A 144,179-nucleotide genomic window follows, 5' to 3' on the forward strand; every position below is an offset into this window, starting at 1 on the left:
TGCAGTCCTCTGCAAGCGATTCCCACATGGCGGGCTTGAAGTTGCCATCCTTCATGTCATGTCTGCAGACATTTTTGTAACACGGAGTTGGTCTGTCCACAGGCCTGGTGCCTGCAGCCAGCTTCCCATAGAGCGCATCCCTGGGAATCCTCTCATCTTCCATTGTGTGGGCATGACCAAGCCAGCATACAGTAGATATCCCTAAAACAGGAGTGTGACTATGCTGGGAATGTGGGCTTGGGAAAGCACATCTTTCTTTGAAACTCTCTCCTGCTATGTGATACCCAAAATCCTCCTCACATGTTCAGTAAAACATAGGGTGCCTCAAAGTATTTACAGGAAACGGTGGATTCTGCTGGGCTCACTACTGATCTAGCCTGTCTTCCTTGACCCAGGGCTGGACACTGAGTCCTTGGGGGATGAACCAGACCTCCCGTTGACCAAAGACTTGGGGAATCAAGGCGGTTCCCCCTTAGCCTCCTTGGACTGTATAGGCTAAGCACCTAAGAGAGCAGGACACAACCCATTGAAAATCCAGCTCTTGATTTGCTCCCCTCTGCCCTGTTGCAAGGCAGGTATGAGGGTAAACCATATGAGACACGTGTTTGCCCATGTGGCTCATCGGAGGTAGAAACAAATTTACATGTATTGTTATACTGTAGTTTCTACGAGGATTTACGTTTGACCTTTATTACCCCAGCTGTACAAAAGCTTAAGAACGAACCAGAATCCCAACGTCTGAGAGCCTTGGTAGAAGATAAGGACCCCGAAATTACGACCAATGTTGCTAAATTTTGTGTATCTGCAATTAGACGTAGGAAACAAGAGCTTCTCAATGACCATTCGCAGGGGAATGCTAACACTTAATTTCATTTATGTTTTTCTTTAACTTTAAAGCGTTATTGTTGTTTTATTTGCATTGAAATAGTCCCCTGTATCCTTCTTTGTTATGCTCTGCTGACTCGTTGCATGAGTCGAATTGGTCTGTGACCATTTAATAAATTTGATTTGATTTGATTTGATTTGATTTGAAGAACCTAACAGAGCAGGACACAACCCATTGAAAATCCAGCTTCTAAACAGTACAATGCATGGAATTCTGTACTCCTCATTATGCAATAGACACCATATAATTGTGTTTGCTGCTGGCCTGTTTGAGCATTCACAGCATGTATTCAGCCTAAGGCAGGCCTACACAGAGTTCAGTTTGGGACTCGTTCTTGGCTATGAGAGAACTTCATTTGTTGCAGTGTCTGCGGCATGCTTTGAAGTTGGAAATCTTGCTCTCACACTTGTCAACAGACGTTGCCACCTAGTGCTTCCTTTGAATAGATTACAGCTCAACTCTTAAAGTATCCTAGGACCTAGGTGGTAAATTAGGAACATCACATGGTATGAATGATTGCTCTAATTGGCTGGTGTATTTTTGAAGAGTTTTCCCAATGGGAGTTATTGCAATTGGCATGTGTCTACTTTTTGTGATGACATGCATCTACCCTCTCATGTACAACCCTGAACTATTTCATTGTTCATTTCCCAGAGCTGTTCTGAACCTCTCTTTGGGGAGCGTATCTCTGATCAACAGTGATTAGAAATAGTAGGGCTTGCTTTAGTGGCGGACAGGGAAAGTGGGAGAGGATATTTTAGTGATAGGGAAAGTTTCCTGAGAATAACAGTCAAATCCTATGAAACTTTACTCAATAGTAAGTCACACTACATTTATGGGATGTGCTTACTAGGGAATAAGTTTGTTGCAGCCTAAGACAACAAGAGGATAATGGAATCAGAAAAGTCATGTTCGTACACAAGATATCCTACATGCATTCAAGAGAGAAATATGGCCAAGATTGCTGGCTTGTATCTAATCAACAGCCCACAAAAAAGAGCCAGCCACTACAGGCTTGTTGCTTGCTTGTTAAACAGAGCATAAAATTTAAACTTTTACCATTTGCCTGTAAATTGCTTTACACAGAACCCTCTTATTATTTAGTAGGCGCTGATAGCAAGCTCACCATTGCACAAATGAAGATGTAAACCTTGTTTCTTTGCCCAGGATCTTGTAGACCAAACTGGATAAGAAAGATATATGCTTAGGTCAGTTACATTACCCTAACAAAAATATAGATATATATGAGCTAGATTTCCTCTACACATCTCTTTGGTGGCTGTTAGGGTTGCATACTGTACATCAGATCATTACAGTGTTAGCTGGTCTGGATGATTCTACCCAAAGCACATGATTAAAATAATTGAAATGATTGTAAAATAATTTGAATAATTTTAAATAATTTAAAAATAAAAATAAAATCTAAAAGCCAAATATCTATGAGATCATAGTCATATTCATGCATTTTCTATCAGAGGGCATGTGAGGCTGCCCCATCTCTCCACCCTGATATTCTCACATTCAGCAGGGGGGTTGTTCAGCTGAGCAGGTGGTGCTGTGGTCTAAACCACTGAGCCTCTTGGGCTTGCCTATCAGAAGGCTGGCAGTTCAAATCCGTGCAACAGGGTGAGCTCCCATTGCTCTGTCCCAGCTCCTGCCAACCTAGCAGTTCGAAAACATGCCACTGCAAATAAATAAATAGGTACAGTCATACCTCGGTTTACAACCACCTCGGTTTACAAACACCGTAGACCCATCTGGAACGGATTAATTCACTTTCCATTACTTTCAATGGGAAAGTTCGCTTCAGGTTAAGTATGCTTCAGTTTAACTACAGACTTCCAGAACCAATTACACTCATAGTTCGGGTTAAGTACGCTTCAGGTTGAGTACTCCACGGACCCGTCTGGAACGGATTAATCCACTTTCCATTACTTTCAATGGGAAAGTTCACTTCAGGTTAAGTACGCTTCAGGTTAAGTACAGACTTCTGGAACCAATTGTGGTTGTAAACCGAGGTACCACTGTACTGCTGCAGTGGGAAGGTAAACAGCATTTCTGTGTGCTCTGGCTTCCGGAGTTCAGAGTGAGCAACGTCACTATGGAGTTAAGGACTGGATTCTTGTCTCGCATCACAATCACAGAATAAAACCATAAATACGAACTTTCTTGTTTCTTCCTTGATCCTTGAAGCTACCGGGGGAAGAGAGAATTCCCCACGCCTGACAGTACAAGTCGTTGGGTCGGATATAGTCTTTGTCATTCTTTGAGTAGATCCATCGAACTCAATAAGGCTTACGTTAGTCATTGATTTGAAGCATCCAAGTCGCTATTAGAAGTGGGACTATGGGTTACTGCTCACCACAAAGCGTGTATTAGCACAGTGCTGTGAAAGGCTTTCTCTGAGACGCTTCTCTCTGCGAAAACAATTGCTGGCAGCACTGCAACCTGGTGTGTGTACGCATGCAGTAACCACATAGGCTGTGTAGATAATATGTATCTCTAGAAGAGGAAAGTGAAAAAGAGTAATTGACTTTGGTAGAAGATAAACATATCCATTAGCATAAACATGTGGTGCTGAAGCCAGCAGTGAGGGTGGGGGGAAATTAGAAAAGCTAAATTGATTGATCAGGGAATTTAGCAAGAACATATGACAAGTTAAGCAATGTGAAGCCCCAGTTTTATTTCTTATCTGGCCAAAAAAAGGAAAGTAGGGCTTAGTGAATAAGAAGCAGGCCCACCATGAGCTCAGGGAGATATAGCTTTACATTTTCATTTCCAAATGTAATTGTGGAGTTAGCCAGTGAAACTCGAAATGCAGCCAGCATAAAGTATATGGCTGCCTGGAAACAACGGGAAACCCTTTAAGCCGAAAGTTCCCAGGATACATGATGCTGGGAAAGTTACTGGTCTGCAGTAAGGGAACGGCAGGTTTCAGTTATGGAAACATGAAAGACGTAGGCAAGAAGTCAAAGAAAGGTACCTGGAAGATACCCAAATGTTTTCACATACAGTACCTAGTATAATATTTGATTTTTCTTTCTTTCTTTCAATAGCAGACAGAAGAACACAAACAGAACCCTACTGGATCAGGTCCAAGGGCCATTTAATCCAAAATCCTGTTCTCACAGTGGCCAACTAAATACTATGGAAGGCCCATAAATATGACATGAGCACTTGTGATTTTCAGCAACTGGTATTCAAAGGCATGCTGCCTCAGACAGTGGAGGCAGAACAAAGCCATCATGGTTCGCAGCCATTGATAGCCTGTGCTGTTAAGAAAACACAAAGCCCCAGCCCCTTTGGCTACACGGAACTACCGGTAGTCAAACCAGTCTATCTATCTTCCTCCTCCCCCTTCCTTCCTTTTCTCCATATCATAGAAACATGGAATTTTAGAGTTGGAAGGGATCCCAAGGGTCATCTATTCCAAACCTCTTGCAATGCATGAATCTCAGCTAAAGCATCCATGAGACATGGCCATCCAAGCTTTGCTTGAAAGCTTCAAGTGTCAGGGGCTGGCCGGAGGAGAAATGGTGGAGATCACCTCCTCATCATGACCCTTCCAGAGAAGAAGAAGACAGTTCAGAATTACAACAGGGGGTGAGGGAGATCACAGCTCAGAGGCAGATAAGGGGTAAGGTGGGAAATAATGGAGAGGAGGAAGAAGAACCACCAGAGGGGGAACAGCTGAAGGACACACTGTCTTTAGAAAGCATTCCAGACCTCCCTCTCCCAGAACCCTGCGAGCATCAAAAGTAGGAGAGCAGAAGGCTCAGAGGCAGAGGGCACTTCTCAGCACCCATAGTGATGATGAACAGGGGAGAGGGAGGGGTGGAGACTCAATCAGGGCAACACCTTTATTTTGAGAGGCCACATCCCCAAGCCTCTCTCTGTGAATACTGAATAAAAGCAGATGGTAAGGACTTTCCCTTGTCTTGTCCATTCCTGGCAATCTGTCATGGGGGTTGGTTCCTCTGCCACCTGACACCAAGGAAGGCAAGCTCCCAAGCTCCCACTATTGAATAGCTCTTACTGTCAGAAAGTTTTTCCTGTTGTTAGGTCGGAATCTCCTTTCTTGTAACTTGAAAGTTGTATCAGAGCAGGAGAAAACTAGCTTGTTCCATTTTCCATGTGACAACCCTTTCTATCCTTTCTATTTCTTTCCTGCTCTTCCTTCCAAGGAAGCGAACACTAAAGGAATAAAACAATTCAATTTAGAAAAAGCAATTAAACACCATTATGAACTTCCAAAACATTTAAAAATCTGTTTCAAATGGACTCTCATCTTGATGGGTAAAAAAAGGGTAAAGGACCCCTGGATGGTTAAGTCCAGGCAAAGACGACTATGGGGTTGCGGTGCTCATCTCACTTTCAGGCCAACAGCTTTCCCGGTCATGTGGCCAGCATGTCTAAACTGCTTCTGGCACAACAGAACACTGTGATGGAAACCAGAGTGCATGGAAATGTCATTTACCTTCCTGCCACAGTGGTACCTATTTATCTACTTGTGCTGGTATGCTTTTGAACTGCTAGGTTGGCAGGAGCAGGGACCGAGCAACGGGAGCTCACCCCATTGCAGGGATTCGAACCGCCGACCTTCCTATCAGCAAGCCCAAGAGGCTCGGAGGTTTAGACCACAGCGCCACCTGTGTCCCCCATCTTGATGGAGCTCTCATCATCATTGACTATTGGGCATGCTGTCTGGGACTGATGGGACTGGAAGTCCAACGACGCAAAGAGGTTACCAATTCCCTGCTTTTTCAGATCTTAGCCATGCTAAAAAGCTTCAACTCCATCACCAGCCCTAAAAAGCAGCATGGTTTCTGAAAATCTCTCTCTCTCTCTCTCTCCCCGAAGATAATTTGAAATGTTAGTTCTGGCAAAGTTGACGTTGCATGTTGACCTCAAGCAATCTCGAGAATGCATTTGTGGTGGGAGGGCAAGAAGAGCAGCGCTGCAGCTTCAATTCATTATTGACCTATTATAAATTCATGTGCTGCACCAACAGCCACCCCAATGTATTTACATAATGAATAGAATGCCAAATTATTAATAAAACTGTGATTAGTTAATCTAAACTCAGTGAACAATTTCATAATTACTGCAGAAATAATTCCAGGACTATGAACTCCAACAGCAAATGAGCTCAGCCTGGGAGTTCTTTTAAAGATATTATATGTGGCTGATTCCCCCCCCCCCACACACACACACATTTCTGGACAGTTGTCTCCTTATGCGCTCCAGGCCAGATATTGCTTCTGGGGCCCTCTCATCTCTCCAGCAACAAAACAACAGAGGTGTGTAGATTCCCCTAAGAAATCTCATTAAAACTCATTTCCCCCTTGCAGTTTTTACAAATTATTTCACCACAATAGATTTCACAGGAGGCTGCCTGAGTTGCATAGAGCTGTTACACATGAGCAAGAGCTTGCACGTTGCAGTTCCTTTATAGACAACCAGATAGAGTGTGTGGTTGCTGAAGGAAACTGGTGTGATGTTAGGGGCAGGACTGAAATCATGCCTACACTCAGGGGCGGTGCATCCCGTTTTGCCGCCTGAGGCAAAATGGGAAGGTGTCACCCCACCTTGTTGTTGCCACCCTGTCATGGCTGCAGCCTACCTTATCAGGTTGTGCAGCGATAGGTTTCAGCAAGGCAGTGGCGAAGCTGCATTCTCCAGCACCGGGGGATGGAGAGCAGGCGGGGGTGTGGCTGGCATGCATCCCGGGGGCATGGCTCGCATCCCGGGGGGCGTGGCATGTGTCCTGGCACGTGGCCCGCATCCCGGGGGCATGGCGTGGCCCCTGCAGATGTCTGGAGAGGAGGGGGTGTGTGGTGCGTGTCTGGGGGGCATCCACGATGGTACCCCCTCCCCGATGCTGCCGGGGCGGTGCGCTCCCCTTGCCCCCCCCCTTTCCTCCGCCAGTGCAGCAAGGTCTTCTTGAGATCTTACTGAGATCTCATGAAATCTCTTGAGATCTCAAGATCTCTTGCTGAAATCTCATGAAATCTTTTGAGAGCTCATGGGCTCCATGGGATCTCACAACATTTCATTGAGATCTCACGCAATCTTACTGGAAGCAGACACCGCTGCACTTCTCTGCTGGTGGTAGCAGAGGCAGGACAGGTATCGTGCTTGTGGGCATGTTGCCTCTTGGGATTCTGCCACCTGATATGGCTGTCCCAACTCACCTCGTGGGCAGGCTTGCCTTGGCTCCACTCCTGAACGAACCTGAAATTGCCCTGCCATAAAGTAACGTGTTGTGAAGGGATTTATACATAAAGAATGGCATGCAACTCCCAGGATGTAAACATCACAGTTACATTGGTGTACTGATGAATATTCCCCCATTGTCTTGGAAGCAAATCCTATTGATTTCAATGGGGCTTGCTTCTCAGCAAGCGTGCTTAGAGATTGCAGGCTAAACAATAGAGCCTAATGACTGTAATGTAGCAGAATAGGTCAATAGGACTTGTGATCCCCCTCCCCCCCCCCCCGTGAGCTGATTATGAGACAGGAAGGGGTCTATGCAAGCAAGTTTGACACGGTGAGCTAGGAATGCAAACCATTTTATGTGGAAACCACAATTCCTGAAATTTTCAGTGGAGCTCACCCAGTGTGTGTACAGATTTGCCCTTCCATGTTTTCAAATGATTAAGAAAAAAAGTAGAAAAAGTAGAAGACCTGTTGGATCTAGCCTAGGGCCCCGTTCTCACAGTGAACAAGATTTATGTGAGAAGGCCAAAAGTCCACTCCTGTGGTTTCCATCAACTCATATTTGGAGTTAGAGCACAGAGATAGAACATAGCCCATTACGCAGGTGGTAATTAACACCAAACAAATTATCTAAAATACATAAGAAGGTTCCTAATGATTCCTGAAAGTGTAAACAGGTAAATGGATCCTTTTTTTTTTCATATGTGGTGGACTTGCAAGAAAGCGAATTATAGGGATTATAGGGGCAGAAATTCCACAAAAAATGTTAAAGTTGTTTATGTATGTAACAACAGCGGATAGGACTCTATGGAAAAGGGGTGGGAAGTTGTCAAAAAGAAGAGAAAATGTGAAATTGTGTTTTGACTGTATATGTTAAAAATGCTGAAGCTTAATTAAAAAAATTCAACAAACTTATGCTCCATTAATTTGTTGAATCTTCTTTTAAAGTAATCCAAGTTAGTTGGCCCCACTGTCTCTTCTGGGAGTGAAGAATTACTGTCTTTTAGCAGTCCGGAGTCTTCACTGGTTGCCTATGAATTCTAGTGTTATGAGAAAAGGAGAAAAAAACTTTTCTCTATCCACCATCTCCATACTGCACCTAATTTTATATACTTCTCTCATGACACATCTTACTCACCTTTTCTCTAAATGAAAAAGCCCCAGATGCTGTCATCTTTCTTTATAACCTTGGAATTGTTATGTGATTGCCTACGAGTCATTTGAAAGCTCCATCACTTTTTGAAAATCTCATCTGTTATTGGCAACTGCTTCCGTATTCCTTGACCATGCAATCCCCACACCACCCCGTTAATTCATTCTGCGGCAGGATACTATAAATATACATGAAAACAAATCTCGGAGAGGGGGTGGGGGACAGTAACAGAAAATCCATGTGAGATAAATCAAAGAGGTCTTAAGGGATGGGGCTCTAAAAATTAACACTAAAAAAATGAGAGGAAAATCCTATCACGGTGTGTCTCAGCGTGCACAGAATCTGTACACAAAAAATTGAACATATTTCCTTTCATGTACGATGAGACACAGCTGGATGCTATAGTCCCAATTATGGCACGATGAAAGGGAAGCTCAGTCTCCGTCGTTCTTCAGGGATAAATGTGCCTCACATTTTCTCACTCAGTCCTTGGTAAGTGGACTGTGCAAAGCTTAATTGCCCTGGGTTTCCACAATCTGACGGTATCAAGGACCCCCCAGTGTTTCTCTCAGGATGAAAGCTGCAAGGAAAGCTGCATTTGTGATATTGTTTCCAGGGGGTACCCAATATGAGGAACATAATACTTACAAAAGAAAGGGACAATGCAAGGAATATCTGGCTTTGGGACTCATCCTTAAAAGGATAACTCTAGGCCTTATGAAGGATATGGGGGTTATTGACACTGTGCTTTGACTTGGAAGAGGTCAACCTCCCCATCACCCCAATTCCCTTGTTATTCAGCCTTCACACTGTGTTGATGAACAGCTCTAATACATGTCAGTGTTGTGTTTTTATGTCAGGTTCCCAGGTTCCCAGCTTGATAACACAGTAAGTATAGCTCATTAAAAAGGAGGATTTATTGCAAAAACAAACAGATAGCTCCGGATGGCTCTAACGAAGCCTCCGGCACCATTACTCAAGATGACCCTTCTGAAGACCCCTTCCGGGTTTTGCAGAAGATACTGAACTTGCTTATCTTACGTCTCTTGTTCTGCTTCCTGTCTAACAGCCCTCCCCTTAGCTGACTCTTAGGAGGGATTGGATCAGCTCCAATCTCTTTCTGTTCTGACAGACTACTTCCTTCTCTCTCCCTCCTTTCCAAGGGCCAGGGGAGTTGGCACTAGCTGATGCTCCTGACAGTTAACTCTCTCTGTTCCTGGCTGCTTTCTTCAGTTAGCTGCAAACCTTCACTGAGAGCTGTCTCATTCATGACATTTTATCTATCATGATCACACTTCCATGAAGATACCTCATGCACACCACAACACTATAGTTTTCCATGCAAGAACTCTCTCTGTCCCTCTCTCAGTATTCTAGAGTGGCTGACCCTGCACCTCACTTGAAATGTTATTTCTGCTACTCAAACACTGCCTTCAGCAGTGGCATGTGGTCAGTGGACCAGAGGGGACTAGGCTAGTCCCCTAAATGTTCCCCTTGGGCCTCCTTCCCAAAGACCAGAAAGCCTCTGTCTGGCTTAGGAAGAGACAACACGTAGACCGTTGAATGATAAGGGCATAAATGTATGTCTTTATAAATTGCAGCGAAGCATAATTCAAAAGTACAGTCTATGTAGTATCAATATAAAATTCATCCAGTGATACAATTTTTTGAAATGCTTGGCCCTTATCATTCATCGGTCTACCGGTATGTGTTGCCTCTTTTGTCTCAGGTCTGGAGTTTGCAGCACAGGGGTTAGTTGATTTAGTGGCTTAAGAAGAGAGGCATAATGCTCAAACATGCAACATCACATGTGCAACATCCCCCCCCCAATTGCTCTCGCAAGTTGGCACCTCTGGCCCTAACTGTTCCCCTACAAAAAAAAAATTCACCACACACCACTGGCCTTCAGCAAATCACACATGAGCATAGGAGATCTGGACATAGGAGATACGTTTACATAAAAACACTCAAGTATGACCTGTAATTTAGCCTCAGTCTTTTCCCCACGGAATGAGTTTGTAGCCTAGACTGGGGAAGGTGCCCTCTTACCGTTCTGCTTGTGACCTATCCTTAATTCATCTGAATGGCAATGTCTAGATTTAATATGCACAATGTTTGGGTTTAATCTCTTTAGTCTTAATTGTGCCATGAATATGGGTGTCATTTAATGCTGAAATGCATGGGCAGGCAAGAGTGTTTAATAATAATAATAAATATTTTTATTATTTACACCCCGCCCATCTGACTGGGTTTCCCCAGCCAGTCTGGGCAGTTTACAGCATAGCTAAAAATATAAGAAGAACATCAAAAATTAGAAATGTAAGAGTAGATGTCACAAGGTTCAAAGCTCTACTCTTGAATATTTATAATTAAATTGCAATAAAGAAGTTTAGCTTAACATGATATGCCTTAGTATTTTTTTTTTAAATGTCCATAAATAACTAGGTTGTCTGAGCAATATGTGGTTTGGTGGAAAGGGAATGTGGCAACTGAGCTCTCCAAATAGCACCCTTGGCAATGGATGAGAACAACCACCTTGCCTGTGTACATGGAAGGAACCCTTCCCTTGGCAAACTAGATCATGAAGTCCGGTGGAAATGCAATAGAGTTTGAAAATAGTCAAGAATCTTCTGCAAAATACAGAAATAAATGAGTTGCTGTCTTGCTAAGTATCAAGGTGAATATGTGTGATCACAACACATATGTGCCCACATTAATTCTGCATCCTGTAGCAGCATCTGCTCACTTTGCAAAGCACTAGCTGTCTCCAGCCACTGATTCAACATATTTCAGAACATTTGCAACATTTATATTTTTACTCTTAAAAAGAAAAAAGTCCTGCTGCTGGCTTCATGTCATAAACTTTCCAAATGCTCACAATTAGAGCTTTCTTTTCAGCTGGAACTTGCAGGAACTCAGTTTTGGCACCTCTCAGGTGGGCCCTACTATAAGGTTAATTCTGGCACCTCTTTTTCCAGAAAAAAAGCAGTGTTCACAATGAAACAAAACTGTAACACTTCCTCTGAACTCCCCACTCCCCCTGCCCTTTTCAGACATGTCTTCAGTTCATCAAATGCTGAAAGAAAGAAAAAACCAATGGAAGGTTCAGATGAACACAACGACAAACCATTAGCACCAGTTTCTATGTCAAGACATTATGATGGTGGGATATTTACTATAACTGAACACAGGGATTCAGCTGTAGATGCTTGGGACTGACAAAAAGGTAACTGAAGTGGGTCCTGAGCAGATCTGAAAAACGTATTTAATGTCTTCAACTTCTAATATCTCCTAACACTTAACTTATTTAGAGCATGGAGGTGTTCCGCAGAGAGGTTTGTTACACCAAGCATTTTCTTGAACTCGTTTGCTTTATGATGGAGTTCTGCTCTCCAGCAGTTGGAAGAGGAGAAAGGGCAGGTGGACATAATGGAGGAACAGTGGAAGCTACCTGAGAGCAGCTCAGACTATTTGTCCATCTCACCCAGTTTTTGTCTTCCATGGCAGTCTGCTCTCTAGGGCCAGGGCCGTCACCCCTATGCTAAGACAATCTTGGGACCTCCTGTGATGGATGTGAACAAAGGTCTGCTTGCTATTACATACAAATACAGCACTATGAATCTAATAGCTATTTACGAATGGGGGGGAACCTCTCTAAGAATCTCATTCCCTGTGCCGCTTTCTTTACCTTGAATCTATTACACAATGGCAAAATTGAAATGGCTGAAGTTCAGATGTGGGCGGTGTTTCTTTGGAACCCTGCCTTTTCCAATCACTCTTTTAGGAGCAATGTGGCTTCACTCTATTATGCTGACACCAAATGAGGTTTTCGTGCCCCCCTTCTCTCCCTTGTCTAATGTATTTTTACAACACATCTACACAAGCAATTTCCCCAGACTTAGCTTGAAGGATTGTTGATTTTCTGAAATGTAGTGAGAAAAACTGTTCCACTTTGATTTGTAACCAGCATTTCTGACGTGTAGAAGTGGGTGATTGGACTACTGTCTTGGAACACATCTCTGTGGGTTAAGTGACCTTCAGATAGTGATGGACAAATTCCTTCTCAGCTCAATTTGGAATCAGCTCAGTAATTATGAGCTTTCTCAGCAAAGGAGCAGGGAGACCTCTCTCCTCCCTAAGACATCCACAGTATTGGATGTCGGTATTATCATAGTACCCCTTTGAGAATGGTCCTTTTCAGCACCCAGGCATGATGGACAGCTGCTATGAAATTCTAATCACATCCTAAAACAGGCATCCCTCTAGGGAAAAAAAAAAGAGACGTGCATTGCTGGATAGGGAGCTAAAATTACATAAAATGTTTTCAAGAAACAATTGACTCAAATGGAAAAGATGCACACTAGGCAGAAGCCTGTATGGTCAGAGAATCTGATCAGATATTTCAAAGCTCTTAATAAGAGTTTCATCACGAGTAAGGACTTCACGTTAGCAAAATGTTGGCTCAAAACTTGGGAATGAATGTTTCTCAAAGTGTGTATTATTATGTAGCCAAATTGGCACTATCAACACACAAGAGGGGAGATATTGGCAGATTCGGGGAAGATGTGTAGAAGCAATACAAACCCTTAGACAAAACCTAAAAGGGGAAGAACCCCCCCAAAAATCATCCCACTGAGGATTAAGCAGGCTCAGAGCTCATGGAGTGAAAAATCCAGAAAAACTGAGTTGGAGAGGGAAATGGAATGGAGTGGGTGGAAACCTAAACTCTACAGCACAATATTTTGTGGTTGGTCTCACTTATACAGAGGAATTCATAGGGCGCTGTCAAATAGGTTATCAAAAGTGAAGAGGACTGAGTTACTCAATCTGACACTTTTAATCCACTCAAAAACTGTATCAATCCCTGTGCTGAGCTTTGCACCGGTTAACTACGGTAGTAGATGAAAAACATGTTTGTTTGTTTGTTTATTTCACTCACCGTTTGGTAATTAAGTTGCCCCCTACAATGGCGCTCATCCTTTAGCGGGGTGGGTGGCACGTACCCTTACTGCTATGCTACTACCAGTAGGTGAACATTTTATGTATTTTGTTTATTGTTTCATTTTCATTTTTCTGGTTTTAGATTGCTTTCATTTGTTGTATTTTTGCTTGTCAGGTTGCTTTGAGACTTTTCCTTTTGTATAAGGTTACTGATTCATAATAATAATAATTAGAATAATAATACATGGTTGTTCCAAACCCCATAAATTGATGGCATCTTTTCCTGACAGTGCTGATGGAAGCAGGAACACTGAAGTGATTTTCTCTGTCCTTAAGTACATTATAATGTCACCCAAAGGTTCGATTTTAGTTTCCTCTGGTGCTACAAGAATATCCTTCAGCCTTGATTTAACTGGAATGTAAGAAGCCATCATACCAAGTCTGGCTATTTGCCCATCTAGACCAGTATTGTCTACTCTGGTAACAGCTCTCCAGGATCTCAGGTAGGCAATTTTCACATCACCTGCAACCTGATCCCTTTAGCCAGGTATGACATGGGTTGAATCTGAGACCTTCTGCATAAAAATCATGTGTTCTACCACTGAGCTATGGGTCTCCCTTGAATTAACTTTACACTGAGAATACAGATAAAGTATTATTCATAAGATGGATCAGGCAACTTATGAGGCGATTACTTGCTAGTTGTCCTACTCATTCCAGTGTCCTCCTTATTCCCGCCTGTATGTGAACAATGAATGGTGTTCAGGCATAGAGCCAAGAAACTATTTGTAAAGTTCTAAATGGTAACATCTTATTGTGTCTTGAGTCAAAAGGCCACCATGCCCTCCTAAACTTAGGTTTACAGTCACCAGTAAAGCAGAAGAGTGGTTCTATGATTCAGGAGCAGATATAATGACTAATTAGCTTTCATGTGCAAACACAGCATTCTAAATTCACCAAACTAATTAGCTGTTTTATGATTCAATAACACTGTCTGTTTATAAAGCAATAAAAATGTCTCTTTATTAGAAATTGATTACAGATTGCTGTGGATTCCCAAACATATAGGGAGGTGCCTCCTGAAGAAGTAATGGGTTGGATGACAAACACAATATTCATAATGCAGATAGGTAAGTGTCTTAATATTTGATTACCAGAAGCAAAATCTGTCCTTTTATAGCACTAATTTATGTCTCGTGGCTACAACCAGCAGCCCTTTCACTGCTGATCTATCTGGCTCCCTTATTGGCAGCAAATCTCTAAGATATCAGCCAGACAATATCTTACAGCCTTGCTCCTGTTAAGAACTTTCTGTCCTAAATAAATATACCACAGATCGAACCTGTGGCCTTCTATGCACAAGGCATGTGCATAGATCCATAGCCTATTCTGAGTTGACATTGGTATCACAGATTAATCAACGCAGGTGGCCTTTGAGAAGGATGCTGACCCTGAGAATGGCGATGTCTTTTCAATGAGCAGCGCACCTTTTGTGACCAGCTTGGGTGGCAGTAGTACTAATTTGGTGATGGAAACAGGATTGCTCTCTACAGATTTTAGATTAGGGGCCAATCCACAAGGCACAAACAAGCAGGGGACACTGGAAGGAACATAGGAAGTTACCTTTTACATACAGCATGTATGCCTATCAGGGAAAATATATTAAAAATGTTCCATAGGTGGTATGCCACACTGGAAAAAAATGCCAAATTTTATAAAGTAGGGGATGGCAAATGTTGGAAATGTAAAAAGAAAATCGGAACTTTCTATCATTGCTGGTGGACTTGCCCAGAGGTGGCCACCTATTGGAATAAAATTTATGAAAAGATAAAAAAAATGCTAAAATGTACCTTCGAAAAGACCCCGGAATTATTCTTGCTAAGTCTCATTCCCTCTAACATATCAAAAGATAGAGTGAATATTCTATTATATGCGTGTGCCGCAGCTAGGATTCAATTGGCAATGAAATGGAAAGGAGATGCATTACCAACAATCCAGGAATGGCAGGAAAAATTACTTGAATATTTGAAGATGGCGAAATTGACAGCTATAATTAGAGACGTACCCAGGCAGAGAATCATGGACAAATGGAGATATGTACAGGATTATATGGAGAAAGAGAATTTAGAATGTAATTTAATGATGTGCTTAGAGTAAATAAATTACAAGAGGAGAATTCATCATAATGTGAATTTATTAATAATGAATTGTGTATAGATATAATTTAGAATTCAGCAATGGAAAAGTAATATACCCAGGGACGCGTGCTACAAATAATAGGAAACAATTCTTTTTATTCTCAGTTGTGTTTTCTTTTTCCCCTTTTTTTCCTTTTTCTTTTCTTTTCTTTTTTCTCTTTTTTTCTTTTTTTCTCTTCTTTCTCCTTGGTTTTTTTTTTTCGTACCTTTGAGCCTAGGCATTTTTATGTAAAGGTATGTTGTATTCCTTTTTTTCTCTTACTTTTGAATTTTTAATGTATTTTTTGTCTTTATCTGATTTGCATATTTGTTTTTGTATTCTTTGAAATTCTTTTGAATAAAGTTCTATTTTAAAATTTTAAAAAAAGGAAGTTACCTTTTACTGAGCTAGACCAGCGACTCTCCTAGCTCAGCATTCTTCACATTGACTGGCAGCCACTCTCCGGGTTTCAGGTGGAGTCTCTCCCAGTCCTACCTGGAGATGATGGGGATTGAATCTGGGATCGTCTGCAGGTAAAGCAGATCTCTGAGCAATGGAAGTGAGGTTGACTTAGGCTTTTGTGATTCTGATACAATCTATGAAGAAGGAATGTATAATAAATAATAATAATACATTTGTATTTATACCCCGTCCTCCCCAGTCAAAACCGGGGTCAGGGCGGCTAACACCAATAAAATTACAATAAAACATAAAAAGCAATTAATTAAAATACAGATTAAAATACAATATTAAAATTTAAAATGCAGCCTCATTTTAAGTAGTTCATAAATCCAAGCCATGAGGGAGAAAAACACAGGGGTCAGACTAAGTCCAGCCCAAAGGCCAGGTGGAGCAGCTCTGTCATACAGGCCCTGCGGAAAGATGACAAATCCCGCAGGGCCCTGGTCTCCTGTGAGAGAGCATTCCACCAAGTTGGGGCCAATACTGAAAAGGCCCTGGCCCTAGTAGAGGCCAATCTAGCCACCTTATGGCTCGAGATCTCCAGAATATTGTTGTTTGTGGACCTTAAGGTCCTCCGCGGGGCATACCAGGAGAGGCGGTCCCGTAGGTACGAGGGTCCCAAGCCGCATAGGGCTTCAAAGGTCAAAACCAGCACCTTAACCTGATCCTGTACTCCACCGGGAGCCAGTGCAGCTGGTAAAGCACTGGATGTATCCCCATCAATTAAATATACTACTCCCCCTTCATCTATTGCCTCACAAGTTTGAGAAAAGGAAGCACGGATTCCCCATGCGTCTCATGCCACTCACAGAGGTGGATTTAGGGCAGGGTGACTGCTTCTCCCAGACAGGGCACCAAGCTGGGACAGGGCACCTTCCCACCCTCTTCCCAAAGCCTGGTAAGCGCTTGCTTTGGGAAGGAGTTGTGGGGGAATCTGACAGCCAGCAAGGTCAGCAAGAAGAGAGACAGGGAGAGAGATAATTGTGGGGCAGGCAGGGCCAGCCCACCCTTGAGGCAAGGTGAGGCAACCGCCTCAGGTGGCAGGGTCCACAGGGGCATCAGATCCGGCCTCCAATGAATGCATCACCTGCCGCTGCCACTGTGGCTGCAGCACTGGTAGCAGTGCACTCGTTGAAAGCTGAATCTGCCACTTCCATAGAAGTGCCTCTTCCTCCACACTGCCTTTACAGCACCCTCTTAGCAATTAGGAGGCACTGCCGGTCTCCTCCCATGTTTATGGGGGAAATGGCAGAGGTGGCCTTCTGGGGTCTCCAGGACTCTGCACCTGCAAAGCAGAGGGCCCCTTCCCCACCTCCATTATGGCCTTTGATTCCTACTTCAACTGTTGGGTAAGGCTGCTTTGATTCCCCACCACCAACCACCACTTGCCTCTTGTTCCTGTTGTAGATCTTCACTCCCACCGTGTTCCCTGACGGAATGATACCATTTTGTGGTTTGACTCAAGCTTACCTTCCAAGTCCCGGACTGCAGAATCCGGGACCGGCAGCCATGTGACACTGGAAGTTGTGTCGACGTAACTTCCGGTGTCGCTTTGCCCTTCTATGGGCACCCAAAATGGCCACCGCTGGCTTCAAAAGTAGCTTCTACGCATCTATGGGCACAAAAATGGCCGCCGCCGACACCGGAAGTCGCATCTACGCACTTCCGGTCATGCGTAGATGCGACTTTTGAAGCCGGCGGCGGCCATTTTTTGTGCCCATAGAAGGGCAAATCAGAAAGGAAAAAATGGCCGCCGGCAGGAGAAAATAACGGAGTAAAATGGGAGACGAAGTGATACGGGGGACCACCGGGAAAAGGTAAGTAAAAATGGGGGTTTCCCGTGGAAAACGGGAGACTTGGCAGCTATGCTCAAGTGTCAAAATGTTTCGGGCCAGCCCAGATGTGTCTGTGTGCGTGTCTATTTTTAGAAAGCATTCTAGACCCCTTGCACAACCCCTTAACTATAGGGGCAGACCTACTTGCAAATATAGGCCTTTCACTCAAAATAGGTGCCCTATGTCAGATTTCCCCCCTCCTTTGTAACATATAGTACAGCTTACAGCACCTGGCAGCGATGGCTGCCACTGTTCAGCATCTATGGCTGCCAGTCGTGGATTGAGGGATATGCTCAACCTAACGATGGAAAAACCCAATTAAAGTTATACTACATATTATGAGGTGCGCATGTAGAACTTAGTATCTCTATATCTGCCTGAAGAAAACATATCATCAAGTAAATGCTTTATACAATTCTCACTTTGGACAGTGATGGTCTTTGTCTATTTCTCTGCCTCATTGCTTTTCCATTTCATTTCAGCCAAGGGCAAAGCTTTTTCTCCCTTCCTTGTATTTCTTAATTCTGTTCTCTCATATATAGCTATTTATTATTTATGGGACTAATTCTAGTGTGGGCTACAGGAGCGGAGTTCCTATTGACCTGTATATCTGCTAATAAAATTTGACCCCCATTCAGTATGACTGTGCAATCAAAGCCTGGGAGGTTTTTAAACACCAGCTAGTCAATTAAAATTCTCAAACAGTGCAGAAACCACACCGTAGATGAAGTTCAGTGACTTCTCCTGAATACTTCAGCCTGTCAGCCATCAAATATGGTGAAATGCTCAGATTCCTTTGCATGTTCCACCATAAAATAATATGAGATGTGGAAATCAGCAAATCAATGGGAGTCAAATGCAGATATCAAAAATTCAGAGAATGACTGAAAATTCAAAACAACATTTGCAGAGCAGAGATTTGAGGATCATATTTGCTCTTAACAAGCCATAAATAGGGTAAGTAAGTAAATAAAGGGATGTTTGTGAATTAATGAAAGAGCTTCTCCAGCCCCGTCATTCAGCCTGGACACTGAGGTTCAGCTCCAATAGCCTTCTGGCAGTTCCCTCACTGTGAGAAGTGAGGTTACACGGAACCAGGCAGAGGGCCTTCTTGGTAGTGGCGCCCGCCCTGTGCAACACCCATCAGATGTCAAGGAAATAAACAATACCTGAATTTTAGAAGACATCTGCAGGCCGCCCTGTTTAGGGAAGCTTTTAATGTTTGATGTTTTATCGTGTTTTTAATTTTCTGTTGGGAGCCGCCCAGAGTGCTGGGAAAACCCAGCCAGATGGGTGGTGGGGGGGGGTATAACTAATAATAATAGTGTTAGAATGACAAGAGTCTTGTTCCAGAATTGCAAAGAAGGTTATGTGAACATTTGAGGAAGGGCAGCAGGGATGAGTGAGCTAGGTCAGTGCCTCTCCTTCGCTTCATGAATGCAAACTGTCTGCACCAAGGAGACTTTCACATCCATGGAAGCTCCCCAAACATTTTTGAACCCTACATAACCAGTGCTCAAAAACTACATGAGGAGCCTCGGCACACGAAAGCTCATACCTATGACAAACTTAGTTGGTCTCTAAGGTGCTACTGGAAGGATTTTTTTATTTTGTTTAGACTACCAACATGACTACCTACCTGTAACCTGTTTTGAGTGACACTCCAAAAAAAATTGCACAACTGATGACCTTTGATTAATAAGAACGATTGGGATCTGAAAAGAAAAATAGAAAATCAGGAGCAGGGGGAAATGAATTGGTCTGCTTAAGGTGTTAAGAGCTTATGTAGGATCCTGTGGGAAGCTGTGGCTGGTTGGTTGGTTTGAACCCTGAAAAGGAGAACTCCTGTTAAGGAGTGACAAAAATTCCCAGACCTTTGTTGTGGGTCCCACTTGTTTGTACTAACTGCTAACTTTGAAAGAGAGCAGTAGCCATTAAGTTGTTTTCTAACTGGGTAATTAATGGCCTACTTACATTGAATAAATGAGACAGAGGGCATGCCTGCATTTTAATTAAGCCTTGAATAAGCTTATTTACTCATAAATTTAATTATATTGGATGTCGGAACAAAAGGGCAATGCCTGCTCTGGAAAAAAAAGATGAATTATTTGCTAATAAGCATGGCTTCGTTATTAGCCCACGGTTCAGTTATGGAGCCTTCTTGTGTGGCCTCGCAGATTTCAGGGCCTGATAAGTCAGGAATGTCCATCTTTGAAGAGAAAACATAGAGTGTCTGTAGACATCACCTGAATTCTGAACCAACTGCAAATAACTGAATATATTGACTGAATAATGCAATATTCACATAAGTATAAAGGAAGCTGCCGTTTGTGCTTTGAAACCCCCAACCACCCCAAATAAATGAAGACACAGTGACGCAGGATTTTTAGTTTAAGTTATTGGGCAAAATTTAGGCCACAACTTTATTGAATACAGAATGTGAGTGGTATTGGCACTGGAATCATCCAAACTATATCAGACTCAGATCCCTTGCGGTCGCTAGATACCTGATTAATATTTTATTTTACAAGAAGAGAAATGGATCACTGCACATCCTTGATAATTATAATTAAGAATCATTTAAAGGTCTTAGAAATAGGCTGTATTTTATTGGAGAGAATCCAGAGTCCTATTCGATATATTGACAAATTTTATCAGATAGTAGTTTAAATTGTTGTTTTAAATTGGGTATTGCTGAATCGTGTGACCTGTTTTAAATGTATATTGTTTTGGTCCAAGCTGATGGAATTGTTTGGTATTGTTCTAATATGGGCCAATGGCCGAAATAAATTACCTACCTACCTATCAGACTCCTACTTGCATCACGGGGAATCTGATAAAAGGGTGAAACTGCCAGAGGGAACCCTGCCGATGTGCAGCGACTCGAGTTCACCCCCGGTGCCCCCCGTGGGGTCCTGGTATGGCCCTAGCCCCTATTGTGGGGTTTCGGACAAGACCCAGGCCAACCCCTGATTCCTTTAACGGAATACACTTGAGCTTTATGGGGCAGGTGATGGCCGCCCCTCCCCTCCCCACACATTGTGGATCCAATGCCTTACAAAGTTGTGATGATTGCTACATTGTAGGTTTAAAACCAAATGGCTCTGCCAATCTGCCAGATGGAAAAATTCCTACCAGGCCCCCATTGCAAAACAGGCGACCAAAAACATCCATAGCAAGGCCAACACACCAGAAAAAGAGGGGGTGCGCGGGTGATCCACTGCGCGAAGGCAAAGACGTTCAGCAAACATCGCGCAGGGTTTAAATAATGTTTCACGGCCACCACCACCCCAAGCCAAGCCATTGGCTTTAGGGACCAAGTGACTGCAAAATGACCAACCAGAGTGGAGCAGGGCATAGCCCTACCTACACCAGGAGGTGGGAGATGCCTGGGGGCCCAAGTGCAATGTGAAGAGGATCCGATATACCAAGTCAGACCCTTGGTCCATCTAGCTCAGTATTTTCTACACTGACTGGCAGCAGCTGTCCAGGGTTTCAGAAAGACAGCCTTCCCCAGCCTTACCCTGAGATACCAGGGACTGAGCCTGCATGCAAAGGAGGCACTTAACCACTGAGTCCTTGTCCTTCCCCTAATGGAGAATTGAGAAAGATGAGACATAAATACAGACTTTATGCCTGTTTACTTCTGCCTGTTGAAATGGAGGACATACAGTAAAGTGGTAGCTAATAGAAGGGTTCAACCTTTGATCATTAGGGCTGAATATTTGTCTTTTCTTCATTTCATTTACCACTGATTTACCATTTTGCCATTGTGCTATTGCTGTAAATGCTGGGGTGGGGGGGAGGGGATGGGTAGCATGTTTCTCCCTGTATATCCTAAATGTCACATCTTATCTCTCAGTGCTAGATCCTGTAATACCTCTGTGACTTTTGAATGCTGACAGATAAGTGCTTTATATGTGAAAGCACCATGGAATCAAAGGATAAGGAAGTAGGAAAGGGAGGGGGTTTTTTATTCCATTTTTTTTCTTAAAAAAAAAAAACTTCAGTGAAAAATAGCCTAAATAACCAGTAGTAAATTGTTTACAGAATATATCTGTCTTAATGAAATATTTCGCTGTATTTTATGTATAATTTTTCAGAGGTTTAAAATACGATCCGTGTTTTCCCAGTCTAGGTAAAAAGAGGAGGAGGAGGAGGAGGAGGAGGAGGAGGAGGAGGAGAAGAAGAAGAAGAAGAAGAAGAAGAAGAAGAAGAAGAAGAAGAAGAAGAAGAAGAAGAAGAAGAAGAAGAAGAAGGAGAGTAGCTTGGACTTGATATCCCTCCTTTCACTCCCCTTAAGGAGTCTCAAAGCGGCTAACAATCTCCTTTCCCTTCCTCTCCCACAACAAACACTCTGTGAGGTGAGTGAGGCTGAGAGACTTCAGAGAAGTGTGACTAGCCCAAGGTCACCCAGAAGCTGCATATGGAGGAGCGGAGACGTGAACCCGGTTCCCCAGATTACGAGTCTACTGCTCTTAACCACTACACCACACTGAATATTAGGATCTAATGAGTTCCACCCATATGGAAGAGAATAAAGTCCCAGCCCTCTGTTCCCTTGAGAATATCTTCCGCATCCAATAGAAATGAGCTAAGAAAACACATGCTTGGACTAATTTTGGACTAATAATCCAAAATTTTGCTTTCCCTTTTGTTCCATCCTGTCTGGCAGTAAACCAAGAGGAGGGTCATTTTCTAGTCCCACAGTAGTTCAGCCATCAACCCCTCTCCCCAGGGAACTGTGAACTGTAACTCTTTGAGGGGAATAGGGGTATCCTAAGAGTTCCTTGGATTTGTGGGGGAAAGGCCATGACTGTATAACATTGCTTTAAGCCCTGTTCCTTGCCCAATAAGCACAGGACGCCTTTGCCCGGTGACAATTAGCACCGGGACTGGAGAGGACTCTGATAGGTGCCAATAGGAGGGAGATGTCCAAGGTTGCATGAGCAGAAATTGGTACCAACCAGTGGCACATTGTGCGATTTCATGTCTAAGGCTGTCTTGCATAATTGCTCCTTGAAAATGTCAAGATATTCATGTCGATTAACTGATATGAAGCGTTTTGGTTAAATCAGATCACTGAGTGCAGATTCATTACTCGGGGTTACTGTGGGATGATTTGATACTCCCTGAAGGACTCTGAGACCTACACTAATGAATGAGACATAAGTACCATTCACTAACTTAATGTGTGACAATTAATCTTGCTCTAGTTTCTTCCCCCCCCTCCCCCTGAAATATTCTTATTATAGAAAGCCATGTTCATATTAGTTGGTCCAGAAGTTTAAAAGTTCAGGCACACATTGCAGCATGATTAAACTGCAAAATGTGTTTGAAAGAAATTGCTTCTGACAACTGCTGCTAGACACATATTTTGCCAATATCTCTTGTAATTCATTAAGAGTGAGAAGTACTTGTTATCTTTTGAACTTTCAGAAACACCAGGTTTTTTCACACTGTTGTGAAAGCACAGCTGAAGGAAGATTAATTGCACTCAACGCGTCATATATTTTTTGACCTGGAAAAAACTTATTTTTCCCAGGTACTTTTATTATATCCAAAAGCAATTTATAGATGGATATGACTAATGCCCAGATTATCTCTAGCTTTCATTTTTAAATAGGTGTTAACACTCAAACGTCCTGTTCAGTCATTCATCTTGGTCAAAACAGTGTGTGACAGGGGAGTGTGCATGAGCTCTGTCCATTTCTTCCATCTCCATTTCCCTTCTATGTGTTGAGAACTCAGGCTTGCTAAGATGTTTAAGACTGAATCAGATAAGTGCTGGAGATGCAATGAGGTTGAGGGAACTTCCTTCATATGTGGTGGACTTGTAAAAGGGTAAAAGTGTGTTGGGAAATAATCCATAATGAATTGGAAAAAATATATGATTAAAAGTACTTCCCCCCCAAAACAACAACAACTGAGTCCTTTCCGTTGGGGATACGGTACGAAATTATGTCATTGCCTGCCTACCAGAGGGATTGGACACATTCCAATTTGCCTACAAAATGAAAAGATCAACAGAGGATGCCGTGGTGATTGCCCTCCAAGCTGTTCTTGCACATTTGGAGCAGCGGGGGAGCTACGCCAGACTGCTTTTTGTAGATTTCAGCTCGGCATTCAATACCATTCTACCGCGACGTCTGATAACTAAATTGGGAAATCTGGGGCTCCCGCTATCACTCTGTGGGTGGATACTGGACTTTCTCTCAGATCGCTCCCAGAGGGTCCGGTTGGGCCCTTATATGTCTAACATGCTTAGGACTAACACAGGAACACCACAAGGATGCGTGCTTAGTCCGCTCCTTTATACTCTTTATACATATGATTGTGTCGCTGCCCACCCTAGAAATAGGGTTGTCAAATTTGCAGATGACACAACCGTGATCGGGCTCATCTCTGATAAGGAGGGTGAAACTGAGTATAGAGATGAGGTGGAGCGGCTGACAGAGTGGTGCAGAGTCAACAACTTGCTCATAAACACAAAGAAAACTAAGGAGCTTGTGGTGGACTTTAGGAGACAGAAGAACGAGGTCCAGCCACTCTTGATTGACGGAATTTGTGTGGAGAGGGTAACAACGTTTAGATTTCTAGGCATTGAGTTACAGGAGGATCTGTCCTGGAGTGTTAATACAAGGGGGCTTGTGAAGAAGGCGCAGCAGAGACTGTATTTTTTGAGAATTTTAAGGAAAAACCATCTTCCACAAAAGCTGCTGCTTGCCTTCTATCACCGTGCCATACAGAGCGTGCTCACGTACGGTTTATGTGTGTGGTACGGAAGCTGTACTTCCCAGGACAGAGCAGGGCTGTGTAGAATTATTAAAACAGCAGAGAGCATTATTGGCTGCTCACTCACCACCTTAGAACAAATTTACACCACCAGGTGCCATAGAAAAGCACTAGATATATCAAGAGATCCAACGCACCCTGGTCACCATTTCTTTCAGCTCCTGCCATCAGGATGGAGATATAGAACAATGCAGGCAAGAACGAGCCGTCTCAGGAACAGTTTCTTCTCTAGAGCAATTTTGGCCTTAAATGGAAAGCCCGGACTTTGAAGTCATCTTATTTTACTTGTTATTTTGTAGTATATTTACTGTTTTTAATTAGCTTTTTGTAATTTTGGATTATGCGGAATGCTTTATCTGAGTGGATGTAGCAACCGAGTAATTTCGTTGTTCCCGCAAGGGGACAATGACAATAAAGATATCTTATCTTATAATTCAGACAGAAATTCCCAGGTGTCAAAAAAGGTTATTTATGTATGCCACTACTGCGGCCCATGTTTTGTTAGCCCCAAAATGGAAAACGAGTGAGGTTCCAACTAAAGAAGAATGGCAACTTAAACTGATGGAATATGCACAGCTTGTGGACAACATATAGAAGAAGAGAACAAGAAGAACATACATTTAGAGAAGATTGGGAAATGTTTATTGAATATATGGGGGAATTGTGTACAATTGAAGACGTTGGCAGCATTAAGATAGATTCAACAGCGTAAATAAGTTTTGATGGATGTAATAATAGAATACTGAATGGTTTAGTTTATGTAAAATATCCAGGGATTTGTGATATGCAAAATGAACCATGGAAAGAGAAGAAGGGAAATCATTGATATTTTAAGGATGTTTAAATGAGTATTCTAAATTGTAAAACACACACACACACACACACACACACACACACACACACGAGAACTCAGGAACTGCAGCAGTGGGGATTCTACTCTATGCATGTAGGCTCCACATATTGGGGATAATAGTAATAATAATAATAATAATAATAATAATAATAATAATAATAATAATAATAATAATTTATTTGTACCCTGCCCATCTGGCTGAGTCTCCCCAGCCACTCTGGGCGGCTTCCAGTCGAATATCAAAGCAATACAGCAATAGCACAATTACAAAAGTCACAAACAATACATAAACCACATCAAAAAATACACAACTGAATAGAAAACAATTTCGACATAAATCAAAATCTAAAACTAAGAATACATCCTTAATACAGTTTAAAATAACATAGATAAAAAATAACAGGAATTTAAACACACAAAAAAACAAAACAAAATGGAGCCCTCTCTGCCCAGCAGCAGCGGCCACAACAGTCCTTTATAAAGCCCATCAGGCCCCACCCTGGGCCAGGTGGTGAGTGGCAGGACTGGGGCCTTCAGGCATTGAGCAGGGGATTATACTCTATTCATGTAGGCTCCACATATAATGGAGAACCCTGCAAAATAAGCTTCTACATCATTCAGGGAGCCTGCATGTGAGATGTAGATTCCCTCCACTGAAGATGTTGCCCTCCAAATCATGGAGGGTGTTGAGGTCAGTGGCAGGGAAGGGATCTACCATGTGGGTCCCTCCTCTCCCAGGGATTTGACCCAGAAAAAGGTCATGAACTCCCAAATAGGACTTTATTATTTCTGTTTGACTTCCGAAACGTTCGGAAACCAAGGTATGGCTACTGATTGGTTTCCAATTGGGCAGGCGCACCAGAAACAATAGAGAAAGCCACGATGGACATTCAGTTTCCAAAAAAAGTTCGAAAACTCGAACACTCACTCTCGGTTTTTGATCATTCGGGAACCGGAACGTTCGATTCCCAAGACATTTGGGAGTCGAGGCATGACTTCATAGGGAAGTTGCCAGATACAGCTGTGGGAAAGAAGTTCCACAACTTAGTGGTGGCCACAGAGAATGCCCCCTAATAGGACATAACATCCAAGCTTCTGAGGGCAGTAGAATCACCTTTGTTGATCTTAACACTCAATATGATTGGCAGGGATGGAGGTGGCATAAGCTTTCAGTTATTTACAAATCTGATACCTAGGCTAATCCACTTTATATTTTGAAAAGTTGCTTGTTTGCCATGTGTTTGGACAGCTCTTCAGTTGAGGTCACCAAATTTTGCATGATGATTCCTGTAATCAAGGAGCAGGCTAGCCTAGGAAGCCATACCCCTGAGGCTCAACTTTTGAAGAGAAAGCAGAGAAGCTATCCTTGCTTATCTCAGTGCCCCTGCTCAATGCTCCTGCTCAATACCCCAGCATAAACCAAGACCACTTTTGATTAAAGTAGTAGGGCAGGGCATCAGAAGTGGTTTGACCATTAAATGAAAGATGGTTAGGGAAAAGGCAAAAAAATCTAGGGGCCTTCGCAGATGCAACCTCTTTCTTAAAAAACAATAGTATTCTGTATTTCATCTAGCTCAGTCAAATCTTGGTCAAGTGTGCTTCTGATGAACTAGCCTGACAAGCAGATTTCCTGTGGCGTGCTGAAGATTTTCCTCTCTGTGGATGACGCCAATACCCATGCTACAAAGTTTAGCACTTCTCCATTAAAGCTTCATAATATTTCCCTCTCCTTCTCTCCAGTCTCATGGTAGGCTAGAAAGTTTTGGTAGTGGCAGTCCTTGTCATCCCCTACAAATATTGTTCATAACTCTGCAGCACCCACAGAGGAAAATATTTAAATAATTATACATTCAGTATTTTGCTTACTTCTTAAAAAGTTTTTATTTCAGTTTTATAACAACGGAAAAAACACTACAAAACTCAGTAACGCAATACAGAGCAGCCATACAGATTCATGTCAATATTTATGCATATTTCATTGTCCCAATTATAAACAGAAATAAATTATATAAATGAGTGTAATAAAAATAATTTGAGTGAAATAGAAATAATTAAATCCAGACTCGATGTCAGGTTTTACTCTATTCTGAAAGGGAGCTAAATACTGCAGTTAAAACCAGCAAGACTATCAGGTGAATTGTTAAATGTATGAAAGAGGAACTATGTATGTGAGCATCAGTAGTAGAAAAAAATACCGGTAAATCCATACCTTTCACTGAATGCAGGAATACATTCCATTGAACCACTCTGCCACTCAATCCAGTGTGGCATATCAGAAACAGATAGAAATGGTGAGGAGGGAATTAGATCATTAGCTAAAATATTGTGTGAAGTGTGGCAAATCAGGAATCCATCGGTATTTGTAAAAACAAAACAAAAATCCTGTTTGACTACAGTAAGCCAAACAATGAAGTTCTTCAAGAGTTTAGCCTCCTTTGTATTTTGATTTACATAAACAATTAACTGGAAATGCCAAACATATCTTAGATCCTTTTGTGAAGACAGTAGCGGAACCTGTTTGGGAATATTTAATCTTTACGATGTCCTGAATATACTGTCTATTCTTGTCTGGATAACTACACAGTAGAAGTAAAAGAAGTGTCAAATTAATTGGTTTTTCAGTTGCTCACAAAAGGCTGTTGATAGCTCCCTTATGCATATGCCCTTTCTCTAACTGTATCTGGCTGCTACATTTAATAAGAATATCAAAGTGTTGCTCGGTGAATATTAAATATTACGCAGGAGGCAGACAAAATGTGATTCTAAAGGGTAAGAGCTGACCATATTGTGGCTCATGATAATGAACATGATGCTGATATAACTACCATTTCATGGCATGAGCCTAACCGTGGGACCTACTTGCTTGAAGGTATGCTTATAAATGTAGGCTTTGGACCACAATCACTAACCCATTCCACTCGCAGAAGCCAGCACAAAGATTCCTGATAGTACAAGGCTTCCCACCACCGCACACAGATTTTTTAAAAAAGAGTATCGGTGAGACCTGGCAACCAAACCCTGTGTTGTGGGTGGGTATGATTGGATAGCTACAACACCCAATTGGTAGGTCCCTCGATGCAGGGTTCAATCAGGCCAATGGGACGCTGGCTATATACACCTATGCACATGACCAGAGCTTCCTCTTTTGGTGCGTGCATTGGTACACCAGCAACGTGTCTGCTGCGTGCTGAGAGAGAGAGAGAGAGATCTACCTTCAACGATTCCGCTTGGTGACCAGTTTCCATTATTCTCCATTCTTTCCCCTGATTTCTCCTTTAGCCATTTACTCCCGATTAATTCCCCTCCTTACCTTGCCTTTTCCTCCCCCCCCCAGAGGCTTTTGCCCCAAGGGGCTTCAGCCCCTCAAGCTTTTGGAGCTTGCTGCTGCCTTTAATTGGCCGGACGGCTTTGTGCAGCAGCTCGCTCCTTTCCCCAGCTGCGGCTGCAGCGTCAGGACTTGGAAATTGTTGAAGCTGATTTCATTAAATTGCAGAGAGTCCCCTCTCCAAGCGGCTGCCTTTTATTATTGTTCAGTGGGGAATTTCACCAGGCCAGGAACCTCCCCCCCCCCCCGCTCTTGCCACCCCTATGTGAAGGGTATTCCCTTAAAGGAATCCAAGGACTCAATGGTTTGGTCAACCCTGTGAGGGGGTTGTGCCCGTGCCTGAGTCCAAGGGGGCATCTGGGTGGTGGACATAGCCTGTTACTGCCTTTCCACCTATCCGGGTGTTCACCCTAGGCTGACCTATGTTGGTGCCCTGGGTCAGCGCTACCTGCAACGGTGCAGGGAGCTAGTCGAACCAAAGCCTATGCAACCACTCACTTGCTGTAATCAATAAAGTTGCGGCCTAAATTCTGCCAAAAATCAAACCAAAATTCGAGTCTTGTCTGAGTTTATTTAAGGGGGATTGAACTGAAAACTGAACTGATTTAAGGGGGAGGTTTAAAGGTCTGAACACGCAACTCATGTAAGATCTAGCTACCTATCCATCTCCACACGGAGACATAGAATCATAAACGAGTAGGAAGAGACCCCGAGGAGAAGACTAGACATAAGCCTGGGCTTTCCTCTTCCAGCAGCTAGCCACTGTGTTGGTCCTTTTTGGAGGTTGCCCAGATGCAGTGTCAGAAGGGGAATGTCAGGGTGATGGTGATTATCAAGGGGAACACTGCACCAACATAAAATGAGGGAGATGGAAGATGCAGGGAGTGTTTGTGGGAGGTGTACTTGGAGCAAAGAGGTCCATGATTTGTGGGAAAGCAGCATGATTTGGGGGAAAGTCAGGGACACAGGTGGCGCTGTGGGTTAAACCACAGAGCCTAGGGCTTGCCAATCAGAAGGTCGGTGGTTCGAATCCCCGCGATGGGGTGAGCTCCTGTTGCTTGGTCCCAGCTCCTGCCAACCTAGCAGTTCGAAAGCATGTCAAAGTGCAAGTAGATAAATAGGGAAGGTAAACAGCATTTCTGTGTGCTGCTCTGGTTTGCCAGAAGTGGCTTACTCACGCTGGCCACATGACCCGGAAGCTGTACGCCGGCTCCCTCGGCCAATAACGCGAGATGAGCGCCGCACTATTTTTCACCTGCACTATCCTGCATAAAGTTTTAAGGGCTCAAGTTGGGTCCTCACATCAGCTGCTAAAAAATGGTCTCCCAAATGCTTGAAAATCCTTGAAAATAAGCACATTGAAAAACAAACCCACATAGACCTATTTGCAAAGCCACATAAGCTGGACACATGTTTCTTCTCACTTTTCTTCCCTCCATCAATTAATGAGAAGATAGATTGCATTAAGAAGTTATCAAACAGGAGTTTGGTGGGCTGTAGGCGTTTTGCCACACTTTGCTTATGTTCGAGGTGGCTGAGGTGTGTTTGTGTCTTTTTTCTCGTTCAGAAAGTTTACCTCTCTGGTAGTTGGCACTCAGCTGCCTCCCTAGGTGAACACACTTCTGCTAAAGCCAAGGGGAAGGCATCGCGAGGGAAATCCTCCCACTGGGCTTCTTTCAGATCAGGAAATGTGGGCAGCTGTGGGGAGCTGCAGAGTGCTGATGAAAGATTCATTGGGATGAAAAAGAAACATGTTACCCTCAAAATTCCACAGCCACAGAAATTTGAAATAACTTTTGAAGTTCCTCGAGAATGAGGCAGAAAATATGGAATGCCTCTTTTTGCAGGAGATGAAAAGCTTTGAGAAATTAGAGGGTATACAGTGGTTACCTTGGTTCTCGAACTTAATCCGTCCTGGGAGTCCATTCGATTCCTGAAACTGTTCAAAAACAAAGGCGCGGCTTCCAACTGGCTGCAGGAGCTTCCTGCACTCAATTGGAAGCCATCAAAGCCATGTTGGACATTCAACTTCCGAAAAACATTCACAAACTGGAACACTTACTTCCAGGTTTGCGGCATTCAGGAACCGATTTGTTTGACAACTAAGCCGTTTGGGAACCAAGGTACCAATGTACTTTGGCACAGCACTGGTAATTCTATCAGGGGCGAAGGAAGGCTAAACAGCACCCGGTGCGGGGTGTCGGAGGGCAGGGCATCCTCCCGGTGGCACATGCATGTGTGATGTACGTATGGCGTACACATAGCGCTGCTACGCATGGACAGTGGTGGGATTCCTCCGCCGCTGCTGCAGCCTTCTTGTCACCCCCCTTAGAGATGGCACCCAGGGCGTACCGCCCCCCTGCCCCCTTCCTCCACCACTGAATTCTACAGTGGTTGAATCCTTGCGGGCAGTTGAATTGAAGTGGTGTGTGGTAGCCTTGTGGACACGTTGATTGCTTTGTATTTTTGATTGATTAACTGACTGTACATATATGAAGGAATTGCAGTGCACCGTATAATGAGAATGTCATCATTGAGTTTATACAGTAAAACTTCATTTCCCTTTTGTGGTCTACATTTCCGATGCTGCTTACACAGTCTGTAGAATACTCACCTCCATCAATGCTTGTGATAGGAACAAGAATGTGACTTTGCGTAATGATAAACCAGTGCATTTTAAATTCAAATATAAAAGAAGGATATGAAGCACTGATCCATCATTTCAGCAAAACAAACATCCTTGAAATCTCAGTGCCTGGAACACCTGCTTGCTATTATTTAACAGCTATCTAGCATGAAACATTCCTCTTTCGTTCAGCTTTTAAAATAACTAATTCTATACACAGCCTAACTATTGTGCACCTCAAAAGATGGTATTTCTTGTAATGTCGCAAAAACAGCATCTAACCTTTTGGTGGACCAAATTAAACCTGGGGTTGGACTGATTTGTGATCTGCTTCTTGTTCTAGTTTTTAGAAGAAATTCCTTAGGCAGAGCAGTAATCCATATATTGATTTCTATTGATTTCATGTAAGGCAACTAAGGATACTTGCATGCTAAATTGCCATATAAATGGTGATTGTAGAGTATTATAATATTAATGCCCATGGCTATGACCTTCCATTTGCATCTCTCTCCCTCAGGCTTCCTTTTACTGAGATCTGAAGTTCAACCCCTGTACTTTTCAACCCGTACAGTGAAACCAAGCAGAAATCTATGTGGTCCTAGGATAACTTCAGAATGTTTGTTTTTATCAATGAGGCTCTAGTTAGAATGTATGCAACAGTAGTATACCTTGAACCATTAGATGTCAAGTTAATGTCTGCTTTTAAGGATGCTATTGGTTATGATGACAGCCAGATGCAATTTGGGCCTGGAATAATTCCCTACAAAATAGGGTGGGTGTAAGGATGTTTTTAACCACAGCATAGGCAGCAGGAGGGAACAGGGTCCTCCTTCCATTCAATGGCTTTTCTCCCTAAGATCATTTTATTGGGGCAGATAGTTTAGTTGTTTGTCTCCAGATGGGGATGATTTCGTATCACAAAGACTCAAATGCCTATAGCAAAGGCATGGAAGGTTCACCTGACCACCTGCATGCCCCAGTTACTTTCTAGGGCAGAGGTTTTCAACCTTTTTAAAGTCCACGGCTCCCTTGACCAACTGCATTCTTTCTGTGGCACCCTTGTGGGTCTCAGTAGCTCAGTTATGTCTCCCCCCTGCCTGCAGAGCTGGCAGCCTCTCGCTCTTTTACGAACACCCTCCCTTGTGGGGTGTTCCCTCAGCCTCCTTTCTTTTCTCCTTCCCTTGGAAGTGCTCTGGGCAGCCTCAGCTGCTGCCCCAAACTCTGAGCTGCTCCCCCTGCCCCAAAGAGAGGTGCCTCCTCATACTGCCTCACAAGGGCCCAGGGAGCAGCCCTTGACCAGCCCCAGGGGCGCCATTCGCCTGGGGAGCTTGTAGCCAGAGCTGCTGCAACAAACAGCTGTGCAATCCTTTGAGAGGCAGAGACGCGAGAGGGCACCAGACGAGGGAGGGAAGGAAAGAGGGACAGGGGCCAGTGTTGCCCGCAACACCCATGACCATCATTCAAGGCACCCCAGGGTGCCATGCCAAACTGGTTAAAATCCATTGTTCTAGGGAATTCAATGGCAGATGCACCTCCACACACAGCTCTGCAGCTGCCACATATAGTTTCACATAGTTTTATTCAGTCCTGAGAAAGATCAACTTGTTGTACAAGCAAAGTCATTATTGGCAGTTGCCACAGGTCTCTGAATAAGGCTCCCTCGGCTTGAAGGTGAGATGAGCGCCACAACCCCATAGTCGCCTTTCACTGGACTAAACCATCCAGGGGTCCTTTACCTTTAACTTTTACAGTGGTACCTCAGTTTATGAGCACAATTGGTTCCAGAAGTCTGTTTATTAACTGAAGCGTTCATAAACTGAAGCGGACTTTCCCACTGAAAGTAATGGAAAGTGGATTAATCTGTTCCAGACGGTCCGCGGAGTACTCAACCTGAAGCGTCCTTAACCCGAAGCATGGGTGTAATTGGTTCCGGAAATCTGTTCATAAACTGAAGCATTCATAAACTGAAGCAAACTTTCCCATTGAAAGTAATGGAAATCGAATTAATCCGTTCCAGATGGGTCCGCGGCGTTCGTAAACTGAAAATTTGTAAACCGAGGTGTTCGTAAACCGAGGTTCCACTGTACCTGGTTAGCCACTGTTTAAAAATATCTTCATTGGCAATTTGCCTAACCAAAAGGATTGCCTGTTCAGCATCAAAATAACATGGTCAGCTGCAATAAAGCCAATGCTTAAATCCTTTTCCCGCCTATAAAGCAGAATCATGAGCTGACAGAATGCGCTGCATCCTTATATTGGACTACAAGAAGCTGCCTGGAAGGAGACATACTTTTTCCTAGCCCTACTGGAGATGCTAGGGCAGGGGTAGGCAACCTAAGGCCCGTGGGCCGGATGCGGCCCAATCACCTTCTCAATCCGGCCCACGGACGGTCCGGGAATCAGTGTGTGAGTAGAATGTGTCCTTTTATTTAAAATGCATCTCTGGGTTATTTGTGGAGCATAGGAATTCGTTCATCCCCCCCCCCCCCCTAAAATATAGTCTGGCCCACCACGTGGTCTAAGGGACAGTGGACCGGCCCACAGCTGAAAAAGGTTGCTGACCCCTGTGCTAGGGATTGAATCTGGGATAACCTACCTGCATTTGCCATGAGCTTCAGTCCTCAATCCCTTCCCCTTTTTAACAGGGCCAACACCACATGTGATGGGGGAGCGAATATGATTGGATAGTGTTTTCTTCCAATATATGGCAGGTAGAAAGCTGCCGTCTCTGGGGAGCAGTTCCTACAAGTTAGCTTCATTCCGTTTTTATTTATTTTTACTTTCATTGAGATACAGACAAAATAATGTCATGGCATGACCTTATAGAAGAATCATAGCAGTAGTGTTTTTTTTTTTTCAATCAATAAAAATCATTAATCAAGCTAGTTCACAGGAAGCTGACTTTAAGATTGTTCTACAAAGTCACATTCATTATGCAACTTTCTGTGATAGCCACAGCTGCGACTCTATGTCTCACAGATGCGCCCTCGATGATAACAGGCATTTGTCATAACATGACCTTCTTTTGCCAAGGAATCTCAACATGCTAATTAGACCTTTTGAAGAAAAAAAAGGGGGGGAGGAATCTCCCATTGCAAAGTTTAGCTTGTCCTTTGCAACCCTTTCTGTGGTTATGAATGTGCAGACACAAATTAATTTTTCTTCTCCAAGCCCAATGCATTCCTCCCATTCTCTCACATTCAGAATGTGTGTCAAGCGGGCAATGAGTGATCTGCAAAGATAAGGTGTTTCACATATTGTGTTGAATGTATGCTACTTCCCTCTCAGCGTGATTTAACATCTCATTTTGTGAAATTGACAGAGTGGACCTTTTCATTAAAATCTGTGAAACGCCTGATATTAATGAGCTTTGTAGTACACGAGCTTGAACTGACACCTTAACAGATTGTAATTGGCATTTACAAATTTCTTCCACAGGACATATAAATTCAGGCTGCACCATAGATTATTGGCAAAATGATACTTGCCAGAAGTGCATCAGATTTTCAAAACCTCGTTTTTTGTTTGTTTGTTTGTTTGTTTTTAGTTCACCGGATAAACCAGTACATCAGCGTTACTGTGGTTGAAATAGCTATTTTATAAAGAGGAGTATTTGAAATGCATGTTAATGGCCAATGTTTATTTGTACTGAGTTGGGAAATATTTTTGTAATAAATCTTATTATCGGCTTCGTAAAGAAAGATAATCATATATTACTCTGCTGCCATGCTAAGTATAGTAATTTAATTCACTGAAATTGTAAATGCTTGTATTCATTACTATGTGTTTAAATTTGGTTGGATGGTAGCTGAATTCTAGAGAGTTCTTCAGTAGTTCTCATGTGATTGGCTAACATTGGTCACACAGAAGGCATATAGAGAAGGAGAGACTCAATTTTATATGAAGCAAGATGACTGTTTTAGAATCCACTGTGAGCACTGCTAAGTTGAATAGAGGGTGGGGTGCTTTGTGTCTGCTCGAAAGCAAGCAAGCAAAGCTTCAGGAGAAGGTAAATGTGGAAATTTCTCATAGGTGCTGCAAAACATGGCCCAATTGAGATACAGAAGGCTCAAAGTGCTGAGCTCTGGAAAGAGAGGAAAATACAATTGATTGGAAGTTAGAAGAGACTGAAAGCCCATGTTTAGATGAGCATGTAACTATAAATATTATGTTTTAATTCATCTGTAACTATAAGATTCTGCAAGTAAAGTTTTTGAATGTTAAAGTCTGGACATTGCCTGTGCAGAACCGATTTCTGGAGCTGCGGAAGAGATTCCCCATGCCACGCCGTGTCGGTTTAGCGCAGTGCGCGGGAATCGCCAAGCGGGCGGCTCGGTTCGGGGGCGGCTCATGGGCCAGTTAAGAGACCCTCATGGGCTGCTTCAAGCCCATGAGCCTTAGGTTGCCAACCTCTGCCTTACTTCAACATGCCAGAAGGCTCATTGGAATGAAGAGAACTGTGGTCAGATTCCTTTCCTGGTTGCCCTGCCTTACGTTTTCATTCTTTGATGTTCTCACATTTGAAATCTTCTCTGTGACTGATATTCTCACTACTTGCTCTGCCTCATTTGATGCCATTGGCTGACCTGCTCTGATGTCACATGGGGTATGGTGACATGCATGATGCTCTAGACACTGGGCACTTAGCGAGTGATTGCTCAAAGGGAGTTTGGGGTACTTTTAGCAAAATAGACAATTTAATTTGTGGCTGGATGTGGACTGATCTCTCTCCTTGCTGCTGCTAACTGACAAAACTCTCAAATGTTTTGGTTAATTACAGAGATTTCACATACCTGGAAACCAAGCGGTGTGGTAATCTATTAGTTTATAACTTTATACAGTATATGGTTTCATTGAGTTGGAACAATGTAACCTTTAGCACTTAATCACTGTGTAGATATTAAAAAATTAAAGTGGAGGGAAAGATGATTTTCTGGGTCTGAAAGTCCAAAACTTTTTTCATTTAAAAGATGCATAATTTTGTAGCTCAAGTACAAGCAAACTGAGGTTTAGTTCAATGGCTTGTTTTATTCTTCTGACAGGCAAGGAATGCCATTAAGTGCTTCTCTTCTCATATGAAAATCTAAATGCCAGGATCTTATTTTCAGTTCACCCTGAAAAGTCTGTCTTTTCAGTGTGTGGGTGGGATTTTACTTAAGTGACTGAAAGAACAACTTTCCCAGAGCTGACAGAAGGAAGACTATTATATGCAGTAATTTTATTTTCAAACCCGGCAGATTCTTCATCTGCATTTTCAAAATGGCATGTAGAGATTGCTCATTTACCGTACCCTCGCTTGTTCTTTCCTGAAGTTGCTTCTCATGGCCGTAGCCCCAATTTTCAGCTGCCTCACAGATACAGAGGGTGAGAGTCCAGGGCTGAGCACTGAGCTGGTAATGAACCTCAGTCCTGATCATTAGCCCAATCCAAACATCCACGAATCTGCTGAGCCTGGATCTCCAGCTACTACAGACCTTGAGTTAGATTGAATCAAGGAACTCGCATCCTCTTCCCCAGGGCTTCATACACCATTGAGTCCTCTCACCAAAGCAGCAGACAACACACAGGTAAGAAATCATACAAACACAAGAAGAGCCTGCTGGATCAGGCCAATGGCCCATCTAGTCAGCCCAACATCCTGCTCTCCTACCTCTGGGAAACCAGCGAGCAGGATTTGGATAAAATAGCACTCTTCCCTCCTCTGGTTTCCAGCAACAGATATTCAAAAGCATTACTAGCTCGGACCATGGAGGCATAACATAGCCATTGTGTGGCATGCCCCTCCCTCCACGTGAAATAAGACACGAGACACAATGAATAAATTTAAGTGGGCGAAAAGGCCACAACTTTATTGGTTATGAATGATGAGCGGTATTGGCTTAGGCATTGGAACCTAACCGGCTATATCCGACTGTAACCCGTGTGTTACAGTCTGGGAGAAATTAACCACCAGAAAGGAGCCCAGTGATGTACATCTACTGGAACACCTCCTGTGGCCACCGTTGGGGGGGGTGCCATAAGGCCCTGACCTCCGCAGGCCCAGGACAAAGCTACCGCCCCCAGAACCCCTTTAACGGAATTGCTTCTCCAATTTCTGGGCAGAGGATGACGCAATCTGCCCCCCTTCTTCTTTTATGCAAATTTCCAATGCCTAACCGCCAAACCAAGTTGTGACGAATTGCTATGAGGTGGGCGAAAAAACCAGCTTGGCTAGCCCCAAGTGGAAAAAGTCCTACCAGGCCCCCAGCCAACCAAGGCGACCAACCGAAGTCCATAGCAGCGTCGGCCTAACCTGCCTAGCCTAAAGGGTGGGTGGGCGGGTGATCCGATCGGGTTGGGAGCCGGGGCAGGAAAGGCTGAATTCCCGCCTCCGGTCGGTTTAAAAACACAAAGCCCCGCCTCCCAGCCGACCCCATTGGGCGGCCCGGGTCTGACGGAGGCGGGAACTCCCACTTCGCGAGGGGGCTGAGCTCTCAGCCCCCATCGCGAGAGTTCACTCGGGGCCAGCCCACAACACCACCTCTGTGGGAATGCGGAAGTGGTTTTGTCACTAGTAGCCATTGTTAGTCCTCTTCATCAAAGGAGGGAGGCCTGTGATAAATAGTTTCATACTTCTCCTGTGCAGAAAGACAGCACTTGAAGGGAACAGAGACATATCCGGCAAAACTTTGTTTATCCTAGGCATCCCCAAACTTTGGCCCTCCAGATGTTTTGGACTACAGTTCCCATCACCCCTGACCACTGGTCCTCTTAGCTAGGGATCATGGGAGTTGTAGGCCAAAACATCTGGAGGGCCGCAGTTTGGGGATGGCTGGTTTATCCATTCCATGCTCCCCCCATGGGAGAACAGGTGACGAAATGTCAAGAGCAGCCGGCATGCTGCCCTCCCAACATGGCCTCATGGTGGCTTACTAGCACCAGTGAGGCTGAGGCTCTGCCACAACAATGGCACAATTGTGCCTTCACTGGGTTGCCTCTGCTTCACTTGCCTCTGCTTGCTGCCCTCCTGCGACACTGTCCTGCTAAGTGTCAGTGACACAACTGTTGTGTACAGTTCCTGGGTTTTCACTCAGCAACCCTAGATTCTTACAATATAATATACACTGCGTCTGTGTGTGTGTGTGTGTGTGTGTGTGTGTGTGTGTGTGTGTGCAAAAGCAATAAACCACCCCTCCATACAAAACACTTTATCATAATGAGTTTTTTCTCGTTACATAATGTAATGGGATAATGCAACTCCTCTTCATTTCATTCCCCTTCTAACCTTCTGGGGGGGGGGGGGGAAGGTTCTTCGGCTGTTCCTAGATTATATAATCCATTTTAAATACTACTCTGGAATAGACGCCTGAATGTGTTGTGTTCTCCTGAGTAAAAACATTTTACAAAACCAGCTAATTAGTTTAACCCCCAAATGGGAGATATATTCTAGGGACATTTTCATTTGCTCCAGGAAAATGTATATTTTATACTTTGGGGGGGGATTGCTTTGCAAACTAAACACTCATTTAAACAATGGTTATAAAAAACACACAGCCTTACAGTTTCTTTAGCAGTGAGACCTCACACACTTCTAATGAAGTCAAGAGAAACACAGGCCGTATTTAAAAGGTGCAGCATATTTTACATGTTCGTTTTGTAACAAAGAGAACAAAACAAGCCTCTCCTGAAACACATAATACTAATTGGCAAGAGCTTAGCAACGCTGTACTGTACAAACCTAAGACAACGCTTTACCTTAAAACCCTTCTGCAATTATGTTTCCTTGTTAAAAAAGAGAGGCAGACTTATATGTACAAACTTACTTGTTTGAATGAGTTACAATCAACTCCGTGGCGTTTTCTTTCAAGCAGATATGTATCAGAATCGGCACTCAGGGCTACAGTCTTATGATGCTTACTTGGGAGTTAGTCAACATGGCAGGACTAAGGTATTAAACACATGAAACCCAGGTACAGAGGTACCTCGGTTTATGAACACAATTGGTTCCAGAAGTCTGTTCATAAACGGAAGCGTTCATAAACTGAAGCGAATTTTCCCATTGAAAGTGGATTAATCTGTTCCAGACGGTCCGCGGAGTACTTAAACTGAAGCGTTCATAAACTGAAGCGAACTTTCCCATTGAAAGTAATGGAAAGTGGATTAATCCGTTCCAGACGGGTCCGCGGAGTACTCAACCTGAAGCGTACTTAACCCGAAGCATGGGTGTAATTGGTTCTGGAAGTCCGTTCATAAACTGAAGCGTTCATAAACTGAAGCGAACTTTCCCACTGAAAGTAATGGAAAATGAATTAATCCGTTCCAGATGGGTCTGCAGCATTCGTAAACCGAAAATTCATAAACCGAGGTGTTCATAAACTGAGGTTCCAATGTATAGATTTCTAAATGCACGCCCTCCATTGCTGCTTCTGTTCCTTTACAACTTGTGGAAACTGACAATCTGAAGCAGAGATAGACTCATTTATATGTAGATTTTGGAACCTACATAATTTTAATGTGTAGATTATATTTTATATAAACTGCTTGGGGTGTGTGGGGCGTTTGGGGAGGGATCGTACCTCTGATGGGGAACACGTCATGTTCTTTATGGGGTAGTCACCTTTCTGTTTCTGGGGTAGACACCTTTGGTGTCCACTTTGCACTCTCACCTGTGGCTCCTAGAAGATTCTTGTTAAAGGAACCCTCACTACTAACTTGCTCTTAAGGGTATGGGACCTCACAGAGAGGAGACAGCCAAGAGAACGCCCAGGCCTTGCAATCATTATCTGAGGCGTACTTAACCTGAAGCAAGCTTTCCCATTGAACGTAATGGAAAGTGGATTAATCTGTTCCAGATGGGTCCGCGGAGTACTCAACCTGAAGCGTACTTAACCTGAGGTATGAGTGTAATTGGTTCCGGAGGTCCATACTTAACCTGAAGCGAACTTTCCCATTGAAAGTAATGGAAAGTGGATTAATCCGTTCCAGACAGTCCATAGAGTACTTAAACTGAAGCGTACTTAACCTGAAGCGAGCTTTCCCATTTAAAGTAATGGAAAGTGGATTAATCTGTTCCAGACGGGTCCGTGGAGTATTCAACCTGAAGCGTACTTAACCTGAGGTATGAGTGTAATTGGTTCCGGAAGTCCGTACTTAACCCAAAGCGTACTTAACCTGAAGCGAACTTTCCCATTGAAAGTAATGGAAAGTGGATTAATCCATTCCAGACGGGTCCGCGGAGTACATATACAGTGGTACCTCTACTTACAAATTTAATGAGTTCCAAACACACATTTGTAAGTCGAAAAAAATTGTAAGTCGAATCCCATCGGAATGCATTGGGAGAAAAAGATTGTAAGTCGAAGCAACCCTATCTAAAAATTCATAGAAAAAATCCTATCTAAACTGCATCCAAGATGGCGGACGGAGCTCCATTCGTAAGTAGAAACATTCATAAGTAGAGTTATTTGTAAGTAGAGGTACCACTGTACTGAAAATACTCAAACCGAGGCATACTTAAACTGAGGTATGACTGTAAGAGGTTTGGAGGGTGGCAAGAGAAGAGTGGGCCTTTACTGTGAGGGCTCCCCATTTGTCAACCCCTCCATAGGACCAGCCCTGGATTCAAAAAGAAAACCAAACATGCCTCTGACCCTCTCCCCAGCTTGCTGACTTGCAACGTCACCACAAAAACTCCACCCTAATCTATCCTTAATCAGTCAAAGGTCTGGTTGAAGAGGAACGGTTTCGCCTGATGCCTAAAGTTGTATAATGAAGGTGTCAACCGAACCTCCCTGGGGAGAGCATTCCAGGCAAACCAATAACAAAATTATTTATCAAAGCTCCCATCTATGGATATAGTGGAAATATTTTGAGGTAATGCATTGTGAAACTTGCATGTTTCTTCTCTTCTCTGAGTTAATGACACGTATATAACTTAGTTGAGATAATGTGACATTTCAAATTAATAATGAAATCTGTTTATAGCTGGCAGGCTAACATTAACATTTTTTTTATATATATCCCCCACACAAGCCAATCTACTTTGGAAAGGCTGCAGCAATCCTATTCCTAGATGCATTGTTAAACAACCATGCTCCGGTTATTGCTGTTCGATGAAACAAGATAGAATTCTAAAAGGCAAGAGAAGCTTTTCCCTGTGTAAAATATGCTACCCAAAAAAAGAAAAAAAAAACTATCGCTACCAACAAACCAGTAAGTTGAAAGGCAAGAAGTATATTTTACAGGGCCTACATAAAATTGATCGGTTTGCATTTATTTTAATAGGCACCATTTTATAAGTCTGTAAACAGTTTTTGGGAATCCATCAGCTAGCTTAATTATACACCAATATGCCTGTGCTTTTCATTACTTCTTCAGAGCTTACTGTGAAGTAAATAGGCCCAGCCTTTAGCTTTCTCAGGAGCTGAACTTCTTATAGACTAAGATAAATAGATAAGAACTTAAAAGCAGGATCCGTCCCATGCCCCGGAAGACTATATTTGCATGAAACCCAAACTTGGGTCTGTGCAGCAGTGTTTTGTCATGTGTAATTGATCGTGAAGGGAGATTGCGCAACTATACTTGCGCTACATAAAAACCTGGGGACAAAGTGCTCTGGGTCAGAGAATGAGAGGAGAAAGAATTAGCTGATTCTCATGATAACAACCAAGTGGATCCCGCTAGAAAAAGCTGCAGTGGGTTTAATTCAGTGCTCCTTTCCAAGATGCCCCATCTGTTCCCATATCACACTTGTTTCTATTCACTCCAGTCATTCGTCTGTGAACAATAAACACACTCAGTTCTCTCCGCTCGCCCCCAATTGTTTGTACTTCTACAAATATTGGGGTTCCTCCATGTCAGCTTGCAGGTAGCGGAATTTGGGCTGTATAAACAAAGTGAGCCAGCATGGTGCAGTGGTTTTCATGTCCAGAGTGCATGTCTGACTACGCTCAGCTTTCCCTTGCCTCTGTATCATGCAACCCAAGAGAACATGATCACATCCTCTGAAGGTTCCCAGCACTTTAAAGTTGTTTATCAGTGCCAGGTAATTTCCATCCCTCACCTCTCCATTTTTTCTCGTTTGCTTTCTTATTCGCCTTAAGACTGCCTGGGAATTGGGAGGAGGAGGCATGTGTTTGTTTGTCTGGCCGGCTCATCTTTGCTAACTGACTGTCTTCTCCACTGATTAAACACAAATTAAAAACTCAGCTGGAGTCACAGCGGGCGGATCTACACTAATAATAATAATAATAATAATAATAATAATAATAATAATTTATTATTTATACCCTGCCCTTCTGGCCGGGTCCCCCCCCCTCCGCCCTTCTGGGCGGCTTCCAACACACATTAAAAAACATTAAAATATCACAAATTAAAAACTGCCTTTAGGTATTTTCTAAATGTCAGGTAGTTGTTTATCTCTCTGACCTCTGATGGGAGGGTGTTCCACTGGGCGGGTGTCACTACCAAGAAGGCCCTCTGCCTGGTTCCCTGTAACTTGGCTTCTCACAGTGAGGGAACCGCCAGAAAGCCCTTGGCGCTGGATCTCAGTGTCCGGGCTGAACGATGGGGGTGGAGACGCTCCTTCAAGTATACAGGACCGAGGCCGTTTGGGGCTTTAAAGGTCAGCACCAACACTTTGAATTGTGCTCAGAAACGTACTGGAAGCCAATGTAGATCTCTTAGGACCAGTATTATGTGGTCCCAGTCACCAGTCTGGCTGCCGCATTCTGGATTAATTGCAGTTTCCAGGTCACCTTCAAGGGCAGCTCCATGTAGAGCGCATTGCAGTAGTCCAAGCGGGAGATAACCAGAGCATGCACTACTCTGGTGAGACAGTCTGCGGGCAGGTAGGGTCTCAGCTGGTAGACAGCCGCCCTGGACACAGAATTAACCTGCGCCTCCATGGACAGCTGTGAGTCCAAAATGACTCCCAGGCTGCGCACCTGGTCCTTCAGGGGCACAGTTACCCCATTCAGGACCAGGGAGTCCTCCACACCTTCCCACCCCCTGTCCCTAGAAACAGTACTTCAGCCTTGTCAGGATTCAACCTCAATCTGTTAACTGCCATCCATCTTCCAACCGCCTCCAGGCACTCACACAGGACTCATCATTTATAACGCTAAAAATTGGGTATTGTGGGTACAGAACTTCATATGAATGATAAAAAAATGTTTTTATATGTGATAACTGCAGCAAGGATATTGTTAGTCCAAAGATGGAAGCAAGAAATGCCAACTAAAGAAGAGTGGCAAGAGAAATTGATGAACTATGCTGAGATGGCGAGAATTTGGAAGCAGCAGGACCAGAGTTTCCTAAAGGAATGGAAGAAGCTTTCAACATATTTGGAAAGCAACTGTAACCAATTGACATCGCTTGCAGGGTTAAAAGAAGCTTTGTAAGGAGTAATATATAAATTATTGTGAAAAGAATTAAGAATAGGTATTAAGATTTGAATTTACAGCAATAATTGTAGTAACAAAATGCATAATTAGAAAGGATTTTAGAAAACCATCAGGTGAGGTTGAAGGAAGTTTCAGGCTGTGATAGCCAAAGATTTTGAAATGATGTTTAAAAGGATGATATGCTGGAATATATGTGTAAAAAACAATAAAAAATTATTTAAAAAATAAAAATGTGTTGTTAAAATGTGACACCAGAGCAGTAATCCACCACCAATGGAAAACTGACATTAAGTGTTATAGAACATTATATTTACTAATGTTTAGAAGATCAATGCAGATCCAGCCAGACTGTGCCCAGGGAAGCGGTGTGGGAACACAGCCTGCGGATCCAGACTGGGGTGGGTGGGTGTTGAAAACAAGGCTGCGCTTGATGTAGCTTCTCTTCCTCCTGTATACAGGTAACTAAGAGGATTTACTTGCATGGATACAGATAGATTTCCAAAGGAAATATTACTTGGTGTATAGATGGTTTTATAAAATCCACTCAGCACTCATAAAATGGCAGATTGTGTGAGAAAGGTGTTTAAGAACTACAAATGAGTTGGAAAAAGTGATTTTGTGTGCTGGTTTTTCATAAATCTGCCACAAATCAATAGTGTTAGTCTGGCATAAGCAATTCCAGTAACACGTAACTATTGACCATATCAATAAACTGTCTGTGTTTGTTGGTTCATTGAGATAGATGCTTATCAATACATTGGATCTAAAAGCTCCTCTGCTTCAATGGAAGACGTATTCCTTTGGTGGAAGGAGACCTTCTATGGATGAAAGGGCTTTCTCTGCTGCAGGAAAACTCCTTTCAGGGAAAAAAACACCCTTAGATCATCCATTCCAAGGTACTGTTTAATTCTACATTGTGAGACAATTTCTTTTATCGAAGTCAAGCTTATAGATGCGGGGAGAAAAGGAATTCCAAGTATGACGTGATAAAGAATTGTAAAAGCAATTGAACATCAACCAAAGAACAGAGTTCTGTAACTTCTCCTCATAATTCTTTTACTTTTCTGTTTTTCACAAAACTCACTTCCAAAGAGACTTCCACTCCCCATCTAATGTCACTCCCCATTTTGCATACTTCTACATTGTGAGAGGATTTTTTTTTTAATGGAAAGACAAGCTGTATTGATGTGGGGAGAACATAGAATCATAGAATCATAGAGTTGGGAGAGATCACAAGGGCCATCCAGTCCAACCCCCTGCCAAGCAGGAAACACCATCAAAGCATTATTGACATATGCCTGTCAAGCCTCTGCTTAAAGACCTCCAAAGAAGGAGACTCCACCACACTCCTTGGCAGCAAATTCCACTGCCGAACAGCTCTTACTGTCAGGAAGTTCTTCCTAATGTTTAGGTGGAATCTTCTTTCTTGTAGTTTGAATCCATTGCTCCGTGTCCGCTTCTCTGGAGCAGCAGAAAACAACCTTTCACCGTCCTCTATGTGACATCCTTTTATGGTTATGACAACCAACCTTCTCTTCTCCAGGCTAAACATACCCACTTCACTTGCTCCCATCATTTTTTTGGCTTTTTTTCTTTTTACTCTGGTTAGCAATTTCCCCATGACTCATATTGCAACACAGGGTAGGGAAGCAATATATCTCCCCCCCCCCAACTCTTCCCATAGTTCCAAGTTAACTCGGTGTGGCATTTGGAAATATTACAGTGCAGCACGATTATATGGGTTTTGTTTAATTAAGGACAGATAGAGAGGCCTATGCTTGATCCTGTTTAATTTCAGTAATTGCTACCTAATGTCGAAAGGTCACATGTGTGATAATTTAGCATTCCAGCAAAGAAGTAGTCTGAACAGACTGCGTGATTGTTAAAAGCAGAGTGAAATAATAATGCCTTAAGTTGGCTATTCTGAAGGCGGCAGCAAAAAAACGAAGAAGCTGAGCTGGATGCGATTGCAGGATAACATCTGTGCTACTGAGCTTGGAATGTGGAAATGTAATAACATGAGCAGGCTCATTTGCATAATGAGATTGTAGGGTTCGTGGCATGAAGAATATCCCATGCTGTGAATATGCTGTCTTAATATTTCCTACAGAAGATCTGACTCTAGGAATCCTTCAAGCTCTACAGATCACATTAAAATAAAAATCACCTTCTGCACTGCTTTGTTTCCAGTATGGCACTATGCTACATTTCAGACAATTATGAACAATAATATGGAGAGTTTAATTACTGGTTTATGGCTGTCAATATGCCAGCTGAATAAGGGAAAAGATGGCCTAAGTGATAAAGAGACTATTTTTAGTAGTAGTGCCACTGATTTAGAAAACAATATTTGGAACCACTTTGACTTGAAGAAAATTGGAATCGAAGGTTTTATTTCCTATTCAAGGATCAACACCCCTGTTAGTAATGTACTGATTCATTGTCGCAACTAATAGCTGATTTTCCTCAACAGATTATTTATTAAAATAAAAAATAAAAAATTATCCTATCAGTCACAAGGTCTAAGATTCAAATTGTAGAAGAGTCTCCATTCTGGTTCTTTTGACACTTGGCTTTCTTAGTGTGTTGAATACAAAACACTATGCTGTATGCTCTGTACTCTCCTTCTATACATGAAATTTTCATACCCCACAAAAGCCATTAAAAACCCTTATTTAGCAACACTTGAATAATGCATTGATTTTTTTTTTTTACGAAGGAGCTACATGGGAGGAGAACACACAATCAAGTCATTTCCACATCTTCCAATGCAGCTAAAAGACACGGTTTTATGTGTGCACGACTCAGAACTGACGCTAGCTGTGCATCTTACGCATAAAACTCATCATGAGTTTCAAAGACGTGCGCTTTTGATAATCAAGGATATGTGGACAACTTGAAATCATTGTTATTACATATGTTGCTTAAGATCAGCATGGTAGAGGTCAGCATGCACTACAGATTCCATCATCCCTGACCACCGGCAACGCAGTCTGGGGCTGATGGGAGTTGGAGTCCAACAACAGATGAAGGGCCACAGGTTTCCATCACTGTTTTAAACCCAACACCTGAAGAAGTGTATAACTTAATGTGTGTGTGTGTGTGTGTTTCAGTGGTGCTGAATTGCCCCCCCCATCGAGGGGGCACAGTCATGTGACACATCACATGGTAACACCCGGAGGGACACCTGGAGGCTAGGACAAGCGCGGGCAATGGCCGCTTCACTCGCCCCAGCCACAGCCCAACTCCTGGGCTCCTGGGCTGTGGCTGGGATGAGATAGTGCAGAGAAGAGGTAGCTGAGTCCTCACTTCTTATTTAAATGATATACTTTAGTGCAGAGTTCACTCTCTGCGCATGTCCCACTGTTGCCTGGCTCCTGTGCTGTTGGGTATGCAGAGGGTTCCCTGGTTGGTGTGGGGGGTAGAGGCGGAGATAGCTGCCTCGGCACCCGGAACGGCACACATGCTGTGCACCCAGGCGTGGGGGTAGCCATCCGAGGGGGTGGGGCAAGCATCCGAGGGGTGAGGCGAGCGTCCGAGGGGGTGGTGCAGCAATGTCACCCCCCTCAGGGATGACACCCAGGGTGGACTGCCCCACCAAACATGGTGGTGAGTCCTTCAATATTGGGGGGGGCACTGCCCCTTGCCAAAAAAATTGGGGGAGCTGAAGTCCCCTCCGCTCCATATACCTGGTGTTGCTGTGTGTCCATCTGTCTGTCTGTATGTGTGTGTGTGTCTGTCTATCTATCATCTATCTATCTATCTATCTATCTATCTATCTATCTATCTATCTCTCTATCATCTATCTATCTATCTATATCCAGTGTGGTGTAGTGGTTAAGAGTGGTAGACTCGTAATCTGGTGAATCTGGCTAGTCACACTTCTCTGAAGTCTCTCAGCCCCTCTCACCTCACAGAGTGTTTGTTGTGGGAGAGGAAGGGAAAGGAGAATGTTAGCCGCTTTGAGACTCCTTCGGGTAGTGATAAAGCAGGATATCAAATCCAAACTCTTCTTCTTCTTCTAATAGTAATTTAATCTACATATGCTCCTCTTTCTCATAAGCAACTTAATTCAAACACATGACCCATTTTTCCTTAACTTGCTGTCATTTGTATTAGACTTTTGAAAAAGTATTCTCCAAACTACTATTCCTCTGCATATTAACGGTTCTAGAGGTGCTTGGTAAATAACTATATGTGTGGCCCAGCTCCTTTATGGTGCTAGCTATAGCTTCTGTTAATTTTATTTATTTAAAATAATACTGTAACAACACCACTGTGTGAAATATTCAGTGTCGTTTACAGTAACAACAGCGGGAAGTTTATCAAATGCCTCACTAGACAAATTTTATTTTATTTTTAATTAGTTATTCAGTGGATGTATCTACCACTTAATCATCATCATCATCATCTAAGGAGCACACATCTTTGCAATGCTTCCTTTGTTTGTGAATGTCATGAAAATCCACAGGGGACAAATCTGTCCCCATTGCCCAGTGAGAGAGAGACAAAACACATTCTCTCAGCAAGGAGCAGAAGTCCTCACTTCTGATTTAAATGATATCCAGCAGAAGAATGTGCTGGATCAGACCAAAGGCCCGATTAGTCCAGCATTCTGCTCTCAGAGTGGTCAACCAGATGTCTATAGGATGGCTAGGAACAGGTCGTGAGGGCAAGTGTTTTCCCCTCTTCAAGTTTCCAGCACCTGGTATTCAGATGTATACAATAAGAGGTGAAACTTCTGAGCATACTTGGGGTGTCGGTTGCTGCCACAAGCTTCTGTAGTTGTTTAATTCATTCTGACACAATTACCAGTATGTTTCCAAGCACAATTCAGTGTTGGTGCTGACCTTCAAAACCCTAAACAGCCTCGGTTCTGTATACCTGAAGGAGCGTCTCCACCCCCATCATTCAGCCTGGACTTTGAGGTCCAGCTCTGAGGGCCTTTTGGCGGTTCCCTCCCTGTGAGAAGTGAGGTTGCAGGGAATCAGGTAGAGGGCCTTCTCGGTAGTGGCACCCACCCTGTGGAACGCCCTCCCATCAGATGTCAAGGAAATAAACAACTATCTGAAAAAGACATCTGAAGGCAGCCCTGTTGAGGGAAGTTTTCAACAACAACAACAAAACCGTTTATTGTGAAGACCATGCCTGTACACAAATATCAGCACAACAGTAATTTAAAATGTTAAAATTCATTGCATACTATCCCAACAAAACCTTCATCCCACAAAACAGGAAGAGAAGGAAAACAAGCAACGAGTTAAACAGACTATGAAGGGGTCTTTACTTTATCATCCACAAATCTTTCCCTGGCTTTCATGGCCTTTATCACAAAGACTGCTACCACATGGGTAATTCGTGGGTTAGCATCAACTAACAAAAATGTTACTCTATCTTCAGGATTGATTATAGAGTTGGGTATAATTTGCAGCATCGCGTCTCTAAAGCCCGAATAAATGGGGCAATAGAGGAGGTAAGATCCTCTTTAATTTTCATGAAGCAAGGGCATAAACAGTGCTCTACTGGGATTTTTGTAAATCTACCGGTCAGGTATGCAGTTGGCAATGTTTGAAACCGGGCCATAGTGAAAGCTCTCCGAAGGGTGGGATCAGTGATATCCACCAGGTAGTTGGCACAGATTTTGACTGCTTTTACTCGGGGAAACCAGTAGGAAAACCCAGAATTTTTTTATCTTCGTGGTGTCTAAAAAGGCGTCTTTTTCAAAGATCCATTCCCGAACTTTATCAGGGCTCCACAGTTTGAGAGTATTAAACTCAGGTAGATTGTATCTGGCTAGAATGTCTAATAGGTTTTGACGCCAAATAGTATTATGTTGTAAAGATACAAATGCTTGTTTAGCCAATAAGGTGTTCGAGGCATTTGCGAGGTTGATGAAAAAATGCAGAAATCTTAAGTGGGCCCTGGCAGACACAGAAGGTAATCCTACTTCCACTTTTAAGAAGGCTGCCGGAGTACCCTGAGGGAGGTCTAGAATTCTTCTGAGATAATTTTTTTGGAAGATTCCAAGCCATTCTAGCAGCTTCTGATTCCATCCCCAGAGTTCTACCCCATATAGCATCTGGGGAATCACTTTTCCAACAAAAGCTTTTAGTGCCAGGATCACCAGTTGCCCTCCCCTTGATGTTTCATGTTTTATCGTTTTTTGATATACTGTTGGGAGCCGCCCAGAGTGGCTGGGGAAACAACCTCCTCCTCCTCCTCCTCCTCCTCCTCCTCCTCCTCCTCCTCCTCCTCCTCCTCCTCTGTCTTCTTAGGATCATCCTAAAAGATGGTCCTGGTTGTGGGCAGGTCCTCAACCCAGTACCCCCCCCCCTGGCGTGGGTGAAGTAATTGCCCTCGTGGCACCACGATCACCCCAGGCCTATTGGCCAATAATTTTGAGTGGGATGATCGTGGGGGGTATAAAAGCAACAGTGTGACATGTGCCAAGCACCTGCTTCGCACTGCTGAACACCCGCCCACCCTCCCTTTAATTTAGGTGTCCTTTGGCCTTGCTTTGGAATTCGGTTGGTTGCCCGTCTTGGGACGGAGACCGGGTAGGACTTTTTCCCATTTGGCAGATTGGAATTAGCTTTTTGGTTTTTGTCTACCTCTTAGCAATCGTCACAAATGTGTAAGGTTTGGCGGTTAGGCATTGGCTTATTGTTGAGTGGGGAAGGGGTGGTTGGCCATCGCCTGCCCCTCCATTGTCCAAGGGTATTCCGTTAAAGGAATCTGGGGCCTGGATCTTGTCCGAATTCCAGTTGAGAGGCTAGGGCAGGCATCCCCAAACTTCCTCCCTCCAGATGTTTTGGACTACAATTCCCATCTTCCCTGACCACTGGTCCTGTTAGCTAGGGATCATGGGAATTGTAGGCCAAAACATCTGGAGGGCTGCAGTTTGGGGGTGCCTGGGCTAGGGCCATGCAGGGCCTCTGGGAACACCAGGGGAGATGCAGGGAAGTTTCCCCGAAACAGCTCCCTCTTGTGGTGGTTTACCCTTACTGACTTCCTGCAAAGGGGGCAGGAGTCCGATATACAGTAGTCAATGCCTAAGCCAATACCGCTCACATTTGCTGTAATCAATAAAGTTGTGGCCTAAATTTTGCCCAATAACCTTAAACCAAAATTCTGCATCAGTGTGAATTTCTTTATTCTAATGGGGATTGGCTTGAGGGTCTTGACATGCAATTATTATTACCAGGAAGTTCTTTTTAAAATAATAATAATAATGATGATGATAATAATAATAATAATAATAATAATAATAATAATAATCCCAACCCATTTCCATACTTCTTTTTTCTACTGAGGGGCCTTCATTGCAGTGAGCTGGAAACTCAAGGAAGGGCTTTAGCTATGCATCTCAACTGCAGTTTTCTTTTGCCCACAATTTGGGGAGTATGAGAAAACCACAGGAAGAGGGGAAATGGGCAGAAAAGATGGCTGGCAGCAATGGATTAACTTCACGGACTGGGACATTGCAAGTTTTTTGGCAAATTCTCAAGGGGAAAAGTCCAAGCTTCTCCCCGCCCCCGGGCCCCCTTCTCAAAAATTGGCTTGCAAATTGAAATATATGGGTTTTGGGTTTGTTTTTTTGTTTTCCACCCCAAAAGACACAAAACTGAGGGAGAAAACAGGACTATAGCACTGCCAAGCCGCTTCAGAGGATGCCTGATAAAATTGTGCCATTAGCAATTGTGTGGTTTTTTTTTGTGATCTCAGTGTTAAGAATGTTTTATTGTCCTAATGGACAAGCTGGCACTGCTTAGCTGAAAGTTAAGTTGCTTTTAATTAAAATTGCAGACATCTAAAAATGCCACTTTTTTTCAAACACAAGGAATGCCAGGTACATTTAATAGGGTAAACAACCTCTCTATCCCAAATTACTTCATTAAGGGAAATTGGGGTCAGGAGAAAACAGGTCTTCTGTCTTTGAAAAAGTGAGCCACAGAATACAATTTACATGCAATATGGGAATATAGTTGGATAATAATAATAATCCATATCTATCCATTATTAATACATGTTCCCTATCTACTTTGTTGGGCAGCCTGCTTAAACATTAATGATAGATTTTGGCCTATAAACTGCAGAGAAAATCTGTAGGGATGAAATTTATGATGTGGGTATATGGAAGGAAATAAATAGCTTTTGTGAATTATTACCCAGAGCGCAGCTGATGGATTCAATAACCTTTTTGTATATTGCTTAGGGTACAATACCAAGGGTGTTGCACCTGATACATACAAGTATTTCCACTATATGACAGAAATGAGATCCATCGCTCTGCAGACTTAAGGAACACATTTTCTTCCGTTTGTCTTTCAAAGAGGATATCATTTTCATTGTGGAGATGCTTGAGGAATCTGGTTTCTGTGAATTTCAATGTGAACTAGCCTGCTTTGCATCTAATGTGCAGACAAAAACCATAATTATCCCTCAGATTTTTTTTAAAAAAATTGCACCTTTCTCAATGTTGCAATGTACTTATTGGCCAAGAAAAGTGCCAAAATGCATTGCAAATGTGTACTGTATCAGTCTGATTTCTTACATTTCCAGGTTGTTTTATCTCTCCTTCTATACATTTTAGCCAACTTTACTGGTGTCAAATACCATCTAGACATCATCTTCATTACATTTTCCTTTAATGCCGTACATGCTGTAAATTTCAAATTTTCGTTCCACAATCTTATCCGTGAATCAAACTCAATATTATACCCAAAATCTAATGCCCATTTTATCATAACTTCTTTCACTTCCTCATCTTTAGTAAACCATTCTAACAACAAGTTATAAATTTTGGATAATAATTTACTTCTGCCTTCCAACAGTTCGATTTGAAATCTTGATTTTTTAACCGTCTTTTGGCGGTTCCCTTGCTGTGAGAAGCCAAGTTACAGGGAACCAGGCAGAGGGCCTTCTCTGTAGTGGCACCCGCCCTGTGGAAAGCTCTCCCACCAGATGTCAAAGAGAAAAGCAACTACCAGACTTTTAGAAGACATCTGAAGGCAGCCCTGTTTAGGAAGCTTTTAATGTTTGACGGACTATTGTATTTTAATATTTTGTTGGAAGCCATCCAGAGTGGCTGGCGAAACCCAGCCTGACGGGCAGGGTATGAATAAATAAATTGTTGTTGTTGTTGTAGAGCACCACTGCCAACGGAAGGGGCTTTTTTTCTCTGAGTCGTCCCAGTGATTCAAATTCACTTCTTAAAGGGCTACATGACTTTCTGTGGTTGCTACTTATTAGCAATGAAATTACTAATACTTGCCAGCTCAGGAACAATTGGTTGTGCCTGGGGGTACAATTATCAATTTAAGCATGCAGCAGCATTTTCAGTGTTATTAGTTGCCTAATTATGCATTTAAGTTCAGTTAATTCATTTGCGCGTGCCCATATCAGAGACAACAATGGATTGCAAAGCACCATTCACCATCTTTTACTTCAACATTCATTCTAGTCAAATTAGGGTGACCCAAAGCACAGCGAGAAATTAGTTGGAAGTAATTTCCAGCTGTATGTAATCCTTTACACCCTTACTTGGAGGTAAGCCTCATTGAACACAGTCCAAGAAAACATGCACAGGATTGTGCCGTTGCTTAAAGCTTTCCTTTTCCTTTTCCTGCCATTATTCTTAAGGAGCCTGGCCTCTCTCTCTGCTTTTAACAGAGGTTTGGTGTGCAAAAAAAATCAAGAGATAAAGCTTTTCAAGTCATTGGCCTGTCTAGTCCAGCATCCTTTCTCACAGTGTTCAAGCAGGTGCCTGTGGGATGGAGCCATGCTATGCCATGGAGGTAAACATGATTGCAATATGTGTGTAAATACTAGATGAGAAAACCAGAACTGCATATAGCATTCCAAATATATTTAAATCACACACACACACACACACACACACACACACACACACACACACACAAGATAGTGAGGATCATAATGTGTGTATGTATACACACACACACACACACACACACACACACAATGATCCTCACTATCTTGTTTTTTGTCCCATTTCTAATAATCCATAACATGGAATTTGTCATTTCCCCCACTGCCGCAATACATGTTAAATTACTTTAAGGGATAAAGTAGCACATCGGTTCCTTAATTTTTATGCTGTGATCACGCTTTGCTTGCTAGTTTCAAATTGCATATTGAGTATTCTGAATTTATTTTTAAAATTTTCATGTGCATATATATTCATGCAGAATTAATGCTGCTACATTTTCAAAGACCAATCCTTCCTTAAAAAATGGCTATGGGGACATAGGTATTATATTGATGGAATTGTGTTGGTTTTTTTTTTAAGGTGAAATCTGATAACTTGACAAAATATAGGAGGACAGGAGATTTAATTCCCTTTCTGCTGTTATGGGAGCAAAATTTCTAGTCCTGCCAGGGACAAGGGAATTGGAAGGAGAGTGGGAGCTTATAAAGGATAGCATCGTATTTTATTTTAAATTGTACTTTATACATCTAGGAGAGTCATATATGGATAGGAATATTCTAAACTGCTGAGAGCATGCTGAGTTTAGGTCTGGACAGGATGAACATTTTTATACTGACATTATTATTATTATTATTATTATTATTATTATTATTATTATTAGTTGATTTCAATTGGTATTTATATTGTTTGTTTTTGTACACCAAAACATTGTAAAGATTCTTTTCTTAAGAAACAGTTTATCAATTAAACTTAAACTTAAGGAAACCTATTCCCATACTGTTCAATTCAACCCTAGATGCCAACTTTATATAGAAAAGGCAGGTGTCTTGATGAAAAAATTGGATGGGGAAAATTATTATTGGAAATAATTGAAATTAGTGGATGTTTTTTGTTCTAATATGAGATGGCTAGATTGAATTGCACTGATTTGTTGATAGGCAACCCACTTGCAGAAGTTATAAACACAAACAATATACATGTGTGAACTTGAACTAAGTTAATTGTACTTAAGGTGATATAGATAAACTAGAATATATTTTTTAATGCTTTCCATGTTCTACAATGGAGAAAGTTGTTTACATTCCCACTTGGATACCTCCAGGGTTTTTTTTTCCATTCCCCCCCCCCTGCTCAGCCCCTAATGCTTTTCCATATCGCTTGTCCATTACCATCTGCAATCAGCATTTGTAGGTGTACCAGTGGACAAAGGGATTTATAGAATTTCCTTGAGGGCTTAATAGTTCTTCCCAAAAATGCAAGCTCAGCAGTGTTAATGCTGTTTTGTATCACTGTTTCCAGTATTTTGTAGAACGTTGTAGACTAGGAAGCAGCACTGTTGCTAAGTACCCAGATACCTGTATTATTTATAGGTAATATGAGGAATACTCTGAGGATACATTGTGGGATTTTATTCCTATTTCCACATTAACAAAGGCAATCTGCTGAGTTACTTTAGCAGTAAAATGGAACAGAAATATGCCTAAGAAAGAGGATCATGATTCAACATCAAGCATAGATGTGTCTAGCACTTTCAGTTAGGTGAAGTTAAACTGGTCAAAGAATATATAATTCCCCCGCCCCCCAAACAGCATTAAAGCAGTATAAGGGAGAAACAGAATTGAGACTGCTGCAGTTAGACAGTATGGTATATATGTTGCATTCCTTCCACATATGTTACGGCTATCACTATTTTGGGAGGGGCATACAACAGAGGTATTAATGCTGGATTCAGTAGACCCTGGCTCAGCACAAAAAATGTTTAAATTCCATCTAGGAATGGAAGAATTTGTTGATTTTGGGGTCTCTCAGTCTCTCATGTTTCCAATTTAAAATCCATTTCTCCACATTTCCTCAGCAATCTGTGAATTTATTTTTTTAAAAAAACATATTCATGAAAATTCATCAGCATTTTAGTGTGAATTTTTCCCAATTAACACATTTTTGCATGCGGTTTCGACTAAAGTACACTTTTTTGCCAACAACTTTGCATAATATAATGCATTTTGTATATTATTCTTCCCTATATACTGATTTTGAAGCCCCCTAGTATATGTATTTTTGTAAGCATTCTTTGATTTGAGAATGGCATCACAAAATGTGGATGTGTGTGAATTTCAAAGGATGGCTGTGTTTCAGTTCTCATACTGTTTCGGAGGGTGTGATTTACTTAAAATGCAAACTGAATTGAATTTCTTCCCCATCTAACCTCCATCTAACATCTTATTGTTAGCATGTGCTTTGATTTGTAATAGGTGAAAAACACCTCTATGTTTTATAGGCAGTGGTATTCCTAGGCTGGTGGAAAGTGATTTGATCCAGCTCAGAGGGGAGAAATGGATGCTTTTAAATGGCTTTGACACAGCAAACCTGCTTGACTTTGCCTAGAGTCCCCATGTCACTTTCCCTGCTCTTCTAGAGACTGGTGAACCCTCTGGAGAACATTTGGTTGAACACGAGATGTAGAAATGAGAAGAAATTGGTGACTATATCTCCCTTCCCATTCCACAAATTGAAGCCTCCAGAGAATCAGAGACTTGCACGTGCAGAGGGGGCATTATTTACAGTGGTACCTCGGGTTACAGACGCTTCACGTTACAGACTCCGCTAACCCAGAAATAGTACCTTGGGTTAAGAACTTTGCTTCAGGGTGATAACAGAAATCATGCGGCGGTGGAGCGTTGGCAGCGGGAGGCCCCATTAGCTAAAGTGGTACCTCCGGTTAAGAACAGACCTCCAGAACGAATTATGTTCTTATCCTGAGCTACCACTGTATTTATTCGTTCATTCATTTAAAAAATATTTCTATACCACTGTATCATGAAAAAAAAATACCACAGCGGTTTACAACAATATAAAAACGTAAAACCAAACAATAAATATCATCAAAAGTTAAAAACAATTTAAGAGCAAAAATAAATTAAATACAAACATCAATAGTCCATAGTGGGGGGGTGTACTCCTAACTGCCTGGAGGCATAGAAAAGTTTTCCTCAAGAATTTAAAAGTTGGCACAGAAGGCCACAGAAGTTAAATACTGTCATATATCAAGACTTACCCACCCACCCACAAATAATGAGCAATATGCCTGCAGTCAAGTAAGTATACATTTGTCAAAAGCATGAGAGAAACAACAATTTCCGTGGATATTGTTACCTTAATCTGGAAAAGGCTGTGGCCACTGTCTATTTGCTCATGTGTTGAACCCATTGAGGTCTTCTCCAGAAGGAAATCTAAGTTCAGTGGTGCCTCGCTTAACGAATGCCCTGCTTAACGAAATTTCCGCTTAACGAAAGGATTTTTCAAGCGGAGGTTGCCTCGCTAGACGAATTCATTTTATGAAAAATTCGTCTAGCGAATCGCGGTTTCCCATAGGAATGCATTGAAATTCAATTAATGCGTTCCTATGGGCAAAATAATTAAAAAAAAATTCAATGCATTCTTATGGGATTCGCTAGACGAATTTTTCGTTATAAGAAAAGACCCATGGAACTAATTAAATTCGTCTAGTGAGGCACCACTGTTATGGCTTACAATACAACCCCATATACTGTACATCAGAGGTAAATCTCAATGAGTTCAATGAGACCTACTCTGAAGTTGGCGTCAATTCTGGTTTCTCCCCGTTTCTCATTTTTCAAAACTTGTGATACGTTTACCATATTTGTGCATCCGTTTCTGATGTTGTTTTAAACTGTTGCTACAAAACGTTGTACACATTTTCATGCTTATTTCTCCTAATATACATTCTGCCCAATAAATGCATTTCTGTATATCCGTTTCACTTATATGATTTTCCGTGTGCACCCCTCTCTAACACACCTTTTTTTTGCACGCAGCTGTCGGTTTGATAGCTGCATTGCAAAATTCAGAGAAGTGTATATCTTCAAGGATAGCCTTTGGTGTTGTTATTGTTCATGAATTGGTTCAGGAAGAGCAGATGATGTAGGTTTGGATTAAAATCACCAAAGAAACCCCCTCGTCCCCACTTTGATGTACGACTGCATGGGATTGCAGCCTGACACCCATTTCCCTAGAAGTAGACCCTCTGAAACTTGGCGTGACGTACTTCTGAGCAGATACGTATGGTATTGTGGTGTTAATAACTTGACCTTTCAATGGAGTTTCATATCAGTGGAAGTTTGTGTGAAGTGAGTTTTGTTAGTTCGGCTGTTCCCTCTGGGCTTGCCTCAATCTTGTCTGCACAGGAGAAAAACAAAAGCAACTCTGAATTATATGTAACTTATCTTGCATTGGGTCGGGAAAGATTCAGATAATTACAGCACTACAAGGGCTTGATGTTCTCATTTGTTATTTGCTATTATGCCTGTAACAGATAGTAATTGGCTTGTGTACTTAATGCACTCCGTATGTCATTAAGACAAGATTGTTCTCCACAACCGGCGCTGTCTGTTTTACTTCAGCTAATGAAAGATTAGTTTAAAAACATGGAACTCCAGCTTCTAAACAAGAATTCTTTTTTCTTTTTTTAAAAAAAGTTTCCAATATTTAAAATGGTTTCTCTTGTGTTCTAAAATACTAAATTGTATCACAATTATTCCTGCAGGGATGTGGAGCCTGGTGGGCTCACCGTGTTGTTGATCTGTATCCCTGCCATTGGCCTTGTTGACTAGGGCTGATGAGAATTGGTGTCTAAAAACATCTGGAAGGCCACAGTTTGGCCTACCAAGGATCTGACGCTCACAAGAACACTACCTAAACTTTACTTAAGTGAAAGGTCATGAGTGTAGTTATTTTACACCCAACACTAAACGCTGTTAAGTATAATAATTTAATTCACTGAAATTGTAAATGTTTGTATGTGTTTAAATTTGATTGGGTTCTCTAGTAGTGCTCATCACATGGGAGATATCTAGTGAAGGAGAGATTTCCATTTTACTGTGTTTTAGAATCCACTGTGAACACTGCTAAGTTGAATAGATTGCTGGAGTACAACTTCTCTGATTGAAAGAAAGAGAGCAAAACTGCAGGAGAAGGTGAAAGTGGAAAGCTTTCATGTGAACTGCAAGGCATAGCCTAACCCAGGCATAGGCAAACTTGGCTCTCCAGATGTTTTGGGACTACAACTCCCATGGTCCCTAGCTAACAGGAGCAGTGGTCAGGGATGATGGGAATTGTAGTCCCAAAACATCTGGAGGGCCGAGTTTGCCTATGCCTGGCCTAACCTCAGTATTACAGCCTAATCTCAATACATAAGACTGAGTGCTGAGCTCTGGAAAGAGAGGAAAATACAGTTGTTTGGAAGTTTAGAAGAAGAGACTGTAAGCATGCTTGGATAAGCATGCGATTGTAAATATTATGTTTTAATTCATCTATAACTATAAGATTCTGCAAGTAAAGCTTTTGAAGGTTAAAGTCTGGACATTGGTTAAATTTCCAAAGGAGGGAGTCAGTCATATATATGATCTGAGTTTCTTAGCTGCAATTTTGCTACCCTTACTTCCACACTTTTGCCTGAAACACACTGTGGCATAACAAAGGCCACTCCCATTCCATATTACATTATGGCACATAATCTCACACCAATCACTTGGCTTGACCTATTAGTTCAATGGGAACCAACATGGAAAGGACCACAGAACTGTGATTTAAAACAACAAAGCATTAAGGGTTGTTGTTGTTTTGTACATTTTGCCAAATGCAAGCTTTTAATCACTACAAAAAATTGGAAATCCTACATAAGGATTGCGACTAAATCTTAGCGATTTCAAAGAGCTGTGCATAAATCTTAGTGACTTCAATGAGCTGTACAAGGGTATCAACTGTGGATAGGATTGCAGCCAGAATCACTGCAGATGCAGGAGTTATTATGAACACATGTGGCTAATAAACAAACAGAATGGGAGCTAATTTTGATTATCCTGCATCACTAGCTGCCAGCAAGTGGCAGCGACGTTAAGCTTCTTTAGCCATCGTATGGATGCTGGCAATAAATGGAAAGGAATCATGTTGTGGCTTTTATTTTATTTTAATCTCATGCCTTAGCACAACTGCAGACCCAGATCATTAAGAACTGCGGCTATGATATGCAAAACAAACAGGGAAAAAACCAGTACTGATCTCCTACCAATGAAGCTGCAGGGCTATTCTCCTGGTGTGTGTTTTGCAAATCAGGAGAAATGTGCTGGGAATATATAGAGGTTGATATATGTCGGACCATTTCCCCATCCACATGCAAATAAATAAAATCAATAACAAGAGTTTGAAAATTACCAGAAAGGGCTCTCTGAAAGTAAGTAAAATAACATGTAGAAACCAAGAAATGTATAGGGAAGGTAGTTGCAGGGATGAGGACCCATATGCATAGACAAGTTATTCATAGCTTCCACTGGCAGACTGGCACTGATGAGTCAGGTTTGAAGTAACCGAAGCAATCACCTAGCAGCAGAGAAGGCAGCCTCCATTGTCTTTTTCTTCTTTGGTGATCACTCGTAGCCAAGTAAGATTGTCTTCCATAAACACAGTTTTAACAGTTAGTCCGTAAGTGACTGTGGAGGCCAATTCTGGATCCACACGTCCTTCCACAGTGGGGACATAGGTTTCCGGGCATCAGTTGATCACGGTGAGCATGATCTGCCAAGCATGCCTTCCTCTTGGCGTGTTTCTCCCTTTCGTCCTGAGTTTGAGCATCTTCAAAGCCCATGACACCTTTGGTAAAGGCTGTTCTCCAATTGGGGCATTTGCAGGCCAGTGTTTCCCAGTGCTTGGTGTTTATACGACTGTACATTTTCTAAAATTTGCCTTGAGAGAATCTTTAAGCCATTTTTGTTAACCACCAACATTACACTTTTTGTATAATATTTCGGAATAGAGCTTTGGAAGACGATAATCAGGCATCCATACAACATGACCAGTCCAACAAAGTTGATGTTGAAGAATCATTGCTTTGACACTGGTGATCTTTGCTTCTTCCAGTACACTGACATTAGTTTGCCTGTCTTCCCAAGTGATGTGTGAAAATTTACAAGAGACACCGTTGATGGAATCTTTCGAGGAGTTGGACATGGCGTTTATAAGTGGTCCATGTTTCACAAGCATACAGCAAGGTTGGTAGTGCAATGGCTTTGTAAACAAGCATTTTGGTTTCTCTGCGAATGTCCCGGTCCTCAAACACTCTGCACTTCAATTGGGAGAAAGCTGTACTCGCCGAGCTCAGGCGATGCCTCCATTGTATCCTCATATTGCCACACAGCAGAGCTTTTCTGGGTAGTGTGGGGCCTTTTACAATCTTCACTTGAAGGAGTGACAGAACTGATGGTAACTTGCTGTGACTTGTTTGCATAGCATTTTGAGGATAAAATTGCTTGCATCTACCAGAACTTTGACTGTTACATCAGATGAATCTTGAGAGGTGTCCAGAGCACTGTCTAGTCCTGTTGGATGAGTTTCAGTCAGTAAGGCTTGAGGATGTGGACAATGTTTTTGAATAGGTCTGGGTGACTATTTGTGCTCTGAAATCTTGACCATCTCAGCTGATAAAAACTAGCAGGGAAGGGACAACTGGCAGGCCAAGAGGGAGTGGTCTCTGCTTGCCTGAATGAGGCAGTGCTAAAACCACTCCTCAAGAAACCCTTCTCAGACTCCGAAAATGTTAGCAATAACCAGGCCGTTGCCAGGCAGTTGCCAGGTATGTTCTTAAGCAGGTGGTTGCAAATCAGATCCAGGTGCTTTTGGAGGAAACTGATTTTTAGATCCATTTCGACCCTTTTGTGACACAAAAGGGGGGTCATACTGTAAGTGGACCTCTGTCAAGAGAGACGGGGAAATATGTCCCTGTTAATTCTCCTCAACCTCTCAGTGGCAATACCTCCAAGACCACCTGTCCCCATATGAATGGACCCTATGTTCATAATCTGAGGCCCTTCTTTGTGTGCTTCCTCTGAGAGAGGTCCAGAGGGCAGCACCATGAGAATGGAGCTTTTATGGGGTAGCTCCCTGCTTGTGGAATGCTCTCCCCAGGGATGCTTGCCTTTCGTATCTTTAGGCACCAGGCAAAGACATTACTCTTCAGCCAGGCCTTTGGCTAATTAAACAATCTATGGCTTTTTCGACTGTGTGATGGGGTTATTGTTTCTATTTGTCACCATGGAATGTATTTGTGTGGTTCTATATTGTAAACCGCCCTGTGATCTTCGGATGAAGGGCGATATAGAAATTTAATAATAATAATAATAAACACAATCTAGAATCACCTTTCTCAGATTGCTGCTCTCCCATTCACGTGGGGATTGATTTGCCACAGCCCATTTTCCCTAGAAGAAGACTCAAGTGGTTTTTCCCAGGCAGGAGTGTCAACTTGGCTCCACAACTGTGGGTGCTTGGGGCCGTGGGTGCCATGCAGCGTGCATGGCTCTGCCAATGAAATTTGTGGGTGCACGATCCCTTCATGGGGAATTTTGTGGGTGCTCGGGCAGCCAGGGCCCCAGGGAATTGGCATCTATGCTCCCAGGGGAGGTCTTGTGGAACATATAGACTGGTTGGCTCAGCTAGGATGGAGTGGTTTGCCAGGCTTTTAAAAGTGGTTCCGCTCCCATGGTCAGCCTCCTTATTTTTTGCAGCTATCTTTTGATAAGTATGATTTTTTGATAAGTATGATTTTTGGGGTAGGGGGGAGAAATACTTGATTGGCCTTTAAGACTCCTCTTTTTCATCTGCTTTATGCCGTTGTGATCCTATTTGCTTCTAGAGCAGCATTTTATGTATTTTGTTTAGCTGGCATTTAGTTGGACATCAGATCTGGTTGGTTAAACCCTAAGGTGTTATTCAGTTAAGGGAACTCTTTAGTTATCTTCCACAGCTTTTGGTTTTGGGGGTCCTTGGGGTGCCCATTCAGCTTGGCATGCACACCTTGGTGATTCTGGATAGTGGAAACATTATGTCAGGCTAAGGTTCACATAGGTAAAGGTACCCCTGACCGTTAGGTCCTGTTGTGGACAACTCTGGGGTTGCACACTCATCTCGCTCTATAGGACGAGGGAGCCAGCATTTGTCCACAGACAGCTTCCAGGTCATGTGGCCAGCATGACTAAACCGCTTCTGGTGAACCAGAGCAGCGCACGGAAACGCCGTTTACCTTCCTGCCAGAGAGGTACCTATTTATCTACTTGCCCTTTGACGTGCTTTTGAATTGCTAGGTGGGCAGGAGCTGGGACTGAACAACGGGAGCTCACCCCATCGCAGGGAATCAAACCGCCAACCTTCTGATCAGCAAGCCCAAGAAGTTCAGTGGTTTAGACCACAGCACCACCTGCATCCCTTAGGTTCACATACCTAAGGTTTAAGTAGCAAGGAGGGAGAAATTCCTTACAGTCCTTTACAGTCCTTTGCTGTGTGGCCACAGACTGTGGCTGAACATATGTCCAGAATATGGGGAGGATCATCTCCTTCCTTATTATTGGATAACCCACCTTCCCAGACTCCTATGATTTTGTTAATCCAGTTTATTGTTTTTGCAGATCTTAAAATTAGTTATAATTTGTGCATCTACAGTCTTTTCTATGGGTGTGCTGGCAAATCCACAACACCATCTCTGCAAAGGGGCTGCAATTGTATTTGATTTGTGTATGTTACCAAAAGGAAGGCAATGTATCAATTTCAATTGGAGATTAAGGGGGGTTGGGGGAAGGACAGACAAGAATCTGGCTAGGAGGATAGCTGTTTGATCTGATTCCCATTCATTAGGTTTTTAAATCATGTTCTTTATCTGTTGGAGGGGGAAGTTCTGCCATTAGTGAAATCATGGTGAAAATGAAAAGTCATTGCAGGATGGTAATCCATCTTTATAAAAATCAATGGGATTTTTGGCACCTGGAAGAAGGGGATTGCAAGCTGAATTTATGGAGTTCTTTATATGAAAAGTAATCCATTCACTACACTAAGGCTTTCTAAATCTTCACATTGCTGTTCCTCTCATGTGTTCAGCTGAGATAATTTAACAAGAAACGCAGTTTTAAATACTGAACAGGAATTCTCTCTCTTTCTCCCCCCCCCCCAAGCATCACTTTAAGAGAGAGAGACAGAATGAATAATAGACACCAAAACGGAGAAAGGAAAGGAAAGCTTACTTTGGGAGCATTGCCTGGTATTCAGAAACACCACAATCACCTGCTTAGTTTTTTTGATAAAGAAAAAGAGACTCTATGAATACTACATGAATTAATTCCCAGAGGGGTAGCTGAAGTCTTTAAGGTGCCATGAAACTCTTTTTCGTTTTTGCTGGGAAAGGGAACAAATATATTACGGCATCAGCTTTTATGGAGTACAATCGATGTCACCAGATGCATGGGGGTGGGTTGGGTTGGGTTGGCGGGGGGAAAGGATTGTAAAAAGTGAGGTCAGGAAGAAATGACATGCAGAAAAACAGAGTGATGGGAACAAAGCGGCGAAAAGTACAGGCAGTGATAATTATGCAATTATCACAGTCTGTATTTTCTGAATTTCATTTCCCTCTGGCTTCACTTTTTACAACATCCCCCCTAAAAAAGTAATGTGCTATCCCCCCCAACCCCTCCCATACTTATAATTCAGAATAACTCTTAATGTATTTGATAGAGTGGATTAAAGGTAAAGGTACCCCTGACCATTAGGTCCAGTTGCAGATGACTCTGGAGTTGCGAGCTCATCTCGCTCTATAGGCCAAGGGAGCCGGCGTTTGTCCGCAGACAGTTTTTCCCGGGTCATGTGGCCAGCATGACTAAGCCACTTCTGGAGAACCAGAACAGTGCACGGAAACACTGTTATCTTCCCGCCAGAGCGGTACCTATTTATCTACATGCACTTCGTGCTTTCGAACTGCTAGGTTGGCAGGAGCTGGGACCAAGCAATGGGGATCCTGTTGTGGGGATTCGAACCACCGACCTTCTGATCAGCAAGCCCAAGAGGCTCAGTGGTTTAACCCACAGTGCCACCTGATAGAGTGGATTGCAGCCTGGCAAAAAGAGACACACAATTCTTCTGAAAGCTCACAGCAAAGGAATCAGGCTGCAATCCCATACTCTTGAGAGCAAGTCCCACTGAACTCAATGACATTTATTTCTGAGAATCTGATAAGATTCCACTGTCAGTATATGATACAGCAGGGGATGGGGAACCTGAAGTCTTCAAATGTTCTTGGATTCCAACTCTAATTGGCCCCAGCATCTGCTGGGCCACAGGTTGTTTTCCTGTGGTAGAGCACAGAGGAACAGGAAGTATGGTCTTCTTCCTTCCCACTGGAAAGAGCAGATAACCCTTTGCCATGTGGTGGCAGCTTATTTTAAGAAGGTCCTATTGCACGGCCATATGATGTGGTGAATTTTATCATAGGACAAAAGGTGGAGGAAATAAAAAAAAAATCTCAGCAGTGCTCAGGGAAAAAAAAGATTCATTAGTGCAGTGTTTTTCAACCGCTGTTCCGCGGCACACTAGTGTGCCGCGAGATGTTGCCTGGTGTGCCGTTCCGAACGCGGGCGGCGGGCGGCGCCCAGAGGCCCGGCGAGAAGCACCTCCCCAATTCCTTCGTTGTTTTGGTGGCGGCGGCGAATGCGCGCGGAAACTCCTCGGCGAGCCGCTTCAAACTGGCCACGGCGCTAGTCCCTGGCATTGCGTCCGGCCGCTGGCAAGTCAGGAGGTTCGCCCTGACTGAGGAAAAAGCTACCGCTCTCTTGAGCCGCCACCCGCCTTGCTCGGAGTTCCGAGGCAGGCGTAGCCGGGGCTGACTTGCGTCTCGTCAGGATCCTTCGCGCGCACGTGGCCGCCCCTCCCACCCCCTCAGAAGACGTTGTAGTCGTTGGCTTGTCGGCCAGCCGAAAAACAGCGTCCCCGAGCGACCTCCCTCCTAGGCCCGCTTTCCCCTTGTCTGTTAGAAAAAGGAGGAGGAAAAGGCCCGGCCCGGGACAGCAGGAGACCTCAAGGCAAGTGGCCTTTTTGTTGCCTTTGTTAAGCAGCACAGCGCCAGGGACTGGGCCAGGGGCTTTGGGCTTAGCAGGTCCAGATCTCAAACCACTGTCAGCTTGGATACAAAAAGTTTGAAGTTTCATTGTTATCATATACATATACTTTCTTTGTGTTTATTTGATTCCTATTCAAGAGAATTACTTTATCTATAGTCAATATAGGCACATTTTTTAACATTTTCTAATGGTGGTGTGCCTCGTGATTTTTTCCATGAAACAAGTGTGCCTTTGCCCAAAAAAGGTTGAAAAACACTGCATTAGTGTAATGCATTTTGCAAATTCTTCTTCAGGGGCTGATGCACGGCACTGTGACCCACTGTCAAAAGACAAAACAGCACATCATTGAAACACAGTACTGTGCATCTAACTGGCCCTTTTGAAAGGCAATAAACCTTCTTTGCTGTCCACCTTTCAGATTTTACTCCCCCCGCACTCATCGTTGGTGCTTTTTCCCATTTGTTACAAATTGTATCACAACATAGACTATTTCTGATCAAGATTTGCTCATCCCTGTGCAAGATAGTAACTAAGTTGACTAGCTCCTTGTATAATTGGAGTGGTTGGCTGAGCACTTCTGGGCAATCAGCATGTGGCCACTTTCATAAACTCAGTCATCTTCAAAGAGGGATGGGCAGAGCGACAAGAAATACATATAAAATAATGTTGCTATACGAACAGTTTTTAATGACACAGCATGGGTGGAAAAAACCTTTTTGGCTGCACAGGCCCGATCCATATCAGAATCTGCCTTGTGGGCCAAATATGATGGGTAGGCGGAGCTACCCACTTGTCAATCAACAGATGGCAAAAATGACATTGGGAGATTCAGTTGTGTGGAGTTCTGAAGTCCCAAAGGGGAACTGGAATAGGGAATATAATTGCAAGAGATAATTCTCGCAGCCCTGCACTATGCTTTAACTATGTGTTCCTGTTCCCGGCACACAGTCAGACTGAGCAGAACCTCAGTCTGTTGATTCAGGAAGGGAGCTGTGTTGGTCTGACACAGTCAAAATAAATAAATAAAATTGTCCAGTAGCACCTTAGAGACCAACTAAGTTTGTTCTGGGTATAAGCTCTCGTATAACCTCAGTCTGCTGAGTTGAGGGTTCAGTCCTGTTAGTTGCAGCAGTCCGCTTCGCCAGCATATTATCAGCAAGGTATGCGCTACAGAAGCAGACCCCAGCAGGTTTGAAAAGGAATTGCAAAGAAAATAGAGGCCCCAGTGAAGCATAGGAGCCAACTCCTAGGGGCCAAGGTCCCTTCACCCCCCACCCCAATAAAATATTTGAGGGGGCCAGCACCCCCAAAAATGTTGATGAGCATTGCCATTCACATGGTGTGTGTGTGCTGTGTATCATGCGATCAATTTTGTGGGATTGGGGTTACCTGGTCCCCCATATTTTATTCAGGTTGGCACCCCTGCAATGAAGGAAGCAAGAAGCAACCCCAGAACTTAGGGGGTGGAAAGATGGGGAAATAAGAACTGACCACAACTGAACCAGTGCTAGGGGTTGATCTATTTTTCACCATTGGCTATGGCCCCAGGGGTGATGGCAGTAGCTGACGCAGGAGCCAGTTTGTGGGGTGGCAGCAAATGAGGTGGGTTAAGCTTAGGCGGTCCCTCCCTCCCTCCCTCCCTCCCTCCCTCCCTCCCTCCCTCCCTCCCTCCCTCCCTCCTTCCTTCCTTCCTTCCTTTCTTTCTTTCTTTCTTTCTTTCTTTCTTTCTTTCTTTCTTTCTTTCTTTCTTTCTTTCTTTCTGTTCCCAGGCAATGCTGGGCACCACTTTCAGCTGGTATTAAATGTGTTGGTTCTGCAAGCTCACGTCTGAGCGTTTTGCGAAGTTCCAGGCAAATGCCACCCAGCTGTGGTACTTTTTAATTCACCACCTATTATTAAACTTCTTATCTTCTCTCCTCTTTGCGACACTTCATCAGATATACCACCTGAAAACAACAGCTTCAAGTCTGTATCTCTCTCCATCATCTTCTACTGTGAAGACAGATGCAAATAATTAATTCTGCTTCTCAGCAATTTTCATGCCTTCTCTTGATGTTCTTTCTACACCTGTGTCATCTAACAATCCCACTGGCTGGTGTCATGCTTCTGCAGTACTTAAAGAAATTATATTTTTTAGTTTCTTTATATAGGTTTCCTTTTTTCGGTTGGACAGTTTTGTTGGCCTGAAGTTTTGCAGATTTCCATTTGGTATACATTGGGTTGTGTGTGGGTGTTTTTTTTTATAAAAAAGATTGTACTTTTTCAGAAGTAAATAAAAATTTTGCTACTTATAATTTCGTTGATTCCGCTGTGAAAGAGTGATAGCAGCATTTTGAAAACATGTTTTCTCTTTAAAATGTGTAATATAAACACCCTCCAAGTGTCCTTATTTTCCCAGGACAGACCCGGATTTACAGAAGCTATCCCAGTTTCTGATTTGAACCTGGAATATCCCACTTTCCCTTAGGTAAAAAAGGTAAAGGGACCCCTGACCATTAGGTCCAGTCGTGACCGACTCTGGGGTTGCACGCTCATCTCGCATTATTGGCCGTGGGAGCCGGCGTATAGCTTCCAGGTCATGTGGCCAGCATGACAAAGCTGCTTCGGGCAAACCAGAGGAACACATGGAAACGCCGTTTACCTTCCCGCTGTAGCGGTTCCTATTTATCTACTTGCATTTTGATGTGCTTTCAAACTGCTAGGTTGGCAGGAGCTGGGACCAAGCAACGGGAGCTCACCCCATCACAGGGATTCAAACCGCCGACCTTCTGATCAGGAAGCCCTAGGCTCAGTGGTTTAACCCACAGCGCCACCTGGGTTAAACCTTTCCCTTAGGACACCCCTATTTTCATAAGAGAAATGTTATGGAGCTATATGACCCCCGAGCCAAAGAGATATTTAACTACACAACCTTTGGAAAACATCTTAAGGCATCCCAGTATAAGGAACCTTTTAATGTTTAATGTTTTATTAAAAGGTTTTATTAAAAGCCTTTGATTGTGCCAACCACAGCAAACTATGGCAAGTTCTTAAAGAAATGGGAGTGCCTGATCACTTCATCTGTCTCCTGAGAAATCTCTATGTGGGACAAGAAGCTACAGTTAGAACTGGATGTGGAACAACTTATTGGTTCAAAATTGGAAAGGAGTACAACAAGGCTGTATATTGTCTCCCTGCTTATTTAACTTATATGCAGAATTCATCATGTGAAAGGCTGGATTGGATGAATCCCAAACTGGAATTAAGATTGCCGGAAGAAATATCAACAACCTCAGATATGCAGATGACACAACCTTGATGGCAGAAAGTGAGGAGGAATTAAAGAACCTTTTAATGAGGGTGAAAGAGGAGAGCGCAAAATATGGTCTGAAGCTGAACATCAAAACAAAAAACCAAGATCATGGCCACTGGTCCCATCAACTCCTGGCATGTAGAAGAGGAAGAAATGGAGGCAGTGAGAGATTTTACTTTCTTGGGCTCCATGATCACTGCAGATGGTGACAGCAATCATGAAATTAAAAGACGCCTGCTTCTTGGGAGAAAAGCAATGACAAATCTAGACAGCATCTTAAAAAGCAGAGACATCACCTTGCCGACAAAGGTCCGTAGAGTTAAAGCTAAGGTTTTCCCAGTAGTGATGTATGGAAGTGAGAGCTGGACCATAAAGAAGGCTGACCACCAAAGAATTGATGCTTTTGAATTATGGTGCTGGAGGAGACTCTTGAGAGTCCCATGGGCTGCAAGAAGATCAAACCTATCCATTCTGAAGGAAATCAGCTCTGAGTGCTCACTGGAAGGACAGGTCATGAAGCTGAGGCTCCAATACTTTGGCCACCTCATGAGAAGAGAAGAATCCTTGGAAAAGACCCTGATGTTGGGAAAGATTGAGGGCACTAGGAGAAGAGGGCGACAGAGGACGAGATGGTTGGACAGTGTTCCTGAAGCTACGAACATGAGTTTGACCAAACTGCGGGAGGCAGTGGAAGACAGGAGTGCCTGGTGTGCTCTGGTCCATGTGGTCAAGAAGAGTCGGACACGACTAAACGACTAAACGACTAAACAACATATATATTGGAAGCCTCTCAGAGTGGCTGGGGCCACCCAGTCAGATGAGCAGGGCATTATTATTATTATTATTATTATTATTATTATTATTATTATTATTTAGGAAGGAAGACACTGTAATCTTCAACTAAAAATAAACTAAGCCCATGTTGGATAAGCATGTGAATGTAAATACTTTGCATATATTCTTCTTTAGCTATATGTTCTGCAAGTAGAAGTTTTTTAAAAAATATTTAAACAAGTGTTTGGACACTCTTTTAATTTCAAGAAAAGAGTCAGTATGACACATGATCTGGCTTCCTAGCTGTAATTTAGCTACTCTGCCAAACAAGAGATTGAGCTTGGGACATCCTGTATATCTTGAAAACAGATTAATAGTAGGCACTTTAATCACGGGCCAATATAGATTTGTTTTAAATGCTCATTAGTCACATAGAAGATGCTATCGTCTGATGCTGAGAGCAATATTTCAGAGATGAGTGGCTGAATTGCTAATACGCAATGTAACTGGCTGAGCTTATGCTGCTAGGCTAGATGTTTACAGGACTGAATCGGTGCAAGCCATGAGGAGTTTAAGGACTCCATCTGAGAGCCTGAAGAGAAATGTGGGCTCCATCCGAAAAACAACAACAAAACAGGACAATCAAGAGACTAGAAAGTGTTAAAAATAGAAAATGAAAGAAAACCCCAATGCTTCTTTCTTGTCAACCGCATCATCGTATTTTGGGGGCATATTTTTATTTACACTGCTTAGGCGATTTATGTAATAAAACTCATGTATTTGACTCCTCTCAATTCTGGGTGTCTTACATCAACGTCTGTGACACCAATTTTTCTCTTTTCTTTTTGTAGGATTTTGAAACGAGTCTCAATCAAGTCAAAATAATTGAGTTTCCCATTCTCAGTAACCTCTGCAAGAGATAGCTTTTTGAAAATGAATATCATATTTTCCTATAGAAATAAAGAGGGTTGTTATCATGATATCCCCCCCCTTCTTTAGTTATCTGCCCATGTTGGCAGTGATGGATAAAGGAGGGAAAAGGTAGTTTGATGCCTATAAGTGACATGCCTCATGCAGTTAACCAAAATACATTTGATTTGCAAGCTGAAAAGAACATGATATAGTGAAGACAGTCATTGGTAAAATGTCATATTCAAATTGTGACACTACAATCCACTTCCTATAGAAGGCAACAGCTAATGCAATCATATGATAAGCCGGAGTTCGTTTCTTCAGTATTTATAGTATATATATCACGATGTTCTGCAATTACACATGAAAGCTTTATAAAAGGTCAAAATGATCATCTTTGAGAAAAAGAAGCTAGCTGTATTAGAGATAATTCTGATGAGACAATTATGCATGCAATAAAAAATAAATATATATATATACATTTTACAAGGTAAATCTAAAAATAATACTTGCAAAATCATATTTTATACTATGTTTATAACAAACTTTTGATTTCTTTTAAGGTGATGGCTAACTTATGAGACCATGTAAACTTCAAATTTTCATTTCAACTTCATCATTCTTGATCTGATGCTTTTTTCTCTCTCTTTTCTACAACAGACTGCAGTCTTGAGACAAGCAGTTTAGTTGCCACTAAAAACGGCTTCCCCCATGATTTATCAGTGCTACCTCCCATGGATTCATAACACTGGTGTGTGGGTACATCAGGTGTTATAGATCTTTTCATATCACATTTAGAGTAAGTAAATATGTATGGGCAAGGTGGGGTGGGGGTGGGGTTATAGGAACCAGTCTCACTCCTAACCTACAGGTATTCCATTAATGATGTTTAGTTAACAGGCTCCACACCAGGCATGGCCAAACTTGCCCCTCCAGATGTTTTGGGACTACAATTCCCATCATCCCTGACCACTGGTCCTGTTAGCTGTGGATGATGGGAGTTGTAGTCCCAAACATCTGGAGGGCCAAGTTTGGTCATGCCTGCTCTACACAAAGATGGAAAACCTTTGTCCCTTTTGATGTTGTTGGATTCCAACTTCCATCAATTCCAGACAGCCACTGGCCAATGAGTATGGGAGTTGTAGTCTACAATCAACAGGTTTCTCCCTCCTGCTTATGTACAATTTGAATGTCCATGGGGAATATATTTACCATCGGGTGCCCTAAAAAAAAAAAAAAAGGATTCTCAATTGAATGGATGAGCCTATGCATCTATACTTAGGATCTGTTCACATATTTTGCTGAGTGTGAGGATATTGGGAAAGGGGCCTGCTCCTGTTACCCCCAGCCCTCATGGACATTCTTGAAACTGTGAAAGAGGCTGAAAAGTATGCCAGGAAATGCAGTCACGTCTAAGAGAAAAATAAAATAACTAAGGACTATCCACAAGTCAACAAAAGGAGGATTTAAGTGTGTAGCATTCATTATGTGTCTGTTGCAGTTTCCACAATCTCCTGAGGTTATCAACGTTTTCCTTAAAATGTTGTCAACCTTGATAGGCAGAAAATGTATTTGAATTTTCCGAGGTTCCTATTTCGATACCCCACGTCATAGCTAGAAACCCATATGGTGACATCTAAAGCGTTGAGAGATTTCATCGGAACGTTTAATGTTAACATTGCTATTGATGGGCTGGTGATACATTTTGTGACACAGATTTTGTTTGTTGCATAGCTGCTATCGTTAGTGCTATCGTTGTCAGATGCTGTAGAGGGTTTCTACCAGAACACCCCCCCCCCCGATTATTAGAACTAAGAGGGCCTTATGGAGAAACAGCTGTCCATCAGTGACAACGAAGAAGGGAAATAAAACATTAACAGAGCTTAGACCAAAGCACTTACAGAACACAGGAGGAGAAGGTTATGGAGACAATTCCCCGACCCATATGTTCAACAGTTCCTCAACCTAATTTATTATCTATCCGGCACAATATTATGTCTTCTCCCATAAGAAGGCAAAAGGAAATCACTATGTACACAGCAACTTGAATTCTCTTTCCACGAAGCCTTTTCGTAATTCTGGCAACCATCTGCTTTTGTTTCAGTTGTGCAAAGAATGGCTTGCTCTGCCACAGCTGTGAAGGACCATTTGTGTCTGGAAAGCAAAATATGATAGGACAGCTCTGCCCACTGCCAATGCAATGAGCTATGGAGGCCAGCGCAGAGCAATGTTGGGTTTTCTTATATATTTGTAAAAGGCAGAAGGGACTCGCTGTATGGGGTGCAATAACCACATTAGCTTCCTGGCAGGTAGGTCATTGTTACTGACTTGGAGGGAGAGGAGGAGGAGGAGCGAGGCACCTTCTCAGAAAGCAACAGTGACCCACCTGCCAGGAAGCTAGCATGGTGGTTCCATCTCATACCATGAGCCACTTCTGGTCCAAGGGGGTCACAGGTCAGTCTAGAAATTGCCTACTGCAACAGCATGAATGCAGTGGAGTCACATACAGCAGAGGTGGAGAAACTTTTTCAGCCTGAGCAACAGATTCCCTTCTGGGAGCCACATGCCAGGGTGAGAGGCAGAAAGGGACGGAGCAACAAATGGGGAAGACTCTCCATTTGGAAGGGCATTACCAAAGTTCAAGGACACATTACAGCCAGCCAGAAACACCCATGGTACAAAGTAGGTCCAGTGAGGTGTTTGTCCTGGGGGAGAGTTCCGAGGATCAGAGAGAGTGTGTCATGAGCCAGGAGTCAGTTTTGCCTGCTGAACAGCAGTCTGAAGATGGGGGGGGGCAGCAAAGTGACTCCACCTGCACCTGATCAGCCTTCAAGGTCACAGAGCAGAAGGCACGGATGAGAACCGGCTGGCACTGATGAGAACCAGCTGGCTCTGGGCTTCTTGAACAGAACTCTCAGCAGCGGTCAAATACTGGAAACAAGGCCTGTAATTTCCAGCCCTGACCTCTGGATTGGACCCTTGGCTCTGTAATCATCTGGATTCCCTGACTTCAAGACTAGACCCTTGAATCTGTTTTCCCTGCCCCCTGGATTGGCTTAACTTTGTATGTGGATTCTGCTCTTAGGCAAGAGTTCCTCAGAGAACCTTGCCCCTGCTTGCTCAGCAACAGGACTCAGAAGGGGCTATAACAGAGAGGCCTAGGCAGGCCTTGGGCATGAGGTTTGGCACCCTTGACATTTAGGAACATAGGAAGTCTCTCTCTACAAGCCATACCTATCTCAAGGTTGTCTGCAATGCCTGGTTGCAGCTGGCCAGAGGGTTTCAGTATTTCTCAGTGTGGTGAGCCAGTGTGGTATAGTGGTTAAGAGCAGTGGACTCGTAATCTGGTGAACGGGGTTCGATTCCCCGTTCCTCCACATGCAGCTGGTGGGTGGTGACCTTGGGCTAGTCACACTTCTCTGAAGTCGCTCAGCCTCCCTCACCTCACAGAGTGTTTGTTGTGGGGGAGGAAAGGAAAAAAGATTGTTAGCCGCTTTGAGACTCCTTAGGGTAGTGATAAAGCGGGAAATCAAATCCAAACTCTTCTTCTTCATCATCCCTATTTAGAGACATCAAGGACTGGGTCTTGGGAGTTTCTATATACAAAGCATACACTCTGTCACCGAACTATATTTTGTACATATACAGTGGAACCTCAGTTTATGAACACCTCGGTTTATGAATTTTCGGTTTATGAACGCCGGGGACCCATCTGGAATGGATTAATCCACTTTCCATTACTTTCAATGGAAAAGTTCGCTTCAGTTTATGAACAGTTACTCCGCGGACCGTCTGGAACGGATTAATCCACTTTCCATTACTTTCAATGGGAAAGTTCGCTTCAGTTTATGAATGCTTCAGTTTATGAACAGACTTCCGGAACCAATTGTGTTCATAAACCGAGGTACCACTGTACATTCATAGCAGTGTGAGCCCCTTAAGAGCTAATAGGATTCTATTAGCTTCATTACCAGTGCAATCAGCTAGAGAAAAAGATTTTTTATATATATAAAAAATCAGCTGCTACTGATCACTACCAAAATCACCAGAAAGAAATATTTGCTGAAATTAGTGCTCTGCTGAATATTCATTCACCAATTACCTATTTTACTGTTATTTAGTTAAATATTTATATACTGCCTGTTTTCAAACTCTCTCAAGACTATTATGGAAATATCTCAAGGTGGTCTGCTGAAAAAAAAACAACAGTAATAAAACAGCTTTAACAATCAGATCAAAATGTAACTTTAAAAGGCCATGTCTGATAACTGGCATTAGTTGTCAGCAACAGTATCAGAAGGCAGGCAAATTTTCAGCATGCATCCAAACCATGTTACCATGTTTATCCTGTTTTTGTGAACTGCTCCGCTCTGAGATCCTATGATGAAGGGTGGTATATAAATCTGACAACAACAACAACAACAACAACAACAACAACAACAACAACAACAACACATGCCTAATTTCTGTCTCAGTTCCATATCCTACACAACACCACCTCACTCAACTCAGACAAGCCGTAAGCCACACAGCTAACAATTCATACACTCATACCACAATATTCCATGACTCTTCCCCACCCCCACCCCTTCCCCACCTGCCAGCCCAAAATTTCAGCCACCATCTACTGGCTGAGCACCATTTCAACACACCATGCAAAAATGGCTTGTTCCATAAGGAGTATCCTACACAGGGGTCCACCGGGTTACAGACACTTCAGGTTACAGACGCTTCAGGCTACAGACTCCGCTAACCCAGAAACAGTACCTCGGGTTAAGAACTTTGCTTCAGGATGAGAACGAGGAAATCGCACATCCGCAGCGAGAGGCACCCTTAAGCTAAAGTGGTACCTCAGGTTAAGAACAGTTTCAGATTAAGAACGGACCTCCAGAACAAATCAAGTTCTTAAGCCGAGGTACCACTGTACAATAATAAAATATCAAATCAAACGAAGCACCAACTGCTCCTCCACTCCATTCTCTTCCTCTCCTTACCTCAGTCCACTATTGCAAATCCAATAAATAACTTCCCAATAACAGCACCCAACCCAAAGCTCCCTGCCTCTCACTTGCTGAGTACCACCTACCCATGCCTCCTGAGTATCTTAGTTTTTTGCCCTGGAGCACTGGAGGAGGGACAGCTGTAGGGAGGGAGATTGGCAAAATCCTATAACTCAGACGTGGAGGCAGTGTACTTCAAGGATTGCCTCAAATTTTATACCCTGCCTGACCTTTACAATATACAACTAAGGCACCTTGTAATCCTATGCCAGGCATCCCCAAACTGCGGCCCTCCAGATGTTTTGGCCTACCACTCCTATGATCCCTAGCTAACAGGACCAGTGGTCAGGGATGATGGGAATTGTAGTCCAAAACATCTGGAGGGCTGAAGTTTGGGGGTGCCTGTGCTATGCCATGGGTAGGCAAACTATGGCCCCAGGGGCCAGATCAGGCCCAATCAGTTTCTAAATCCACGGATGGTCCAGGAATCAGCATGTTTTTACATGAGTAGAATGTGACCTTTTATTTAAAATGTATCTCTGGGTTATTTGTGGGGCATAGGACTTTGTTCGTCCCCCCCCCCCAAAAAAATAGTCTGGCCCCCCACAAGGTCTGAGGGACAGTGGACCAACCCCCTGCTGGAAAAGTTTGCTGACTGCTGCGCTATGCTATCAACTGAAAAGACTGTATTAAGTGTTGTGGTGCCATGATGACGGAGCTTTTTGCCCGCTGAGGGTAGGCTGGCACCATCAGTAATGCAAGTTAGGCATTTGCTTAAGACTTGGTTGCGCCAGGAAGGTGGTCCATATTGTGCTTCTGTGAACATGTTGCATTTCATCTTTTCTGCATCGATCTTGTTTAGTTTGTTTTGGGGGTTTTTAATGCAGGATTTTGAACATTGCAAAGATATAGGATTGTGTGACATAAAAATTGAGCCAACAAGAAATGTCAAAACAAGTTTCAGCACAGCAGCAGTTAAAATGCCAGAGCCCCATTCAGTATGAGACGAACCCATCATGCACAGATCTCAATAATTACTGTATAGCCATTGTTGTTTCGTCATTTACTCGTGTCCTACTCTTCGTGACCCCATGGACCAGAGCATGCCAGGCACTCCTGTCTTCTGTATCTCCGTAAACTCACTTAAATGTAAGTTTGCAGCAGCATGGAAATAATAATATTGGAACATTATCACATAGCTAGCATTCATCTTCAAACAACTCACAATATTCCCTCTTCCTCTTTGGCACATGTATTCACTCAGTGCTTGGTAAACATGGGACAATTTCATGAACAGATTGGAATTGTTTGTGCTTCAAAATAATGGTTCAAAGATTACCATTTATTGACTATGCAGGCTCTGAACTTGACTTCAGCTGTTATAAGGAACAAAAAAGATTATGTACTAGTCAGTTCAGCTTGGAAAGATGATAATGTCAATAATAATAATAATAATAATAATAATAATAATAATGAATTGAAATATAGGGAGCCTATAAATGGATGACTTTTGAAGCTATATTTACAAGAACCTGCAAAGAATACCTGAAAACAGAGGTATGCAATTAACTACATGAGAACTTTCAGCTCCTCTCTAATATCTTCAAAGTAATCAGAAGGAGAGAGAAATATTACCACTTGGAGACCTGCTAGACTTATTCAGCACTTTTCTTTTTAACATTCATCACAATGATAATAAGCAAAGTATCTTTCAAGCATTTTTATCAACAACAGTATCCACATTTAATGCATTAGCTGAAGCAATAAAGCAAGAGCTCTCTCAGACATGCAGGGAAATGCCTAGACACCGTCGCCCCCTCCCTCCTTGAATTCTCCAAAGTCTTTATGCATGAAAATTATAGTGCTGAAATCATTGTGAACAAAAATGTCAATCTAGCTTAGGTTTATCTTTTACATGGGGAAAAGGAAGCAAATTTGTCAATAGAAAGGAATTAGAAATAAATATCATTTTCAGTTAAAGATATAAAACAGAAATGGGGCAAGGATCCCTTTTCAGCCCAACCCTTTTGGTGGTAGGAACACCTATAAGCAAAAAAGGGAGCAGAGTGGTAAAGATAAATCATCTCTTTGTGCAGTTGGTTAGTTTCTATACACTTATGCAACCTTCTCAATCAACCCTCCAAGCAAGGCAGAGGCATCATCAGGCCTCAAGGACACAGTCTATGTTAAGTATAATTATTTAATGTCCATTGAGATGGGAAATATATGATGTTACTGTATTGTTTCCAGAAGGTTGAGGAAGAGGCTACCAGGTTAATCATAACGGGGCTGTATCATGGGACTCTATCTTTGTGCCTCAGTCACAAGGTGATTAGCTCAGAATCACATGAAAAGAGGTACCGTATTACAGGTCTATGCATATGCTAATCTGGTAGGCATCCATGTTGGGTGTGGTATCTCTTTGTTCTAAGCTACTGAAGAGAATGGATGTGTTTTCTCTCTGCCTCCAGCAAACAGCCTGAGGCTTATAGCAGCTGCAATGGAGAAGAGACAGAGCTTTGATTTTAGCTCACAATACAAGATATTCATAATTAAGTTATTTTGCCTTATGCTGGGATCAGAGTAAAAAATATGCAACTAACCGAATGTAATTCTTATTGTTTTATGTTGCTTTGAAGTTAAGTTCTGTGAGTAAAGCTTTTTGAACCATATTTTTGGACTGGATAATTTTTATTTCAGTACAAGAGTCAATTTTTATTCATCCAGCAGCTTCCATGAAATTCCAATGTTTATGTGATCACCTAAATTTGGCCCTCTGCTGTGATCTGCTCATCACTGTTCACCTTTGTTTGATGTCAGACAACATATGATATGTACAATTTCAAAGGGTAAGAAAAATGCATGGTTTTTTTGCTAGGTTTTTGCTCCAGGCTCAAAGCAGTATCACACACATATGCCATCAATAAATATATAATTTTGTAATGAAAACTCACCTGGTTGCCTCTGGTCTCTTAGTCTGAAAATCTGAAACCAACCTTTATGATCCTAAATGCAGTAACTGAGACTGGTCTTGGACTGAGAGGACAAAGAATGGAACTGAGGTGGACACCACTGCCTGGAGTGTGGAGGGAACAAGAAGAGGAAGAAGGGAGCCTCTTATTATCTGGAAAACAAAAGGCAGAATATGTACATTGTATGTTGCATGCATGTAACATGTAAGGGTTTGTTAAAATATGCATATTTTAGCCGAGCTTGAGAAGGAGTGAGATGGGATTAGAAGAAATTCAAGCAGATTAAACTGATCACAAGATTTGTAGAATCATCCATGTCTATCTGGATCTCCCAACCTGGAATTCCAATGTAATGTGTAGTTTGGCCTTAAAATTGATGGGATCCAAGTTCAAGCTAGCTTTCCAAAGAAAGAGTTCATAATGCGAATATACCAGGAAGAGGAGGAACAATTGAAAATTCCACTGGTGATTCTGGTAGCTACCGTATTTTTCCATGTATAAGACAAGGGTGGTTTTTTATTATTAAAAAATGATGTTAAAAATTTGGGGTCGTCTTATACATGGGTAGTGCAGAGGGCAGACTAATGATTGGTTGCTGCCATGAGCAGGAGATTGTCAGCAGCGATACGGTGGGTGATATGTGGCTGCGGCAAGGGTGCTGTCGATAGGCTGTCAATGCGGCAATAGTGTGGTCGATTGGTGGCAGCTGGTGGAAAGCGGGCAGTCGATTGGTGGGTTTGGCGGCGCACACAGTTGTCATCGTTGGTCAGGCGGGTGAGAAATTTTAGGTAACCCCCCAAAAAGCTCAAAAATTATGCGCAGCCCCCTCCGGAAAAAGGGCAACCCTCCCCCCCCCATTTTCTTAATTTGGAGTCCCCCAAAATAGGGGGAGTCTTATACACTGGGGCGTGTTATACACGGAAAAATACGGTAATTTGCCACCAGCTAATTTGCCAAACAGTCAAACTGTTTCCAGCAATTCACAGAGACGTTTTCAGTTTTAGAGGCACCGTGAGAGATTTTTAGTCTCAAAGGCTAATCATTTTAGTTTGTTGTATAAATTCGGGAAAGAACGACAATGTGTGTGTGTGCCCCTACTCTTTGCTCTGGCAGCTTAATTTCTGCAAAGACCTAACTGATCAATACATCTCACTTGTCAATACATGATTGACAGGGAGCTTTTTGCACAGCACAGCCTAATATCTTGCTACTATATTTTTTACATTTCCCTAATGGTAATACTGCCAGTATTAAAATGCAACCCAGGAAAATGTTTTCTATATGACAGCATTCTTGCTGAAGTGAGGGAAGTATTTTATTGAGAAGTAAACCTTTGATGGAACAGTTGCAAAATAATTATGTTACTCTAAATATGCCTCTAAATATATAGGGTGGTTTCATCAGAGCAGACCTATTGAAATTAATGGACCTATCTTAGACAAGTTCATTAATTTCAGTAGATCTGCTCTTAGTAAAATTAGCAGAATACCACCTAAGGCAGGCACCCCCAAACTGCGGCCCTCCAGATGTTTTGGCCTACAGCTCCCATGATCCCTAGCTAACAGGACCAGTGGTCGGGGAAGATGGGAATTGTAGTCCAAAACATCTGGAGGGCCGAAGTTTGGGGATGCCTGACCTATGGGGTTGTGGCCAGTGCTAGTCCTGCTCAGAGTAGACCCATTGGCATTATGTGACATGACTAACTTAGGCTCATTGATTCCTGTGTGGTTCTACTCTGAGTATGACATAGTGGGAAAACAACCCATGTATTAAACTCATTCAGAGAAGATTGAGTCCAGAAAGCCATTTTCACGAATGGCTTTTTCCATCTGTGGAACCGACTCAGGTGCAGTGACTGCTCCTGCTGGAGGAAGCGATTTTTGCCAATTCTTACTGCAGCCCACCTGTCCCTTCTCCCACACTGTACTCAGTTCAGTTGGAACTCTGCACATGCCCCATGACTGTATGCATTATTTGGTTTTGCTCTCAACAATGTCATATTGTGGTAAAGATTGTATAAGATGTGAATGAATGTTAAATGATGTATGGAATGTATGCAAAAACTCTCTCTCTCTCTCTCTCTCTCTCTCTCTCTCTCTCTCTCTCTCTATATATATATATATATATATATATATATAGAAATGGACCTATTTAATTCTATAATTCATTGCCCCATCTAATGGGAGCAACAGCTATTAGTAAAACCATCCTGTGGAATGAATGGGGACAGCAACAAGCATAACCTGACTTAATTAAACTCATACGATTTTACGTCTTGAAAGATCCAAGCTCACCCTTATAAAAATATTTACCAGTACATTTCCGCTCACAATTCAAGGTTCCAACCTTTAAATCCCTCAACGACTTTGGCGCTGTACACCTGAAGGAACGTCTCCACCCCCATTGTTCAGCCCGGACCTGGAAATGCGTCTCCAAGAGCCTTCTGGTGGTTCCTTCATTGTGAAAACTGAAGCTACAGGTAACCAAGCAGAGACCTTCTCGGTAGTCACAGCCTCCCCTCCCACCAGATGTCAAGGAAAGGAACAACTATCTGACTTTTACAGGACATCTAAAGGCAGCCCTGCTCAGGGAAGTTTTTAATATTTGATGTTGCATTGTGTTTTAATTTGTTGGAAGCCGCCCAGAGTGGATGGAGTAACTGTATTATTATTATTATTATTATTATTATTATTATTATTATTATTATTATTATTTTTATTATTATTATTATTATTACCCCGCCCATCTGGCCAAGTCTCCCCAGCCACTCTGGGTGGCTTTATTATTACATTACTAAGGGTGAGATACCCTTATTAGAATAAGATTGTTGGATGGATGGAAATGCTCCTGTGACTTTGCTTTAGCCCTTTCTTCATGACACTTAATATGCATGAATCAGGAAGTCCCAGGAACTCACCACCAATGTTTCTGGCTAGGTAATGGCATTCTGGTCCATGCCTGGATATTTATCGGGGGAAGTCATAGAATCGTAGAGTTGGAAGAGACCACAAGGGCCATCCAGTCCAACCCCCTGCCAAGCAGGAAACACCATCAAAGCATTCTTGACATATGCCTGTCAAGCCTCTGCTTAAAGACCCCCAAAGTAGGAGACTCCACCACACTCCTTGGTAGCAAATTCCACTGCCGAACAGCTCTTACTGTCAGGAAGTTCTTCCTAATGTTTAGGTGGAATCTTCTTTCTCCTTTCAGATTCAGATCAAATTTTGCATGCCTAGTTTATTCAACTTTTTGAATAACAAGGAGGCAGCTCTATACAATATCAAGGAGGCAGCGCTGTTTATGGAAGTTTTTAATGTTTGATGGACTACTGTATTTTAATATTTTGTTGGAAGCCGCCCAGAGTGGCTGGGGAAACCCAGCCAGATGGGCGGGGTAATAATAATAATAATAATAATAATAATAATAATAATAATAATAATAAGTATACTGCTTTTTCAGGAACTATATATTTCTAGAGACTTTTATTAAATCCACTACACTCTCCTTTTCTCTGGCTGCCCCTGTTCCCTCTGAACCACATTTGTTATTTTGCTTCAGGAGTAATCAGGAAGACACCCACAAGTATTTTTCGGGAAGGGGAGATTTTCTATTTAAAACGCCGGTGATTTGATGGGCTCATTAGAACCTGGGGAAGTTGCCATGGGATCAGATAACTGGCCACTCTGATTAGACGTTCCTGCCATCTCTGACATGTGGAAGGATTAATTCAATCAACTATTCCCTCCTTGACAAAACATCTAAGGTTAGCGTGATGGTATTCCCACTTCTCACTTTGGAAACTTGGGTTTAGCATTCTTTCCCTTCCCCACTGGGGAAACACACTCTCCTTACCTCTCCCTGTATTCTGTTTCCGCGATCTCACTCATATAATATCTCACTCATATAATAGTGTTCTCTTTCTGTTTCTTTCACTTTCCTCCACAGCAAAGCCGAAGCTTTAGAATTCACCTTAAGGCAATTCCTGCCTCTAGTCTTTCCCTCTGTTCCTGAAATAGTAACTAAGCATATGTTCCAGGCAATGTACGGATGGGTTAGTTCGTTTGCTGCATTATTAACCCTTCATATTATCTCTTTTTCTTTGGTGGTGCTTCAAGCTGCAAAGCCACTTGGTTGCTTTTATATCATTTTATATTGGGAAGTTCTTACATTCAAGTCATTATTCTTCCATAAAGAAATATTGTCATTACAACTGCGGAGTGTTTATTTTTAGCTCTCCAGAGGAAGCACACAAATATTTGTTATTGGTGTTGTTTTTAGTTATTGATATTATTATTATTATTATTATTATTATTATTATTATTATTATTAAATATTTCATTTCATTTATGAATCTCTTCCTGTGCATGCTTCAATGTAGATTGAAACAATCTACTGCACAATAAAAACACATATAAAATAAGTGCATACATAAAAATAGCTAAAACAATTTGGGTATAAACAAAATTTAAAGCAAAAATAGATATAAAACAATTTTAAAAACAGCAGATTCATATAAAAAAACAGTTTCATATACAATAGAGATACCAACTGGCATAACTATCTCTACTTAGAAGTCATGTTGAAAGTTTCCAACAAGCACCTAAACAACGACAGAGAGAATGTAAAGATAAGGATGTAGACTTTTACCATATGTGGTGGACATGTGATAAGGTTAAAGCATTTTGGGAATTGATTTATAATGAGTTGGAAAAAAAATGCTTAAATATACCTTTCCCCAAAAGCCAGAAGACTTTTTGCTGGGCTTGATGGGAGAGGAAATAGCAAAGGCAGATCAAAGAAAATTTATGTATTCAACAACTGCGGCGAGAATATTAGCCCCAAAGTGGAAAACACAGGAATTACCAACATTGGAGGAGTGACAGATGAAGATGATGGACTATGCGGAACTAGCAAAACTGACCCGCAGAGTCCGAAACCAGGACGAATCCAAATTCCAAAGAGATTGGAGTAAATTTATTGACTATATTAATAATAACTGTAGAAGTTTGAAGACACTAGCGGGACTGAAATAAATCCTACGATGTGGACTTGATTTAATAAGACAAAACTGTGAGATATAGATTGGAAAAGGGAAAACCGGTTGGCGGGAGGGAGGGAAGTCATAAACTCGGCAGAGCGGTGGGGAATGAGTTTGATTGATTGATTGATGTTGGAATTTAGTTTTTTGTTTAAAGTGAAAATTTAATAAAAATTATATATATATATATTACAGAGGCTTTTTTAAAAAAGGACAGAGAGAGTGTTTTCTAATACAGTACAGTGGTACCTCGGTTTACAAACACAATTGGTTCCGGAAGTCTGTACTTAACCTGAAGCGTACTTAACCTGAAGCGAACTTTCCCATTGAAAGTAATGGAAAGTGGATTAATCTGTACACAATTGTTAAATCCCCCAAAGTAAGCAATGTAATCACAGCCAACACAAACCACACATCATGTTTAGTGTTGTCTCGGGTAAAGTTCCCAAAGTTGTTTGTGGGGGGAGCATTATTGGTTTGTTTTTATTTCTGTTGTATTATGTATTATGTATTATGTAGTTTCCTTTTTCTTTTTTTTTACTGTTTTGAACCACCCTAGATTCTTTGGAGGAAAGATGGTATACAAATTTAAGAAATATTAGTAATAATAAAACACTATTGCCAATCTCCCCAAATTAGCTTTTCAGTGAATACAAATGAAAGATATGTGTTTGCACGCATGTGTTCACAAGACACACAAGCAGATCAGGTAACAGAGGGTCCCCCAAAAAGCAGATTTTCAGGAGGTAAAGGGAATCTTGAGGATAATTATACTTATAATTTATTATTTACACCCTGCCCATCTGCCTGGGTTTCCCTAGCCACTCTGGGCGGCTTCCCAACAAAATATTAGACAGACAATAAAACATCAAACATTAAAAACTTCCCTATACAGGGCTGCCTTCAGATGTCTTCTAAAAGTCAGATACAGTGGGACCTCAACTTACGAATTTAATCCGTTCTGAATGCACACTCGTAGGTCGAAAACTTCGTAAGTTGAGTTTCCCATAGGAAAAGCGGTTTCCCATAGGAATGCATTGGAAACGGAAAAATTCGTAAGTCGAGGAAACCGCATCTAGCCGCGAACGGGTTTTCCGTTCGGATGTCGAGAAAATCGTAAGCGCGCAGCCACTTTTTTCGCTCCTAAGTCGAAAACGTCGGATGTTGAGGAGCTCGTAAGTCAAGGTCCCACTGTAGTTGTTTATTTCCTTGACATCTGATGGGAGGGTGTTCCACAGGGCAGGCGCCACTACCGAGAAGGCGATGTGGAATAACTGGTGAAAAATCACATCCCCTTCTTCATTTAGCGGTAGTTCCTTTACAGGGTGCCCATGATCTAACCCAATACTTTTTCCCAAGGAAAGAAAGATAAATTCCCAATCAGTAACATTTGTAAAAAGTCTTCCATAGGCATCAGAGCCAATGAGGTTAATCCAAAGCATGATTATTGCTGATTGACACCCCCCCCATTCCAAATCTGCTCTGGGGGTTCTCTGGGGCACAGCGGTGGAAGGAGAAGGCAGGGAACTTCTGTGGTATGCATGAACTTCATTTGCTTCCATTTATGTCCTCCAGAAAACAAACCTGCACCTTGCAATTCTGTTCCATATGAAGCAGATAGCCTTTCTCGATCAAGACGAGCCAGGTGAAATAGTGGCCATTAGGAGTGATTTATCACCAAGCGAAAAGCCAGAGTTGCTTTGTGGTGGTTGTTGATGTTGAATCGCTGCCACTTGGCGGCAGGGAGCCTCGGAGGGATCAAAGGGAAGGCCTGTGTCGTGTGTGGGTTTTTTTAAAGCCTGTTTTGTCTACTCAAAGAAAACAACATCTGTGGCGTCATAATCATCACAGCTTTACACCCAGCAGTAGCTGGGCCTGCAGTTTATCAGCTTGGCTCACATGAATAAGTATCACTTCAGTCAATGGGAATTCTTATAAAGGGGATCTGTGTGGGTGTGAAAATAAATCAAGCAGCTAAAGAGGAATAAAAAATATATATACAAGTATGGCAGAAGGGTACAAATAGCTTACCATATATTTAAGTGAGCACACAAAAGAACAGAGCTTGGTGCTGGCACAGCTTTCGTGTTAGGGGCCTGGCAAAAATAATTTGAAAAAAATTCCTTCCTGTGCTTTTGCTGAAATCATGTTAAGGACTGAATAGGAGAAGTAAAAATAATATTACAGTCATACCTCGGTTTAAGTACGCCTTGGTTTGAGTATTTTCAGTTTAAGTACTCCGCGGACCTGTCTGGAACGGATTAATCCACTTTCCATTACTTTCAATGGGAAAGTTCGCTTCAGGTTAAGTACTCTTCAGTTTAAGTACTCAGTGGACCGTCTGGAACGGATTAATCCACTTTCCATTACTTTGAATGGGAAAGTTTGCTTCAGTTTATGAACGCTTCAGTTTATGAACAGACTTCTGGAACCAACTGTGTACTTAAACTGAGGTACCACTGTAATAAAAAAATAGATTGAAAATAAAAACTTTATTTTTTGTTTTGAATCTCTCTTAGTTTAGAACCCAGATATGCGTCATCATCTGGAGGGTACCGCTTTGCCTATTCCTGGCTTAAGTTCCTATTTTATTATCTGGCAGTTCCACACATAATTATTTCCAGACAGGATCATGGTATCCATCTGCCAAAAAACATGGAGTTACATAAATTAGCATTGCTAAAATGTTAGCATTCTTTTAATGTTTTTCAGCTGATGAAGTCGAAGAAGAGATTTCTCCCCCCTCTCCCCTGCCATCTGGTATATATAAATATATGCAACTGGTTGTGAAATAAGCTAATGTTCCAAAACCTGAAATGAAGGATTTGAGTATGCCTCTGGGATGTTCAGCTATGAGCCATTCCCAAGTCCCTAGCGCAGAAATATCACAAAAGCAGGAAGATAAAATGGTTGCACACAACAAGACTGTATTGTCAACTAAAGTCAATTTTCACACACTTTATATGGCCACTTATAGCATTCCAGTCCAGAAGTTATGAAGCTATAATGACTCTAATGACAACAGCTCTTCAGTTGATGGGCTGAGACCCTCCCAAGAGGAAGTTGCATCAGTAGCACTGCAACCATCTTTTTGAGAGAGGAGAAAGAGGGAGGAAAAAGAATGGGAAGACTGAGGAGAGAGAAAAAAAGAATGAAGATACCAGAAGGGAAGCTCTAGATCTAGATATAATTCTTAACTTAGATCCAAAATTTACAATAGGGGGGGGGGACTCTCAGCTCTTAAATGTATGGATTCTTGACAAATATGAAACAGAATCCAATGGGTGAAAGTTGAGCAGATCACAAACAATGGATGAGGTGCCAGAATCCATGACAGAAAGCAAGAAGTTTCCAAAGAAAAATAAAGTGCAAATTCCCAAATAATAATATGATAATAATAATAATTTATTATTTATACCCCGCCCATCTGGCTGGGTTCCCCCAGCCACTCTGGGCGGCTTCCAAAAAAACAGAAATTCTAAAATACAGAAATCCATCAAACATTAAAAGCTTCCCTAAACAGGGCTGCCTTGAGATGCCTTCTAAAGGTCTGGTAATTGTTGTTCTCTTTGACCTCTAGTGGGAGGGCATTCCACAGGGTGGGTGCCACTACCGAGAAGGCCCTCTGCCTGGTTCCCTGTAACTTGGCTTCTCGTAATGAGGGAACCGCCAGAAGGCCCTCGGAGCAGGACCTCAGTGTCCGGGCAGAACGATGGGGGTGGAGACGCTCCTTCAGGTATACCGGACCGAGGCCGTTTAGGGCTTTAAAGGTCAACACCAACACTTTGAATTGTGCTCGGAAACGTACTGGGAGCCAATGTAGGTCTTTTAGGACCGGTGTTATGTGGTCTCGGCGGCCGCTCCCAGTCACCAGTCTAGCTGCCGCATTCTGGATTAGTTGTACTTTCCGGGTCACCTTCAAAGGTAGCCCCACGTAGAGCGCATTGCAGTAGTCCAAGCGAGAGATAACTAGAGCATGCACCACTCTGGAGAGACAGTCAGTGGGCAGGTAGGGACTCAGAGTTGACCTGTGCCTCCATGGACAGCTGTGAGTCTAAATTGACTCCCAGGCTGCGCACCTGGTCTTTCAGGGGCACAGTTACCCCATTCAGGACCAGGGAGTCCTCCACACCTGCCCGCCTCCTGTCCCCCACAAACAGTACTTCTGTCTTGTCAGGATTCAATCTCAATCTGTTAGCCGCCATCCATCCTCCAACCACCTCCTAGCACTCAAACAGGGATATATTTCACAGGGAAGCAAAAGTTCAAGAAATCAGAGGACAGGTTTAGACACAGCACTGGTAGAAACCATTTCTGAAGAAAAGAACACTTAGATTAGTGGAACGGACCCCCATGAGAGGTGGTACTCTCTTTCATTGTTTGTTTCTAAGCAGAGGTTTGTCTGTCATGGATGCTTTAGTTGAGATTCCTGCATTGCAGGAGGTTGGACTAGATGACCCTTGGGGTCCCTTCCAACTCTAAGGTTCTATGTTTATTAAGATTTTTGTCAGGACCATTGTCTCACTTTTCTGCTCTTTCTATGCCACTTCCCCCTCCCTTAGTTGCAGGGGTCATAGCCATGATTTATCCAGCAAAAATGGTATCTGGGCAGAATGTTAAATTTTAACTGGGAAACCGGTTAAAATGTCTAGGAAAACCCAGGCATATTGCTGCCCATATAGTGGTACCTCTGGTTACGAACTTAATTCGTTCCAGAGGTGAGGTAGCACTTTAGCTAATGGGGCCTCCCATTGCCGCTGCACCGCCACCGCGTGATTTCTGTTCTCATCCTGAGGTAAAGTTCTTAACCTGAGGTACTACTTTCGAGTTAGCGGAGTGTAACCCGAAGTGTTTGTAACCCGAGGTATTTGTTACCCGAGGTACGACTGCATTGGAAATGTTGTGAGATTGTTATTATTTTGTAAATTTCTGACTCAACAACTTTTGTGTCTGGATTTTCAGTTCTTGAAATATGGCAACCCTACTAGACGACCCTTGAGGTCCTTCCAGCTCTACAGTTCCATGATTCAATGGCTTCAGCTTTCCTTTCCTTCCCAAATTACTTAGAGGAGTAATTACACCCAAATGATAGGAGGGATTTCACGTTGCTATTTCACCCCTCAGTTTGGTCGCTGAGGGGCAAGTGAGAGTGAGGGCAATGTAAAAGAATATGGGGGTATTTTGCCAAGGAAATGCTGAAGAATTGCCAAATGGCATCAGCAGCCGCATTGAGAAAGTATTTGCAGGAAATGTGAATTCTTTTGTCTCATCTCTAAATTCCAGGGGCCTTGGGACTTAAAACAGAAAGGAGAAGAATCACATTAACTGTTATTATTATTAACACCCAAATATTTAGGGCTTTGTAGGATAATACAAGCAGCCAGTATGGATGAGTGGCAGTGGGTATGCTCTGCATCGGGTAGAAAACAGCACGCCTTACCAGGCACATTAGTAAATCTAATTAATTGGATTTTCTGAGTATTTGTTTTAGCAGTCCACAGCTAATTGTTGCATAAGCCTGTCTCAGAAGAAGGGACATGAACAAAGGAAGCTTCAAAGCAGTCAGGATACGAGGGGTTGGTGTGTTTTTTTGTGTGTTTTCTTTCCCCAATGTAGGTTTTCAGTGTGAAGAGGTGTCTCCTCCAGCAGGTTTCTTCTGGAGATAAACTGCTCTTTCGACATGAATTCCAACCCGATATTGTCTTGACATATTTTGCTTCCTCCCAACAGGCTCTTAATCAAGTTTATTTGTTCAGATGGTCAGATACTCTCATTCATTTCATTGCTTATCACGTAACGCCTTATTTATTTGGCAAGGCCAATTATTTCTTCATGCACTCGGGAAAGGTTCCGTTATAAATGCAAGATGGGAGCCATTATACAGTCAAAGGCCCTAGCCCAGCCCTTCAGATAAAATCCTTGCTCTTTAAATCAAGTGATTTTGGCCACATCACCCTCCCTCTCTCCTCATTGCCACATATCAGGGTCATATTTAGTCCTGGTATAAGCCAGGCAAGAAAACTGCAGAGAAGTTAATTGTCAAGCTTAATATGGAAACCAGAAACCGGGGCAGTATTGGGATGCCTGTTGTTGAGATTCACAGCCGGACAGGAAATCCAATAGATTAAACTGAAGTGATAAACCACAGAGAGCAGTTTTCCTGTCGGGAAACTCTGTGCCTTTAACAGCTGCACAGAGAGCCTTTTTAAAATAAAATAAAATAATTTTTATTAAATTTTTCAAATAAACAAAAAACAACAAAAAGAAAGCTAATTACATTTCATCTTAAATTCACCCATCTCAGTTCTTTTCACTCTGCCGAGCTGTGACTTCCCTCCCTCCCGTCATTCAGCTTTATTTCTCACTCTTATCTCGCAGTTCCTTTTTACAAACATAAATAAGTTCACTTTGTAGGATTTATTTCAGTCCCGCAAGTGTCTTTAAACTTCTACAGTTCTTCTCCATATAGTCAATAAACTTACTCCATTCCCTCTGGAACTTTGCCTCTCCCTGGTTTCGGATCCCATAGGTCAACTTTGCCAATTCTGCATAGTCCATCTTTTTCGTTTGCCACTCCTCAATCGTCGGTATCTCCTGCAATTTCCACTTTGGGGCTAATAAAGTCCTCACCGCAGTTGTAGCATACATAAATAGTCTCTGATCTCCCTTTGCTATTTCCTCTCCCATTAAACCTAATAAAAAAAGCTTCGGGCTTTTTGGGGAAAGTGTACTTAAACATCTTTTTCAACTCATTACATATCATTTCCCAGAGAGCCAAAATTAGTGCTGTCCTGAATCCTGTCCTGGAGGCTGGGAGAGATTCTTCTGCCTCTTTTTCAGGATGCTTTGACAAAAAAAAAATATTTTCAGTTTGTCCTCATCTTTCTTACCAGGTTCTGTCTGTCTCTTCCACTATTGCTTTGGAAGTCTCCAGCACTCTCAGCCACTGCAGATCACCAGAGAGCTGAGTTGTGGAATGGGAAAAAGGACACTCATAGAATCATAGAGTTGGAAGAGACCACAAGGGCCATCCAGTCCAACCCCCTGCCAAGCAGGAAACACCATCAAAGCATTCTTGACATATGCCTGTCAAGCCTCCGCTTAAAGACATCCAAAGAAGGAGACTCCACCCCACTGCTTGGTAGCAAATTCCACTGCCAAACAGCTCTTACTGTCAGGAAGCTCTTCCTAACGTTTAGGTGGAATCTTCTTTCTTGAAGTTTGAATCCATTGCTCCGTGTCCGCTTCTCTGGAGCAGCAGAAAACAATCTTTCTCCCTCCTCCATATGACATCCTTTTATATATTTGAACATGGCTATCATATCACCCCTTAACCTTCTCTTCTCCAGGCTAAACATACCCAGCTCCCTAAGCCATTCCTCATAAGGCATTGTTTCCAGGTCTTTGACCATTTTGGTTGCCCTCCTCTGGACACGTTCCAGCTTGTCTGTATCCTTCTTCAACTGTGGTGCCCAGAACTGGACACAGTACTCCAGGTGAGGTATGACCAGAGCAAAATACACTCACAAACACCCACCAGCCATCTAACATATGTGCAATACCTTGCCATGGCTCAAGAGCTGCAGACCAGATTGGGAGAGACAAGGAGACAGGTGGATACTGCCTTGCCCCGTGGTTGGGGCTCTGAATTTGAGCAGGAGCCTACCTGCCAGTTACTTCCTTTGTCCTGATACTGCTGCGGGGTGGAAGGAAGGTGCAGTTAAAAGACTGAGAGTCACATGTGGGCCGTGGGTTGCCACCTCTGCAACAGTGAATTTCAAAAAGAAAACAAAAGGAGGAGGAAAGAGAAAGCATAAACAGAAGCTGTCCTTGGTTTTTAAAAGCATGCGATCTTCATCCTATGAGAGGAGAGGGTGGGGATAAGCCCACTGACTCTCTGCTTTGTCGCCTCACCATGCCCAGATCCTTATCCTTCCAGATGTTGCAGGGTGCAGTAGTGAGCATAGCTGCCAAGTCTCCCGTTTTCCCCGGGAAACCCCCATTTTTCCAGCTGTCCCCAGCCGAAAAAACAGATTTTTTTTTGTTTTTTCCCGGTTTATTCTGGCGTGGCGGCCATTTTGGAACTGGGCGGAGCATGCTCAGAAGCGACTTTTGATGCTGCTCTGCCCAGTTCCAAAATGGCTGCAGTGCGACTTCTGGTGCGGCAGCCATTTTGGAACTGGGCACAGCAGCATCAAAAGTCACTTCTGAGCTTGCTCTGCCCAGTTCCAAAATGGCCACCGCGCTACTTCCGGTATGCTCATTTCGGTCCAGTCCCTTATTTTTCAGAGAGGAACTTGGCAGGTATGGTGGTGAGACTTCTGTACTTGTGGAGGCTCTCTGTGCATACACAGGATCCTGGTTATGCACTGCTGTTCATTACATATGGAAAACCTTTATGAACAGGAAAGGCTTCCCATTGCAGAAGAACATGGGGATGTCAGAAAGAGTCACATGGCAATGAGGGTGGCACTAAAGGTACCACCATAACACACTTTTTAAGTTGTGTAGCCCTTTTATGGCTGTAACAACTAAAGAGGACAAAATTGTGAGGTGTGTAGCAGAGCATGGTCTGCTTGGTTAACAGAGGGGAAAATAAAATCTCTCTCTCTCTCTCAAACCCAGTGGTATTTTTCTAGAAAAAGAGGTCCTGGAATTTGCCATGAACACCTTCCTTGTTCTCTTATAATGGCAATGGCACCCACCTGAGAGGTGACGGAACTGAGTTCTTCTGAGTTCCGGATGAAAAAAAAAATCCCTGCTATTTTGTTTGTGGTGCAGTGTGATGGTAGGAGTTTTGACCATAGCCATCACCATTCTTATTTTTCCAGAGTATGTCTAAAGGAAATACAGTGGTACCCCCTACTTACGAATAACTCTACTTACGAATGTTTCTACTTATGAATGGAGCTCCGTCCGCTATCTTGGATGCGGTTTAGATAGGATTTTTTTCTACTTACGAATTTTTAGATAGGGTTGCTTCTACTTACGAATTTTTTCTCCCAATGCATTCCTATGGGATTCGACTTACATTTTTTTTTTTTACTTACGAATGTGCGTTCAGAACACATTAAATTCGTAAGTAGAGGTACCACTGTAAACAGGGCTGTTGTTTTTTTAAGAACAAAAACCGAATCCCCACCACCACCACCGATTTGACCAAAACCTCAAAGCAAGATTACAGGACTGAAGCATTAGTGTGTTAACAAAGCACAACTATGTGTGTTCGCAGACACTCCAAGTGTCTCTATTTTCCAGGGAGAGTCCCACATTTACAGACGCCACCCTGGTTTCTGATTTGATCCCAAAATGTCCCGCTTTTCCATAGGACATCCCTGTTTTCATCGGAGAAATGTTGGAAGGGATCTCTCTATTTTCACTGGAGAAATGTTGGAGGGTATGTGTTTGATCAAGTTTTGTCTTGGTATGGTATGGAACAAAGAACAACTTGAAGAATCTTCTGGAATGTTGGGAAAGAAAAGCGTGGCGCTTCCAGAGGAAGGGGAACATACCAAATTTGGCAGAGACAACTTAAGGCAGGCATCTACACCCGATGTAGGTCTACATGTATACTTGTTGTTACAACAAACGCCAGAGGAGATTTGTAAGGTGATAAATCCATTCTGGCTATGAGGCAGAAATGACTGTCCATTGACAGGGATGGTGGGGGAAAATCAATGTTGAGATGAAAAGCTGCTGAGAAGAACTTGGCTAACACGACTAGCTGTCAAATGGACTTCTTCTCTCTTTTTTTGAAGAGATGTAAGCTTGTCTGTTCTGGTAACCATTAAATAAAAGACAGGAGAGATGATCTGGCCTAATGCAAAGATATTATGCTGCTTGAAAGTGCTTTCCTTTTTTATACCTGTGGTTAGGAAAGCAAAATAAAAATTCCACTGTAAATGGCAAATTATGAGGGGGAGGGGGAGAAAGCAATGGAAACACCTTCAGTGTTTTAGATCATTTAGTTTTTCCATGCATGAGCAACTGTTGAATAATGTCTGCTGGAGTGAATATTATTGTGCAATAAAAGCAGTGGCAAAGGAAATCAAAGTATAAATTATAAATGAATTATGTATTCCGTGAAAAGCACCATGTTCTCTGCTCATTCATTATTTTATTTTCCGTGCGCAGGACGGATACCAAGTGCCTGTGTCTCCTGTCTGGATGGATATTTTAAATCTATATCTATATCTATATCTATATGAGATGTTGTCCTGCATACTTTGTACAGAGAAGAAGAAAAAAATGGTAATATAAAGTAAGCTCATGAATACATTGGTGTCCCGTTCTAGGATCAATGAACTATATTATACTTTTAGTCTGAAGAATTTCATTTTATCCTGAAAAACCTTTTCTTAATTCAAACACAGCATAAGGTGGAGAGATTAATCTTCATTTGGGTGGTGTTCAGCATGGCAAAATTTCAGTATATTGTCAATAGTTTCCAGCTTCCATTTGAATGTGATATTTTGTTTTTCTTTCCTCTCTCTCTTTTTTTTTTTAACAAAAGTATTCTTTAAACATTTTCCTCAGCTTGTTTCATTCTGTTGCTGGACTCAGAATTGTCCTTCTCGAAGGCTTCAACTACTTACAAAAACCTTGAGAACACTACAGAATCTCTGTTTAGGTAACCATCCTTGAATGCAATTCAGTGTCAAGGCTCTATGAGTGATTGCCAGAAAGGAGCAGTCCACTGAACGCTTCCTAGAATTAATAGGGCAGTGTGAACATTGCTATGGCATATTCATTTAGGTATTTGACCTAATCAAGAGTTATTGGTTTAGTCTCTGGAGTTCCTTAACTTCATCTCTTTGTATGTTTTCAACTGGGCCCTAGAATGTCTTATCAGAGGTTTCAACACATCTGTTTGACCCTAAGAGTTGTGTCTGGCACCTTCATTTTATAGCTATCATCATATGCTGAAGACACATCTCTTTACCATGGACTTGGACATCTTATATATGGACCCACCCTATTCTTTTAATTGGAAACTGTTTAAACTGATTTAAAGATTGTACTTTTAGGAAAATATGAAGCAACATTATATTGAGCCAAACCATTGGTCCATCTAGCGGTCTACACTGACTGGCAAAAGTCTCTCCCAGCCCTACCTGGAGATGTCAGGGATTACTCATGGGACCTTCTGCATCCAAAGGAGATGCTCTACCTGTCTTTCAGAAAGATAGGTAGAACATCATCCTTAAGCCATGCCCAGCAGTTATGCAACATTTTCCCAGAACACCTTGATCTATCATGCTTTGTGTGACTATTTGACCACATATCTGAAATAATAATAATAATAATAATAATAATAATAATAATAATAATAATAATAAATTATTTATACCCCGCGCATCTGGCCGGGTTCCCCCAGCCACTCTGGGTGGCTTCCAACAAAACACCAAAATACAGAAATCCATCAAACATTAAAAGCTTCCCTAAACAGGGCTGCCTTAAGATGCCTTCTAAAGGTCTGGTAATTGTTGTTCTCTTTGACCTCTGGTGGGAGGGGATTCCACAGGGCAGGTGCCACTACCAAGAAGGCCCTCTGCCTGGTTCCCTGTAAATTCACTTCTCTCAGTGAGGGAACTGCCAGAATGCCCTTGGCGCTGGACCTGTTTTAAATGTTTTTGTATTGAATTTTGAATTGTTACAATCCACCCTGGAACCTGCTGGTGCAGGGTGGGCAATGAATTTAGTACTATTGCTATTAATAATATGCCCCAAATGTATTAAATCCTTAAATTAATTGAGAAGCAAAGAAATACTGTAGCCAAATGTGTTGGGCATCTATGGAAACACTTGCTCTCCCAGTCTTAAAACACATCCTTATTTAAAATCCTCTGAATGATCCAATATTAGGTAAATGGGCTCACCAGGCAAGCGGCAAGAAGAAAGGAAATTAGCAACAATTGCAAATATCAATAGACAGACAAAGAATGCAAAAGGCTATTCAACTATCATCTTACTATGTTGTTTTGTTTTGCTATAATGGGTGAAATGCAGGTGCAAACTGTGAAATTTACTGTAAGAATGGAAACGAGGGGTGGCGGGGGTGGCAGAAGGTGCCAATTATTGCGAGGGAGAAAATGTGAGTATTGAAGGTTTGCAGTTTGATTACACATTAGATACTGTCAAGAATCATTTTGCCACTCCCAGGTAAGAAAGCGGTTGAGGGTGATTTATATAGGAAAGAGGCAACACTGAGAAGACATCAAGTTTAGCAAGAAATGTCTAACTTGCTGTTGGCAGTAGTAGTAGTAATTATTATTATTATTATTATTATTATTATTATTATTATTTATACCCTGCCCTTCTGGCCGGGTTTCCCCAGGCACTCTAGGCAGCTCCCAACAAAAGATTAAAATACAATAGTCCTTCAGATATTAAAAGCTTCCCTAAACAGGGCTGCCTTCAGATGTCTTCTAAAAGTCTGCTAGTTGTTTTTTCCTTTGAAATCTGGTGGGATGTCATTCCACAGGGCAGGTGCCACTACCGAGAAGGCCCTCTGCCTGTTTCCCTGTAAATTCACTTCTCTCAGTGAGGGAACTGCCAGAAGGCCCTTGGCGCTGGACCTCAGTGTCTGGGCAGAATGATGGGGGTAGAGATGCTCCTTCAGGTATACTGGGCCGAGGCACTTTGAATTGTACTCGGAAATGTACTGGGAGCCAATGTAGGTCTTTCAAGACCTGTCTTATGTGGTCTTGGCGGCATTCTGGATTAGTTGTTAGAGCAGACATAGTTAGTAAGAGCAGAGATAGTTAAGAACCGGAAACTGGCATACACATTGACCTTTGATTCGTGGCTACATTGACTCTAATAGCCCTACAGTGTAAAGATGGACTTTCGCCATAGAACTTGCCAAACTACCAAGAAGACCCTCTGTCAGGTTCCCTGTAACTTCACTTCTCACAATGAAGGAACCACAAGAAAGCCTTCAGAACTAGACCTCAGTGTCAGGCCTGAACTATGAGGATGGAGATGCTCCTTCGGTTATCCAGATAAACAAATGATTCAATAGCTATTTTTTGGCCTATTTCTTTACGGAGAACCATCCAAGGGTTACATGGCAATGATGAGAAGGGCAAAGACCAACATGGTTGGGACAATGGATGTGACTCTTCCCATTGTACATCCCAGTCACATAAAGCTCAGAGGTTTCTGCATGTAAGAGGCATTATCACAGTTGAATGACACATTCCAGCCAGGTAAAAGCATCAGGGATGTGAACTCATGTGCTCCCCAGCCAAAGTCCAACAAGTTAATTATGCCAACATGCTTTCTTAACCCGTGCATTTTTTCCTATCCTTGGTGTGTGTGATTATGGACTCTCTCTGGGCAGTGGCGTAGTAATAGGGACGGGGGGGGCGCACAGCCCTGGGCAGCAGGCTGGGCAGGGGCATCAGGCTGGACGGAGCTGACCACCTCCAACGGCTGCTGCCGTGCGGCGCGACCGCCACCAGGGAGGGAAAGCCCCAATGCAACCGAGACTGCCTCAGTCCGCGGCTTGCTCGTGGGGTTTGCCGTGGCGCCGCAGCGCATGCCTCCTGTGATGCGTGTGTCGTGCGTCATGATGCATGTATTGTGACGCATGCGTCATGATGCGCGACGCATGCACGCGATTGACACCCTGCCCCCCCCCGGGCGGGGTGCCTTCGGATTTGCCACCCCGGGCTGCCAGGCGGCTAGCTACTCATCTGTCTCTGGGTATGTGACAAGTGGTCAGTAATAACCATGCAAATCCAGTAAATTGAAGACCCCCCCCTCCCTTGGCACATACGGTACTGCTAAGAGTATGTGCATTACTGTCTCTGCACTTGCTTCCACGCTGGGTGAGCAACATTTAAAGGCATCCATCCATGTGATTCATAGAATATACCAGGGCATATATTCAACTCAAACAAAAGAATCACCAAGGGAACTTGTCATCCCCTTGTATTGTATGTAAATGCAGGTCAACGTGAAGAATCACATGAGCAAGTAAAACACATGTATTTACATGCATCCCTGTTGATGTGGAAGTAATTGTGAGGCACCCACATTCGTTAAGGTGCCTTACATCCCAGTGAACAGTTTAGCTTTAACAAAACACATTTTAAGCTATAAAAAGAAGGATATTTGATGAACATGATATAGATACTAGGTCTATACAAAAGTGTGAACAAGAAAGTAATTTAATCAAGCCATTCCTAATTCTTCACGAAAGGGAAATGACTGCTGAAATCTAAACTAAGCCATTGTTCCATTTGTTTCTGATTCAAAAGTACAAGTGGGATATTCTTAAAAGTATTAAATAAATATGCAGTAACATATCACTTTTGCTTTTACACACACACACACACACACACACACACACACACTGCACTTATGTATTGGTTCACTGTATCTCTGTTTTACAATTTTACCTTATCACAGATATGTATGTGTGTGTGTGTGTGTGTGTGTGTGTGTGTGTGTGTGTGTGTGTGTATATATATATATATATATATATATATATATATATATATATATATATATATATAATTTACCATTGAGAAAGTTCTGTATATCAAGTAAACGCCACCATTGTTTATTATACTGTATAAATAAATTCCAACAAATTAAATCAGGCAAATCATATGCTATCCATTTGCCAAGTATAAAAAGAACTTGATTTTAATGTAGTAGAACAAATAAAATTTACAAGCGTAGCAAGTTGGGTGGCTCTTGGGGAAAGAAAAGACGATCAGTATGCCTGGCCCACAGCCAGACTTATAAGCACGGTATAGCCGTACACCCAAGGTATGTGATTCAGGCAGTGCCTGAACAAATACCCAGCAAAATGGAACATATATAGAGAGAGAATGAGTTGGGTCATCATGGTAGAATTTTGATTTAAAGTGCCTTGGTTGTGGTTTTTTTTGGGGGGGGAATCATAAAATAAAAATGATTAAAATAATTTGTCATCTACTTTGTTAAATTAGATGGCCTCTAGTTTACAATGCTGCTTTCTTCACTAGGAGAGCACTGGGACTCTGTTAAGATTATGATATGATTATGGTACTTGAACTTAAGGCCCAATACACACAGATGAGCACCATGTGGTTGACTATTTGCAGCACTATCATTGTTATATAGTGCACATTTCTTTTGGTATATGGCTGAGGTGAAGTTGCTTCCGTGTGTGGAGGGAGAAGCAATTTTCACCAACCCAATGCAGAGCCTCATTTTTATCTTTAATTCAAGATTCTCAATAGCATAGGGGGAAATGCCAGCACTACAGCAGGAGCTAAATATATATGCTGTAGCAATATACATGATAAATCCAAGGGCCTTGGCTTAGATCTAGGCTGCAGGGTATGTGGCTTAAGCTACCTTTTCAATTTACTTGTACCACGAGTGCTCTTCAGATAAACAACATAACTTTGCCCTTCAAGGTATTAAAGCTTTTTCTGAATAATATTCTCCACAGATCGCTGTTATTTTACTCAACTTTTCATCGACAAAACCGTTTTCTAATGTCTATGGTCATTATTTTACGTACATTTAAGGTTGTATGGGATGTATCTAATGGAAGGCTCTTTGATCCAATAGAAGCTTCCTACAATGGAACAGGAACTGAGGCAATCTAGGCTTCCTGTTTCCGCCCTCACCAGGGGTGGAGGTCTCCCTTGACACCGCAGGGAGACAGAGTCGGAGATAAACATAGATTGATGGGGGAAACTCATTCTTTGAATTCCTCTCTGGATTTGAGAGAAACGGACTCTCACCTGCAGATTGCCCTGTGGTCTGGCACTTGCTTCCCTATGGAATGTGAGGGCAGGCAAAGGCACTGGGTGCATGGAGCACTCCAGCTGCCGCGACCCACCCGATCCATTCCTGGAAGCAGAAGATACCTTTCTAATTGGGTTTTAATTGGAGTAAAGTACAGTTGTGTGCTAGAGGCAGTGAGATGACAAACTTTGAAACATCTCAGCTACAATGATTTAAAGTTGCAAATTGAGATAAGGTTTCATAAGATGGTGGGGGGGAGCCTACAGTTGTTTTTTTCAAAGTTTTTTTTCTACATTTCTGATTCGGCAACCCTCCTCGGAAGAAACTGGATTAATAACAGGAAATTTAACATCAAACTGGAACTGCGTGTGTGAGAGGAATGGAATGGAGGAGGAGAGGAAGGGAGAGTTTCACTCTTTGAAAGGACTATGTTGGAATATAGAATGAAACCACCCCCACTCTCCATTATTTTCAAAGGAATGTGAAGGAGACTGAGACAATTTGGAATATAATCTAACTGGAAAGATAACTGACTATAAATTTTCCATCTGGCAGCTTCAAGGTCAGAGGTTTTCTTATTAACCATTGGCAGTTTGAAATCAGACTGCTCTTCCTAGGTTGGGGAAAAAATGGCAAGGATAGTGTATTTGTTGGAACAGAGGGGTCTCTAACAATTCCCTGAATCATGGGACGAAGCAACGCAGAGGCTTTTGGAAAACTGTGAGACAACCACTCCCCCACCTGAGTCATGATGGAAAATATCAACAATTGGAAGAATGAAGGACACAATACCATATATGGTTGGGACAACATCATGGGGAAAAACATTACCACATGCAGGAAAGAACAATGATTACAGACTGAGTACCTCACTTGAAACTTTATAAATTACTTTCCCCTGAAATTATTAAGATGTAACTGAATTTTTTAAGATTTTGGAATGCAGAAAATAAAAGCAAACAAAGAGGAACCCATCAAATCTAGCACGCGAGGAGGCCACTTTAACTAAATTGTATAATTCAGAATATAAATAATTGGTTTTGATGATTGTATAAATGGGATAAAAATGGCATTGTTATAATGAGGTTGTTATTGGAACAGTGTGTGTGTGTGTGTGTGTGTAGGTGTAGTTGAGGCATTCTTCCTGGCTCTTGCAGCCCCCACAACCTTCATTCTGGTCCAGAGGGATTGGTGACCCTTAGGACCAGTGTTAAGGATGAAATAAGGGACTCCAGGTGAGAGAGAATTTCTGGAGATTACCTTTTCCACTGTTTTGCTGATGGAAGACTCTGCTGGATCACAGAGCCTTCCATTAGTAGTGGGGCAGCACTTGGCTACAACCCAATGTAACTTCATAGTCTGTGTTTTTTTTACATTTCATTTCCCTCTACCCTCACTATGTTACCTTTTTATCTGTTTCTATGCCTGCCAACTGAGGATTACATGTCATGCAACTGATGAAGCAAACTCTAGTACGTGAAAGCTTGTGCCATAATACCTTTTGTCAGTCTTCAGGATGCTACCAGACTCTTTGTGGGTTTTGCTGAGTATAGGTGAGCATGATAGATATATTATTCACTGCTCTTACTATTACAGTATGTGTAATGGCTTCTCAAACCACCACAATTTCCTTATGCTCATGGCTTCCCCACTGGGTATGATTAAAATTGTTTTTCCTGCGTTGTTCCCAGAGAAAAAGGCTGCGGTTAGATGCATACCTACCAAGAAGTAAGTGGTACAGAGCTCAGTGATGACCAACTTTTCAGAAGGGATGGGAGAATATGTCAATTTCAGTTTCTCTCAGTTTCTAGTTTTTCCAATCTCAAAATAAATTTTTCTACATTTCTACCTCAATTTGCATATATATATATATATATATATATATATATATATATATATATATGTCCTAATGAAAATTCATCATCAGTTTAGTGCTAATTTTGCCTAATATACACATTTTTGTCTGCAATTTGGCCAAATATTCACAGTTTTGCAAACCGCTTCCCCCCAATGTGATGCATTTTCGTGAGATAAGTGTGAATTTTGAGGGATGGTGGTGTTTTAGTTAGCATCTTGTTTTGAAAAGTGCTGATTAGGGATTTCTCCTCCATCTCTACTTTTGGGCTACCTACTCATGATCAGGCTGTAATTAAGAACAACAACAAAAGATAATGCCAGGGGGGTGTCATTTACTGTACTGATTTGTGATGTTGGTTTTAATTCTCCAGCTTTTCATTGTATTCAGGTTTTAATTCTCCATTTTGTTTTGTGCCTTGCCAATTAATCTAGTGGAAACCAGTGTAGCTGATATCACCCAAGGGGGGGGGGGGAATGCAGTGCTTCAATAAAAGAGCAATTTTCAATTTTCATCTCATTAACGGGTAGGTATCCTTTGTAAACTACAAAACAAACAAAAAAATTGGCACATTCATACGTTTTCAGATCTGTGCATCTGTTATACCATTAGACTCTGAATGATGATCACAAATGCTTTTCAAAAATATTCTGTTTCGGAGCAGCCATTTTGGTTTTACACTCGAGATACAGACAACCAGCCCCTTTAAAGTCTGTTGAGTTTTCCATTGACTATGCCAGAGGCTTGGGGACTGAATCAATACTTTACCAGATCAATGAAAGCTTTTCTGCCGACTTCAATAGACATTGACTAGGTTCAAGGAAGACTAATTTGGGAAGCACACCTAGGCTGCACTTTCATTAATCAGGCAATAGGTGAGGTTATCTTATCAAGCTCAAGATTATTTTTAAAGATGCTTACTATGGCCTTCCTTGCCCAATATTTCTAGCTCAAAATAAATGCTGCTATATTTTCAAGCTGCACCTATGGAAACACTGTCATAATACAGGCCAGCCACATTTATCTTAGCTGTGTGTTCTTCTTAGCTCTCCAATCCCCATTCGCCATCACCGCCACTAGAGCTATAGCTCTCAGGTTTGGTATAATGGCAGAAAATAGATTTACTTCTTTGAAGCACAAACTGAAATTGCAGTGAGCTGATCTCCGTACACTGGGAATGTGCTACACTAGGTACAGCATATACCCTGTCGAAGTGTTGCCTTCTGAATGTTGAATAAGGACTGTTTGAAGTCTCCTATATTTGTGGGGGCTCCCCACCTCTGACAGATGCCTTTCAATTCACATAGGATTAAAGGCATGGGGCAAAACAAGGATGTTCATCCTTGTGTGTCCCCCATGCGGAATGTCCCAATATTAATAATTTTAATTAGAGAATCTCACCCACACCTGACTGCTCTGTTTAGCACTACTGGGTGCTTTGAAAAGCAAGGTGGGTCTCAACTTTTATCCTCCCTAAAAACTGCATATCTGCATTTCCACCTGTCTAGACTTAGAATAATGAACACAGTGGTAACTGATTGTTAAAGAGTCTGTATTACCTAGGGAAAAGATGGGTAGCCCCCTTCACTGAAACTATGTAAGATGCATTTTAAAATTATTCACAATACTTATTAATTGTAATGCCACAGTTGTTGTTGTTGTTGTTGTTGTTGTTGTTGTTGTTGTTTAGTCGTGTCCGACTCTTCGTGACCCCATGGACCAGAGCACACCAGGCACTCCTGTCTTCCACTACCTCCTGCAGTTTGGTCAAACTCATGTTCGTAGCTTTGAGAACACTGTCCAACCATCTCGTCCTCTGTCGTCCCCTTCTCCTTGTGCCCTCCATCTTTCCCAACATCAGGGTCTTTTCCAGGGAGTCTTCTCTTCTCATGAGGTCGCCAAAGTATTGGAACCTCAGCTTCAGGATCTGTCCTTCCAGTGAGCACTCAGAGCTGATTTCCTTCAGAATGGATAGGTTTGATCTTCTTGCAGTCCATGGGACTCTCAAGAGTCTCCTCCAGCACCATAATTCAAAAGCATCAACGTAAGAATTTGCATTCCAAAACTTATAAATCTTTTTCTTGTTCCTGGTATATATTCAAGATCAGGCATCCCCAAACTGTGGCCCTCCATATGTTTTGGCCTACAACTCCCATGATCCCTGGCTAACAGGACCAGTGGTCAGGGATGATGGGAATTGTAGTCCAAAACATATGGAGGGCCGAAGTTTGGAGATGCCTGTTCAAGATGTTCTATTGTAGGGAAGTTCAGATAAAGCCCTCCATGCTTTGGAAGAATGCAGAGAGGGGATAGTGCAGTCTAGCAGTCATGACTGTTGCAAGATCCATGCCTTCCACAGATTCTTTGGTTCAATTCCTCATTACAGGGAAAAGCTCTACCCAGAAGTGTGTAGAACCCCATTTGACATCAGCTGAACCCACAGAGGTGGGGTGATGTCAAGGGACAGGGCTGGCCAGTGTTTTTCAATGCATGGAGGGGTTCATGTGAAAGCCCTCCCCTAATCATGACTTCTTATTTAACGTCCTCATCACTACCTGTTTTGCAATCTCATACATTTCTCTGCTTTTAGAAAAGTGCATTACTGAAAGACTACCACTACATTTGCGTCACACCTGTGCAATGCCCCCAATAGGTACTGAGAGTCTGGATTCATGTTAGGAAGATGTGTGTTTGTGTGCTCCAAAGGATAAAGGTCTATGACAAAGACTAAAACCTCCTTTAGAGATAAATAGAACCATTGTGCTTTCAGGCAGTAAACAAAAAGGGACCGGTGATATATTGCTCAGCTGGTTCAGACCAAATCAATATCCCACCCAGAATCAGATAATGATTCAAAGTCAAGAGACTCAATAAGCATAAAGTTCAGCAGTTAGTGGCCCTGAGGAGCAGACTACTGCCACAGACTATGTTGAAAGGGGAAGCAACACAGTAGCGGAGATCGCAAGCCCAGTACTCTCCCCCTGTGTTTCTTTTTAGATGCAGGGAATGAGGCAAGCTTTCCTGCCACTTGCTTAAAGCCAGAGCTCTCGGATCTATTTTAGGCACTCTGCAGAAGGTCTCTGCAAAACAGCCATTGAAGTCCAAGTTGAAAGGAGCTGTCCCCATTGGTTTGCTACATGAAGCTACTAAAATAAGTGGCCTGCTATTTCCAAGAGGCTAGAGATTTCCTAAAGAGCTTTGATGGAAACTATGATGTAATTGGCTTGACTGTCTCTTCACTCCAGTGTATAGTGTCCTTTATAGCACAGTGAAATTTTTCAGCATTTTTAACAGGTGCAGTTTTTTCAAATATTCCTCTCTCTCTTATACACACACACAATACTGCATCCTTTTCTTGGCCATAGCTAAGCAGCCAGCAGCTTAAACCACCTACTTTGTCTGTAGAAGGTCCCATGCTCAATCACCAATATCTGCAGCAAAGGACGAAGGGTGGTGGTGGAGACACCTTTCTGGAGAGATACTGCTAGTCAAGGTAGACAAGGAGTGGGGAAACTTAGTCAACTTTTGAGAGCTCAATACAGCTCTCAAAGCCCACAGGACTCTCTTTTCCATGCCACACCCCTTACCAGGCCTGTGTTGTTTGTCCCTTAATATGTCCTTGTATGCCTGGATGGAGTACAGAGTGTCATGAAATTCTACTCTTATTGATCCAGAGCAGAACTCCAACGTTTGGTTAGCAGAGTCAAAACTTAAACACGTTGCAGGATTCCCCCCAAAATAGACCAGAGGCAATTGTATTTCATCCAGCTGAGCTTTACTGCTACCGAAGGCCCAAATGAGCACAATGGTCACAAATCCAATACATCCAGGATTGGCACTGTCCATAAGAAATCCAGCGGCTGCCGGCTTAACTTAAACTTACAATAATTTAGAATAAGACTAAACCTTAACACTATATACAGAACGCCACACCAGAAGGAAGAGAGATAGAATGAGAAAGTGAAACTCAGGCTCCTTTGGCCCTACTTTTAGAGTCAGCATGACCTTGACAGAAAAAGATAAGAGAACCAGTTTAAGCCAGTTGTACGAAGCATCTCTGAAGAAATAACCCAAACATCATGAACCTTCTGCTTGTTTCTTTCACACAGAGAAGCTTCCCAAACCCTCCTGAATCAACCATAACAGGAAAGATATCTACACATCAGATCAATAGTTTATGCACTAAGAAATGCAAGCTGACACAGAGGGGTGCGCTGCATGTATGTGTAGACATGGCTGGTGTGTACATGGCTGAAATGCTACCTACTGGATGAAGGTAAGACTTGCATGTATTGCTCCATCCATTTTTCCTTTTGGCCCCGCCCAGCAGTGAAGACAGCTCTGGGACTGAAATTGATTCCCAATCTCTGGTGTAGACAATACTGAGCTCAACGGACCAATGGCCTGATTCAGTATAACGTAACTTCCTATGGACCCCAAAAGCCTAATTTCTACTGCTGTACACATGCTGTGTGAGCAGGGGAATAGGACCAGGGGGAAATCTGAATTTCTTTCCAGTCTTCTAGCAGGAGAATGAGGCCGCAGCAATGATTCTATAAATACTGCTTCTATTGCTGGCCAAAGAGACCATAGCGGCAGTTCTGAGGTGCAGGTTGAAACAACTGCCGCTGCCTCTCACAGTGTTGCCATGCAGCTTTTGTGAGAAATGTCCCAGAACAAAAAATAAAAATAAAATCCACAGTCTCCCTCAACAGCTTGTTGTCACAGTAAGGAAGATATTATTAGAAATGCCCGTCCCAAATCTACTATCCTATAACTAGAAAGCATTGGCCTGGCCTGGTCCTGAGTTGATAAGGTGAGCCATTGTTCCTCTTTGTCTTTCTGACATCCTTCTATGTATTGGGAAGCTGTCGACATGTTCACCCTTGTTCATTTCAGTAGGCTAAGCGTGTCTGATTCCTTTGGCCGTCTATGATTTCTTTTATATTACCCTCAGCAGGCTCCCATCCTCCTTTGTGAAATGTACCATCCAAAACTGAACATAGCGGCACAAACGAAAATCTTATCAGTGCTGGCCAGCCTTTTTTGTGGTCATTTCCTAGATTATAGAAACTAAGTCTTCCATGCACGTTCACATTCACTGAAATTTGGAGTCTGTTCACACATGTATACATGCAGCACTTCATGAGTGTGTTAACTAGGGGTGGTCTATTTTTGTTCTCCCAGTTTCTCATTGTTTTCAATATTAAATTAAGGTCTCCACATTTCAACAGCAATTTTATTTTATTTTATTTTTTAATCCTTATGAAAATGTGTGTGTGTGTGAATTTCTCCTGATAGATAAATTTTTGTATGCAGTTTGACTAATATGCACATTTCTGCAAGCAATTTCCCCTACTATAATGCATTTTTGGATGTTGTCTCCATCTATATATATGCATACTTTCCCTTAATAAGAGAGAGAGAGAGAGAGAGAGAGAGAGAGAGAGAGAGAGAGAGAGAGAGAGAGAGAGAGAGAGAGAGAGAGAGCGCTATGGTGAAGAACTGCATTGCAAAATTCGGGGAAGTGTGAATTTCAAAGGACAGCTGTGCTTTAGGTTCAAGCATTGGTTCAAGAAGTGCAGGTTAGTGGTTTCTCATTAAAATGCAAAGAAAATCAGGTTTTGCCCCCATCCCTAGCATGAACTGATTTCACTGGAAAATATTGTGGCCCATTGTATGGTAAATCAACCCCATATAAAACATGACTTATACATCTGAAAGATCTTCAGAGAGTAACTACAGAGAGACTCGTTACATTACCTCAGACAGGTTACAAGACTGGGTGTCTTTTCTCCTAATTATTTTTGAGGGGAGGGGGGCTGAAATTCACAATCATTGGAGGAGTCACTTGGGAAACTAGGGCAGTGGGGCTTTTATTCTTTAAAAATAAGCATGGACCCGTGCCTTCTGGTTTTCCATAGCTGAGCCATGAATTCTCCCTGAATATCAGTGCCCTCTGCCTTGCTCGTGAACGTAATTCAAGTACGTGTGTACTTGTGTACTCAAAATCTAATATTCTGAGGAACTCCTGGTTAAAATAGGGCCATAGCATCTGGCAGAATATATTGGTTTATTTATAAGCCTATTTCTAGCCTTCCTCTTGGGTGCAAACTGCACATGGGTTGTATAACAGTTTATATAATACTAGTCTCATTCAGCCCGTTAAGAAAACGGGCGCTAGAGGTGCGACGGGGCCGCGGCCTTCCCTCCCTTTCTGCGCTCAGCCGCGGGGCGCGCCGGGAATGCAATTAAACAAAGCGCTCTCCCATCGTGTCCCGCGGCTGAGCGCAGAGAGGGAGGGAAGGCCGCGGCCCCACCGCTCCTCCCACGGGCCAGGTAGGGTTGTCAGAAGGCGGCGGCGGCGGACCAAGATGGCGGCATCAGGCTCCGGGGCCGCCATCTTGGTCCACCGCTGCAGGGGAACGGGAGGCAGAGGGTTGAGGGGGTGAGAGAACGTGTGTGTGTGTGTACATCCCGCCTCTTCGTCCAGTCCCTGTGTCCGTGGGGCACATGCGCATTAGCGCGGACACAGGGACACAGGGACACAGGGACTGGACGCAGAGACACAGGGACTTTATTATATAGGACTGCATAATTATAATTATTATATTAAAATATATGGGGCTGCTGTCCCTGCTCTGTCTGCTTGTCAGCCCCAGATATCCATGAACCCTTTCACTATTTTAAGTCAGCTCAGTGTTCCTTATGTAGTCCACTTTCAGCTGATGAGTATCCCTTTCACTTCAATTCAGTCAATGACTTTAAACGTGTTTGACATCCACAGTGTGGTTCTTTGTCCTAAGTCACACTAAGAGAGGCGGGGAGTTTTATAGCTTCATAAAATATAGGATTTCTAATTCCTTATATAAAACGTTAGAAATTCTAATTTTCATGAAGATACAATTCTTGTCCTCCTTGTCACCTTCCTGTGGGTTTTCTGTACAAGAGTGAATAAGGTAGTTTCATCGGGGCTCTATTGATGAAACTCACTTAAATCAGTTGTACAACGTATGAAAGAAAGAAAGTTGACGGGTTCATTTTCATGTCCATCACTGCGCTCCTCTTGCAACAAATTAAGGGTGGGGAATGAATCAGTGCAGTCATTTTCTCAGGCATATGTAACAGCAGCCCAGAAAACAGCAACGAGGGAAATATGGAAGTGCGTAAAGGTGACATTTTTCTTGGTTTTATTCAGAGACTCTTCCAATGCTCAGGTTTAAAACCCAATACTTAACATGTATTTACATGCCCATCTTTCATATGGACACTTGACAGCTCTCAATGGTTTCAGATTAATTGGAATGTCTTAGACTAGAAGCTGCATCCCTTCTGCTGCACCCTGTCTTCTATCTGTTAAATCATAACCACAATATTATAATCTGGGTTTTTTTTTTAATTTAAACAATGGGGGAATTACAATTTTAAGTTCTGAAAATTTGCATATCTGAACAATTAACTTTTTAAAAAGTTTTTATTAAATATTTTCTTGTGTAACAGACGAACAAATAAACGAAGAAAAGTACATATAGTGTCTCCGATTTCAGTTTGTAAGAGTCTTTTTCATAGTTCATTTACATTTGGTATGAGACACTGTTGTCTTATGCATTATAGGGTTGGGGGGAAAGAGAAAGGAGAGACGAGGGAGAATAATGATCTGTTTTTAATCTGTATTTCTTAGATTGTCCCCCCGCCATCACTCTACAGATACACATTTTGTGACTGTAATACCCATGTAATAACAGATCCTCAGGCACGTCTGGTCATCCGCAGTGATTGTTTTTGCCCATTTACATGACAGCAGTGTTGCTCGGAGAACATTAAAGCCCACATTGAAGTGCTTAAATGAAAACCATACTTCAGAAGCTACAAAGAGAGCTCCCAGGTGCCCGTCAGGACCTTTTACGGTGCTTTGCAAATGGGCAAGAGGCCAGCTGATGGAACCTGATGGCAGGAGGAGCATGTGGCATGGCATTAGCATCTCATGGTAGAGCAATGATTTGGTTCATTTAAATAATGAAACACAAGCCCGGGGTAATTGAGAGTGCATTATCTTTTATGGGATGTAGCGCAGGCAAAGCCACAAATCAAGCGCTGGCTCCTCTGGTTCAGCTAACCTCTTCTGTTAAAAATGCAGGAGGATATGCATAAAGGAGAGCGTTGGATGATTATAAAAGTGTCGATGCCACGCCAGCAAAGTGCTTCGAGATATAAAACGCCCCTTGACTTCATCTGATTTTATAATATTTTGAAGCAAAATTATTGGTTTCATGGCAGACCTTGGAATTTTTGTAAGAGCTATTATGAACAGCTGACTCCTTTGTTGTGCATTTGAAAGCTACATCATCTGAGCTAGTAACAAGAGCATGTGATATGAAGGAGGCCCTCCGTGGTAAATCAAATTGGTTATGTCTTCTCAGGACCTTATAAAGCTCAAGTTTATTGCATCAAGTGGCTCGAGGCTGTCCAGACTTCAGTACATACTAAAAAAGCGATACAGTTGGAAAACCCAAGTGTAGGCTTCATCAGTCTCTTTAGGCCTTAAAGTTTAGTGTTTATAATAATGTCAGGTTTTGGTTTGCAAGGGAATTGAAGATCAGCAGTTATGCACACAGCTAGCTAGAGAATACTGAATCTATATGCTTGCAGATTTGACCTAAAAGAGCCGAGTTTCTTATTAAGCCGGGAGCTGAGTTCCTAAACCAAAGGAAGAGCACCATTGTTGTTTTGTTCAGGGATGGAGTGGGAAACAAGAGAATACACTAGTTGGACACCATTCGGCAAGGCCTGACAGGCTGGTCTTGCATGTGTTCATAGTCAACTCCTGGGAACTTAAAGGATTTTAAGGCCCCGTGTCATTATTTTTTTCTGTAGGTGTTCTATAGTCACTAACAATATAATTAACACAGGCTGTTCTGTACTCTAGTCGGTCAGCTACAGTATTTGCTCCTCCACAATGCTCTGTTTGATTCCCCAGGTATTTCAGCCCTAACCCCAAGAGCCTTTCAGCATTATGTGGCCACTGATCATGGTTAGTCTTCATGAGGCTGTTTTCGGAGTTTCTCCCTCCCCAGGGGCATCCACCCTCTCAAAATTTGTATTTCTGCAGACAATTCAATGGATACCCCCTCCCCCCACGAGTCTGCATGGTGCTGTTTTTGCTTCAAATGTTCTTAAGAAGCCAGACTCACAAAATGACTTCTCTACTATCCAGCAACGTTTTTGTTGTTGTTGTTTGTTTGTAACCACAGAATCACAAGTGACACAGAAAGTTAGCATGCTAGCACATTTAATTAATGTTGACTTGGAGTATTATTTTTGGTACATTTCAGGACAATGGGTATTTATGTGCTTCGGGACAGGATGATAACCTCTGCCACTGTCTTCTCAGGGAAAGAGTAACTCATAATGCCTATAAAATTTGAAGAGTCGAGGGCAGCCATTACCTGTCCTCTTAAATGCATGAAATGCCCTTAACATTTCACATTTTCTGTCAGCTCGGTTCAATTGCCAACCTGGAATTAATTTGCTAATCTCCCAAGAAATATGCTTTTGCCCTGTAGCAAGATGACTAACACACAAACTTTCCAAGGTAACAACAAATTACAGGCCAAACAGTTTTCTTTTTTGTTGTCGTGTCAGCAGCCTGTTGAATACCTTTAAAACTTATTTCACCCACCCCTAGCATGCCTCAACGGGAGCTGCTACTCAAGATGTCGCTCCCTGCAAACAACCAAGTTGTTATTGTGACAGATTTAGGAGTCAAATAAGAAAGGAAATAGGGCTTTAATGCAAGCAAGCAGGAAGGCCTAAGCACACTTACATATCTACTTTCCCTTGAAGTACTGTAACAAGTACTACGCTGGCAAATTGTCCACCTCACAGACGGGGAAGAAAAACCTCACCAAACCAACTGTGCCGTATCCTCAACTAATTATTTGTGTTTCCATCTGGCTCCTCTCTTATGCTAAATTGTAAATTATAACATGACTATGTTCATATTATGGGTGCTGGTAAAACAGAAGGAGCTGACGCCATAACTAGGGTTGCCAGACTCAATAGAGGACAGGACTTCTGTGCCTTTAATTGCCCTGCTCTCTTTTGAATCTGGAAACCTTAAAGAGAAACCAGCAGACCCTTTGTTTAATTTCCAAGCAAAGGGTCTGCTGGTTTCTCTTTAAGGTTTCCAGACTCAAAAGAGAGCAGGGCAATTAAAAGCACAGAAGTCCTGTCCTCTATTGAGTCTGGCAACCCTAGCCATAACACTGATCCTATAAAAATGCACACTCCAGTATGGAGCATTCTATATTGTTGGGATAGATTTTGAAGGTAGGTTAGGATATATTATTGATTAATTACCCTTACTCACTTGAGTAACAGGTAGGTAGCCGTGTTGGTCTGAAGAAGTGTGCATGCACACGAAAGCTCATACCAAAATAAAAACTTAGTTGGTCTTTAAGGTGCTACTGAAGGAATTTATTTATTTCACTTGAGTAAGATCAGTGTCTAGTTTAGCAGAGCTAAAAAATACCATCTTTTGCAGCATTAACTTGGGACAAAGTTTTGTAGCTTTTCATACAGTTGTACTTTGGTTTTCAAATTTAATCCGTTCCGGGAGTCTGTTTGACTCCCAGAATAGTTTGAAAACCAAGGTGCAGCTTGTGATTGGCTGCAGGAGCATCCTGTAGCCAATCAGAGGCTGTGGAAGCTGTGCCGGATGTTTGGCTTCCAAAAATCGTTCAAAGACCAGAACTATCACTTCCAGTTTTTGATCATTCGGGAGATGAAATGTTTGAGTTCAAAGGTGTCTGGCTTCTGAGGTTCCAGGGTACTTATTCAGGATGTCTTGGCATTCATCCCTTAAATAAAATAACAACACAGTCGTTTGTAATGTTAAAAATATAAAAATATTTACTTACACAAAGTTGCAGACTAGATTCAAGCAGGAAATAGGTCAGGTGAAATACCTTTCTATATCATAAAATGCATGTCTTACAACAAACATGGTGCCTGTGCTCAGGAGTGCACAAAGCCTCCATCCTACCCCTACAGCTGCATTATGAGAAAGAGAGTGTTCTTCAGGTGGAGAGAAGTGATCAGGATTATCTTCCTATTGTTACCCTTCCCACCTGGGCAACCAGAGGATGTGACCTCACAGAGTGCCCTCTAGGAATTTACAGGAACTCCATGTGTCTTAACCCTTTGCTCACTTGGATTTTTACATTTTGACTGGAGCATCATTTCCCCACACACCTGAGGTAAACAGAGCAAATCCATCCTCTTACAGTTCCAATCTCAGGATACTATCAGGTATTTAGTGTTTCTGTATGTGGCAATGGAAAATTCTTAAAGAGGAGCACATAAACAGGTCATGCTTCCCTCTGTCCCACTCAGCCAATGTATAATCCCTTGTGGTTGGTCACTAAGGTGCATTTGAAAACTCCTGGGGACAGAGTAATAGTCTATCTAGCACAGTGATGGCCCAACTTGGCCCTCCAGCTGTTTTGGGACTACAACTCCCATCATCCCTAGCTAACAGGACCAGTGGTCAGGTATGATGGGAATTGTAGTCCCAAAACAGCTGGAGGGCCAAGTTTGGCCATCACTGATCTAGCATGTAAATATTGTCTGAAGTTTATTGCAAATGTTAATATTCCAACAATGTAGCTGTCCTACATTGGGGAACCGTCTTCAGCCCAAAGGTTGCATTTCCTTCTGGGAAATCTTCTTAATGCCACATGGCAGCTGTGAGTAGGGTGAGATGCAAAAGAGAGTGGAGCAACACATGTACATCAGTGGGGGCTGGCCCCTTAGGGCAGGTGGGGAGGCACACTATCAACCTCAGTATGCCCCAGCCAGTCATCACCACCTGACTCCCTTCTTAATTTCATCCAGTTCAGGAGGTTGCCCAGTCTGACAGCATCTTCTTCCTCATTCTCAGTGTTGCCCTTGTAGAACTCAACAGAGAGGAGATTGGGAAACTAGAAACTAGGAAATTTGTATTTCTACAAATAAACTAGAGTGGCTGGGGAAACCCAGTCAGATAGGTGGGGTATGAATAATAAAATTATTATGATTATTATAGAATTACTTGGCATTGCCTGTCATTGGCTCAAGCTCCACCTACTGCTTGGACTCCCTGTATTCAACAGGAGGCAGAATGTAACAGTTTAAAGCAATTTGTATTAGGTACAAACCAGAAATATGCCGAAGAATGTGATTTTCATGTCTTTCTGCCATTGCAGTGCAAAGTTGTCATCACATGGCTGCAAAATTCAGGTGCCAAGTTCCAGGATAGGGTTAGAAGTGCTTAAGCTCTGGTCATAGTCTTTAACATATGCAGTAAAATCATCTGAGCTCCTTTGTCAATTTTTTTTTTAAAAAAACAGAATTGTGGGCCCGTTTCAAATGAATCCTGACAGCTCCTATACATATGGGAAGTCTATAGATGCCTTATACATTTAGAAAGATGTTACAGAGTTTCCCCAGAGGAAAGCCATTAGCAGTCTGAATAGTACAGCGCATGCCATTTCCACTTATATGGGAGACATTGAGAGATTACAGCAGACAACTTGAAGAAAGTGGATCTAATTACCGATGGTCATGAATTGTTCATATTTCCTGACACAAGCCTATTGCCAGTTCATCAAAGATAGAAACTACTATACTTTTTTTGTGGTGGGTGGGGAATCACCAGTGGATCAGTTTGTTGTTATTTTATTGGTTTTCTTCCTATGACTTTTGCAGAAATCCAGCTTGCTTGTAGGATTTGATTTCAATCACATTCTATTCAGATTGATCCTGAACTTGGTGGCAGGATCTAGCACTTAAATGTTTGGGAGGACAATTAATTTTTCATATTTCCTCTTGCCAGATTCTCTGGTGCAGGATGGGGAAATATTTTAATTATGCATGGTGTCTGCCACACTCCTTTTTCGCCGTCTGTTTAATCAAATTTTGTCAGGTTTAATGACTTTTAATTGACGCATTACTTTAGTCAAGGAAAAACCTCGCTGAAGAGAATGCCTACCGCAGACCATTTACAATCAAGGAGCACTCTCAATTCATTTGGGATTGTTCTCTGAACTAACATGCACCTGCTCTTTACAATCAAATATCCCTAATTTGGAAAGTGTTTTTCCTTTGCCCTGGGTGTTTGACTTAAGACCAGCAATGAAATTTAAGCTGAAAAGTGTAAGTGCAAAGTTGCATCAAAGCACACCAGAAGTATAGAGGAATAGTATATGGATGCTAATAGATTATGATGACTGGAGTTGTGCGGAGGGGCTGAGAAGTGTTAGCGAGTTTTGTGATCTGAAACTATACAGACCCAACAGAGAGCACCTTACCTTCCAAGTCCCGGACTGCAGAATCCGGGACCGGCAGCCGTGTGACACCGGAAGTTGCGTTGACGTAACTTCCGGTGTCGCTTTGCCCTTCTATGGGCACCAAAAATGGCCGCCGCCAGCTTCAAAAGTCACTTGTACGCATGTCAGGAAGTGCGTCGACGCAACTTCCGGTGTCGCTCCGCCCATCTATGGGCACAAAAAATGGCTGCCGCCGACACCGGAAGTCACGTCTATGCACTTCCGGACATGCATAGATGCGACTTTTGAAGCCGGCGGCAGCCATTTTTGGTGCCCATAGAAGGGCAAATCGGAAAGAAAAAAATGGCCGCCAGCAGGAGAAAATAACGGAGAAAAACGGGAGATGAAGTGATACGGGGGACCACCGGGAAAAGGTAGGTAAAAACGGGGGTTTTCGGGGGAAACGGGGTACTTGGCAGCTATGGAGAGCACTGCCCCACAACTATGAAAATCTTGCTAGACATTTGAAACAAGAGAACCAAGGGGTGAATAACACAGAACCTTGAAGGTGCACAATCTGAACTTCTGATCAACCAGCTTCTGCTGCAGCTGCTCTCCTGAAAAGTCACTGCCATTGGGTGGAAGATGGAACAAGCCAGTGCTGTGCTTACAGGGTTGCAAGTGAAAGGAGCTTTACTGCTGTTACCTCTGAGGCCACCAGGACAGGGGTGGGGAACTTGTGGCTTTGCAGATGTTGCTGGACCTTGACTTCCTTCCGTCTCAGCCAGCAGGGATGATGGGAGTTGTATTCCAACCACACCTGACCTTGATACTGGCCCTCCATCCCTGCAGTAGTAGAAGAAAGAGAGGCAGAGGGGGAAGGAAAAGAAAAATGGAACTATTGGATATACCTTGGTTCTCAAACTTAATCCATTCCGGAAGTCCGTTCCCAAACCAAAGCGTTCCAAAACCAAGTCGCACTTTCCCATAGAAAGTAATGCAAAAATTTAATAAATAATAATAATAAATAATGGCATTGTACTCGTGTTCAAGTAAACATGTCTAGAAGTCCCCTGCAGACCTTCCCACTCAACACAGAAATAATCAGGGACCGAGGAAGTACATGCACATTGCACAAGGATGTTGGGACTTGTATACCCACTCTTCCTCCCTGGTACAAAGTTTCCACATTCTGGCAAATGCCTGAAACTCACCTTTAGGCTGCAGAATATCCACGTGGGGAGAATGGGTGTCTGAGCTTATCCTGGGCTTGATCTTCACATCTTGATCTTCGCATGTATTTTTGCGTGTGAAACCTTTATGCCTTACTTTTCTGCATGGACTTGCAGCGACAGAATGATTCCCAATTATTCCAAAGACTGATGTTTTATTAGTGTGCCCGGGATAACACAACGTGGCTCCCATCTTCAGATACAGCAATGCCATCATTTTGGTTTTGTAAGTCCCTCCTAGACCTTTTATATTGAATTCCAGAGCGAGCAGGTGATTTATAACAACGCTGATTTCACACCAACGTCTTAATCCTCCCCTTAGCCCTGGAGTGCTTAACTCTTGACACCACATGACATTTAGAATTTCTAAGAAAGGAACACGTCAGAGAAATCTGCCTGGATACAAGCTCCCCATGCAAAGATTCTCTGCAACACTGAGTAGCAAATCTATAACTACATCCCATAAAACAAGCCGTTTATGTAAAGTTTAATACATATAGTAAAACGCAGTTGTTTCCAATGTACAGATCTTTTATAAATACAAAATGTTGACAACATAATAAACGCATTAACAGAGGGAAGACATAACCATTAAAAGACGAAGGCCTTGGATATATGTTGGTGCATAAAGAAGACATGGACTTTTTATAGGCAGAGATTTCATTTAATGAAGCAAGAAGCTTTAATATTGGATGTGGGCTAATAAACTGTGATTTAATCCAGGCCAGACAAAAGTGCTGTTGGTCAGCAGTAGGATGGGTGATCAGGGCTTGGACTGGACTCCCCTTGAAGGATCAGGTCTGCATTTGGGGGGTGCTCATGGACCTAAAGATAAAGGGTAAAGGGACCTCTGCCAGTTAAGTCCAATCGCGAATGACTCTGGGGTTGCGGCACTCATATTGCTTTACAGGCCAAGAGAGCCGGCATTTGTCTGCTCCACAGACAGTTTTTCTGGGTCATGTGCCCAGCATGACTAAGCTGCTTCTGGCACAGCAGAACACCAACACCAGAGCAGTGCACGGAAACATCATTTACCTTCCCACCGGAGCAGTACCTATTTATCTACTTGCACTTTTTTGGCGTGCTTTCGAACTGCTAGGTTGGCAGGAGCTGGGGCCGAGCAACGGGAGCTCACCGCATCACGGGGATTCAAACCACCAACCTTTTTGTTCGACAAGCCCAAGGCTCAGTGGTTTAGACAACAATGCCACCCACGTCCCATGCTCATGGACCTAGCTGCACCTTTAACTAGATCGTGCAATTTTGGCCAGTTTCATTCAGGTCCTGATCTCATACAGAATGGACTGCTGCAATGTGTTCCACAAAGGGCTGCCCTGGAAAACTTTCAGAATCTGTAGTTGATGAAAAATGCTTTGGGTGTTTGCTTCTCAAAACATATTACAGTAGCTCTTTCTCATTTTTGCTGGCTTCTAATTTGTTTCTGGCTGCGATGCAAAGCGCTAGCTTAACTAGGACGGTGCACCAGCTCTGGCTGAATCCCAGATAGCTAACGGAATCAGGCCAATTTGGGTAAACTGGAGATTCAGTTGGAGGATGTTGAGGCAGCCTAGGATCACTGTGAGACAGATCATGTCCACCTAGAGTAATCTGAAATTGTCATAAAGGAGGTGGTCTAGCTGCAATGGGTGGGGGAAATAGGTGCATGTGGGTGGCTCCCCCCCCCTTCTGACCACTTATTTAATATAGGTGATAGTGGCCCCCACCCTGTGGAACGCCCTCCCATCAGATCTCAAGGAAACAAACAACTACCAAACACTTAGAAAACATCTGAAGGCAGCCCTGTTTAGGGAAGTTTTTAATGTGTGGCATCTTAATGCATTTTTAAGCTTTGTTGGAAGCTGCCCAGAGTGGCTGGGGAAACCCAGCCAGATGGGCGAGGTACAAATATATTATTATTATTATTATTATTATTATTATTATTATTATTATTATTATTAGGCCTTCTCCCAATGGATGCAACTGAACAATTCCGCTTGAACTCAAGGATGTGGGTTTTTTGCTGGGAGGGGGCAAACCATGTAAAGACTGGGAGCATATGTACATTTGAGGGGCAAGTTTTTGGGCAAGAGGAGATCTGAAGGCTGCTTTTAAAAAATAAACATTTTTAAATGTAGAGCTGGAAATCATGTCTTACAGCACAACCATGTGTGTTGATAATGAGGCGCAATTGTCCGTGGGGAGTGATAGTATGTGATGATGCGTCATTATTTTTGAGAGCAATGGGGAACAGGGAAGTGACTGATCCATGCATGTTATACAGTGAGGCTTGGAAACCCTTTTCTGAGTCCCTGGGGAGCCACTGGCAGCCAGAGGAGCCACTACCAAGCTACATGAACAGAGGACAGAGGAAGGGAGCGGTGGGGGCGGACCGCCCCTGGTGTCCCCACTGAGGGGAGTGACATTCAGCACACCGTCTGCCCATGACTCCCAAGCCTACCCCGAACCGCTGGGGGAAGGGAGGAGCTATGCTGCTTTGCCGGTGGCATTCCCCCCCCCTTCATTTTGACAGCTTGGGGGAGGCTTGGGAGTCGCAGGTGGGTGGTGTGCCGAAAGTCTGCTATGGGTGGCTTGCTCCGCCCCTGGCTTCAGGATGTGCACATGACTCAGGGCACCCGAGCGTCTATCTCGTGCCTGGGAGGGCACCCTCCCCCCCCTGCTCCACCACTGGATGAACCAATGATCTAACACAGGCATCCCCAAACTGCAGCCCTCCAGATATTTTGGCCTACAACTCCCATGATCCCTAGCTAACAGGACCAGTGGCCAGGGATGATGGGAATTGTAGTCCAAAACATCTGGAGGGCTGAAGTTTGGGGATGCCTGATCTAACACAATATAAGACAGGAAAATGTGGAAAATGTTTAACGTTGCCAAAGTGAGATAAAAAAATGAAAGATAAACAGAGAAAGAAAGAGGAAGGGATTTTGAAGGATAACATGGAGAGGAGATTAGACAAGGTCAATATGGAGCAATCGAGGATCAGGAAGTTATTTTCGTGATACTGAAATATTGTATCGCATGAAAGGATGTGGCACTAGTTCTAAAGTGAAGTCGGCTTCATTCATTTCATTTGGACCAGCGTGTCAACCAAGAAGCCTCAGAGGTTTCAAAATGGTATTAGTGCAGCTGTTTCATCTATAAACTCACTTGTTCTGGGCTGCTTCCCACCCAGTTCACATATAGCAGCATTATCTTCAGATCTCCAATTAGTATCTGATGGGCCATTCCTGGCAAACCAGGACATGGGAAGAGCACCTTACAATGCCCTTGGAGAAGATATAATGTGCCCTGTCAAGCCACAGAGAGAGAAAAAAGGTTAATTGAAATAACTCTGGCATATTGTATCATTTCAGTTATTGCTGACGAGTTAATGATAAGATGTATGATTTGGTGTTACATTGGGGGAAATTACCTGCAGTAGAAATTTCATTGAAGGAGGACCACACTTGACCCATTGCAATAAAGTAACAATGTAATAAAATTAGGGTTGATCCAAACCTTTGACCCTGCTCCCAGTTGTGGCACATTCAGGACAATGGTGGGGAGGAATGGCAGAAGAATGGGACAAGAGATGGTAGTATACGCACATATGATGTCAGGGCTGGAGTCAGACGCAGGTCAGCACAGAAGACACTGGGCTCTCTTGTCAGTAGAGTTAACTCTGTTCAAGGAAACAGCATGCAACTCAGCAACCCTTTTAGTATGGCTTACATTATTATTTTTTCTAGTTATATGTGTGTGCTTTCATGGTTATCACCAAGTCTTTCCCCCCAACTCAGTTCTGGCCCCTCATAGGTGGGCGCTATTCCCATTCTAAGAGAACAAGGGAAGTGTTCATGCTGAGTTCCAGCACTTCTTTTTCTAGAAAAATAGCACCGGTTTTCACATTTCATCATACATAAAGTTTGAACACCTTAGCCTGACTCCAAAACCTGACAGATAGCCAGATTCTTAATGATGTGATCTGAATCAGGTGATAAATACTCCCTGGGCTATATTCCAGTGTTCAGGGTGACATATTATTGAACAGTGCTTGTCTTCCAAGTAGAGACGCACTCAGAGGTAGGACTAGGAATTTTTGCAATATCTTGTATGGCAAAGAACAATAGCATCCAAATATTTGGTCCTTTAGGATGTGTCGATTGTATGCAACCCACTTAGGCCCTGACTGCTGCTGGTGAAAACTGAGCTCAAGACAACCTTGATTCTAGTAAATGTGTACAGTGGTACCTCGGTTTATGAACACAATTGGTTCCGGAAGAATGTTCATATACTGAAGCGTTCATAAACTGAAGTGAACTTTCCCATTGAAAGTAATGGAAAGTGGATTAATCTGTTCCAGACAGTCCGCAGAGTACTTAAACTGAATCGTTCATAAACTGAGGCGAACTTTCCCATTGAAAGTAATGGAAAGTGAATTAATCCGTTCCAGATGGGTCCGCAGCGTTCGTAAACTGAAAATTCGTAAACCGAGGTGTTCATAAACAGAGGTTCGACTGTATATATTTTGGCAGTTGTAGTATGCTAAAAGTCTCTCCAAGCAAAGTTCAGCAAAGTTCAGCGGCAGTCACATGATGCTGCTCTGATGGAATACAGTGCAGTGACTGATGGAATTTTGTTTTGATTTGTTTTGGGAGTGGTGGTCACTCATCCACAATATGGGGGGTAAGAATAACCTCTACCCTTGTGTTAAGTGCGTCTGCATGGTCTACATCAGGCACCCCCAAACTTCGGCCCTCCAGATGTTTTGGACTACAATTCCCATCTTCCCCGACCATTGGTCCTGTTAGCTAGGGATCATGGGAGTTGTAGACCAAAACATCTGGAGGGCTGCAGTTTGGGGATGCCTGGTCTACATGATGGAAATAAATAGGGGTGGAGTCAAAAGGAAGAGAATCAATTCACTAGATAAGCTGCTACTTACTTTAGGGTATTTTGTTCCAGAGGTGGCTGTGATCCTTTCCTTGCCTACCCCTTCAAATTGGCATACAGCTTAATCGAGTTGTTTCTAAATGTTTCATCAAAATTTGATGGCTCTTTGCCATTTGCATGCAAGTATCGCGCCCAGAAGTGTTAGCCCAGGTTGAAACATTCCTGGATGAATAGAGTTTATTATTCCTGCTAATTTGTATATAATTATATCCCCTTTCTTCCTCTTGACAGAAGCCCAAAGCAGCGAACAATAAAAAAATGCATTTAAAGAATATAAAATTATAAATCTTGCTCATAAGATTATACATATAAGGAAAATTATATCACATGGCATCCGTAACTGTCAATTTGAATAAAGATTTAATATGTCTATGAAAAGAAATACAAAGTAGGGCTCTCATGGACCATCCTACGGTATGTGGCCGCTTCCTTTGATTACATCGACCAGTTTTAAGTAGCAGAAGGCATGTTGGGACACTGCTATTCACCTGACCACCAGTTGGTTGTGTCAAACTGCTTAGCAGGAGGTAGAGGGGCAAGGCAACAAGGAGGTTGGTGCAGTGCAAGTGCATTGGCAAAGGTGCTGGATTAGCTCTGCTGGTGTGTTTACACTGCGCCCAGCTCATGCTTCCTCTTCTACCTCCTGGTAAGCAGTAGTGACATGATCAACAAGAGATCAGATGAGGAGAGTCTTCTACATATGTTCTGTCCATGTTCATTGAAAAAATGTGGGAGAAGAATTTTGGGGATTGTTTTGATATGTGCAAAACAAAATGAAAAGAAGATTCCTAAATTAAATAATAAACTTTCCTTACAGAAACACATTTCCACAGTGAACAACTGCAGCATATAAATAGGTGCTCTGGTGGTCCATTAGTGAGCTGGTCACAGGTGTTTCCTTTTCCTCCTCACTTTCTCACTATGATTATGACAAAGATGAGAAAAAGGAGTCAGCTGTGTTTTTCAGTAATAGCACCCTTTGTGACAGCCTTGGTGCAAAAAAACAGATCCATTAATCTATGTTACCCTCCGAGTCACTGTCAGATGTTATCCCCTTCTGCAAAGCTTGACAGGACACACCATGATGCATATTGCTGATAAAATGTGTTTCTTTTTATCAACAGATTTTTTTAAAAAAAGGATCTTCTGGCAATGTTTTAACTTGCAGACAGCATCCCACGGCCATTCTGAAGAGGAAATCACAATATTCATTGACTCCAGAGAACCACTATAGAAGAAGCAGATGCAGAATCTGTGATAGGCTTCAAGAACCTTGAAGAGAAGGAACTGTAGAATTTCAGCCTACTTTCATTTTGACACACTATTTTATCATTTATGATCATTTAAGACATGAAGAAATCACCAGCTCTTTGGACTTTCTTATGGGAAATGAAGGGGGGGTTGGGGGGATTCAGATTAAATAGTTAGACTCAATAAGTAGGACGTGTTTGTTAAGCCACCATGCAATTCTAGATTTAAAAAAACTACTGATTTGAATAATAACACAATATGTTACTAATATTTGACCAAAAAGAATGTAGCTCACCAGATTAAAAGCATGTTTAAAGAAAGTGTTCTGTGAGCTCACTGCATGTTCTTATGACATGGTATCAAACCACTGGTTACGATTCCAATAACAGCAAAAGAGTTCACTTGATATTAATCACCAACGCAGTCACTACCACAGGAAGTCTTGCTTATGTGCCCCAATATCATATTTACATTGAGGAAGAATAGCAGCATGGCTAGACTGACTTAACTACATACTGAAGTAAGTGAAATAATACACATCACCATCTACAGAAGCCCGCCTCCATAAAACAGACCCTCCAAGTATCCCTATTTTCCACGGACAGTCCTGGATTTGCAGAAGGCGTCCCAGTTTCTGATATTATTCTGCTGCTGCAGTAGCAGTAGTAGCTTAGAGGACGGATTTACTGCTTCCTTGGCAAGCCCACTGCTGGGCTCCTCCCACCCTTGTTTCCGATGTAGATCTTCACTCACTCCTTCTTCTAGGGCAGGGTGTGTGTTCCCTTTTGTGGTCTTCCTTGGGTACCAAAATGCCTTGGGCCAGCCCTGGGCTACAATGCTCATCAGAAGAGCAAGAAAAGCTTCTCCTGTCCATCACAGTACCCATAGGGTAATGCACTCGTTTATGTACTTCATCCCCAAGTCTTTTAGGGCTTTATATAGTAACATCACACCTTGGGTTGGGTCTGATAGCATGCTATATCTTAATCCCCACCAGCTTTGTTGTGGTAGGAGCAGCAGCAGGAGGAAACTATTGTTGTGAGGGTTTTTGCTTTGTTTTTTTGGAGGGGGCAGGTTGTATGCCTGAGGCTACAGCCAGGCTAGATTCCTGGTGAGGTAATGGCCCTCTAAGCATGGGGCATTAAGGTAATAATAGAAGTGGCTCTCTGGTACTTAGAAAGACAACAGCCAGAGTTTGGTGTGTGATGTAGAAGATGCAGGCTGGGAAGCCAGAAAGATAGAGCCATGTCTGATTTCTGCTTGAATCCAAGGCTGTGCCTATGAGAGAAGCAAGACCCTTTTGGGGTGTTAATGCTGTGAGCCCCTCAATCATAGCTGCAGGTCGTAAGGTAAAACGTAAATGTATTAGCAATGTTTTCCTTACTCCTTTGTCTGAGGCATGCCCAAAATGTTTTGCCTAATTAAAATTCCAAATTCTGGGACTCGTGCATGAACAGGGTGGCCTCCAGGAGTTCCGAACCCCACGGGTGCTCGGCCCAGGCCCCACCCCACCCCCAAGGGGTGGGTTAAGGGGCATCCACAGGCCAGCGGCCCCTCCCGTCATCCCGGGAGGGTTAGGGAGGCTGCCTACTCCCCAAGCAGCCGTCAAATTTCCCCGAGGGAGTCGGGAGAGATGTTAAAGGTCAGCCATTCCCCCGACGAGCACGAGTGGAAGTCCTGCTCATCTCGCTTTTCAGGCCAAGGGAGCCAGGGTTTGTCCACAGACAGCTTTCCGGGTCTTGTGGCCAGCATGACTAAATCACTACTGGCACACAGAAGACTGTGACGAGTCTCAGAGTGCATGGAAATGCTTTTTACCTTCCTACCACAGTGGTACCTATTTATCTACTTGCACTGGTATGCTTTTGAACTGGTAGGTTGGCAGAAGCTGAGACAGCAACAGGAGCTTACTCCATTACGTGGATTCGAACCGCTAACCTTCTGATTGGCAAGCCCAAGATGCTCAGTGCCATCTGCGTCCCCTTGCTCAGGTCGAATATATGTTTAAATAAACCATAAATCCTACAGACACCATAGTCTCCACTATCTCTCATTCCGAGGAAACCAAACCCTGCGTAAGCACCTGGAACATCTGGAATCTTGCACAGTTCAGAGATTAGGGTGGCAAGACTATTATTTGAACCCTCCATTTTATGCCTTCCCCCCACAAGACATGAAGGCAAACCCTTCTCGATGCTACCATAAACAATTGATGGAAGAAAATGAAATGACATATTCATAATACATGAGATTTAGATATCGGGAATATTTTAGAGACATTTTTTTCCAACTTTAAATTTACCTCTGTGCCTCAGACTTCCCTCCCACCCTCTGGAAATAACAATATGCTCCTGTCTCCTTGCCGCTTCATTTTCAATATTTCTGATTCTGATTAGATTCAGACTCTTAGTAGCGTTGGGGAAAGTACTGGAGAGCATTAGTGACAGAGCAGCAATACAATATATTCGCGAAGAACTCCCCAGGGGAAGTATAACAAAATACTTTGTGGGGGTGGGGGGACAACATAGGCTACGGGGACCTCGAATCAGTGTACTGTTGAAATTTACAAGTGCAGCTACACTCTACAAATAAGTGTGCATTGTTGAGGTTTGAAATGCGGCAAATAGTTATGGGAAAACTGACAGGATTGAGGTGGCCCACATCAAATGCTGGAGCAAAAGCTATTCTTCATGCCAGCCTTCCCCCACCTGACATCTTCCAGATATTGCGAAGAATGACAGATTCATCCATCCCTACTTAAAGTTTGTCTAGACCAGGCATCCCCAAACTCTGGCCCTCCAGATGTTTTGGCTTACAACTCCCAGGATCCCTAGCTAACAGGACCAGTGGTCAGGGAAGATGGGAATTGTAGTCCAAAACATCTGGAGGGCCAAAGTTTGGGGGTGCCTGGTCTAGACCATTCCCTGTGAAGCTGCAAAGTTTTTTAAAACCACGCAAAGCAAAAAATAATAAAATAACAATAAAAAACCATGCAAAGCAGGACACACACCACTAGACCACACCCTAATTGTTTTAAGGTACAAAATAGACCCTATGATCACCATCCGAAGTCCTTCTTTGTGTGCTTCCTCTGTGAGAGGTCCAAAGGGAGGCAACCTGAGAACAGTCCTTTTCTGCAGTGGCTCCCTGCTTGTGGAATGCTCTCCCAATGGAGGCTCACCTGGTGCCTTCATTAAATATATTTCGTCTCCAGGCAAGGACATTCCTCTTCTCCCAGGCCTTTGGGTAATTGAACAAACTATGGCCTTTTAAACTCTGTTTGGGGGCGGGTATTGTTTTTGTTTGTTATTATGCTATGTATTTTTGTGTTTTTATATTGTAAACTGCCCTGTGATCTTCAGATGAAGGATGGTATACACATTTTAACAGCAACATCAACAGTGTCTAAGAAGAATTCAAGAAGTAGATGAGGTAGCAATAAAATTCTATATTTAGCCATTACAAGATCTTCATCCATAGTTGCCGAAATCTTATATCCCATTTTATATTCAGTATCCAGTAATGGCAATCTATTGCTTCATCCTATTCAGGTGGCGCTGTGGTTAAACCACTGAGCCCTAGGGCTTGCCGATCAGAAGGTCGGCGGTTCGAATCCCTGTGAGCTCCCATTGCTTGGTCCCAGCTCCTGCCAACCTAGCAGTTCGAAAGCACGTCAAAATGCAAGTAGATAAATAGGAACCACTACAGCGTTTCCATGTGCTGCTCTGGTTTGCCAGAAGCGGCTTTGTCATGCAGGCCACATGACCTGGAAGCTATACGCCAGCTCCCTCGGCCAATAATGCGAGATGAGCGCGCAATCCCAGAGTCGGTCACGACTGGACCTAATGGTCAGGGGTCCCTTTACCTTTATTACACCAAGGAAATTCATGAAAGAGTTTCATCCTCGTGTGACTGATTAGTGAGGATGTGGGAACGAAAGTAGATGTTAAGATATTCAGAGAGAAAAACCAGTTTTGTGTTTAGTACCCAGAAGTTCAAATATTACAAACAGCTTACTAATAATATACCATGATTTCCTTCTTCAGATAATTGATTATAAATTATTATAATCTTTATGGACTTACTTAGATGGTCTAATATCTGGGCATAGCAAATATAAGTGAAGGTGAAATACTGTACAGTGCAGGTGGATAGTACCTGTTATATAGATATACAGAATAGTTCAGTTCATCTTAACACAAATTTAATCTTGCAGGCGTTTTCAGGTCTTTTGTTGCCAACTGTTAACAGTTCAAGAGAAAATGAAAGCTTCTTGATCCAGCTTTGAAGTTTAGGTCTGAAAAACAGCATGGCTATTATATCCTCCCACTGATATTGGAAAGAAGCAATTTTTTATTTTTGGCATTGCAGTTAACTTCTGTGTTTTAACTGGCTTTCTGAGTCTGGATATTCAGCCTAGAAAGGGGGATTTGTTGTGTAATGTGCTCTTCCTTTCACAGCAGTCAAAGGAGAAGAGGTGTGACTTTGCAGCCTGCAGAATGGAGCCAAAGGGTACTGTTATTGCAAGCACCTACCTTTACCTGAGGTGATTTTACTTAAAGATGCCCATACAGCAATCTGCAGTACTTTCGATGTCTTGGACCTGCCATGCCAGGGTGGCAAACAAGTGATAAAAACAACAACATCTTAAAAACATGTAGTAGAGGGTCTTTGTAAGCCGTGTATTTTCTTGGCTAAATTGTGATTTAGACCAGGGGTGGGGAAAGATCTGGCTGTGGAGATCTGCTTTGTTTTCTACTAGAAACCCCAGATCTACCAACCAGAGCCAGGAACAAAATACATTTAGTTAGAATCAAAGAATTCTGAGCCCAGAAATTTGTTCTCAGTGCAGAAATGAATGGAGCTCACCGTCCTTCTATGCATAAAATCTACCTCTAGCTTTCCCTGCTTTTTTTTTTTTTTGGTTCAACAGTTAGTCATTTGGGGCAGAAGTCTCTCTGTGTGCAGTGGGGGTCATTTTAATTCAGCTGTTGTTAAGCAGTCAGAAAATCTGGCTGATCTACTGAAAGTTATCTACTGTACCAGTAAATGTCAATGTACCTGCTGTGCACCCTCAAATTAGACACATTTCCCCAGTATTTTGGAAGCGGAGGTTGTTGCCTCTTTAGTTTCTTAGCCTAGTAGAGGGGAAATTATTCCACCATGGCCATTTTCCTTACTGTCTGTTCCTCACATTACAAACAGAGCATTTTCACAGAAGGTGCTTTAAACATACCACTGACAATTTGAAGACATGAGTCTGGAATTAATGCAGCTAAAAAATAACAACCCTTTGGGTCACCTTTAAGCAGTGAGCCCTAATGAACAGCTAAGTTAGCCAACTGAAAATATAACCAATATTTTTGACAGAACTCTCTAAGTCATGTTGCAGAACAACATGTTCACACCCAGAGACCTCCCCCCTAAATAAATTCACACTTGACTCAAATTTTAGTTTGGTTTTTGGCAGAATTTAGGCCACAACTTTATTGACTACAGAAAGGGAGTGGTTGCATAGGCTCTGGTTTGATTAGCTCCCTGCACCCTTGCAGGTAGCGCTGACCCAGGGCACGCCACCCAGATGTCCCCTTGGACTCAGGCATGGGCACAACCCCCTCTCAGGGGTTGACCAAACCATTTGAGTCCCTGGATTCCTTTAACAGAATACCCTTCACATAGGGGTGGCGAGAGCGTTCTTCCATCCCTATCACCTGAACCTATTCACAACCTTACAAGTTGTGACAATTTGCTATGCAGCAGGCGAAACCCAAATGGCACCAGCCAATCAGCCAAGTGGGGAAAATTCCTGCCATGCCCCTGTCCCAATGACAGACGACACACGACGGCATAGCAAGGTCAAGTGCAACAAAGCCCCAAAAGTAGAGAGAGGTGGGTGGGTGTTCCGATTGCACGAGGCAAAGGAGGAAGCTCTGGGCCACGTGTATGGGTATAAATATGTCCATTGATCCATTTGGACTGCGCCCCATTGGCCAAATTGAACGCAACATCAAGGGACCTACCAATTGAGTGTTGTGGCTGACAGGTGGTCGGTCTCCAGGTCTCACCACAACACGTGCCCTCTTTGAGGGAGGACACAATTTGTAAAAAAAACAAAAACCCAGTTGGATTAATGTTTGTGGAACCTGTCTAAAAATACTTCTTGAATATAGATGTGACTCAATTCCAGTTACTGAAGTTGCTTGGGACAATTGCCTGGTTCCTGTAACTTCGCTTCTCGTAGTGAGGGAACTGCCAAAAGGTCCTCGGAGCTGGTGTCCAGGCTGAACAATGGGAGTGGAGATGCTCCTTCAGGTATACTGGGCCAAGGCGGTTTAGATTACACCTGATTAAATCTGTTTCGCGTGCAAAACAGATGTTCTGGCAGTAAGCTACGGCCCATCCCAATAATTGTAGCTACAGGGGAGGTGGTGTTTCAGACTAAAGCTCTTCTTACCATGGGCATTAAGAAATGGCTAAAAATGGAATAAGTCACTAAGAGATCAAAGGTGAATTTTGTTCTGCCATCATTAGGACATGGATGCCAAACTCATAATCATGTGCTAACTACATTTGTTGAAAAGTTCTACGTGGGTGATCTTTAACAGAAAAGAACCAATTGATTTCCATTAAAGATTCTTGGGGCTAAGCACTGGTATCTGTCTTGTCCTTGATTTGAAAGAATGTTACGAAAAGGATAATAGTACCAATGCTTATTCCAACTCTTCATTCAAATCAATTCCAGAACATTCATTTTGGAACTTTAGACAGGAAGGCTAAATATAAATCTATTGGATGTGACATACTTAATCCACTCATTCACTTTCTCAATAGCTCAGTGGCAAAGCGAATCACTCCATACTACAGCAAATGTGATATTCCACCAAATAACACTGTGATACTTTGAAAGTTTTATTACTGCATTGAAAATTTACATTTTACCTGAACACAGATAACCATGCTGTATTTTGCTTCAACAATTTCGAAACATTTTGTTGAGCCTCCCTTCAGAGCCACACATCCCTGGAAGTGTATGAGGAACATATTTTTGAGAGTTAGAATGGGAAGTAGAGAACTTTACCATTGCATGACATCTGGAAGCCATCAAATGACTACCAAGGGATCATTTGATAAGGGCAGAGAGATTGGTGGTGTGGCTAATCACAGGAATCAGAGACCAAGAACGTCTGAAGACTTGTTGTTTTTCATCCTATAGTCTGTACAATTTTATAATAAAAGATATAGAGAAAGGACTCTGTGCTTGATGAAGACTAAATGGTAACGAGCTTCAGCAGTTTCAAGATTGGGTGTGTGTGTGTTGATAGTTCCCAAGGGCCATATGTCAGAGGTGAGTGGGACTAGAGAGAAAAATGGAGATTTGGTTTTATTTTGTTTTTTACCTCTGTACACAGAATTAGTTTCTTCAGTCACACACCCCTCCAAGTATGAAGCATCAACAAGGATGATTCCAGCCTGGCAAAAACACTCATGGAAGGTGCAAAGCAGGTCTGGGGAAGAGTGTGCCTCAGGGGGGTGTTTGGCCTGAGGTTCCCCGGGTTCTCCATCCCTGCTTTAAGAGGTGAAGAGTAAAAATAATGACTGGCTGGTTAAAGCCGATGAGGGTAGCCGACGGGTCTCAAACTTTTATATTCACAAAGATGGAAAGACTCATCATTGCCAACAATGGAGGAATGGTTGTTAAAATGATTAGACTTAGCCGAGATGGCAAAATTGACATGTTTAATCAGAGAAAAGTCATTGTCAACATTTATTAATGATTAGAAGCCTCTCATAGACTTTTTGTGTGGAAAAGAAAATGAAGTAATGGCATTTGGGTTTGAAGGTTGAAGATAATGTTTATTTATAGAAAGTAGTTATGCTGGGTGCTGTATTGGAATGGATGAGTTGAATAATGTTTCTATATAGCTGACAAAGAATCAGAAGTTCCTTAGTTTCTTATCTTCTCTCTCATTTAATCCTTCTTCCATCTCTCTCTTTATCTCTTTTTTTCAACATACTTTTTATTAATTTTACAAAATACAAAAAACGGTACATACATAAACACCTTTTCCACCTCCTTCCTACCCACCCACATGGGTCCTCCCCTGCCACAGAAGTATCCCATGTATGTGAACAGTCCGAGATGGTCCATTTTATGCTTGGATTTCTGTCCTCCTCCCCCTCCCCTGACCCCAAAGCCCCCCCCCCTGCCACCAGGGAGCTCCAGCAAACCAGGGGAGTACGCAGGAGGCCATCCATCCAACCATCTATTGTCATACCAAAAAAAGAAAAAAAGAGAAATAGGAAAAAAGAGAAAAAAGAAAGGGCAAAAAAAGAGAAAAAAACAATACAAAACAGAAAAATTTTTCTTACATTCATAATTGTAAAACCATATTTTGTGGGCTTCCCCTCCCCCCCTTCCCCGGTTTTCATCCCTTTTTTATCATCTGCAGCAGTTTCTTACTTTATAAAAATACACCTTTGTATCTTATACAACTTATAAATCAATTGTTAACATTTTCATCTAATATTCAAATCACTGAAAAATCAAACTCCCATTTTATCTTCCCATGCCAAATTTTTACTCCCTCTATAAGCCTCCATATTTTCACATTTTTCCAAAATCCATTCACTTTTAAAACTATAACTATTCTCAATTTAACCTTACATCCCCGATTACCGGCTCCACCCCCCCAATCCAGCAAATTCCATAATCAGCAGACCAGTTATAAACCTGTTAATCCATCCTTATAATCACAACATCACTTTCCCTTCACCCCACCCCCTGTTTACAGTCTTTTGCCATCCAGGCCACCATACAAGACCCCTGAATTTCTTCTCTTCTCTGCATATTTTTTCCTTCTTCCCTGTGGGCGTTCTGGAGTTCCAGTAATACCAATCGTGCCCTCCTCAAAGGCAGGGCACTCCGTCCAACTTTTTGTAGGGTAAAGTCATCATTTTTTTCGTGGTGTGTTTCATTTTGTGTTGAATCATCACAGTCCTCATCTTCATCTTTTCCTTCCAAATCACAGTCACCATCATTGTCATTCTCACATTCATCTTTTTCAGTGTCAAAAGCTTCATCTTCTAAAAAATCATATTCTGCCATCACCATCTGAAATTGTTGCTGTAACTCTTGCCGTCGTAACTCCTCTTGACATAGTTCTATTCTTGTTTCCCACATTAAGGTCAAAACAGACCGCTGGAACTCAGGGGAACACTTTTTTGTTGACATAGTTCAATCCTGCCAAGGTCAAAACTTGTCACGTGGGGTGGAGTATGATCACAGTTTATTTTCTCGACTCCATTTTAACAAACTGGCTGCATTCTTCAAGTCTTATTAACAATAAAGTTCGAACTCACATTTCACAAACCTTTAAACCAAAAAAGAAATTCCACAAAGTCCAGAAATACAAAGTGAAATAAAAATTGACTTATAAATCCTGATCAACTCACTGGGTTGTCTGGGCTGCCGGCTCCCGAGGAAAAGAAAGGTTTTTCTTAGTCTTTACCTCTTGCTGCAGGGCAAACCACAGTCTCTCTCCCCTTTCACCCTGCATCAAAGGGGAGATTCTCTTTGATGCCTTTGAGGGATCCTTTTGAATTGCAAATCTTCTGTTTACGGCTTCGGGTTTCTATTTACTGTCTCTTTTATTGCCGTGGGGGGGGGGGTGGCTTCCTCTTTTCTCCCCTCTCTCCCAGATCCAAATTGTTTTATAATCCAAATCTTGAGGTTACTTACAATCTTGTTCCCAATCGTTTTATTTTCGGAAGAATCCAGCGCTCTCCGCCTTCGGCTTGAAGCTTCTCCCTGCTAGAATAACGTTGCCGCTCAAAATGGCCCCCGCGACTTCTACCCTCCTCGCTCCGGAGCTCTTATTAGAGCTAGCCGAAGGGTTGGGGAGTCCGGATCGGGGCTGTGCCGAGCAAATTTGCCCCCGGGACGCCCTTCCCGAGGTTCTAAGGGGCGCAGCGTCGCTCTCGCTGCCCTCCCCACTCCTAGCAGGGACGGGCCGTCTCGGAGACGAGACGAAACCCCGCCGATCGGCGCTGGCGCTGAACCCGGAAGCCCTCTCTCTTTATCTCTCTTGCTTTCTCTTTCCCCCTTCTTTTTTCTTTCTTTTCCTTTTGTTCTGTGTATATTGTTGAAGTCAGGGATTTGATGACAGAACAATGCAGTCACCATGTAACCAATAGGGATGGGAGCAAAGGCATAAAAAATCCCTACAGCATCTTGCGGAAAACATGAAATTCTTAACCCAGGGGTTTCTCCAATTTTTGACAAAGTAATGATAATAAATAAATAAGAATAAAAATGTGCACCCCACCACCGAGACCATTCCATTGTAACTATCCAACCTCCCAAAATTTCAACGCCTCTTGTGATGGTTTGACCCCTTTCCGTTTTAACAGTACAAATTCTACAAACACCCTCCATATCTCCTCAAAATCATTTCTTCTGCGCATTCTCCATCTTACCTTAATGACACATGTTCATTTATCATTAATGGCTATACCCCACACTTCTTTATACCATTCTTCCGTTTTATATTCTGCTTGCCCCTTTCACTTCCTAGACCCAGAGGTTTCTGTTTGTTTGTTTGTTTGTTTGTTTGTTTGCTTGCTTGCTTGCTTGTTTGTTTGTTTGGGAATCAGGCTTTCCAGTAAAGTGCTTCACACTTTAGTTGCACTGTAAGATGAAGAATAATGCAAGCTTTTGTCTCACTTTAACCATATGGGGTTTATTTACAAAATAAAATAAAATAAAATATTGACATCCAATAGTATTACAGCAAGGGTCAGCAAACTTTTTCAGCAGGGGGTCAGTCCACTGCCCCTCAGACCTTGTGGGGGGCTGGACTATATTTTGGAAAAAAGAAAGAAAAAAGAACGAATTCCTATGCCCCACAAATAACCCAGAGAATTAAATAAAATGACACATTCTACTCATGTAAAAACACGCTGATTCCCAGACCATCCACAGGCCGAATTTAGAAGGCAATTGGACTGGATCTGGCCCCCGCCTTAGTTTGCCTACCCATGGTATTACAGAGTAACTAAGCCATATTAAAGGGCCTCCAGTATGTACCATAGAACAAGAAAGACATGCACAGATAAACAGTCTATAGCAGGCATCCCCAAACTGCGGCCCTCCAGATGTTTTGGCCTACAACTCCCATGATCCCTAGCTAAGAGGACCAGTGGTCAGGGATGATGGGAATTGTAGTCCAAAACATCTGGAGGGCCAAAGTTTGGGGATGCCTGGTCTATAGTGTCATGATATAGCAGAGCCTCATCTGATTCAAAACAATGAGATATGGAGCCGGACAGTCCCCCTCCCCACTTTTAAAAGACAATTGTGTGGATAAAAAATAATTGCTACGCACTGGTATGAAAGGGAGTTTATATATTTCAGGAGGCTTTTTGGTATGCAAATCCCCGACCCAGTATGAAACCCAAGCATCTCTTTCATTCATTGATTTTGTGTCTTAGAAATACAGCAGAAATGCACATCTCGCTAAAAAGCAAGCAAGCAAGCTGCAAAGCTAATTGAAATGGGGGGGGCAGGGAATGCTTATTGTCAGTATGTTTGAACAACACTACACTTGTACTGATGAAGTTCCTTAATAATTCAGAAAATCTGTAATCTCTGACTTTAGAAGTTGCGGCATTATCCTAAGCCTGGGTGTTATGTACTGAGCTGAATCCTAGAACAATAGGATTCAGAATCAGCAGGAGCTACCCAATCCAACTCCAGGTGGAAGTGAATCCGCAACCTGATTGGCCTGCTGGAGCAGCCAATCAGGCGGCTGGCAGAAGTGAATCTGCTACCTGATTGGCCTGTAGGAGCAGCCAATCAGGCTGCAGGCAGAAGTCAATCCACAATATAATTGGCCCACAGGTGTAGCCCTGAAGTAGCCAATCACACAAGGCCCATTGTGTAAATAATGTATATAAGCAGATGGTTTTGGGAAAACAGCCATTCTTCTTCTCCTCTCCTCCTTGATGACTATGAGCTGAATAAAGAGCATGAAATTCACTCTTGACTCTGAGTATATTTCACTGGGGAAGTGGGGAGGGTGGAAAGGCAACCTCCTCACTAGCCATTCACCCATATGCCATTAATATCTTCACAAGAGACTCCGATTGTTTTTCTGTTGAATAGGCAAAACAAAAAGACTTATTTGGGATCAATTATGGTTTGGCCGCTGTGTGCCATCAGTTGAAGGGAGTGATATTGTCAGGAGGTCCTACACACAAGTAGGAGTCCCACTAATGCTAACGAGTCCCCCCCAATGAGCTACTAATGAAGTGCTTTGCCATGCTGACTTGCCTAATAATACTGTTGAAACTAAAGGCCCACAGCCAACATTTTGGATGGTCCATTCCAGCATGCACAGCTATTCTATATACACATCCAAATGTGGGGTGGGGTCAGGGCCATCTTTACCCAGGGGTGCAAGGGGTGCAGGGCACCCAGACGGCAAATTCTGGGGGGCGCCAGGCATCCGCCGCTGAGAGAACCAAATGCAAAAACTGTAAAGGCAACCCTCGGACGGCAGCGCAAGAGAATGCAATGTCGCTGCCATTGAGTCTCAACAAGACAAACCCCGACCCCCTTAGAAGTTTGACCTCCCCCTTGAAGGGGAAACTCGGGAGGTTGCCGCCTTTCACTGGCGGGGCTGGAGCAGGAAGGCGCTTCCCTCGGCAGATATGCAGCGACCTCAGGGCCACTGGTGACAAGTTGAGGCCACGTGGGCGCTGCATATCATATCATAATTTATTTCAGCTTTAAGCTCATATACACATGAAAATAGGCACGAAGAGACATACTTGCTTTACAACCAATAAAAATATAGAGCTAAAAATATAATATTTACAGATAATATAAAATTTGGAAAAACAATATAGTAAGAGCTTTCAGGATTCATAAAACAATCCATTTCGCCTCTTATAGGACAAAACAGAAGTTAAAAATCTTGCCACTTGCAAGGTTACGAACGAATCAGTATCTTGCAATAAAAGGGCGAGATGAGTCTCTGCTGGAAGTCCAGAGAATTTTTGGACTGATGGGCTCAGTAGGTTTATCCGGACAGCACTATAAAGAGGGCATGCAAACACTATGTGCTGAAGGGATTCCATAGACTGGTTATCACAGGAACATAGAGTTGAAACTCGACCCTTAGAGAATCTGTGAAGGACGTTCAAGGGGAAAACATTGAACCGCGCTTTAAAAAATGCAAAACGATGGCTGGCAATAGAGAGGGATGATAAGTAAACAGGAACACGCTGTGCGGGAGTAAGACCCATATGCTGAGGCGAACATAACCCCACCCCCCGGTGGGTGCTGCAGTGTTGCCGACTGGGCTGCAGGTGCTACATGAGTCCATGGGGCAGAAGGTGAAGGGGCAGGCAAGGGACGGCCATGGGGCATGGTCGGCCTCGTCCAATGGCACAGAGGTTAATTTGGGGGCTAAACTAAATTTGGAGATGCTGGGTGGACCAGATTAAGTATAATTTATCAATGTTTGAATGGGGGGGGCTGGGCGGATCTTTGCACCCTGGCGGCGCATATGCTAAAGACGGCCCTGGGTGGGGTGTGGAGAATCAAGTCCTTCTTAGACAAGATTCCCTTGTGCAATCACTGAACATGAGCAACAGATCTCAACTCATGGAAAGAAATCCACTATTTAAAGTACATGATCATTTATAAAAATAAATTTTAAAAGGTAAAGGAACCCTGGACAGGAAAGCCTAGTCAAAGGTGACTATGGGATTGCGGCGCTCATCTCGCTTTCAGGAGAAGAAAGCCAGCGTTTGTCCACAGACAGCTTTCCGGGTCATGTGGCCAGCATGACTAAACGACTTCTGGTGAAATGGAACACCGTGATGGAAGTCAGAGTGCATGAAAATGCTGTTTACCTTCCCGCCACAGCAGTATTTATTTATCTACTTGCACTTTGATGTGCTTTCGAACTGCTAGGTTGGCAGGAGCTGGGACAGAGCAACGGGAGCTCACGCAGTCACGGGGATTCGAACCGTTGACCTTCTGATCGGCAAGTTCAAGAGGCTCAGTGGTTTAGACCACAGCACCAAGAGGAACTAGCCATCCATTGATCAAACTAAACCTCTTTCCAAGTTTACATCCTGTATTATTTATGTACTTCTGTGGATAATCTGCCTGCCAACCCATTCAAATTTCCAAATATACTTCTCTGGTTTCTACTCTCCAAAATGGATAACCGATTCTTCCCATTTTTTCTAAGCATTTATTTATAACTATTCTCAAATGCCACCTGGCACGTGTTCAAGCAAGGAGCTTCTACCCGTGACCTTGAAATCCTCTTGCCATTATGAAAGAAGACCTATTTCAAACTTTACAAATTAGTCGAGAGCAGAAGCAGATCAGTGGGCACTTTTAATGTTTTATCCTCTTCCTAATTTCAATCCCCTCCTAACCTAAGGCTACCTACACAGTTTTTCAAGCGACTGAACAACGAGGCAGATTTTTTTTTTTCCTGCAGGCGGTAAGAAATTGCATGGGAAATATAATGTTTCGGAAGATGAAAGGCGCCACCATTTCCCCCCTTCTGCCCTTTAATAAAGAAGAAATTGATACTCCAAAGAGCAAACTCCCGTACCAAATAGGAGTGCCATGTCAGTGCTCTGGTCCCAAAGATGATGTTTTATTGCTCAGGGCTGAAGCAATGATCATGCTGAAAGCAGAATAAGCCCACAAAGCCATAGCTTCTGGAAGAAAACAATTTATAGCTTGATTTGGCCTCTGACCTTAAAACAGCAACAGATCCTCTCCCATCTCTTAGTCAGCACCCATTCCACAACACCTACAACTGGATATCTATTCATAAAACAAAAATGCACGCTTGCCTCTTTGCGGAAACCAATAAAGATTTTTAAACTCCACAGTACTTCTAATTAGGCCCTAGCCTTCAGCATTCTAACTCTAATCCCTGGCCTTCTAAGTACACCTATTTTCCAGGGACAGTCCTGGATTTACAGAAGCCGTACTACTTTCTTATTTCATCCCAGAATGTCCCATGTTTTTTTCCCCCACTTAGAATGTCCCTATTTTCATCAGAGAAATGTTGGAGGCTATGTTAGGACATCCCTGTTTTCAACGGAGAAATGTTGAAGGGTATGCAGTTATCTGACCCTTGAGCTATCGGAAGTCAGCCCTGTATAGGGAAGGTTTTTTTAAATAATGTATAATGTTATTATTATCTGGGATGCGGGTGGCGCTGTGGGTTAAACCACAGAGCCTAGGGCTTGCCGATCAGAAGGTCGGCGGTTCAAATCCCCGCGATGGGGTGAGCTCCCAATTTTCAGTCCCTGCTCCTACCAACCTAGCAGTTTGAAAGCACGTCAAAGCACAAGTAGTTAAATAGGTACTGCTCTGGCGGGAAGGTAAACGGCATTTCCGTGCACTGCTCTGGTTCGCCAGAATCGACTTAGTCATGCCGGCTCCCTCGGCCAGTAAAGCGAGATGAGCACCACAACTCCAGAGTCGTTCACGACTGGACCTAATGGTCAGGGGTCCCTTTACCTTTAATATTATTATTATATGTTGGAAGCTTATTATATATTATATTATTATATATGTTGGATAATAATAATAATAATAATAATAATAATAATAATAATAATAATAATTCTGGAATAGGGCACCCCTATTTTCATTGGATAAATGTTAGAGGGTATGCAATCCTTCTAAAAAAGACAGAAGCAAGGCCTTTCCTCACAACCTTAAAGGGAATGTGCTATATTCCAGTGAGCAATAGTTGGATTGCCCAGTTGGAGGGTATGACCCCCGAGACATCTGAAGTCAACCCTGTACCGTGTTTCTCATATTATAAGACATGTCTTATATTTATTTTTTCCTCAAAAAAACACACCATGGCTTATTTTCAAGGGATGTCTTATTTTTTTTCTCCTCCTCCTGCCATGGCCGGCATTGCTGCTGCACCTATCACTATGTCTTATTTTCGGGGTATGGCTTATATTCCTTGAATGCTTAAAAATCCTGCTATGGCTTATTTTATGGGTATGTCTTAAAATATGAGAAACAGGGTATAGGGAAGGTTTTTTTTTAAAATGTTTAATGTTTTATTATGTTTTATATATGTTGGAAGCTGCCCAAAGTGACTGGGGAATCCCAGCCAGATGGGTGGGGTATTATTATTATTATTATTATTATTATTATTATTATTATTATTAGTGCAGTGAGGTCATTTCAGATTCTGTACTTGATAGCCATTCAGGAGGGGAGCAGCCATATACCTGGTGTCCCAGCAGAAGACTCATTGACATTTACTGGGAACGAGAGGGGGAAGAGAGGATTGGTGCTGTTTGGGCATATTGGCAAGGGCGGAGGAAGGGGGCGGTCCGCACCAGGTGTCACCACAGAGGAGAGACGGGGTGTCTTGGGCGCGCGCAAGCTCCGTGCTGCCCAAACAGTCCACCCGCTGTCTCTCCCCCCCCCCCAGCTGTAGGGCGGCTGAGTGGGAGGAGGCAGGCAGACAGACTCCTCAGAGGCCCCACACAGTGTCCTACACCGGCTGGCCCCACCCCTGGACACAGGGCACATGCGCCACCCCAGGCGCCCGATCAGCTTACTCCACCTCTGCATATTGGTGGGAGTGCTGGATTATCTCTGCTGCTATTCCCACACAGAGCTGGCCTCCTTTCTGCCTTGAGTCACCTCCCTCTCGGCAAGCGGCATGATTCCATCGCTAGGTGGGGAGGCATGGCGCACCACCCTCGCTCACCAACCCCTCTTGTACGCATGTGCAGACACATACACACCCTTTTAGATGGTGATACATATTGTTACACTTGCATCGAAATGCAATAAGCCCTGCTGCATTTGCCCCCCTGCCCCCTCCCCCCCATCTTCGTTCTGTTGACCAGGTCCCAAGGAATCCTGGGAACTGGAGCTTAGAGCTGCGAGGAGACCTCTGTCCCCCTCATGGAGCTACAATTCCCAGAGTTCCCCGGGAAGTGGGATTAACTGTGAAACCACTCTGAGAACTGCAATTCTGTGAGGGGAATCAGGGTTCTTAACAACACTCGTCGCCCTTAACAAACTACTGTCCCTGAGATTCCTCGAGCGGAAGCCATGCCTGTTTAAAGTGGTATGATGCTGCTTCCACTGTAGAATGTCAATGGGGCATCAGCCTCTCTCCCTGCCACTCAAATTTACCTATTCTGTTGATATTACTTTTGGTAATAGGAATGAATATAGTGTGTATCACAGGGCCAGATTTAGGTTTGATGAGGCCCTAAGCTACTGACGGGAATGGGGCCCTATATATGTCCAGCTGTCAACAACAAACTGACGCTGTTTTTTTGTGTTGAATATATGCTATATGGTTAATTTATGGACCTAATAGGAATCTAAAGCCATTTGCACATAACAAATAGGAGCCTACACAACACAAAACACTGTTGCTGTATGTAGGTTTTATTTTATTTGTTTTTTTATCTTCTATTTTTGAAATGTACATCCAGGGTTTTGTTTCCTTTAAAAAAAATTTGGGCCCCCAAGAGAGTGGGGCCCTAAGCTATAGCTTGTTTAGTTTATATGTAAATCCAGCCCTGGCGTATCATGAAGACCAATACATTCTTAATAAAGATAAAATAGACAATATTATATTTTATATCTGTGCTGAGCTTTGAATTTTAATAATAATCTATTATTTATACCCCACCCATCTGGCTGGGTTTTCCCAGCCACTCTGGGCAGCTCCCAACTGAAGGTGGGGTGGCCAAGGTATAGCAACTGGATGAAATTAAGGCCACAACTTTATTTCCCTCCTGCTGTGTAGCTAAAATGTCTATATAATTTTCAATTCTTCAACAGCTTAGACAGGTAGGATCTGTTTTGTATAGGCTGTAAAAACCTGAGATGAAATGACTGTGGAAAACATAAGTTTCTCAGCTATCTTGCAGAAAGAACCTGATTATTAAGTTTATTGCCTTCCCTTCTCATGCAAATAAGTTTAATAAACCAATGAAGAAATTACCACAAAGAAGTTTACATGTAACTAAGATGTTAGCTGCATTCTAAATAGTCTTGGGAATGAAGAATTTCTTATGCCAATCAGGAGTTTTATCCTTTCAGATTCCATATGCAGTGGGTGGGGTGTGAGTGAATGCATAATTGTTACCTCATAGTAAAAAACCAAAAAAGAGGGGGAAAGGGAAAAAAGGGGGGGAAATGAGGGGGGGAATTAACAGTATCTGTATGCATTCCTGTTCATGTGCTGGGCAGAGAGAGTCTAATTTACTGTGTTCGTGCTAGCTCTTCACAAATGCTAAGGCTCACATTTCTGCAACAAAAAAATTGGAATTCATGGATACCAGCATGCTCTGCTAGCTTTCAAAGTACCTGTAATGAAGTGGTTTGTATTCTATCACAAATGGACAGAGGAGTGCCTGTCATGAAAGAAAACTATGTCATTAGACTGCCTATTAGGCGAAGTCTTGAATTTTGATATAAGAGAGGTTACACATTGGATTTTTTCTTTCTCTGCCTCAGTATGAATTCCACTCATACCTATATACCTATAGGGATGCAGGTGGTGCTGTGGTCCAAACCCACTGACCCTCTTGGACTTGCCGTTCAGAAGGTCAGTGGTTCGCATTCCCACAACGGCGTGAGCTCCCGTTGCTCTATCCCAGCTCCTGCCAACCTAGCAGTTTGAAAGCACGCCAGCACAAGTAAATATTATTATTATTATTATTTATTATTTATTTATTTATTTATACCCCACCCATCTGGCTGGGTTTCCCCCCACTCTGGGCGGCTTCCAACACACATTAAAATACATTAAAATATCACAGATTAAAAACTTCCCTAAACAGGGCTGCCTTTAGGTGTTTTCTAAATGTCAGGTAGTTGTTTATCTCCTTGACCTCCGATGGGAGGGTGTTGCACAGGGCGGGCGCCACTACCGAAAAGGCCCTCTGCCTGGTTCCCTGTAGATTTGCTTCTCGCAGTGAGGGAACCTCCAGAAGACCCTCGGCGCTGGATCTCAGTGTGCGGGCTGAGCGATGGGGGTGGAGACGCTTATTCAGGTATACAGGACCGAGGCCATTTAGGGCTTTAAAGGTCAGCACCAACACTTTGAATTGTGCTCGGAAACGTACATCATTGCTGTTGTTTTAGTGTTGCTGCTATTTGAAATAAAATAATCTATTAAACATTAAAAGCCTCCCCTTCAGATGTCTTCTAAAAGTCTGGTAGTTGTTTTTTCTCTTTGACATCTGGTGAGAGGGAGTTCCACAGGGCGGGTGCCACTACTGAGAAGGCCCTCTGCCTGGTTCCCTGCAACTTGGCTTCTCGCAATGAGGGAACCACCAGAAGGCCCTCGGCACTTGACCTCAGTGTCCGGAAAGAATGATGGGGGTGGAGACGCTCCTTCAGGTATACTGGATGGAGGCCATTTAGGGCTGTAAAGGTCAGCACCAACACTTTGAATTGTGCTCGGAAACGTACTGGGAGCCAATGTAGGTCTCTTAGGACCGGTGTTATGTGGTCTCAGTGGCCACTCCCAGTCACCAGTCTAGCTGCCGCATTCTGGATTAATTGCAGTTTCCGGGTCACCTTCAAAGGTAGCCCCACATAGAGCGCATTGCAGTAGTCCAAGCGGGAGATAACTAGAGCATGAACCACTCTGGTGAGACAGTCTGCGGGCAGGTAGGGTCTCAGCCTGCATACCAGATGGAGCTGATAGACAGCCGCCCTGGACACAGAATTAAACTGTGGCTCCATGGACAGCTGTGAGTCCAAAATGACTCAGGGGCACAGTTACCCCATTCAGGACCAGGGAGTCCCCCACACCCACCCGCCCCCTGTCCCCCCAAAACAGTACTTCTGTCTTGTCAGGATTCAACCTCAACCTGCTGGTACCTCTGCAGTAGGAAGGTAAACAGCATTTCTGTGTGCTCTGGTTTCCATCACGGTGTTCCGTTGTGCCAAAAGTGGTTTATTCCTGCTGGCCACATGACCCAGAAAGCTGTCTATGAACAAACGTTGGCTCCCTTGTCCTGAAAGTCCTTTACCGCCAGCGGTGCTTCACCTTTACCTTTTACCTTACATCTTTCCAGCTGCTGTGATTCTGAAAATAGGACTGCTAAAGTTTCAACTGGCCACTGCAGCAGTGCCTCTTGCAAGAACTTCATCGGAAGATGTAGCTAGATTATTCTCAGAAGCAGCTTTGTAGGTGGAGCAGGACTGCCATGCTAGCTTCCTTGCAGGTGGGTTGTTAAATTCCAAAGGGTAGGTGCTACAACACCAAAGGCCTGATTCCTATACAGTGGTAACCTCTTGTTACAAAGTTAATTCGTTCAGTTTTTAACCTGAAACCGTTCTTAACCTGAGGAACCACTTTAGCTAATGGGGCCTCCTGTTGCCGCCGCGCCGCCAGCACACGATTTCTGTTCTCATCCTGAGGTAAAGTTCTTAACCCGAGGTACTTCTCCTCGGTCAGTGGAATCTGTAACCCGAAGTGTTTGTAACCCGAGGTGCCACTGTAGTGTGCAGAATGGATATTTCAATAAGATGGCCTCTCCTGCAGAGTCCAGTGAGTGGCAGGGTATATAAGGGAAGAGATGGGGTTTTTTTAGGTCCTGATATCAAGAAGCAGGTTTTAAGCTATGTTCAGATAATAACCGGGTGCCATTTTGAATCAAGATGGCGGACAAAACCTTTCAAAGCTGCACTGATTAGAACCACTGGTTTGAAAACTGCGCTGGTTTTATTTTTTCTTTCTTTCTTTCTTTCTTTCTTTCTTTCTTTCTTTCTTTCTTTCTTTCTTTCTTTCTTTCTTTCTTTCTTTCTTTCTTTCTTTGTATTTTAGAAATCCTGAGTGGTCCTAAGTACAAAGCTGCTAGTAATAAATAAACCCACCTTCACTTTGCCAGAAAGCGTGGACAGACCTTGAGATATGAAATCACAAAGTAACCAGGTTCATCTACAAGGAATAATGCAGACGAAAGCGAGCAAAATGTCTATGGTGACTATGAGTAGTGCAAATTCAGCACTTTAAAAGGCTCTACTCAGGAAGGGATTTTGTACATCGGGTAGGAAAAGAGTTGACATTAGATCTCTGTCCTGTTCAATAGTGGGACATTCAATAATCTAAGCACTTACAACAGAAAGTAATATTTCAGACTTTGTTCTAATGTGCCTGTTTAATGCCCTCCCCCCCCGCCTCTGAGTAGTATGCAAATCCAGCAAATCATAATCCTCAACTAAGAATGGTGATTAATGAGAATACAGTACTAATACAAAATTGCCTACAATTCTGTAACGATAATACACATGGATTTACATGGTAAACTTTTATGAAACATCAGCAATTAAATAGAAAGTGTGACTAATTTGGTGAGCATTAAGTGCTGACAATATGTTGATGTAGCTGGTCCAAAATCCTTAATAACTTCATTCATCTCTCCTACCTCCCGCAGTGTAAGTGGAGAATCAACTGTGGGCACATAGTTCATAAGAATATCTTGACAATAGCGCTTCACATGGTGCTTTTCAGCTGGCAGCTTCCTAATGATTTTTCTTCCTTTTTTTAAAAAAAAAAAGTATGAATAAGGTGCAGGGGCACGGTGAATGCTGAGAACAAGAGAGTTAGAAGATGGCTCGAATAAAAAGCAGAACCCTGTGATTTTCTTGCATTGCATGAATTACAGAATCCTTCATAATTTCCTTCCATATTTACGCTTGTAAAAAAAAAATAGCTATTTGATAACAACCGAGTAAGAGAGAAAGATGAAAGTGTTTTCTGAACTTAGAAGTAAAGAGCTGCAATTACTCGAATGCTCTACTAAAGAATTTGGATGGGGATTGATACTAGTGTCACCAGTAAGGCATAGCCAAATTGGTCCATTTTCAGTCTACATCATTATTACATTTTTTTTTTATTCACAATTCTGTCATTGTCACTTTCACATTTGTTCCCCTGTAAGTCCATCTCTGTATTTAAGATAACAACATTTGCACTTGTCGTTCAATTCACTTTTGAGGATGATTCACAGTAATCAAAATGACCAAACCCTCTCTCCCAGCCATCTCTCTCTTACCCAACTCCTTAGTGGGCTGGGTTGCCATATTTTGAAGAGCTAAAAGCGGACATTACGGCGACTCTCATACTGTATGTAGGCTGTGGAAGCTGTGGTATGTTGCTGGGGGGGGGCAGGAGAAGAGAAGAGGAAAGCAAGTCTTCAGCCACCAGTTATGTCTACGTCTCATCC

Source organism: Zootoca vivipara, chromosome 9 (genome assembly GCF_965207765.1).
Source record: "Zootoca vivipara chromosome 9, rZooViv2.hap1.1, whole genome shotgun sequence".
Taxonomy (NCBI): Eukaryota; Metazoa; Chordata; class Lepidosauria; order Squamata; family Lacertidae; genus Zootoca; species Zootoca vivipara.